We start from the raw sequence: 144,179 nt of genomic DNA on the forward strand, positions 1-144,179 counted from the left end.
ACACTTCCACCCCTCCAGCATAGCATATGACAGCTGGGGGAAAGAAAATTTCTTAGAAGGTGGATTTGTCCTTGTGGGGCCCACCCTAATATAGGGTATATAGGGGAGGGCCCTACCACCTCCACGAGGTACGTCACTACCCTCTTTTTATCTTTTTCTGCCATCTATACGGACTGTGACTTGAGCGTCGGAGTGTCATTGCAGGTGGCTCCTCCCTCACACTTCAACAGCTTGAAAAGTCGCAAAATCACCGTCATCAGCACTCACATGCCTGAGATCCGGTCCCAAGCCGGTCCCCACTATCTCACCCATAAAACATCACCGACCCGTTAATAGATTGACGGCTACCCGTTAAGAATATTTAAAATAGTAATTTAAACATTTTTTTAATTTCAATTGTATTCTATACGAAGTATTTAAAACATAATTTTAATCCTAATTTCATTTAAAAATTTTAAAAAAAATTAAGTTAAAAAAAACTTCAATTATCACCTCAGATTATCATTAAAAAATTCATTATAGTAAACATCAATTTATCTTAACATGTTAATAATTTTGTGATAGAAATAAAATTAGTAATTAATATGAATTACAGATACTAAGTTAATGAAATAAATTAAATAAATTAAAATTTTAAGAGCTAAAACAAGTATAATTTTAAAAATCACTTTAAAAATTATCTCACGTTTACCTCGTTTACTTCATTTTTTATATATTATCAACTAATTCTTTTATCGTTTGTTTGAAAAAATTTTAATGGTATAAAATTAAATTGAATTTTATTATTTGAAATGTTTATCAAATAAATTAAAGTTTTATAGTGGACAACTTTATTCTTTATTAATATAACATCATATTTAAATAATAAATATATTTTTATTAAATTATATAAAATAAGTAAAAAATTTATATCTTTAACTAAAGTTTTTTTCAATTGAAATTTATTTACCTCTTTTTAAAAAACAAAAACTGGATTATTCTAAAATTATTAAACTTAAAAAATATTGTTATTAATTAAAAAAATTAAATGGTTCTCCACGGTTGATTCCAACGACAAATCAACAACAAAATAAATATGAACTATCAAGAACCAATTAATTTATTGAGTAGTCTAATGATATAATAAGTAAAAAAAACAAGTTAGTTATTAACAGCAAATTATAGTAACTAATTGATGTTATTAAAATAGGATAAAAATATGTTATTTTTTGCTAGTATTATGATTAACACCACTTCACTTAAAATATTCAGACGTAGCAAACTGGTAAACGTTTGGTGTACATAAAATCTATATGTGTGCATATTTTTTTTAAATTTATATAGTCAATTTTTTTTAAAAAATAGATATATATTATATTAAGTGAGTTAAAAAAATAAAATGGAAAGAAATAAAAGTAATAAGAGAAAAGAAAATAATGTTAAAAGGTAGAAAGATGAGAAAAAGTGAATGAAAAAAATTAAAAAAATAATTAAATTATAAAAATATTTTAGATATTTTAAATTTTAAATAAAATTATAATAAAGTAAAATTTTAAATTAGATTTATTTAAATTAAAATTAGTTTAAAAAAATAAATTGAATTTTATTTAAATTAATTTAATTATTTTTATTTTAAATGCTGAAATTCAATTTAATTTCCATAATAATTGAACTTTAAAGAATTTTCAAACCCTGTTAGTTGGATATGTGCATAGATGTTTTACACTTTTACTCTTCTCATGTGGAGGAGTTTCCTGATCATATGTCGTCACTGATTAGGGCCCCGTCACAACGTGATGTCCAAGTTTCCAATTACACATCTCACTTTCCAATTTGTCGATTGCCTAATTGCTTCAAACTAGTTATGGAAAAAAGAGAAAAAGTACTAGCAATAAGTTAAACACGGAAGAATAGTTAATAAACTGGCCTTCACTGCATATCTTCCGAATAAAGAAGTACAAAATATCTTGGGGACAATAATCGATCTAAATCAATTTAAAGTTACTTTATTTTATATTTAGGAATAAGTACTGTTTTGTTCTTTAAAATTTAGGATCAAAATTAAAATTATTTTTAATTTTATTTTGGATTTAAAATTTAGAGATGTTCAAATTTAAATCGATCCAAATTAATCTGTTTATCCAATTCAATCGAAACTAAAAACCGATAAAATCATATTAATTTGAATTTGATTGGATTTTGGATCTACTTTTCATTACGATCCAACCCAATTCAAATCGCATTATATGTTATAATATTATTATTTTATTATTATATTTATAATTATACTTATAACATGTTCAATTTATTATACATTTTTATATTATTCATGTATTATTATTATTTAATAAATATTTTATATTATTACTATAATTTTATTTCTATTGTTATGTTATAGTTGGCTTTGTTGAGATTTGTCATGTCATTGTTGATTATTTAAAATTTGATATTAAGACTTGTTAGATGTGTTTTTTTTTTTTTTTGGTCAAGTAGATTGGACAACCCAGTCCTAACTATCATAACACACCCACACTACACACTCACCCACACAACATTTAAGGGTTCATATTCAACACATGGTGCACACAGTGACAGATCCAGAAAATTTTAGGAGTGGGGGCAAAAAAAAAAAAAAAAAAAAATATATATATATATATATATATATATATATATATTAAATAAATTTTGTTAAATATTATTAATTATATGGAGATATAAAAATTAAAAAGAGTTTGTGAATACTTTTATTCTTAAAATACTATTTATTATATATAATTTATAAAAAATATTTTTTATTTCTAAAATTTAAAATTAAAATATTTTAATTAAATTATAGATAACTTATTATCCTAACCAATCTTTTTATACACATTTAATAATAAAAGACTGAATTAACTGGCATATTAGCACCTAATAATACATTAATATTTATAATTTGAAATTAGAATTATATATAAATACTAGAAAAATTAAATCTTTATATGAAAAGTATGTTTATATAAAATAATAAAAACATAATTTTTATAATTTTTTTATTTTTTAAAATAATTAAATTTGTTATATATTTTTTAATTTAATTTTGATATAATGTTAGATAAAATATTTTATGTATCTGTTTAATTATATATTATAATTAAAATATTTTTTATCATTATTTTTAAAAATAAAAAATATATTCTAAATTAGTAAATTAATCAGTTCATTTTAAAATTTTATATGCAACATAGGTACATATAATAGAACAAAAGATAAAAAATAAGTAATAAGGATGAATAAATCGAGAATAAAATAAAATATATAAAGTCACGAAAAAATAAAATATTAGATTGATACTTAAACTATAATTGTTTGAATTAAAAATTGCAATTGAAAATATCAAAAAGAAAAATAATGAAATTGAAAGATACATAGAGTCATGGAGAGCTATATAAAAAAATTAGAGAATTTAAAATTTACTTTTTGATGAAGAGAAGATGACCATTAGACAAGGAATAAAAAAAATGTTGAAAATATAAAAATAAGATGAGGGTTTAAGAGAATAAAGAATTGACGGTACAATAATTAAATTTGATTAGGTTAAATAATAGTCAAAATGATAACAAAAAATAAAAAAATAAATTTAAAACTTTAACTAATTGAATTTATTTTATTTGTAGTGGGGTCATTTAAAATTTGAAGTGGGGGCATATTATATATAAATATATCTTTTAAAACAAAAATTAAAAACATCATGGGGCAAGTGCCCCCTCATTTGTATGCTTGGGTCCGTCCCTGGGTGCACACACCAAGGTTTAAACCCGAGTGCAGCATATTAAGATGTATATGATTTGACCAGTTGAGCTAGGCCTCAGCTGCAGACTTGTTATATGTGTTTAATTTTTTTAATTTACAAAACCGCAAAGCCAATACAATCCAAACCGCTTGAAATTAGATCGGATTGGATCGGATTTTTTTTTAAAATCATCCAATCCAAAACCGCACTGCTAACACCCATATTAAAATTGTCCCTAACATTTTGTTTGGTATTAAAATCGTCCTTTTGACCATTTTACCCTTATTTCACTAATTCTACTCTCTCATCTCTCTAACTCCAAACCCTATCTTCTTCACTCCATTGTCACAACACACACAGCTTCTCCTTCTTCTTCTACTTCTTCTCCGTTACACACAACCATCACACACCTCCTTCTTCTCTTCTTCTTCTTTTCTATCACATACAACCGTCACACACACTTCTTCTTCACCTCGACGATGACCTCCACTCCAACGGTGACCTCCATGCTTTTTATAAGATATAGTTTCATTCTTTTTGTTTTAAAAAAAATTTGAATCTGTTGTTGTTGTTAAATTTAAAAATTTTGATGTTGTTCATCACAATCCCTAATTCTCTAATTTTTTTGTTGGTTTTGTTTTTGTTCTTATTTCTAAATTTTTGGATTGTTGTTGCTATTTTTGTTTTTGAATTTCTTGTTTCTCCCTAATTTTTGTTCTTAATCTTGTACTTCATTATTCTTGATAATTAAATTCATAAATTTTTTATTTTTGTAATTGAAAAAGAATTTGGATATTTTTAATTCTTATAATTGAATTTTGTTAACTATATTTAAAGATTTGAAATTTTCAGTTTTGTTAAGGAAAGAAGAATTTGTTCTTCTGGAAGAAGAACAAGAAGAGTGAAATGGTGGAAAAAGTGATATTTTTATCATTTAAAAAAATTATTTAAAAGGACGATTTTAATGCCAAATAAAACGTTAGGAATAATTTTAAATCCAAAATAAGATTATGGACGATTTTGATTTTGATCCTAAATCTTAGTGACCAAAATAGTATTTATTCCTATATTTATTAATTATTATTATAATAAACACAATGTTAAATATAATAAATATATAATTATAAATATTATATACATAAAAATATAAAATATTAAGTTAAATAAAATCATTTTAAATTATTATTTTTAACATTATTCTATATATATCTAAAAAATTAGAGAAAAAATTTAATATATTACTATATCAATTTTAAAATAGTTGAATATTCATCTAAAAATATTTTTATGTAAAAATTTAATTAAAAATTATTAGAAAATTTAATCTATTTAAATAAATTCTTTAACATAGTCCGTATTTATATCTTGACTATTATTTGAATAGTCACTTTTAAATATCTAAAAAAATGGGCAATTTACGTTGATAAATCAAAGCTACCCTAAAATTACCTAAATCCCCCAAACCAAAAAATGTTACTTAGATGTCTCTGTTTACATTTCTATATAAATCGAATTTAATGAAGTCGAATTAGGATAATAAGTAGTAAATTAAATCGCTAATGAGTTATAGCTCAAATGGCATAGTCTCCCCATACTCAATTAAGAGGTTGCGAGTTCGAGTCTCCTATCTTTGGTAAAAAAAAAGTAATAAATTGAATCTATAGGATTTAAATTACATGTTGATCATACCTATTACTAATTCGAATAAAAAAGATTCTATTTGGCCTCATTCATAGTAAATCGAGTTGATTGATTTTGATTTACAATGAGCTAATATGAATTTGAATGTTGCCCATAGTAAATCGACTCAAATGATTTTGATTTTGGGCCAATAGTAATTCGAACTCATTAGCTTCGATTTACTAGCATGCGTAGCCTTAACTAAATCAAATTCAATAGATTTAATTTACCTTCGAACGCCTATATATATAATTCGAATCCAATTCATCGGATTAAAATCCAAAATTCCAACCCCACCGTCCCCTCCCAAATCTTGGAGAAAAACTCGCAGAAAATTCAAGATCTGTACACATGGAGGACGATCCAAATCGTCTGTATCGGTTAGATGGAGTCGCGCACATTGCTGGTGTCGTCCACGAAGAGGTTAGTGAATTCGATTTTTGTTTTTAACATAATTTAGTCGTGCTAGTAATGTTAACATGCTTCTTATAGTAGTTGTTTAAAGTCGTTATTAGAAATTAGAAAATTATTTTTTACAATATAATTGTTGAGTAGAAGTAGTAATCTATTAGTTGGTTAAATTTTGAGAACTTGAAATGGTACCTAAAAAAGTTAGTTAGAATTGTAAGCAATGTTAGATTTTTTAAGTTATTTGTTTTATATTCAGTAATATTTAGTTTAGGAATGGGGTTCAATATAACCCAACTATTGTAAGCATGATGCTGATTGAAATATTGCGATATTTTTTATACATTATAGATAATTTTTTTGTTAGAGGTGTGATGTACTTAAGTCCATTTAGTTTTAGCATTTTCTATTTTGTGTGAACATGTTGGGCGTTATTGTAAATGATGATTTAAAAATTCGGCGTGCAATGTTTAGCCTTTTTATATTTTAAGAATCGAACAATGTTTTGTTATGGTTATGATAAAAAAAAATTTTATCTTTGTCCAGCCCCATCGATGTATCACCAACATGAGAAGGCAACACGGTATGCCTTTGGATGACAGGATCATTCCATACTTGCAGATAGCTGGTTTATACCATCTTGCAAGACTGAACGAGATTTGGTTTAGATTGTGATACGTAACCGATACCTCGGCCACCTAGGCCATCTAAGAAACTCAGAATAACACGATAAGGTCGGACCCAAAAATTTGAATAACCAAACGTGGTCAGCGAAATTAATTCGCCTCAAGCGGCACTCAGTAAGGACCAAGAATCTCGGGCATATTCACACAACGAGTAAAATATCACCTATAAAGCCGAGCACACAACCTCGAAAAAAGGCAGGTTCTATTTTGAGTTTTGTATTACTTTTATCGCACTTATAAAACCTCCCATTAACTTGAGCGTCAGAGTATTTTTTGCAGGTATTTTCGCCGCGGTGTTTTGATCCGGACCGAGGTATAGCTCCCAGCAGAGGTAGTACAGTGCTCAGAGACGTTATAACTCGGTGATCCTTACTCGGACGAACCAGATTGCAAGACTGACCAATGGCTTGCAATGATGGAAGGCCTCAATACACGGTGAGAATGTCCAGAAAAGCCGATAGAAATAAGCTGAAGACTCATCCACTTGCCCACCAACCCGCACACGGCTCGTCCTCAAAACCGCGACACTACCTGGCATCGTGATCTGCACACCCATTACCCATCGTGGTAAGTCATTGTATGACTCTTTCCAATCTCCGTAAATCTGTATCACGGCCTTCTGTTTAGCCATTCAAACTCTCCTGTAAGTCGGTCTAAACCCAAAGTGTGCCTCCTGGCATTCTGCAGTACCTTGATCGAGACGGCAGCATCAGCTCTAATCATGGACAGTATAAAGGCCGATATGACATAATAATCAAGCATCCTGTAATCACTAGATATCGATGTGGCTAGGCAAGTGTGAGGACCATTGTACCGTTTTACCTCTCAAATACATCTGCACTGGCAGAGGCTAACCCGAATGAGCCATGCGCATCCGTTGTCGAACTCCTTGCACTTGCCGTAGTACTTGCGATGATCGGATTCCAACACCTTGTACTCAACCCCACGGTAGATGCTATAAATCTTCACGCTTAACACGACCTCCTCTTTATCCTAAAACTGCTGACCAACTTGAAATTCATATACAACTCCTGTATTCTGTGTATCTATGGCCCTGAAACCAACAGGTACTTCTGGATTCCCTTGCTGTACCATGGCATCCAAATCCAAAGTTGAGAAGTACAGGGGATACTGATGAGTTCCTGAACAAGATGCTCTGCTACCCACAATTGGAGTGGTCTGTGGTATGTCATCATCACTATTCTTTAGCTATTGTGGCAAGCTCCACATCATCATCATCATGCAGCGCATCTTCAACCCCAATCGTTACTCTACCCTCTCCGAAAATCGGGATGATAAGAAAAAAAAAAGATAGATAAAAGAAAAATAAAGGATAGATAAGGGATTTTTTCTACTAGACCTCTAAGAAACCTGTTCTTAGCAACCTAGGTCACCGGAAAAGATTCCCTACTAGACCTTCAAAGAACTTGTCCTTGACAACCTAGATCAGAGGGATGAAAATTGAATCACTCAATCTTCTCCATGCAACCAACGAAGCAAATCACTCACCTCACTCCTCACACAATAAAAACGTGCTTAAAAGCAACTGAAAATTTATTCATCAAAGTTATTCCAAATGGTCTCACCAGAGGTGTTTAAATAGGCTCCTAACAAACTAACTAAAAGATAAGATAACTTATTTAAATCAGATTTGATCTTATTGGATTAGATCAGATTTAATTTAAATTTTAAAATCCTAAAGATATGATAACTAATTTAAATCAGATTTGATCTTATTAGATTAGATCAGATTTGATTTAAATTTAAAATCTCTAAAAATATTACTAAGCAAATCAAAAGTAAATCAAATCATCCAACCATAGTTGTAAGAACCGAATCGGTGATCGAACCGATCAGGTTACTGGTTCACTGGTTTATTGGTTCAACCGATAAACCGTTGGTTGAACCGGTAAAACCGGTTTCACATGAATAAAAATAGCAATCCTAAATTCCCTAGTTCCTATTCCCTATTCAGCAAGACAGCAACCTTAAATTCTTAAATAGTTAAATTCCCTATTCAGCAAGACAAGCAAATTCATATTTCATGGATTCAAATCAAGCATATAATCCAACAGTTTCATATTTCCAGTACAAATCAACAAAACATAAATTGATTTACATGAAAAATTTGATTTACATAACATGAAAAATGCAACAGCCAACAGTTTCATATTTCATGTCCTAATCCAACAGTAAATTTACAAGGAAATTCAACAAGCATATTCAACAAGGAAATTCAACAAGCATATTCAAGTGTAATGTATTCAACAGTTTCAAATTTCAACAAGCATATTCAACAAGAAAATTCAGCTTAACAGAACTTACAGTAACAGAACAGAGCAGAGTGTAATGTATTTCACACAACAATCATTAAACTTCAAGTGCAGAACAGAGCAGAAGCAGATTACAGAACTGGAGCAGTGGAGCTTACCTGTTGACAGAGTCACAGAGCAGTAGCACTAGAGCAGAAGGGCGACGGGGAGGGCGACTGGGCGAGGGCGACGGCGCTGGAATGGCGAGTTCGCGGGTGGCGGATCTGCTGTTCGGAGAGGATGACGGGCTGAGTTGGTTTCTTCAGAGCTCAGACCGCCGGTGAGACGAAGAGGATGACGGGCTGGGGGCTGGGTGAGTGAGGTGAGGGCGGCGGACTGGCGGAGGGCTGGTAGGGTTTCGCCGTTTCGCCGTTAGGGTTGGGGGGAATAGCCAAAAGGGGAGGGAAATTGGAACTGCAAACTGGGATCGGGTGGGGCGTGGGGGTGGTAGCCCGTAGGGCTTTTCTTTTTTTTTTTTTTAAATAAATCAAAACGACGTCGTTTTGAAAAAGAATAAAAAAAATTTCCTAAACCGGTCGGTTAACCAAAAACCACCGGTTTTTCGGTTTTTATCAAAACTGGCCGGTTCAACCCGGTTCAAAACGGTTCTATTCCTTATTCGGTTACATCACTCAACCGGACCGGTTCTAGGTCCGGTTCACCGGTTTTCCGATCGAACCGGCCGGTCCGGTCCGATTCTTACAACTATGCATCCAACAAATTCTAACAGTAAAACAAATTAAAAATAAATGACTAAAATTTGAAAATTAATAAAAATTTTCTCCCATTGAATTTGAAAAGCTTTATTGGGCTTTTGTTGTCTTGCTTTAGCCCAATGGGCCTTATGAATTGTTGCCCTTTCAACACCATTGTTTTTTAGACGAACTCTTGGTCTTCTTGATGTCCAAGACTGGCATGACACAATTCTTCTAGAATTTAGATCCTTGAATATGACAAGATTATCATTCCGTTCCTTAGCTCTAAGATGACGAAAATGCCCTCTTGACCACATATCATTCTCTCCCTCTTAAAAAAGATTCGTCCTCGAATCTTGAATGAGAAGCGCTTCTTCCCTCCAAAGAATCCAAATCCAATCTCCTGGTTCAAATACCATGGTTTGTGGACTCTTCTCCATCCACTGAATTGTGGTTATGTCCTTCATGTGTGCAAGTTCAATATTTCCAACCATACTTTTACCATCTTGTCCAAGGTGTGCAATTTGTCTTTCTTCCTTTTCATCCATATTAATGCCTTTATAATTGACCAGCGAATCTACAAAACCTAGAAAACTTGATATAAAAATATTAGGAATTTCATGGTTAGATGTATGAGAAACTAAGGACTTTGTGGATTTCACTGAGACTAATGCACTTTTGTCTAAGTTAGAACTTTCTAGATCTCTCTCACAAGTGTGTTTATTGAACTCAGTTTCTTTTTCGCTCATTGACTCCTCTCGCTCACTATCCGCATCTTTTCTCTCAAAACTCTCGCTTTCAATCAAACATGGATTCTTTTCACTCAAACACTCAATCTCTTTCTCAATTTTGTTTCTCTCATATTTTTCAAATTGCTCACATCCCTAGGACCCAGTTGAGAAATTCTGCACTGTTGAATCTTCCAAAGACACATCACCCTCTACAACATTCTCAACAAATTCTTTCATCTCTGGCTTTGAAGAAGAATGAAAGATAGGCGTAGAAGAATTCCTCTTGTTATGGCGAACTATCATTTGTTGCACTTGCTCCCAGTTAATGGCCAATTTGACCAAATCGTCCATGGTCGTGTAACGGTAACGTTGGACTGTATCTACAAGTTATTCGCGTAATCCAAACAAAAATCGGTCCTTAAGAACCTCAGGACTCCTTTTAATATTAGCCATGTCCATCAAATATAGAAACTCCTTGTGGTACTCCATCACTGATTGTGAGCCTTGTTGTAACGTAAAAAATTTGCAAAAAATATATTGTGGTATGATGATGGCACAAACTGCCTCCTCATGATTTTCTTCATCTTCTTCCAGCTGCTAATTGGGCGCTTTCCGTACCGTCTTCTAGATCTTCCTAATTCAGTCCACCATATACGAGCAACATTAGAAAAATTGGCATGTACCAGTTGAACCTTCTTTTCTTCTGAAAGGATGCAATTTGCAAAAATTGATTCTACCTTCCTTTCCCATCTGAAATACGCTTTATGATCATTCCTCCCTTTGAATGCAGGGATTTGAAACTGAGAACTCTTTTTCGCATATGAGCTTCCTTCATCATCACTATCGTAATATTCAATCATTTTTTTATTATTATTTTTTTTTCAGACACTGACTTAAAGATGGAATAATTACAAAAATAAAATTAAAAAAAGAAATTTTTTTTTCGTTTGACTAATATGAATTTACAGAAATTAAAGAGAAAAAAAAAAGAGACTAAACAAGACCCATGGAACGTGTAGATAAATAAGAATTTACCTACAACCTGTAACTGATATCAGATGATAAGGATTTAGAAGGATAGATAAAGGGAAGCAACGGAAAAGACACAACGGAAGTATAAAAGATAAATAATGAAAAATAAAGGATAGATAAAGTTTTCCTACTAGACCTCTAAGATACCTGTTCTTAGCAACCTAGGTCACCGGAAGGGGCTCCCTACTAGACCTTCAAAGAACTTGTCCTTGGCAACCTAGATCAGAGGGATAAAAATTGAATCACTGAATCTTCTCCATGCAACCAGCGAAGCAAATCACTCACTTCACTCCTCACACAATAAAAACGTGCTTAAAAGCAACTGAAAATTTATTCATCAAAGTTATTCCAAATGGTCTCACCAGAAGTGTTTAAATGGGCTCCTAACAAACTAACTAAAAGATAAGATAACTAATTTAAATCAGATTTGATCTTATTAGATTAGATCAGATTTGATTTAAATTTAAAATCCCTAAAAATATTACTAAGCAAATCAAAAGTAAATCAAATCATCCAACAAATTCTAACAGTAAAACAAATTAAAAATAAATGACTAAAATTCGAAAATTAATAAAAATTTTCTCCCATTGAATTTGAAAAGCTTTATTGGGCTTTTGTTGTCTTACTTTAGCCCAATGGGCCTTATGAATTGTTGCCCTTTCAACACCATTGTTTTTGAAACGAACTCTTGGTCTTCTTGATGTCCAAGACTGGCATGACACAATTCTTCTAGAATTTAGATCCTTGAATATGACAAGATTATCATTCCGTTCCTTAGCTCTAAGATGACGAAAATGTCCTCTTGACCACGTATCACGGGACCATAATAGGAGTACTGGGCGTCGCAATCGCAACCTCCCCCAAGGGTCCAATCTCACCAACTTCTACGTCACCACTACGGTTCAGATTAGCTGCAAAGGACGGAGATGCAACTAAAACTGTCTTAGGTACAATCACCAGCACAGCTGACGAGGCACCAACAGGCATGAAACTAGAGCAGGCTGGATGTCCTGAAGATTGAGAATTCCGGTTCGAACCTCCAGAACTAGATACCACATCCACAAGCTTCGCCAACAGCTATGGGGTCCTCACCTCTAGAAACTGACGACGACAATGGAACAGACCTTGCAAATCTTCGTCACTGCTTATGACGAATGAATCGTACTTCACATCATCGTGTAACACGGAAATATAAATTCTATAGAATATCTTTTCCACCCGTTTCACACCATACAGACCTAGTATCTGGAGTATAGTGTTCTAAAACTTAATGAAACTCGTCGAAGGTTTGAGGAAAACACTCAGCGGATCCTTATCAGTAAATTTAATTTATGATCGCATTTTCTTCTTAATCATCCCTCTATAGTGCAACAGAACTAAAAAACTCTCATCACTAGCTATTGTGAATCTCACTATAGTAAAAAATTCACGTTGAGCTTGTATTTATATACATTAGGACTCTATAAATCAAATTAACTGCGTTCGATTTATACATATAGTATGATACATAGTAAATCGAGTCTAATGGCTTCGATTTACCATAAACCACTAATAACTGTAAATCGACTTTAATGGATTCGATTTACTAAGTGAGTATAAATCGAACCTTATTATTGCTTAGGTTTAGCATGGACCATATAAATCAAAATCTATAGATTTGATTTAGTAGGAGATGACATAATTCGAATTCTTTAAATTCGATTTACTTTCGAATCACAATGTCAAGTAATTCGAATCTTATAGATTCAATTTACTATTCATTACCCTAATTCAAATTTATTAAATTCGATTTATATAAAAATATAAACAGAGACAATTAAGTAACGTTTTTAGATTTAGAGAATTCAAATAATTTTGAGATGGCTTTATTTATCAACGTAAATTATCATTAAAAAATTGATGTTTCAAAACAACTATTAATTGAGATGGTAATGCAAAAAATCTGTGAAACGGGGATAGAAAAAAGCCTCTATGGAGATGAGGGATAGGAAATTCTTGGGACAAATTTTAGAGTAAGTATGAAATTTAGAGAACGACGTTTATATATTTTTATGGTATAAAAAAAATATCTTAAAAATGTTAAGTAACCCATCTTTTTACATTATATTTGTTCTCTTTGAGTCAATATTAGTTATTTTTTAAAATAAAAATATTATAAACACATAAAAAATTAATTATCAAATTAATTATCATGTATTTATGTATTAATTCATATATTGTTTAACTCATTTTTAATATATATTTTATATTTTAATATATATTTTATATAAATAAATAATTTAGTAGCTGAGTTTTAGTAAATATATAACATAGTTGATTAAAAAATATTAATCTAAAAGTATTAGTCTCTTAATTTCTTTTTTCTTTCTCACTTTTTATTAACCAATTTTAATATTAAATAAAAAATGTAAAAAAATATATACAGAGAGAAATAATTATACATACAATATTTCTTCGAAAATTATATCTCCATTATCTCCCCCCTCTTCTCGTCATAGAGCCTAGTATTCTTTTCTAGTTCTTAATTCCTGCTTCTTGAATCAAGTACTTAATTAATTCCTTGTTCCCATTCTTCAATATCCAAACAATATGTAAGGTTTGAGCTAGATTTCATGTAGTGTTTTCTTAAGCAGGATAATCCCTGTAGGGACACGCCAAGCTACATCTCTTTGCGAGAATTATTGGAGACAGGGTCATTCTTTATTCCTATATAGCTAATTACTGATTTATTATTTTTGACTTCTTTCCCCTGCATCACAAATACTTTCTACGAATAATTTACAAAGATAAATATCAATGTTAAAATAATAAATAAATACAATTATTCTCGTGTAAAATGAGGCATGGGTATTCCATTATAGCCATAGGAAAGTGATAAAGTTAGGGAGCAAGGAGAGGCATCCCGTGAACACTTTAGAGGATCATATACAATTGAACAATTTTATTTCCTGTATCAATAATAATGTTCGCTTTTTATTATAGAGGCCCCGGCCCCGCCTCATTCTAATCATACAAACTCTGTCATTACTATTACAAGTTTGCAACATCTTTTTCAATCCTCATCCTGTACTCTGCATTACCAAATATCTCATGCTCAAAATAATTGATTACGCTATTCAAAATTATGTTAAACATACACACATGCATAGCAAACATATATGTATGTTATGAGTAATTTAATAGTGGAAACCTATTATCTTTTTCTTAATGTAGAATTATTAGATAAAATAGAGACAAAATACTTTTGGCTGAATCATTATCACCGACTAATGAGAACATGACATGTGGTGGTGGTACGATTTTATTGGTGATGAAATATGTTTTTCGTTTTTGAAATGAAATTTATTAAATAAAAAATTACTAAATCAAATTGGCTTATTACAAATTTTACCTCTCTCAAAAATATAATTTTTAGATAATTTATAAATACCAAGCATATCTCACTTTTTGAACTAATTTTTAAAGTTTACTCGATTTCAGTTCTAACATAATATTAGATACTATTTAATCCAATCCAAAATTATTGTATCATTTACCTACAAATATTTATGCTTTGAATAATTATTTCTCGATAAAAAAAAAGTTGATTTTCTACTCAAACTCTTAATAATAATATTTGATCCTGTTCTGGACAACAATGGATAATCACAAAATTGACTATCCGGTTTTGAACATTATACAAATATAGTGATAAAAGACAATGTTACTTTGCCAAACCTAAAATTGTTAGGAACAAAACGTATATTCGAGGCAATAAAATGTCTTAACATATACTCATAAAGGGTATAAAATCGAGAACAAGAGAGCTCGAGACATGCAGAAAAAAAAATTGTATCATTATCTTTAACAAATATTACTAACTTAAACGTGTCTTTGCAAAAAAATTCTCTCAACCTAATGTAAACACAGCTCAAGTCAGAACACAGTTCAAGTCGGGGTCACTGAAATTACTCATCTCCTTTTCTTCTAACCCAAAAGGTACGAACAGATCCAAAAATATTTTTACCTCAATTTATGCTAGCATATGGGATTTATGAATATATTATAAAGTTGCAGATAGTAGAAACACAACGCAACCGACCATTTTGTTGGTATTCATCCTCGTCATCTGTTATGTTGGTCACGTTAAAGTCTAGTATTGGAAAGCAGCCTCATCATCATCATCATCCTCCTTTAGTTCATACACGTATTACCCCCTTCTTTTCTCTTCTCACTCTTCACAAACCATGTCTCTGCTTCTCCAAGTGTTCCTCCTCCTGATATGTGCTTCTCCATCTCTCCCCGCCAAGACCTCAGAGCTTGAAGCTCTCATGACCATCAAAGAATCTCTTGACCCACAAAACCGTGTGTTGACTTCGTGGACCCCACACTCCGACCCATGTAGCAGTTTCCCTGGCCATTTTGAGGGCGTGGCTTGCAACCAAGAAGGTCTTGTAGTGAATATCTCACTGCAAGGAAAGGGTCTCTCTGGAAGCATACCTGCCGCCATTTCTAGTCTTAAGAGCTTGACTGGTCTCTATCTTCACTTCAACTCTCTCAGTGGAATTTTACCCAAGGAGATTTCCTCCTTGATTCACCTCACTGACTTGTATCTCAATGTCAATTCTCTCTCTGGTGATATCCCTCGTCAGATTGCCAACCTCTCTAATCTTCAAGGCAGGTTGCTAACTTCTTTTTACTATTTATTATTACTATTTTTTGTTCTTGTTCATTGCATGCTTATCAGTCATCACATCTCAGATTCGTCAAACTGCTGAATACTTTAGTGACTTAACAGGGGTTTTGGATTTAAGTTCTGAGAATGGAAAAATTTGGTGGTCCAATTTTGACAATAAGACAAGAGTTCTTGAACTTGCCAACTTTTATTCTCTGCATGTTCATCTTATCTCTATGTGTGAATTGGGAAGGACTACTTATTTTGGTTCCATGTTATTTAGTTTGATGAAATGAGTATTTTGAGTAGCTGTAAATCTTCATTTCTCTCTCTATATCTTCTCGATTTATTTGTTGTTATCATTTTTATTTTATTACAAAAAAGTATAGGATACTAATATATTATCTCTTAATTTATTGCCAACAATAATTAATTATTATATTTTAAATATATATATAAAGAAACATCCAAAAAATATATTTATAAAAACACTTTTATTAAACACAATCATAAAAAAAATATTTTTATTAGACACATTTACAAAAACACTTTCATTAAACATAGTTATAAATAAGAATTAACAAAAATTGACAGAAATACTGTTGATAAGGTAATAGGATTGATTTATTATTTATTATTTATTTGTTGAAATTATTGTCAAGTTATGGATTACTGATGGATTATACTGATGGATTACTGATGCAACTGATCATGATGTGACTCCTATTTTCCATGTACATGAATTAATAATTATTTGGATTGAAAAATAATTGAGTCCCATAATTTATTTTTCTAATTATTTTTTTTTAATTTTTAAATAAAAAGATTTTTTTTATATTTTAAAAAAGAAACACATATATTTAAATTTTTACTTATTTAAATATTAATATTTAGCCATTTAGACTGTAAATGTTTTCAAGATGCATTTTAGGATAAGAAGACTCTTAGAAAGTGTGCTATCTATCTATAGAAAAATACTAATTCTCCTTTAATTTTCAGTCTTTATTTAATTTTTTTAAAAATTTATTATTATTTAATTAATTTAAATATTTACTTTTACGTATCAATTATTTTTTTTTGTGACTTTAAGTATTAGTTGTTTAAAAAATCAGAAATATTATTTATTTTTTATTCTTCCTTCAAAATTTTGTAGGTTTAATTATTCTGTTGGTCCTTATAGTTTCGTAAAATTTTCAATTAGGTCCCTATACTTGTTTTCTTTTTAATTGGGTCCTTACACTAATTTTTTTTTTCAATTAAGTCTCTCTTAGTAGTAATGGTTTAATTTTATATGGATCCAACTAAAAAAAAAAAAGAATTGGTATATAGACCTAAATAAAAGGAAAAAAAAAAGTATAGGACCAATTAAAAAAAATTAGTGCAAGGACTCAATTAAAAGAAAAAAAAGTATAGAGACCTAATTGAAAATTTTATAAAACTAAAGGGACCAACATAGTAATTAAATCAATTTTGTATTCTTAGCTTAGAGTCATGATCATTTTCATTTTCATTTCTCTACTTCTACTGTGTTCTTGTCATATTTGCATCATTGCCATAGAATTAGAAGGTTCATTGCAAATTTCTCTTATCTCATGTACTTGAAGGTCTTAGATTTTGTTTTTTCTTTTTCTCAACTCAGCATTGTTTCTAACATGTTACGATGTGTATACAGTTTTGCAGATTAGCTATAACGAGTTCAGTGGCGGTGTACCTTCTGAACTAGAGAAGTTGAAGAAGCTTAGCGTTCTTTCGCTGCAATATAATCAATTATACGGCGCAATTCCAGCGAGTTTGGGTGAATTGGAGTCACTAACACGATTAGATCTGAGCTTCAACCAATTTTTCGGTCCAATCCCAGTGAGTTTGGGTTATGCACCCAAACTGCAGATTCTAGATGTTCGAAACAATTCTCTCTCGGGGAATATCCCTAAAGGTTTATTTCTTTAAGTGTATCAATATACATTTTTTTTTTTAATATTTAGAGATTTGTATTTTGATCAGCTTTGTGTGCAAATGCAGCACTAGAAAGACTTAAAGGTGGATTCCAGTACATGAACAATCCTGGTTTATGTGGAACCGGATTCGCTGATTTATCTCCTTGTAGAGCAGTAATCAGTTCAGACCCGGTCAGACCGGAACCATACGAGCCTGGTAATCTTTCTTCAGAAGTTCTTCCAACGACGGTTCAACCAAAAGATATAAAGCCATCAAAACCATCGAATATCGGTTTGGTTTTCGCGGTAATTGCAGTTACTTTTGCTTCAACCATCTTTGGCCTGTTTATAGTGTTATGGTATCGGCATCAGAAATTGAAAATTGGACGCACTGCTAACACTACTAGCAAGATGAAGGAAGCACGCAAGAAAATTTCATCTCCTCTGATAAGTTTGGAGTACTCCAATGGATGGGATCCATTAGCCAAAGGGCAAAGTGGTTATTCCCAGGAATTCCTAGAGAGCTTAATGTTCAACGTTGAAGATGTGGAACGCGCAACACAGTGTTTCTCAGAGCTAAATTTGTTGGGGAAGGGTGAGTTTTCTACTATATACAGGGGAATATTGAGAGATGGATCTGTTGTGGTAGTAAAGTGCATTGCGAAAACAAGCTGCAAGCCTGATGAAACAGAGTTCTTGAAAGGGTTGAAGATATTGACTTCACTGAGGCATGAAAATCTGGTTCGGTTGAGAGGCTTTTGCTGTTCCAAGAGCCGTGGGGAGTGTTTTCTGGTCTATGATTTTGTCCCGAATGGGAGTTTGTTACGGTGCCTTGACGATGCTAAAGTTCTAGAATGGTCCACAAGAGTATCCATCATCCATGGCATTGCTAAAGGTCAGTTATTTTGTTTCATCAAAGGGCAGACAGATTGCCTCCCTATACGTTTCCTTATTTTCTTTTTCTCATGTTCATCAATCAGGTATTGCTTATCTGCATGGAAAGAAGGGAAGCAAAGGCGGTCTACTTCACCAGAATTTATCAGCCGATACAGTGCTTCTAGATGCTGGGTACAATGCGGTTCTTGCATATTCGGGATTGCACAAGCTGCTGGCAGACGACGTCGTCTTCTCCACCCTCAAAGCTAGTGCAGCCATGGGATATCTGTCTCCCGAATACACGAAAACGGGTCGTCTAACCGAGAAGAGTGATGTGTATGCATTTGGAGTGATTGTTTTTCAACTTCTTAGTGGTAAACGTGACATCACTCAGTTAAGTCGCCAGACGGTACAAGTTGATGACAAACTTGAAGGGAAGTTCTCGGAATCAGAGGCCGAGAAACTCTGGGGAGTTGCTCTGCTTTGCACCCACGAATCTCCTCATCTCCGACCATATATGGAAGATGTGATTCAAGAACTCTGTGACTAATACTTGCAGTTGTGTCTTGAGAAAAGTGAAGTATGTAGAAATGGCTGTGTATTATTATAGTTGAGTTGGACTATGCACAGAGAGATATGTTTTTATTTTATAGGCTACAGCTGAGAACGAGGAGTATGTTCATATAGCTATGTATTATAGTTTAGAAACTTTTTTGTATTGTCAAATTTTATCATGTTAAAAAAATTAACTTAAAAAAATAATTCAAAAAATTTAGACATTAACGAAAATAATTTTGAAAAATGAAAATGATACCAAAGCCTCAAAAGATAGTATATCAGACCCACACACATGGCAATTGCTCTGGTACCATTTGAAACTAAAGGATAAATTACATTTTATTGTGTTTGGTTGCATGATAGATTACATACTTTTTAACGTATAAAATCATCACATATATGTTTGATTTTTGTTTTTTTATTAAGAAAGTAAAACAAGAAAAATTATGAGAATATGAAACATAAAAGAGAAGATAAACAATAGAAAAAGATGATAATAATAATGATGAAGAAGAAAACGACGAGAAATTTTAAGTTAGGCAAAATTTATTAGAAAATAGTACCAAAATTTTTTAACTGTGATGCATACATTTTTCAATTTTGCATTGAAATTTTCTAACCGTGACAAATTGACACGTATTCTTGTTAAGTGGGTGAAATAAGAATTATCTCAATTTTGCATCGAAATTTTTTAAATGTGATGTGTTCTTGTTAAAAAGAGAAATGATGATGGAGGAAAAAAAGAAAAAAAAAAGAAATCAAATAGAGAAAAAAAAATCAAATGAAAAAAGAAGGTGGTGGTGGTGGTAGTGGTGGTAGTGGTGGTGGTGGTGACAAAAGAAAAAAATAAAAAAAGAAAGATAAGAAGAAAAAAAAATGCGTGTAGAGTACCTTATTAGACTTAGTTAAAAATTTTGTTTCGTTATAAAACTTTTTTGTATATTAAATATACTCTATAATTATACAAATATTTTATCAAGTTCGATATTTCTTTAAAAGTAAAAATAATGCCGAAAGTTAATTGATTAGTATTCAATTCAAATATAATATATTCTTAAAAAAAGTTAGATTAAATTTTTATTTAATTTTTTTATTTACCTTCTCATATTTAAAATTTAGTTATTCCACACCAAGTGAATTTATTTGGAATTTTTTATAAAACACTAAAAAAAATCTCTCACTGCACCACCATCACTCACACCATTGTCACCGAACCTCTCACCTCACCAATGCACTACACCCTCAACCACTATGCTTATTGTTGCATCTACCAACCCCATTGCATCACCCATTATTATCAACAATATTATCTAAAATGGCTAAAAGTACACTGAAATGAAAGGGAGTTTAAATTGTACTTAACTCTTTATTATGAAATAAATGAACATTAAAAGTGTTTTTGTCTCGGACTTGGCACCGAGGTATAGATCGGTAACAGTGGGAGGAATATTATTGATGTCTTTTTCCAAGTGTTTACATCGTGAATTCCTTTCTCGTTCGAATAATGTGGAGCACTTGCAAAAAGGACTATGATGTTTAATCATTTCGTGATCAAGAAAATAATAATGCCGATTACTAGTACAGTATTTTTTTTTTTTTTTAAACAATTCAAATTGATTTTCACCAAGTATTGCTTTGCGAACAAGGGCTGTGTTGGTTGATTATTTCTACTTTTTGGTATTGAATAGGCAAGTTCTTCAATTGATGAGTTGATTATTGTCTTTGTGCCAATTTTTGCTAATTCTTCTAATTTCAATGCACAATTGCAATAGCCAATTTTTTTTTATTCAATTCACTTCCATTGTTATACCTAAGTTATTTATGCTTTAATTATTGTTCATTTCCTTTAATTGTTACTTAGGTTACTTGATTGTGGAAAATTACATTTTCCTTTAAGCATATCACTTGTTTTGAATATGTTTTTCTCAATTGAGTGTTTGTTTACCTTATTGGCTCTAATTTGCATTGTTTGACATTTTCTCTTTGCTTCTGTGATTTTTATCTGTTTCTCCTAAGTTATATTCCATTTTTGTTCTCTTTCAGGATGCGTCGCAAGGGCATGGAGAAAGCCAACCCTTTGGCTCCTCCTCTTGCACGTCCGAGCACCCAGCCGGACACTTTTATCATTGAGGAAGCCCATGAACAATATAAAAAGTTGGAAAAGAAGGCCTTCCACTATGAGAGGAAGCTTAGTGTATCGGAGAAGTATGCGGAAGTTATACATAACAAACTCGATTTCTACCAGTGGAAGTTCGTAGAATTCGACCATGTGGAGATCAATGAAAACATGGTCAAGGAATTCTACGAAAATCTGCTGAAGAGAGAGGCCACCACTATTTTTCTGAGGGGTGTCACCTTAGACACCTCCGACCATGCTTTAGAAGCCCTCTTGCAGATTCCGCATATTCCTCCGGGCCGCGATGCTTACCCTAAGATAGTGGCGGACTTGACTACGGGCAAGCTTTCCTTGAACGCGGTTCTGGAAGAGGATTGGGCTGCCTGAGGTCCGTTGGGAATACAGCAGAGGTGAGAACGCGGTTCCGCAAAGCATTGCATGTGCTCATCTCCATCCTGAGGTGAGGATCTGGCAGCAGATCATCGCCGATTATATCTTGCCGAGCACGCATGCTACGCACATTCGGGTTCGTGTGGCAGTATTACTTTGGGTCATTCTGGAGGGGAAGAGGATCTATGTTCTTCCCTTTATCAGAGATTGATGTGGAAGGTGAATCAACAGCAGAAGTACAACATCCCCTTTCCATCGATGATCACCCGTTTGGCCAGCTTATCTGGGGTGGAGAGGCATCCGACAGACCGGACGTCTGTCTATATGAGCACCAAGCTATTTCTGCCATACAAAGAGTATGATGGGCCACCACAGAAGAGGAGGAAGACTACAGAGCCGCCATCATCATCAGCTCCACCACCACCTTCAGCACCTGCACCTACTCCTCGGACACCCTATGAGTTGGCCTAGGACATTCTTCAGGCCATACACCGCACTGAGCGCCGCAATGAGTGCTGATTTCAGTGATTGGCAGCCAAGCTTGATGGTAGAGATCCTGGTCCACCTCCGGTAGCTACACCAGAGCCAGAGCCAGAGCCCGAGCCCGAGCCTGAGACTGAGCCAACGGCAGAGGAGCAGACAGTAGAGGAGCCAGCAATTGAGAGAGCTGGAGAGGCAGCTGACCAGGCTATCCAGGAGCCAGCAGCTGAGACCATTCCAGAGCCGACCCGTGCAATCATCGTATCAGTGACTACAGCACCCACCATCGCCAAACGGTGGAGCTTCTCAGAGTTGACCACCCCCCGGTCCGATTTTTGGGTACGGAGGACCGTGCACCATTTAAGTGTGGGAGAGGATCTATGATTTTTTGGTTGTAAACATTCTCTTCCGAACACTCTTTATTTAGTTTATTTTTGAACTTTATTATGATTTTGTGGATACTTTTAGTACTTTGTCTTATGCTACATACTTTTATTTTGATCATTTGTATATATGTTAGTTCACTTTTAGTTTATCCTTAGTATTGCATTTTCATTATGGTTTATATATATATATATTGCACTTTATTTTACTTAGTATATAGTATAGATATTGGTTGTAATTGGATGATGTGAATAGCATATGCCTAGCTCAATTTTGATCCTAATTGTTCATGTTAGTTTTTGGTTGTTGAAAATTAGGAAAGAACTATGAAATTTTGAAGAATTTGCATCCATCACAATATACATACATATAGGAAATAATTTTGGTGAAAAACAACAAAGATTTTCAAGAATTTTATTTTTATGGCGTTCTATTGAATTGATTTGGAAAATTATTTTTTTAAACTTGCTTGAATGATTTTTATGGAGCATAGAAGAGAAATAGAACAAAATACCTTGTGAGTTTTTAAGCTTATATTGAGTGGTTACATATTCTAACCACAATTTTGTTCATAGTGTGCTATATCTCCTTCTATGATTGTAATTTTGGTTTTGCTTGATTCTTTATTTCCGATGATTGATGTTTGAATGCATTGAGCATGATTGAGGCCATCTTTGTATAGCTTACTAACCCATATAGACTTACCCTTGCATCTACCTTTGTTAACCCCTTTTAAGCCTTAATTGACCCCATTGTTTGTAATATCACCACATTATAACCCTAAGCGAAAAACCATGATTTATCTTGGATTGTATCCTTGATCAGCTTAGCTTAAAAAGTGTGTTTCATTTAAGTATGAGAGAATTTTGGGAAGCATTGGTAGAGAAAATTTCTATTTTGGATCTTCATTAAAAATTTTGAAAAATGGGTGCATTCATGTATGAACTATTAAACCATATGCATTTATCTTGATTGAAAAAAAATTCAAATCAAGAAGGGGTCAAAGGTTGCCCCAAAGAAAAGAAAAATGAATAAGGAATGCATATGTGATGTGAATGAAAGAGCATACATGAATGTGTGTAAAGTGAGATTATGGAAGGTTAGGATTGCATATTTTTGTTATTGGGTTGATAAAGGTTGAGTTGGAAACTTAAACTAATCAAGGATTCAATTCAATTTAGTCCACTTAGCCATATCTATCCCACCTAAACCCTAATCCCATTATAACCCTGCCTCATGATAATTGCATTCATGCATCACATAGTTGTCGATTGTTAGATAAAAAGCAAATCCTTGAAAACATGATTAGAGGAGACTTGAGTGATTAAAACCTAAATACCAAGTGATGAGAGTGTATACACACCTAGTGAGGGTTCAATCACTCAATTCTATGTCTCCACCTTTCTTAGCATATTCTTGTAAGTTGCTTCATTTAGATGAGTTGAATCAATTCTCTAGATTTTGATTGCATTGAACTACTTCTTTGCTTAGCCCCTATATGTCTATACTCTTGCTTGGAAATTTGATTGTTTGTTTTCACCGATTCAATAGAAACTATAGATAGATAGATAGATAGATAGATAGATAGATAGATAGATAGATAGATATAGCATATAGTATACTTGCATGCATATAGATAATTGTATTCAATAAGTTGGTTACCCCTTTGATTATTCTCCTTGTTTGGTTTAGCATGAGGACATACTATTGTTTAAGTGTGGGAGAATTGATGAGTCCATATTTGACGATATATTTTAGCTTGATTGAATGGATTTCATCACATAAACTCACACTTAAGCACCAAAATAGCATACTTTTGTGTTTGATCCCTAAATTAGACTTAAATGTGAAAACATCCGTTTTTGTGCTTAAATTAATCATTTTAATTCCATTTTTATTCCATTTGATGCCATGACATGTTTGTTGAGTGATTTCAGGTCATAGAGGCAAGAATGGATAGCCAAAAGTGGAAGAAAGCATGTACAAGGGAGAACACATGAAGAGAACAAGGAAAAATATACACAATCAAGTGTGCGTGCACACAAGCAAGTGTGCGTACGCACAAGAAGGAAATCAGTATGCGTGCGTGCGCACAATCCTCTGTGCATACGCACAGGTCCCTGCACGTGGTTTCATTAATGAAATACGTGATCCGCGATTTTGGGGGCCTTTGGCCCAGTTTTGGGAGCCTTTATGCTGAATGGGAAGTGCTATGTCAAGGGGAATTGAAGCCATATGAAGGCATTAGATTAGGAGGCCTCATTTTTACATTTTTTAGGATAGTTAATTAAGAGTAGGAGTAGTGTAGAGAATTCTCTCCTAGGATTTCATTTCCATCTCCATTGTAGTATTTTATAGCAAGCTTTGATTTTTGGATTTTACTCATCTTTTGTAAGTACTCTTAATCTTCTCTTTAATTACATCACTTTTGCTTTTTCTTATGGTTCAAGTTACTTTGTCTATATATGCAATTTTGAGTTTCTTGAAGTTTTGATTGATGAATTTAGTGTTTTATGCTTCATTTATGCTTGTTTGGATGTTTATTGTTGATATTGTGAATAGTTGGTTATATTTTCCTATTTTCCTTTGCAATTTCCTATGTTTTGATTTTATACCCACCAAGTGTTTGTGAAAATGCCACTTGGTAATTTTGAGTAGATTTTCATACCTTGGCTTGGGATTTGAGTTCCTAGGATACTAGAGTCATAATGTACGACATTTAGTGGCAATTCTCGGATAGTTAGTTGACTCTTGTTTTCATTGACGCTAGCTTTTTACCAATTAATTTGGTAAGTTAGTTAGGACTTATGGATTAAGGTCAATTATGCTTGCTTGATTTACTCCTCGATGTTAGATGTAGACGAAGTGAGATTGATTCATCATAATTGCCATAGTTGTGGTTATGACGATGATAGGACTCCTTGGATCCTCATTCCCAAGTCAAGGCTCTTTTATACATATCTTAGCATTTTCACTAGGTTTTGATCTTGTTTTCCTTTTTACTTGCATTGATATCAATTTTGATCATTTCTTAGTTCTTTGATTTCTTAGTTCTTTTAATCTTTAGTTCTTTAATTTCAAAAATCCCTTTTCGTCCTCACAACCAAAAGCGTGACACTTCAATTGCATCCCAAGGGAGAACGACCCGAGGTTTCATTACTCTCGGTTATATATTTTGTATTTGAAAGAACTGAACTTTGATTGGGAGGATTATTTGTTGGTTTGGACTATGCTATCAACGAAAAAATTGTTCTGCTAAAATTCCGAACCATCGTGATTCTCTCTATCAATGGGTTCATGTGGACGTTAAGTGTCGCGCCTCACTTTTTCAGAACCCAAAAATGCTAGCTTCTCTTAATGCTTCTGACTGGGTTCGTAAGGGTTCTGGTTGTGGTGTTGAACTTATGGCTTGTAACGGGGAAGAGAGGGTTTGTGAGAAGAGGGGTGATTGGGCCTATTTTTATGCTTACACCTGTTTATTTTCTGAGTTGAACTTCAAACTTCCATTCATAGAATTTGAATGCATGGTTCTGACACAGTTGAACTGTGCTCCTTCTCAACTTCATCTCAACTCTTGGACTTTTCTTCGTGGTTTTGAGATTCCGATGACATTCTTGAATCATACGCCATCTTTGCACCTGTTTTTCTCACTTTTTCAATTAAAAGGGGTTCGTAAGGGCCTCTGGAGAAACTTGAGTAGTTATCCAGGGTGCTCTTTGTTTTCCTTGTTTAAATCTTCTTTCAAAAGCTTTAAAGAGATGTTTGTAAAAATTCGGTCTTTTGAGACGGAATATCCCTTTTTCCTTGATGAAGAGCTCGGTGAGAAGTTTCCTCTCTATTGTTGTCCTAAGCCCATGCAGGTTCTTGAAGCCTTGGAGAGATCTGAAGAGGATGATTTTATTTTGGAGTACCTCATCAAGTGTTTTTCCTCTGGCAAATTGTTGTCCATTGCCGAGTTTCTTAAGCTTGAGAGTGGTTCTAATGGGTTGGGTAAATATATTGGTAATTGTTTTTATAGGATCTGCCCTATTTTGTTTTTCTTTTATACTGAGGAGGCTTCTATGTTTCTTGTTTGTTCTAGGTGGGAGAATTCTGAGCTTGTCTTCAGCTAAGATGAGGTTATTCTTGGAGAAGAAAAAGGAGGAAAAGGATCTTTCTGCAAGCAAGGTTGTGAAAGAAACTAATGCTGACGCTGCCCAGTCAAGTGCGCATCCCCATAGAGAGAAGAGGAAGAGTCCTGAGCCAGAGGAGTCGCTTGAGATCCTCTCTGGTTTTGATGTTACTGCTGGCTCCGGGGTTAGGAGTAGTGTTAAAAGTCAATTACCATTGCACGGCTTTGCTGCTGGTGGTAGTTCGGAATCCGTATGAAGTGATTGGTTTCCCTTTTCTGATCTTTTTGATAGGGTCGGTCATAATCCTCATGATGTGCAATTTTTCAAGGATGTTGGCAAAGAGGTTGTTGGGCAGTATATGCAGGTGAGTCTATGTTTGTTTTTGTTTTTCATTCTGCTTGGAAAAATGTTGGTATTTACAGTAAATTTTGATAGGTTATTGCTACGGGGCTGGTTTGTGTTGGTCACAATACCGAGCTTTTAGGTGTTCAGGAAAAGAAGGATGCTGAAAGAGTTAAGCTTCTTGAAAAATCGCTTCCTGAGAGAGATGGGGTTATCATGGATTTGACTAAAAAGATGAAGGATTTGGAGAATGAGGTTGGAAGCTTGCAAGACCAAATTCGATCCCTTCAAGAGCAGTCAAAGGAATCTGATTTGGAGAAAGGGAAGCTTACTGCTCGGATTCAGGAGCTAAAGGACGGTGGTTTAGAAATGTTTGCTGCCGTTTTGACCGAGCAGTGAGTCAGGTGTCCGTCTTTGCTCCTGAATTTGATGTTAATCAGTTTGATGTCATGAAAATAGTCGTTGGGGGAAAATTAGTCGATGATGAACCTGGGGATGAAGCCCAGGATGAGAATGTCAATGTTAATGACAAATGAATGTTTGCCTTGTTTTTGGCAGCCGTAGACATAAGATCTTTAAATTATTCGTTTTGTATTTTGTGGACAACGATTATGACTTTGTATGCAATATGCCTTGCTATTTATTATGAATGCATATCTATTTTTGCTATAGAGTGTTTTGTTCTGATAGAATATACAACTTGAAAAGAATGTTGTTTTGATAGACTTGAATGATGTTTGATTGATTTTAAAGTGATTGGCCTCGTTAAAACCTCCCCGAGTAAAACCTTTTTTTTTATTTTTGGGAAAAAACTTCGGTGGTAGGAAAAAGAGTACCTTCCGAACTTCAAAATGTTACAAATGTTTAAGTATGATACAAAAGCAATGAAGAAATGTTCCAAGTATTTGGTAAGTCAACTCCGTCTAGGGTTTGTAATGAGTATGCACCTCGGCCGCACACCTTTGTAACTCGGATGGGTTCTTCCCAGTTGGCAGTGAGCTTGCCCTGCCCTGGTGGTTTTTGGACGTCTTCGAGGCGTCTGAGGACGAGGTCTCCTTGTTGTAGCAGTGGAGGTTTGACCTTCTTATTATATTTGCGTTGGATTATGAGCTGCATTGCTTCATGTCTTATCCTTGCCTCTTCTCGTACTTCATCCAGTATGTCCAGTTCGGCTTTACTTGCTTGGTCATTTGTGTCCTCATCAAAATGGTTTGTTCTAATTGATCCCTGAGATATCTCTACTGCGATCATGGCGTCTGACCCGAACATTAGTTTGAAAGGTGTTTCGTTGGTTGAGCTTTGTGGTGTGGTATTGTATCCCCAAAGTATCTCTGGTATTAGCTCGGCCCATTGTCCTTTTGCGAATGTTACTTTTTTCTTTAAAGCCTGCAAAATGACATTGTTAGCTGCTTCAGCGAGCCTATTGGTTTGTGGGTACTCGATCGACGAAAAATGGTGCTTTATATTTAGATTTTGTGAAAAAGAAGCTATTTTCCTATCAGTGAATTGCCTGCCATTATCAGTTACAATATCCATAGGTAATCCATATCGGCATATAATATATTTCCAAATGAAACTTTTTAGCTTGTCCGATGTTATTTTTGCTAGTGGTTGGGCTTCTATCCACTTTGTAAAGTAGACAATTGCTACTAGTAAAAATTTTACCTAACTCTAAAATTGGAAAGGGGCCGAGTATATCAAGCCCCCCATCTATGGAACACCCATCCGACCTCTGAGGTGTGTAACATCTCGGCTGGGTTGTGGATGATTGTTGTGCATTTCTGGCAATTGTCACATCTTCGGACCTTATCCGAGCACTCTTTTTTAAGTGATGGCCAATAGCACCCTGCTCTCAGTATCTTTGTTGCAAGGCTTCGGCCTCCTATATGTGTGCCACAAATTCCTTCATGTGCCTCCGTCATTGCTAGGGTGGCGTCTTCGTCTCCCAGGCATTTGAGCAAGGGTCGGAAGAATCCTCTTCTGTAAAGGTTGTCCCCAAGAATGGTGAAGAAACTTGCTCTCCTCTGAAAGAGCTTAGGGTTTCTTTCTATCTGTGGTATTATTCCATGTTTCAAAAATTTGATGTAAGGGGTTCTCCAATCTTCCACCTGTGACAAACTCATAACAAAGTTGTTACATATACTAGGTTGTTCCAATGTTATTTGTGACAAATTAGACTGTACCCCTGCTTTTCTTGATGTAGATAATTTAGATAATACATCGGCTCTATGATTCTCGTTTCTATTGATGTGTATTATTTGAAAATTTTTGAATTGTTGAACTAAATGTTTGACCTGTGTATAGTATTATTCTAATGAAGGTTCGCGTACCTGGAATACGTCATTTACCTGTTGAACTACTAGCAGGAAATCGCAATAGATCTTGATGTGTTGTATTCCACACTCCTTAGTGAGGCGTAGGCCAGCTAGGAGTGCTTCGTATTCGAATTGATTGTTGCTGACTGGAAACATGTATTTTATTGACTACTCGGTTGAGATTCCCTCCTTATTCCTGATGACTATTCTGGCTCCACCGCCGTCTTCATTTGATGCACCGTCGACATACAGCTCCCATTCTGGGTGTACATCTACAGTTGAGGTCAGTTCTGCCACGAAGTTGGCTAGTGTTTGGGATTTTAATGAACCCCGAGTTTGGTATTCTAGATCATGTTCAGACAACTCAATAGACCATTTGGTCAGTCTTCCTGCGAGGTCGGACTTCGTCAACACTTGTCGCAATGGTTGGTTTGTCCATACGATGATCTTGTGACTTTGGAAATAGTGCCTTAGACGTCGAGCAGTGACTACTAGAGCACAGGCCAGCTTTTCAATGATCGGATATCGTGTTTTTGTATTCTGTAGGATCTTGCTGACAAAGTACACTGGGTTCTGTTCTCGACCTGTTTCTGTTACAAGGACAGATGAAATGGAATTAGCAAAAACTAAAAGATATAGGTAGAGTAGGTTACCGGCCTTTGGTTTTGTTAGGATTGGAGGAGATGATAGGATTTGTTTGAATTCGGCAAATGCTGTCTCGCATTCGTTCGACCACTTGAACTTGTTTGACTTTCGCAATATGTTGAAGAAGTGATTTGATCTTGCTGCCATTAGCTGCAAGAACCTTGACAGGGCTGCTAACCTTCTTGTAAGTTGTTGTACTTCCTTGATAGTTGATGGTGACTTCATTTCTAAGACTACTTTGCATTTGTCAAGGTTCGCCTCTATTCCCCTTTAGGTTAGCATGATCCCAAAAAACTTCTCCCTTGGACCCTAAAGGCACACTTTTCAAGGTTGAGTCGCATATTGTATTTTCTTAATTGATCAAAGACTTCTTTGAGGTCAGATAAGTGGTTTTCCTCGGTACTTGACTTGATGACCATATCATCCACGTATACTTCCATATTCTTGCCGATCTGTTTCTAAAAAATCTTATCCATCAGTCGTTGATAGGTTGCGCCAGCGTTTTTAAGGCCAAAAGGCATGACTTTGTAGCAAAAGTTCCCATGGTCGGTTATGAAAGCCGTTTTTTCTCATCCGAAGGGTGCATTAGTATCTGGTTGTAGCCTGAATATGCGTCCATGAAGCTTAATATCTGATAACCAGAAGTGTTGTCGACGAGCTTATCAATGCATGGCAAGGGGTATGAGTCCTTTGGGCAAGCCCGATTAAGATCTGTGAAGTCTACACACATTCTCCATTTTCCCGAATTCTTTTTTACCATTATGACATTTGCTAACAACTACGTGAAACGTATTTCTCAGATGAAACCTGCACTTAGTAATTTTTGTGTTTCCTTGATTGCTGCTTCGGTTCTTTCCTTGCCTAGTTGTCTTTTATTTTGCTTGACCAGCCGAGCTTTAGGGTCCAAGGCTAATCTGTGACATATGACTTCTGGATGTATCCCTGGCATATCGGTCGGGGTCCAAGCAAATAGATCGGCATTTTTCTGGAGCAAATTTGTTATCTGCTTCACATATGCTGCAGGTAAAGCAGAACCGATGTTAGTGTATTGACTTTTATCATTTGATAGGCTTACCTTGTTTAGGTCATCTACCGTGGTAGGTCGTTGTTCATGATTGATCCAAGGATCGAGTTCGGCAAGCTCTGGTATGTCATTGGTATTGTATACCGAGTTTATTCTCGCTGTTGATGCTTGTTTCGTTTTTAGTCCTGCATTGTAACATTGCCTTGCTTCTTTCCTATCCGAATGTACTGTTGTTATGGCCCCTTCTTGTGAACAAAACTTGATGCACAAGTGAATAGTGGAGACTATGGCTCTAAAGGCATTTAAAAATGGTCTCCCTAAGATAATATTATAAGGACTAAAATAGTCGACTATTAAATATTGGATGTCCAATGTTTTTGAGTGAGGATATTCCCCTAAGGTAGTCCTCACCCAATATAACCTGTTACGGGGACTCTTTCCCCAGAGAATCCGACTAAATCGTTGGAAGATGGTTGTAGCACCTTTTTGTTTAGTTGCATCTTTTTAAAGGTAGATAAGAACATCACGTCGACACTGTTCTCCGGGTCCAACAGGACCTTCTGGATTAGGAGGTCTCCTGTTGCTACCGAAATGACCATAGGATCATCAAGGTTTGGAGTTTTGGTCTCGAAATCCCTGCTTGTGAATGTGATATTAGGAACTCAGGGTGTATGTACTTCAGATGGTGTCTCGCCTTGTAGTTTTAACATAGTTCAGTAGCTTCTTTTTCTGGCTGAGCTTGTTTCTCCGCCGCATGCAAACCCTCCTGAGATGTAATTGATCATTTTCTTTGGTGGTTGATTATTCTGCCTCTGATCTTTTTCGTCATTTGCCTTCTGATGTTCTGCCTCTTCCGAGGTTGATCGGTCTTTTGGCATCCGGCTACTGACGTATTTGTCCAATAGTCCTTGTCGTGCCAGCCTTTCTAGCAGGTTTTTAGCTACCACACATTCATCTGTGGTATGGCCAAACTTCTGATGGAATGCGCGGTGCTTTGTTTTGTCTACATACCTTTGGTCTTGGTATGTACCTGCCTTGCTTGGCGGCTTTATGAGTTTGTTATGAAGGATCTCTTTGATTATGTCTTCCCTTTTGGTGTTGAACTTGGTGTAAGAGTCAAACTTTGGAGCAAGTTTGAAGGGTTTCTTAGGCTCCTTGCTGGTGTGAGACCTAGATTATCTTTCTTCGTCTTGGTAGAAATGTGGCTTCTCCATTCGTCGAGCCTCTCGGAGTTCTTCGATCTCCATCTAACCTGCTGCCTTTTCTCGAAATTCATCTAGCGTTTTTGGCTTGGTCACAGCAATGGTCTCTTGGAACTTCCCCAGGAAGAGGCCGCTTTTTAATGCGTGTAGATGTACTTTCGGATCGAGGTATGGGATTTCCATGGTTGCTTTGGCGAACCTCGTTATGTAGTCCTTCAGACTCTCCTGCGGACCTTGTTTGATAGTGCTGAGATAATCGGATCCGTGCACGTATATTCTCGAAGCCGCAAAATAGTCTATGAAAGACCTTGCTAAGTCTTCAAAGTAAGAGATCGAACCTGCAGGAATTTTAGAAAACCAAATTAAAGCAGAACCATCTAAATAAGTTAGAAAAGAAAGGTAGAGTATAGGATCAGAGGCACTGTTAAAGAACATCATAGATTCGAACTTCTTGATGTGTACACGGGGATCTCTGAACCCTTCGTATAGTTTAATCCTTGTGGGCAAAACGAAATTTTTTGGCATTTGGAAGCCGACAATCTTCTCCGAGAAGGGGTTGTCCATCATCAGCTTTTCTTTAGGTGGGGTGACCTCCTGGGAGCTTGAATCCAGAGGTCGTGCTCTGTTTGAGGTCGCGCTTTTAGGGTCCTCTGTGTTGGACTTTCCGTTGTTAGCTGCTTCTAGGAGGTCGGCCATTCTTCTGACCTCTGCCAAGAGGGTAGCATTCATAGCTACTAACTCATCGTTAGTAGGAGGAGGAGTTGCATATATGACTTCTTCGGCCATAATCCTGCAGAGAGAATGTAGAGCGAAATATATGTGGGGTTAAAATCGAAATAACTCAGGCCCACGATGGGCACCAAATGTTCCTGTCCCAGACTTGGCTCCGAGGTATAGGTCGGCGACAGTGGGAGGAGCACTGTTGACGTCCTTCTCCAAGTGTCTACGCTGTGAATTCCTTCCTCGTCCGAGCAATGTGGAGCACCTGCAAAAAAGACTCCAATACTTAAGTCAGTTCGTGATCAAGAAAATAATAATGCTGATTACTAGTATAGTGTTTTGTGTGTTCTCCTTAGGCTATCCGTGTAGTGCTATTTATGTTGAAGAGGTATATTAGTTGGTCCGAGATTCTTGGCCTTATATCCGAGCTAAAGCTCGGATATTTCTACTAGGACTAAGTGGCCTGATTTTGACCTAGTATAACGTGTTCTATTTGTTGGACGTGGTCATTACGAGGTATAACGTCAGGTCGGTTCTATAGGTTCGGATAAAAAAGATCATCAACTATTTAGATTTGTGAGTAGTACAATATGTTAGCGAAAATTCAAAAGCTTTTTTAAAGTTCCTTTAAAACAGTTTATGCGTAGTTATTAGTTTTTTATAAATCAGCCTCTCAGATCTTAACAAAATTTGGATCAATTGCAAAAAGGTTTTTAAAATGAGTAAATAGTCATTTTGGCATTCGAAAAATTCTGCTTCTATCAAAATGGACCCCAATATTTATTTTTAATAAAATAAACTCCAAAAAATATGTATCATTTGACAAAATGGCCTCAATATTAATTTTTCACTTTGAACATTAATGGAGATGTTTAGGTGACACGTTAAGTGCTTATCTAAAAGGTTAGAGTAATATATGTGGAGTTGATCTACATTTTAACCTGAAGAAAATCATAAATCCCAAATTCAGTAGGTGGTGGAGCAAAAATAAATAAAAAATCTTTATTGATAGAGAACAACGTTTCTATCTGCGAGAACAACTATGAGGTCTACACCAAAAGAAGGAAAAAACTATTTGATGGAACCTGCTTATGCCGTTAGAAGGCGGGGATGCTAAAATTGAATACTCGGACCAACCCTGGACGTTGGTTTTTTCACTATCCTTCTTGGCAAGTACGTCATTTTGAATGAAACCCATTCAAATAGAGCTTGTGATTCTTCTTATTTGTTGAATCTTTCTCTTTTTCCTTCCTATTTTGGTAGAAATTGAGAATGGGATGTCAGTATTTTGTTTGGGTTGATGAAGTGGAAGAAGAGGTTAAGAAAATTAAACTGAATATTGGAAGGAGCAAAAAGATGAAAAGTTTGGACAATGAGAGATTATAAGGTACATAGCTATGAGGTCATCTGTGATTGAAGAGCACATGAGGAGGATAGAGACTTTGTTGTTGGTGCTTGTAATTGGAGTAGCTTTAGTTATATTTATGAACATGTTCTCATTATTTAAGTAGTGGTAGTGTTGTTGCTGTATGATAGTAAAAATTAGTAGTAGAGAATGCTATTTTTGGGTGTGCTGAATGCTAAAATTGTATCTAAAATGAATATGTATTTTCTGAATATGTGCTAAATACAATAATAATGATTCCTTGTCAGATGAATGGAGGTCAACTGGAATGTAAAGGAGTGAAATAGGAATTTTAAGCTTAATAATCTCCCATCTAAAAAAGAACAATATTGTAATTTCACATTTAACCCTCTAGGTAAGTACTTAACATGTTACATATCTCCGTTAACATCCAGAGTGAAGAGTTAACGTCAAAGTCATTTTGTCAAACAGTACCTATTTTTTGGGGGTTTATTTTATCAAAAACAAATGTTAGGGTCCATTTTGATAAAAAAAAAATTTCGAGTGTCAAAATGGCTATTTACTCTTCTAAAATATATAGAAGATTTTAGAAAAGTGTGATGAAATAGTTTTTAAACAAAACGCTAAATAATTACTTGAAAATAAAGAAAGATATAGTTTAGAAGATTAACAGTTTAACATAAAATAAATATACTAATTTAGTTAAAATGGCTACATCTAATTCTCAAGAAATCTTAAAAGTTACTGAAGGTTATAAAAGGCTTAGAGAATGGGGATTGAATCTATGGCCTTCTTTTACTTTAATTGATTTAGCCTTTGTTACCCAACTTGAAACTTGATTTCTATTTGAATTATGAAGCAAAAAATTTAAGAGATAATTTCGTTTTGTCTGATAAATATTAGAAAATAGAACAGTAAGAGAAAGGAAGAAGTTGACACAGTCAAGGACGGATGTACGTGTGTGATTGTGCGGGCAAGCGCCCCACTACAATTTGAAATTTTTTTTAGTAGTATATGATAATAATATTTATTTGCCCCAACTAAATTATTAAATTTGACCCACAATAATTTTTTATTCAATTTTTGGTACTTCATAATCAAGTTAAAAATTTCATATTAGAAGTTATTAGAATGATCAATTCTCAATTTAAATGAAATTTATGCTTTTTTTTTTTTTAGAAATGGACTCAGAAGAGTATTATTTATCTTTTTTATATTAGTTTTAATTTTTTTCGTAACAACTGCATTAATTGAAAGAAAATTTTCAACTATGAATCTCAATAAGAGTTGACTTCTAATTGTGTGAGAAGTTAATTTCTAAGTGTGTGTGTGTTCAAGTCTTTTTATAAATTAAGTCTAACCAATTTAAACAATAAGACGTAGAATAATGCTAGTCATAATTGATTTTTGTTATCTTAAATTAATTTGGTTGGGTTTGTTTAACAAAAAAAATTTGAATGTGTAATATTATTCTATATAAAAAGAGATATTTCGATTGTATTGTTAAGAAAAAGATTACTCAATTTTTTAAAATATAAAACCTAAATAATAAAATTCTAAATTATGTGTTATTATTTAAATTATTATTTTAGTGTTTTAATTTGTAAATTAGATATTTTAAAGAATAATCATGTTATATGTACATTTTAAAGACTAATCATGAAATAAAAAATACACATTAAAAATAAATTAAACAATACATATATTTATATACAAATATATAATAATTAATGAATATTTTGATAGCTGATTTTTATGTACACATAATATTTTTATTATAAAAATTATTATTATATTATATATATTGCCCCACTATCAAAATTTTCTAGATCCGTCACTGGACATAGTCATGTATCCTGGTTCAGTTGTCTTGTACAATACAACCTACATCCAGTCTTCACCACAACAGTGGTGAAATTTTCACTATAGTCAAATTATTACATACACCAATTTTTTAGGATTCACACAATCCTATTTGGACACACAAGTTTCTTCCTAAACTTGACTTAGTTATGCTAATACCTAACTCTTTACACTAAGTGCTTACCCAACTTAACAAGGGGTACCTTACTAGTACAAGACACAAGATAGAAAATTACTACCAAAGAAAATCAGGATTTACTCTTGGCTTTTCTCTCAAGTGTTTTACTCAACCTTTTTTACTCTTGGGCTTTTTCTCAATGTCTCTCTCTCAGCCTTTTACCTCTCAAATACAATACAGAAAGATATACATTGAAACTGAGATACAAGATTGAAAAATATAACGGAGATCAATGCATAACAGCCTTTGTTGCTATAAGTTGAACCGGATTTAGCTATCTCTGATAAAGCTCTTCATCTTGGCAGAATATTCCTTTAGCTTAGAAACACTGTCCAAAACATTGAAACTCTTCACAAGGAAGCTCTCAAACAAACTCATATTCTAATTCTCTCTCCTTTTTCAAATCAGAAAAAAAAATTTCTTTTGTACCACTTTTTGGAGTCACCATTTAGATTTTTCCTAAGTCAACTCTTTGAACTCTGAGCTCCCTTTGTTTTTCATCTCACTTTCTTCATTTAACCCCTAAATTAAGGATTTCAAAGCTGGTTCTTTTTGCTTGACCGAAGACCTCAGAGCATTAGAAAAAATGTTCAGTGAGAAACCCAAATCCAAACCCTTGAGTTAGTGCTTTGTCCCGAAGAAACAATTTGAGCCTTTGATTCACAGTAGTGATTATCAGAAATCATTTTCTCCATATATCCCAAATTGGCGTGGCAGAAATTTGAAGAAGGAGTGAAGAAAGTAATATTCATGCAAATGGAAATAAATCACCTTTATCCTCAGACTTAGCTTAGCTTACTTTGATTAGGGCGATTAGACATTTGCTTTTGTGATTTACCTTTCTCTTTCTTTCTTCTCTGGTGAATGAACCAGGAAAAAGCTTTCTCTCTTTCTTCATGAGTCTGACTGAGGAAAGCCTTGTGAACGATGGCTTTGGATTGCTTCAACTTGGATGAATAACTTGGGCTTTAATTAGCTACTTTCCTTTCAGCCCAAGCGATTTCTTTGTTTCTTTCCATTTGGGCTTTGTTTGTGGATTTGGTACACTTCAACAGCTTCTGTTTCTTTTGTTCTATTTGATTTGGGCTGCTACTATCATTTGGGCATGCATCACTTAATTCAAACAATTAGAATCCAGTTAGGTGTTTAACCTAATAACATAATGTTTGTCATCATTATTTAAGTTAGTTAAGATCTTAACTCTACAATCCCCCCATTGATGACAAACATAATTTCAAAAGATAGAATTAAATAAGTGGAATTAGATAAAAATAATGCGCCTCCCTTTGAGTGATATCAATTTCTTTTGACTTGCTCCCCTTTCCTTTTTAAATATTGCTCCCCCTGAATTTGTGCTCTTCTTTTGTTTCCTGTTCACATATTCACAAAGCGAACACACTATGTACAACATACAATTGGTTATCAAGGGATGGAGCATACAACAAGAATTCCAAACCATGGTCTAAACCAAAGTAGCGCCTAACACCGAACCAGGGCATTAGAAAAAAATATCACTTCCCAGAAATATCACAAAAAAAAACATAGCATAAAAAAACAGAGCATGTCATCATCACATAAAACAAAGTAGAGAATGTATTTCTCCTCCTTTTGTCATCAAGGGAGAAAACAGGAGTAATTTCAAATCTGCAACAATCTGGTAAGGTAAAGTCCAGATAACTACATAAACCAAAAGAAAAATAAAGCAGTAGTTAATTTGAGTACAGTCATCCAAGACAAGATAAAGTGCAAAACAAACTACAATTGTTCCATGGGACCATTATCCAAAAAGAACAAAACAGAAAAGAGCAATGGAAGAGACATCCTTAAGCATCCGAACCATCCCCCTCAGAATCATCAGGTTCTTCAAGGTCAGAGGCCACATTATCATCCTCAAGGGTGTTTTCAATGAATTTCATGAGAACTGCCACCCTGTCTCTGGACTTTCTGAGGTAGTTTTCATACTTGGCAGCCAGTTTTCTCTGATCTTTGCTTAAGGTAATCAGATGGTTGGACTGAGAGACAAATTCTTGCACCACATTCTTCACCACTCCATATAGAAGCAATTTGTGTCCAGTGGAAGTTGAAGTCCCCGAGGCAGATGGAAGATTAGATTCCTCTGGCTCATAATCATCATCATCATCATCAAGGACCACCTTTTCAGTTCGAGTTGGTCTTTTTTTCTGCTGTTTCACTGAACCACCTCATTTTAGATATGAGTGTCTATTTTCAGATGTCTCATTTGACAGGTCAACACCAAAATGTTCAAAAATACAGGTTAAAAACATGTCATAAGGAAGAGCTTTATCTTTTTCACTTCTTATGCAATCAAACATATACCTTACCATTAAATATGCAAAAAAAAATTTCAGATTTTGTGAGAATAGCATATAAAATCATAGTGTCACAAAAAGACACCTTCTGATAAAAACCACTTTGAGGAAGAATAATGTGGTTCACTATACGATGTAGCTGAGTCTGAAGATAACCAAGAGCTTTGTGAGTTGGTGTGAGACCATCAATGAGAGAGATATTTTCACATACAACAACCAGAGCATCTCTATAGGAAACACCTAACCCTTCATCCCATTTATCAGAGGTGTAAGCACAAGCCCCAACATCAGTATATTTTAGAGCGTCACTTATGGATTCCTCATTCAAAATAAGGTCACGACCTTTCACATATTAGTAAATGCTGCCCTCATGGTAGATCATATTTGGATAAAACTTTGTAACTAAGACTGGGTAGACAAGTTTTTTTATTTTGAAAAAATGGTTCCAGTCCAAAAATTGAAGATTATCAGCAAAAATAAAACCTTTCTTTTTCAGGGTTGGTAAATCAGCAAGAAAAGTAGGACATATGGTACGATGAATGACAACACCCTCGTAGAAATCATGATTCATGGCAGATCGAAAACGGTGAGAGTTGTAGTTAGAATGAAAGGCTCCTTAAACGATTTGAGAGGGAGATGAGGGTTACCTCTTTGAGAATGTTGAGGGGCTGACCTTGGTTTAGGTCGTGATGGTTTAGGCGCAGGCTCCTCAGCAGCTAGATGCTTCCCCTTCGAAGTGCTTGGTCTAGAGGGAGCACTGGGTGGAGCCGTCAGCTTGGAAGAAGAAGGATACCTTGGAGTATTGGTGCGTGCCATTGGATCGGTGCGAGGAGCAGAGGTTGGAGGAGACGGTGATGGTGTGAAGGTCTGATCTTTTGAGTGAGGAGAAGTTCTATGTTTTTCAGGAAGTTTGAGAATTTTGGCCCTTGGACTCTTTTGAATTACGGTTTTCTTCCTCATTGGTATGAACAAAAGTTTCGAACAAATAATGCACTAATGGTAGTGGGGAGAAAACGAAGAGATAGTGAAAGAAGTTATGAAGAGAGAGGTTTGGTAACTGCAACAAGAAAAGAGATTTCTTGAAAACATGCAACTGCATTACCTATGACTAGACCTTGAAAAGACTTGACATCATAAAAAGTGATTTGATTTTATAAAAAAAAACTAGGTAAAACAAAACTAAATTAAAAAAATGATATCTTTTACATTCACACATAGATAATATAACACTCATTAGGCCCAGAGATGTTAGAGTTTAAGGAAACATATTGGACCACAATAACTCTGAACTGAAAGATTGGCCCAGAAGATTCAGAACTTGCTATTGTGCCAAGCAAATAATATTCAGGATAATGGTTCTTCATTTGCCTAGAATTGTCTTATCCTAAACTGAGAGACAAAAACTTCAACAAACACATCAGCAAGGTGCAAATAATGAATCATAACTTAGAATTTCCAAATTTGTCCTAAGTTTGCAAAATCTGTCTTCAGCTAGAGGTTTGGTAAAAATATCTGTTAATTGATCTTCTGATTTAACAAATTGAATACTAATATTTTTTTTTTGAACATATTATTTTATTGAGTAAAATCTTACCTCAATATGTTTAGTTCTAGAGTGTAAAACTGGATTTTTGAAAATATTTATAGCACTCATATTGTCACACAACAAGGAAATATTTACAACATTTAATTTATAATCAGCAAGTTGAGTTTTCAACCAAATAAGCTGAGAACAACAAGAGGAGGCAGCAATATACTCAGCCTCTGCAGTGGATAATGTCACTGTAGACTGCTTCTTACTCGACCAGACATTTAAGGACTTTCCAAGAAAACAGCATATGCCTGATGTACTTCTTCTATCCACTCTATCTCCGGCAAAGTCTGCATCACAATAACCAACTACAGAAAACTCATTAGTCTTAGGATACTATATGCCAAAATTAGATGTGCCATGAACATATCTAATAATTCTTTTGACTGCAGAAATATGTGATTCTTTCGGTTTTGATTGGAATCTTGAACACATTCCAATACTTTGCACAATATCAGGTCTAGAGGAAGTTAGGTACATAAGAGATCCAATCATTCCTCTGTACCTAGTCTTATCCACATCTTTCTCAGTTTCACCCTTTTCTAACTTTGAGTTAGGGTGCATTGGTATTTCCATGGGTTTGGCATTTTCCATACCAAATTTCTTAACTAATTCCTTGGCATACTTCTCTTGATGAATAAAAATACCATTTTCAGTTTGCTTTATTTGAAGTCCAAGAAAGAAATTAAGTTCACACATCATACTCATGTCAAATTCACTTGTCATGAGTTTTCCAAAATCAGTACAAAGGGTCTCATTAGCTTATCCAAAGATAATGTCATCAACATAAATTTGGACTAAAATAAAAGAATCATCAGAAGTTTTAATAAATAGAGTAGTGTCGGTGGTACCTCTTTGAAATCCATTTTTCAAGAGAAAAGAACTAAGTTCTTTCATACCAAGCCCTAGGTACTTGTCTTAGTCCATATAGAGCTTTTGAAAGTTTGAAAACATGATTAGGAAATTCCTTATTTTCAAAACTAGGTGGTTGTACTACATACACTTCTCTATCTATTACACCATTTAAAAATACACATTTCACATCTATTTGATATCATTTGAAACCACAATGAGCAGCATAAGCAAGAAGAAGTCTTATGGCTTCCATTCGGGCAACAGGGGCAAAGGATTCATCAAAGTCTATTCCTTCCTCTTGATCGTATCCTTGTGCCACTAATCTTACTTTGTTTCTAGCAATGCTTTAATCTTCAACTAACTTGTTCCTAAAAATCCACTTGGTGCCTGTCACTTTCTTTCCAATTGGCTTTGGAACAAGTGTCCAAACTTGATTCTTTTCAAATTCACCAAGCTCTTCCTCCATAGCCTTTATCCAAGAGGGGTCCTCAAGTGCTTCCTTGATGTTTTGTAGCTCCATTTCAGAGAGAAAAGCTAGGTTTGATTCTTTATTAGCTTTTCTAGTGGAGGATCGAGTTTTGACACCTTGAGAGACGTCTCCAATGACAAATTCCTATGGATAATTCTTTAAAAATCTCCACTCACGAGGTCTAGTGGACTTAGGAGCTGATTCGGTCTCTGAAAGATCCAAGAAACTGGTATTCTCAGAAATTTTGCCTGTTTTAGGAGACAAAACAAAATTGTCTCCTACAGAATTTTGTGCAGCAGCAGTTTCAGATTTAGGTGGCCCAGAAAGTTTTTTCTCTTGATTTTGGGCTTCTCCTTCTTTTCCTTGAGCCTGATTTTCTGTATCACAATCTTCCAAAATATTTTGAACCAAGTTAGTATCACAAAAGGTAACATGTATGCACTCCTCAATGATTCTAGCATCTTGATGATAAACTCTATATGCTTTGCTAGTTGTGGAATATCCTACAAATTAGCATTCATATAACTTTGGATCAAATTTATCTAGATTTTCTTTGTTATTTAGGACAAAATATTTGCATCCAAAGATATGTAGATAATTCAAATTTGGTGGGTGACCCTTATGATTGAGTGATAAACCCAAATCCAAATCCTTGAGATAGTGCTTTGTCCCCAAGAAACAATTTGAGCCTTTTATTCACAGTAGTGATTATCAGAAATCACTTTCTCCATATATCCCAAATTGGCGTTACAGAAATTTGAAGAAGGAGTGAAGAAAGTAATTTGCGTGCAAATAGAAATAAATCACCTTTATCCTCTGACTTAGCTTAGCTTGCTTTGATTAGGGCGATTAGACATTTATTTTTATGATTTACATTTCTCTTTCTTTCCTTTCTGGTGAATGAACCAGGAAAAAACTTTCTCTCTTTCTTCATGAGTCTGACCGAGGAAAGCTTTGTGAGCAATGGCTTTAGATTGCTTCAACTTTGATGAATAACTTGGGCTTGGATTAGCTACTTTCCTTTCAGCCCAAATGATTTCTTTGTTTCTTTCCATTTGGGTTTTGTTTGTGGATTTGGTACACTTTATTCTTTTGTTCCATTTGATTTGGGCTGCTACTATCATTTGGGCCTGCATCATTTAATTCAAACAATCAGAATCCAATTGGGTGTTTAACTAATAGCACAATGTTTGTCATCATCATTTAAGTTAGTTAAGATCTTAACTCTACATTTACACTATTCGAACTAGTGTGCAAATAAATATTAGAGAAAATGACAAATAGGTCCCTAACATTTTGTTTCGCGGACATTTTTGTCCCTGACCATTGAAAAATACTTTTAAGTCCCTAACCTTCACAAAAGTTGGACGGATCAATTCCTCCGTCCAAATGTCTCCGTCAGGGACTGATCCGTCCAAGTTTTGTGAAGATCAGGAATTTAAAAGTATTTTTCAATGGTTAGGGACAAAAATGTCCGCGGGACAAAAGGTCAGGGACCTATTTGTTCTTTTCTCTAAATATTAATTCTTTAAATTTTTTCAAATTAAACATAGCTTCTGATTGGATCAAGCACTAACTCTAAAAATTTTAAATATTATTTTCTCAAATCTTTTTAATACTGTCACGTTCAGATTGCTGGGTCACACACCAAGTTAAGAACTTTGATATTATTTTTGCAAACCTTCTCGACTTTAAGAGTGGTTCAAATTGGATCAAACACAAATTTAAAAATTTAGATATTATTTTCTTAAGTTTTTGTAAGACTACAGATTACTACCAGATCAATTATAAAAAAAATTTAAAAGAATGAGTTCGAACATCCCTTTATAATTTCTGAAATCTTGTTAAAAAGTGTTATCTAATATATTTAAACTATCTAAGATTTTACAAAATATAATATGGACAAATATTTGTAGTAAAAATGTCTAGATTACAAATTATTTTGATTCTCTTTTAAGATGATAAGAGTAAAGAAAGAACACAAGAAATAAAAACTTCAGAGAATATGATCACTTTCGATTTTTGTGACATCTTATTCTTATTTTTCTTGGATTTCGGGATCTTATATTTATAGACATGAAAACATTAAAGGCTCATTAGAAATGCAACAAAGACATGTTGAAAATCTTTTTTTTTTTTTTTTTCCATCACTTGTTCCGTGATATGAGTATAAATGACGCTTGCTTTTTGAGTTGAAAATATTTTTCTTGTATATAGCAAACTAAAGTGAACTACATCTTCTCCAAAGCCTAACAAGATCCCTACACTGAGCCAAGAAGACCTTACAAACTTGAGGTCACTCATTAGCACTCTTACTAAACCTTCTAGTTCATGGCTTCATGCTCTCTAAACATACCTGCTGGTAAACACTCACATACTCATTCTGTTAATGCATCAAATACTTACACTTATAGATTTTAGGATAATAGACTCTGGTGCATCTTACTATATGACTTGCCAATATCCATAATTTTCTTCATATAACTCATCTTTGAACAACCATCATATTACTGAGGCATTCAATTCTCATACCATTGTTGCATGATTTGGTACCATTGCTCCTATTAATAATAACCTTCACCTAAAACATGTGCATCATGTTCCTAATGATTTCATAAATTTATCTCCCTTTTCCCTTAATCTTTGTTTATCTACTATATTTATGATTGATTATTAGTTAAAAAATAATAATTCTCTAACAACACCGTTTATTAATTGATAGTTACTGACAAATTGTTGGTTCCCCAATTAGATTCAATTTTCTTATATGGAAGAAAACAAGTTATAAACCCAATGAGAAAAATAGATATCACAAGCGTTATATAAATGAAAAATTGTATCATTTTATAGGAAAATAATATTGTTATTCTTATTTTTTATGAAAATAAATTCTTTTATTTTTTTTTTCAATTAACATAATAAAATATGATCTCTCATTATATACCTCTTTAAATAAAATTAAAAAAATGTGTTAAAAAAATATTAATCGATAAAAAACTACACTTAACAACATCAATTAAAAGTAAAAAACATTGAAAAGTTTTATTATTATTTTTTATAATGTCACTCCACATCATTTTTTACATTATTGTATAAATTTATAAAAAATGACATTATCAAAGTAAGAGTAAGAATATTCATTCCTCATTTTATATAATCATATGCTTCTTTCGACTAATAAGTGTGCGTTTGGATTGAGGTTTGTCAAACTGGAGTTTGAATAAAAGTGATTTTGTAGAATTAATTTTGGGTAGAAATGAGTTTATGCCAACATAATTTATGTTTGGCAATTGTTTGGATAATATTAGTTAAAATCACTTTTAGATAAATAATTAGTTAATTACTTAAAAAATATATTATTAAATTATAATATTATTTTTTAAATATATTTAATTTTTTTATACTTCTTTTAGTATTTTTTTTATATAATGTCTTTTATAATACTCTATTTTAGTATGTTATAATTTTTTACTATTATAATAAAAATTAATATTTATTTATGAAATTAAAAATAATATATAAAAATTGACAAATTTTTAAGTATTTTTTATAATAAAAATTAATATTTATTTATTAAATTAAAAATAACATATAAAATAACATATTTTAATATTTTTTTTAAATATTTTTAATAATTTTATTTTTATTATTGTTTTAGGTTCTAACTTTTTACAAGTTATATTTTTATTATTATTTATAATTAATTTTTTATTTAATTTATCATTTTTAATAGTAACAATAATACATATTATAAAAAATAGAATAATAAATAGTGCACAAGAATTACAATGATAAATTTTACAATATCAAACAAAAAAATTTCAATAATTATTTTAATACTTTCAGTATTCTTTATATTTCGTATTATTTTGAACGATAAAATTTTATTACTTATGACTCTGTTATTATGTATGATCAATTTATTTATTTATTTTGTTCTTTTTAATAAAATCAATAATTCATACTATAACAAAATTACAATAAAAAATTTAATAAAAAATCAAACTATAAAAGAAAGTATTAAAAATGATAAAAAAAATTATGGAAAAAATTATTAAAATCAATAATCACCATAACCACAGCAAAAAACCTAAAAACATGTTAGGTGAACGCAGAAGTTTTTTTTTAAAGAAAGAGCTCAACACTTAGGTGGAGCAACAAGTAAGACAAAACAAAATCATAAAAGTCGAACAACTCCTATGTCATCTCAGGCATAGCTATCAACAACATGAGTTATTTACAACACTATTCTGTGGCACATGAAAAGGATTGATCCACGCAGTCTCTAATCCCTGTTATTTTGTTGTGAAAAATGACATCATTTCTGAGTAACCATATAGTCCATATAACTGAGAAGAACCCAACTAGCCAATACTTGCGTAACTTTTTTCTCATCGGCACATATCTCCAACTCTCAAATTGCTCTTTCAAAGTATCGGGGATAATCCACTCCTGTCCAAACGCCGAGATCCAAGCACACCACACCTACCAAGAGTACTCACATGTAATAGATAGATGTATACTTTCAACATCTTTCTTACACAACATGCATATAATATCATTTAAAAACTACAATTTCTTGTTTCAAGTGAACGACATTTTTACTAAACACACCCTAAGTATTTTAGTTAGTCTACACAATTATCAAGGTCACCTCGTGTTACCCGTTCAAAACTAGAAGATAAATTTGCTTTTCTCGTGTATTATTATAGAGTACGGTTATTTTAAGAGAAATAGAAAAGGACAAATAGATCCCTGATCTTTTGTCCCGCGGACATTTTCGTCTCTGACCATTGAAAAATACTTTTAAATCTCTGACCTTCACAAAACTTGGACGGATCAGTCCCTGACGGAGGCATTTGGACGGATCAGTCCCTGATGGAAACATTTGGACGGAGGGACTGATCCGTCCAAGTTTTGTGAAGGTTAAGGACTTAAAAGTATTTTTCAATGGTCAGGGACGAAAATGTCCGCGGGACAAAAGGTCAGGGACCTATTTGTCCTTTTCTCTAAGAGAAAAGACAGAGGGACAACACTTATGTTGAACAATATAAATAATGGAATAAAAAATTAATTTTAAATTAATTTTACTATTCAGATTTTTAAAAAATTAAAAAAGGCTCTTCGTATAAAAAAAGTTTACTCTCACTATTAGTACATAATCCTTCTCTCTCATATCTTAATCCCTCTCTTCTAAACCGCCAATGCCATGCCGCCCTAGTTCTTAACAACCTGATGTGTCGTTTTTTCGCGTTGAAACCGTGTTGGGCGGCACCAACCAAATTTTCGTTGCCCTTGTCTTCGTTGTAGACCACCCCAGCCACCGCCATTGACGCAGGATCCCGCGTGAAGGACAACAACACGCCGTCACGAAGTCGCGCCATCGTTCGGCGACCACTCGCCCTTCCTCCGTGACAAAATCAAGCGCAGACACTGCTGTTCACGAACGCTCGCGTCGTCTCCGCAGCCACAACGAGGAAGAAGCTCGCGTCGTCCCCGCAGCGACTCCCCCAACCTTGACGCTGGCACCCTGCATCTCGTCACCATCCTCCCCTCCGAATCACTCACACTAACATGGTAACCACGTCGATGCAATGTCATTTTTGTGCTTTTTTCCCTTTTTTTCTTATTTTTCAGTTTTAAGAGGAATGTGATTTGAATGTGTGTTGAGTTTTGGAATGTTGTTTTGGATGTTTCGTAGCCTTGCCAACCACCGCAGCATCCTTTCCGTTGCGATTCGCAGCACCGCTACCACTGCATCGTCCTTCCACTCGCGATTCGCAGATTATCGTCGCAGCCCTCCTCCCCTCGTGATTGCATCTTTGTCTATCACTGCTGCATTCAAACGAAACAAGGTCGTCGTTTCTCCCATTTTTTTCAGAATTTTATGAAATTAGATGTTTGTTTCAATAGCTAAATGGATGTTTCTTTCTGTTTACTTCCATGACAAGAAAAACTAGTAGAATGAGTGAAAGAAGAATGTACTCGTAAAAATGTATCACTCATGGAGTTAGAATTTTCTACTGATAATGGTGGAATTAAACATAATCCAAAACTATTTTGAATTTGATGACTTGCTAGAATCAGTTTTGAAGAAGGTGTTGGTTCATTATTAGTGTTTGTTGTTATTGTTTGTGTTGCTACATATTTCTTCAAGAATTCAATGATGAAAGCTTGCCTTCAATGGCTTGTTCTTGGCTATAATTTAAGTGTTTGGATGTTTCTTTTTGTATGTTCTATACGTTTTTATTTCATAAGTTTCAGATGCTTGTTTTGAATTTTTTTTGTTATTATACATTTAGAGAGGAAAAAGCATACAAGAAGAGGAAGAAGACATTCGAAAAATAGCTTTTGAATGAGTTCTTATGAGTTGTAGTTTGTGCTTATGTTGTACAATTGAGGATTGATGTATTGAGTTTAAATTCTCAATATTTTTTATGATATACAGTTAAGTTTAGGATTAAGTGGCTCTTACTCAATATATTGTTATTTTGGATAGTGATTGCTAACAAAAAAATCATTTCAATTATAGCTTTTATACTCATGTAATTTTTTATAATGCCAATTCATTGTGGAATTTGGCTATGTAGTTTATGTTGAGTGACCTATGTAGTTTATGTTGAGTGAACTGATATCAGAACAAAATTGTGTTTTCAATGTTATCTATTTATAAGGTTCAAAACTTTAAAGTAATTTAAGAAGAAATCATGCAATTATTTTGATAATTGTAATCTTATTTAAATTTATTTTTTATTACTTTGGTTATCTTATTTTCTAAAATATTGCATGTATAGAATCAAACTTGTTATTTCATATTCAAATGGTAGTAATTTATTTCTTTTGTATAATCTGAATACGTTTTAAGTCATTAAGAAACATTGTTCTGATTTATTCACTTCTGATGAATAAACGGGTCACAATTTGGAGTTTGTGACTCTTTGAGTCCTTGTTACACAACAAATCCTGCTCTAACATTGAAAATGACCTTTTTAAAAAAAAGGCTTGTAAAGATTGGAATAAATGAAAATGCTTAAAATAAAAGAGACTTTGACCGTGTCATTGATCTTATTAATTAGTTAGTTATGAATCACACATAAAAACAAGCATTTGTATCTGATATTTATTTGTCTACTGATAATCCATGGAGTTTCAAGTGGCTGCTGTACAAAAATACATCTTGATTCCTAGCAATGACTATTACTAAGTTTAAATTAATTGTTTAATTAACTTTCAAATCACATAGGAAATCAAGCAAAGGACCAATGGTATAATCCAAACAAACATCAATTTTTTAAACGAAAAAACCATCCATATATATAGTAAAATGAACATCCATTTTAGTTCTTCAGTAACAACTAACAAATTGACTAAAATACGACACGTGCACCATGTTTAAATGGCTTAACTCAAACCCAATTTCAATTCAAGTAAATTAAACTAAATCAAATCCAAACCACATAACAAAAGAAACATGGGAAGCATGTGCATATAGAATCCAACAAATCAAGTAACAAATCAATGATATAAACCAAATAAACATCCACTTTTCATATGAAAACATACATGGTAAAATGAATATCCTCGTTAGCTCCTCAATAACAACTAACAAATTGATCAAAATACCACTCGTACACCATGTTTAAATGGCTTAACTCAAATCCAATTTCAATTCAAGCAAAATTAAACTAAATCAAATCCAAACCACATAATAAAAGAAACATGCAAAGTATGTACATGTAGAATCCAGTAAATCAAGTAACAGAACAATGGTATAAACCAAATAAACATCCACTTCTCATATGAAAGAACCATCCGCATAAATAGTAAAATGAACATCTGCCTTAGTTCTTCAGTAACAACTAACAAATTGACCAAAATACCACCCATGCACCATGTTTAAACGGCTTAACTCAAACCCAACTTCAATTCAAGCAAAATTAAACTAAATCAAATTCAAATCACATAACAAAAGAATCCTGCAGAGTATGTGCATACAGAATCAAGCAAATCAAGTAACAGAGCAATGGTATAAACCAAATAAACATCCACTTCTCATATAAAAGAACCATCTGACGGCGGGTTGGAGGCAGGGCCAGAGATGCGACAAGACAAAGACTCCAGCGCGGTTAGGTAGCAACGGCGCGAAAATTCCGGCACGGCGAGGGAGCGACGGCGCTTCGCGAGTTCAACAGAGGTGGAGATGCGACGTGTAGGAGAGAGGTATAGGTGCGTTGTTGGACAACGATGGAATAGCGTCTCCATTCTGGGCGGGGTGACGATGACGGCGTACCGTAGGTTTTTTACTGGCTACGATAGATGGCGTTTGAGAGGAGGAGGCAGTGGGAGGCTACGGTAAAAAAAGGGGTTTAGGGTTTGGTATGGGTAAAAATAAATAATGAAAAAGATAAAAGGTGAAAGTGAAATTAGGTTGGAATGTTTTTACATGGTTATTGGGCCTGAAAAAATAACTTGTTCATGTTGTTCACATCCTCTATTGTTCCTCTAGCGGAATTGTTTAAAAAAACATTTAAAAAATAAAAATATCATGTATAATGTACCTTCTTAAAAATTTAGTTATAACATTTATTTTTTATCAGCTTTATCCTCCACTAAATAAATGAAATCATAAGTTAATTATTTAGAGTTTAATTTAAATATGATATTCTATATTCAAATAAAATATACAAAAAATTTTATTGCATGTGTTATAAAATTAAATTTATTAAGTAATAATATATAAGAAAAAGATTATTTACCTTTTAATTCAGAAAAGATATTGAGTTGTTGCCAAGTTAATAAAATGGAAAACTGTACCAATTTTATTTAATCATGTGATTTGTTCCAGCAACAAGTATTATAATTAGACTACGCAATTATCAAGGTCAACAACTCTTACAAATTGCTAAATTAAATTTTCATTGAGTACATGAATAATCTCAAATTCTCAACAATGATAGTAGTACATCATAAGTTAATTAATCTAAGTTTCAAAAAATTCCAGAACATGGCATCAATTTTGAAGAAAAGATTCCATTTCACTCACCTTGAGATGAACAAAGATGCATCCACACTGCTGCTTTTTTTTTTTCCCCATTTGATTCACACATTACAGATTCACTTTGTTCTCCTTCAGTTCAATCAAAACTACACATCAGCTTCATCATTTTGATTCAAAATGTCAGCAACGGATAATCTTCTTTGATCCAAATTATTAGCACTTTCAACGTTGGGCCATTTTACCTGGACTTGACTACCAAAATCAACCACAACTTGCTGATGCTGTGAACTCTGAACAATTATTGCAACAACATCATCACTCCTCTGCTGATATTCCAAGGAATTGACACTGACAGTTGCCGGTGGCGGATGTGGAATCTGTGTCAATGCCGAGTCAGAGTGACTCGGATTGGAGTTATTATTAGAGAAAACAATATTGGAGCGGCACAAGGGACAACTAGCTTGTGATTTAAGCCAAGTATCAATACAAGGAAGATGAAAAGCGTGGTTACATTTGGGCAACAATCTCAAACTCTCATTCTCTTGAAACTCTGATAAACAAACGGAACAGTCACTTCCCTCAACCAACCCACCGTTCTTGATGTACTTACAGACGGTTATCGATTTGATCTGAGCCTCGTCCATGCCGGAAGTCGCAGCAACCTGAGAAGGTTCATTGTTATTAACAGTATCATCATTGCTATGATTTGCTTGATCGTTAACTCTTCCTCTGTTCCTGCAGAACCTTGAGATGACGGTGTAGTAAGTGACCAAGATGAAAGTACTTGCCAAGATTCCAATCACTGCGACTATAAGGGGAGAGAATTGGAAGCCGGAGGAAGAATCATCGTCATCTGAACCGTCACCGAGAACGATTGACGGTGGTGGAGGCGAGTACATGATGTAGCACCATTGAGGACAATACATGCTGCAAATCCCTTGGGAACAGTCCTTCAAAACCGAATTTGGAGCCACCCATGGATTTGTGTTACTCACAGAACCCATTAAAGCAGTAACTAAAAGCTATGTGGTCAGCCTAGAATCTTCTTTTGTAAGTCTAGTTATGTAAATGATGCGGATGTTTCTGAGCTGTTTGATTTTTCAGCCATAACTCTCAGCTGAGTTCAATGTTTTTCTTGGGATGAAGGGGAAGAGAAAAGAGAAGGAAAAGTGGGAGATTGGGTATCGGAGAGAGAGAAAGAGTAACGAATGGAGCGTAGTTGGAAAGCAAAGCGAAAGTAGGTGGTGGGAAATTGTGTGGTCACCTTATCGCCGTTCTCTTCGCTAACCTTCTCTTCTTGGTCTTATCTCTCTCTACTTTTTAAAGCTATTTTTTTTGGGTAAAGTTTACATAACTAGTCATATTAATCATCATTTGGTCACCGACAATGCCATAATTTCTCAACATGCACGAATTTAATTATGATATAGTATAATTTATTAACATAATATTACGCATAATAATTGCCTGATATTATAATCCAGGTTTTTATGCAAAATGGAAGCTTTCTTATGAGAAATGCAAAATTATATTTAATACTACCCAGCTTATATTTTAACTTTTAAGAACAAAAAATCACCATCTACTATCCAACAAGCGACAAAGCAATCCAGTTATCTCATCAATCTTCCAATCTAACATAAGAATACCACATTAACTTCTCACTTAAATACGCCTCAAAATTTACACTGATCTAAGTTTTAGAATCAACCACCATTTTCCAAAATGCCGAGGGAAAGGCACACAACATAACATTCTAACTCGTTACGTATTTCATGTCAGAATTGATTTTTACACATCTTACCTAAATATGCATGAATATAATAACCTGGAAACAGCAAAGATACAAGACAATTCTAAATTTTTCCATGTAAAACAAGTGAGGAGGATGGCAAAGTAAGGTCCCCACACAATAAACAGATGAATACTATCTTGCACTGAAAATTGGTTCTATTTCAGGTGATGGTTGTGTTCTTCGAGTATATTTCAATAGCAAACCTTCAGAAGTAAGACCTGGCACATTCAGATCCCTGAAAGTATTCCAAAGAAATAGAAATTAATTCAAATGTGAAAAAAGATTATATATTTTAATTTAAACATATAAGAGACCCAAACCTAATATAAGGCTGCAGATCTTTCCATTCCCATTTTGGCCGCTCTTTGAAAAGAATCGAGAATCGTTCAGCCGGAGTGGATGGCAACGAAGAGACACTGAATCCGCGGACCCATGTCTCGACTCCAATTCTCTCTGTCAAAACTTCTCCTTCGGCAAGATCAAAAGTTGGCTGCATTTCATCTGGAGTCCTCTGCCTCCACTCATCCATAAAACTCTCCAGCTTCATCTTGCCCCCTCTCAGGATTTCTCTCGCAAAATGAATGCAGACCCGCTTCTTGTCTAACTTCCATGCACAAGTATCCGTGCCGTCAATTACTTTCTCACCATATACGTGCAAGCAATGCCTTGCAAGTTCTGCAGGAAATCCATCAGAAACCAGCATGCTTACGACTTCATCTTCATTAAGAGCACTCAGTGACCAGTCGTTCAACACTGCATTTCTCAAAACCATTTCCAGAATCGTGTTCATGTATCTCTCGTCTACTAGTCTCCAATAGCTATTAATCTCCACAGCCGATAGTGCCTGCAGTCCGGATCTTAGTTCCTCGTCACTAGCTTGAATATTGTTTTTAAGATCCTTCCAGTTATATAATCCTGCTCTACTTTCTGGATTCACTTCTGAACTGTCAAACTCTTCAAGCCTGCAAGGGTTCTGCGAGAGGAGCAATTTAAGTTTGTCAAGTCTGGGAGCAACCTCAACAAGCTCCATATTACCAGGTACAACTTTAATCACAGGTGCAACAACCTTCTCCTTGTGATTATTTGCACCGTTTTGTGGATTTTGATCAAAAACATATTGATTTGCAGGAGGTATAAGCAAAACAGAATTTGAAGTTCCAACGAACTTCATTGCAAATGTTTTGGATTGAGTACAAAGAACTGCGTCTTCATCGGGCAGTCCTCTTATTACCACCCTATAACAGAATATAAAACATGGAAAATGTAAATCACAAATAGGAGAACCACAAAGAGGGAAAGAGCTACAAAAAGCTGAGAATTCAATACACACCTTTCATGCAGAACATCGGGAAGAAGTTTATCATCAAGCTCTAGAACGATCAGATCATCATGTGGTCCAAACAGAGGGTGGTATGCAACAGAAACCGCTGATCCAGGAGACATATGTAGAAGTGCTTCTGCTCCTACTGAAGATGTCTCTTGTGATTCCATTTCTGTCTCTCTAAAGTACGAAACGTCAGAAATAAAAATATTGAAAATTTCTCCACATAGTAAAGATGCTTGGTTCTATCATTTGATTATGTTCCTATTCATTTGTCAAGGATGCAGCATACTTCAGAACAAGATTACTATTTGATACTCAATATTGTACTACTTCCTAATAACCTCATCAACAAAGCTTTAAATAAACGTAAGTACTACTGCACCACTCATTCTATTCATAATACGTTAATAACCTAAGGTCACTACTTGTGTCTGTATTGGCTGCTACTGCATATAATCTACGAGCTAGGAGCCTAGGATGAAGGCTGCCTTCATTATATGGTGCTAATTAAGTACTTAAGAAGACTAACTTAGGGGCCAAAAGCCCAAAACCAAAATTGTTTCTTCAAATACCAGAGCTTGCCCTTGCTGACTTTTCATTGGTTATTCATTTAAAGTGTACATTAAGATATCAATCCCCATATTATTATTAACTCATCTAAATGTTATATAGTCTACCAACTGAAGAGAAGAAAACAAAACACAATCCAAGGGTGGTTTGCTTTGAAGAAGAACAAACTTGAGTATTTGCAAAGTCATCCATGACACAAGTGATTTGCAAGAGGATTGACTCATTGCTAAGGTTTTCCCTCATAAGATCCACAAGTGACAGTACCACTATCACTTGGTTCACTGCCAGTTGAGACCAATACATGGCTGGTGAGGAGTAGTAGCAAACCATGGTCTACTATAAGATAAATGCATCACTTGTCCAGTATGGGATGAGACCTCTAATCACCCATTCCCCGCCAGTATCAGCAAACTTGGCGTCAAAAAATAACAATCAAACTATTGGAGACTATACAGAACCACTAGAAGTAGAAATTAGACACCTAGATAACTAGTGGTTAGGAGGAAATCCATGCTTCTTGAAGCATGTGTCAACTGTGCGGCCATTCTTGCCACAAAAAGAGCACATCTTTTGCTGGTTCCTACCGAACATGTTCTTGCTCAAGTTCTTGTTGGCACCATAACTCGGATTAGAGTTAGTACTTCCACGACCATAGCTTGCTACCATAATCTTTGGTTCCTCATTAACTTCACTGCATAATTGCCTTTCTTGCTGAACAACCAATCCAAACACTTTATTTATTGGGGGAAGAGGATCCATTAACAAAATCTGGGATCTAACTCCAGAAAAATCTATCATTAAGCCCTTTTAAAAATTGCATGATGAAGTCTTGCTCCCTATATACTTTGCGTGCACACTGCCTTCTACACGCACATGGATGAATTGGCCTAAAATTCTCAATTTCACCCCATATCTTCTTCAATTGTGTAAAGAAATTCGTAATGGACAATGTACCTTGTCGAAGAGAATACAGCTCCTCATTCAGATCAGCAAGACGCATATGATTTCCTTGTGCAAATCTTTGCTTCAGCTCTAGCCTCTATCCATAGAGCCCTTGCTTTCTTGACAAATAGAACGCTTTGTGCAATCTCAATGCTGGTGCATCGAACAATCCAATTTCTAATGAAGGTGCTATTACGTCCCAAATTGCGCTCATTGGGTCTCCAGCTGCTGGTTCCGCCACAGAAATCCTCCAAGAATCCTATCTTGTTCTTGGATTCCAAGCCATTATCATAGCTTGTGACCAGAAATGGTAATTTGTCACATTCAGAGTTGTCGAGATGAGCATCTGCCCCGGGTTCTCGCTGGGATGCAAGAAAAACGGGCTCATCGGATTGCATATCGCTAATGCGGCTGGATCAGACGCATCGTTGCGTCTTTCTTCTTTGACCGGGCTTGGATTGTGAGTAATTGCTTCCATTTTTGCTCAGAATCGGTGACGGTGCACTTTATAATCACGCTTCTTCTTCTCAATCCCGTTGATCGAAGTCGCTACTTTGTTTGGTTGAACAAACTAAGCAGTGCTCTCATCAATCTCTGTCGTATGGGTTCGAAAGAAGTAAAAAAACGTGATTCACGGTGAACGAAGCTGATTTCTGCAGATTCTTGGCAACAAAAATCAAATCTTCATCTTCAATGATGTTATTGGATCAGCGTGACGCAGCAAAAATCAAATCCTCTGATACCATATTGGAGTATGAACTAAGAATGGAACTGAATTGGAAATGTTGGTCTCATTATCTGATAAATTGCAGTACAAGAGTGAGAGGAAGAGGAAATGAGATAGAAGGAGAAGAAGGCGGTTTGAGATCAGGTCCGGGAAGGAGAGAGAGTGAGATGGGTTTTGTTACAACTAATAGTGAGTTAGAAGAAACTAATTAGCATAGTATAATTTCTACTTCTAGTGGTTCTGTATAGTCTCCAATACAAACTAAACCTAAATAACCAAATCTGTGTTCAAACTTCAAAGTATTATTATGCAACAAAAAAAAAAACTTCAGATGAAGTGCCAAACAATCAAACAGAGGTAACGGCAACGGCCTACCTGAAGTCTAGAGATGGATGGCGAGGTAGGGACCACGCGGTGAGACTCGTGACGGCGAGGGAAGGAGGCACAGCGAGAAGCAGAGGCAAGAGGCAGAGGAGAGACGGCGCGACGGTGAGAGGCGAGGCTGAGACGGCGGAGTTCTAAGTGAGGGATGCCGCTAGCAGTGGCGGCGAGGAGGGCTGAGCGACGCCGGAGGCCACGCAGAGTTCAGACTTCCAAGCGAGAGGGTGAGAGAGCCAGAGAGGCAAGGAAGACGAAACCCGCGAAAAATTTTAGTAATTTATTTAACAATCCCAATTCACAACCGGGAATAATTTTACCCGAATTATTTTGTCACACCAAAAATGCCTTTGATTTTATTATTTTTATAACTAAATTTTAAAAAAATTAAAGACGAATTTAGTAATAATATATGATAATTATGTCTAGTTTGTTTATGTTAAAGATTATTTTTATGAAATTGTTGCTAAATTAATTATAATTTTTTTAAAAAATTAGCTATCAAAAATATATTTTATGCAAATAAAATTTTTTTTAGATAAAATTAAAATAAAATAAAATTTAAAAATATTTTTAAAATTTTTAACCAACTTTAAAAATAAAAAATATACTTTACTCTATAATATATATATATATCACTTTTAAAGTTTTAAGTTTTAACATTATCAAATAGTATAGTCTCCTTATACTCACCTAGAAATCGCGATCCACGGATTCGAATCTCACTCCTAACTTAGAAAAAACAAAAAAAAAAATTACCATATGGCTTTCCACAACCTTCTACTGTTGTCATTTATCCTAACTCTCAAACTTTAATTTTTAAATTCTAAATTTTCAAAAAAACGAAAGTTAAAATATAATGTTAAAACTAAAGCAGGTTAACTAATGGTAAAGATATGGTAAATTATGAATTATTTTAGTGATGATGAGGGCTTTGATAGTTAGTGTAGCATACTAGCATCCTATAAAAATCTGATTCTAATTGAAAGTTAGAACTTATTTGTTTTAATTAAAAAGAATATGTTTTGTCCTCATAAATAGAATCATTAAATTTAATTTGATATAAATTATGCTTAATTGCAAATTTTACTATTAGGATAAAAATAAGATTTAATTATTCTGTTAGTCTCTATAGTTTCACAAAATTTTTAATTAGGTTTCTATATTTTTTTTAATAGGGTTCCTGCACCAATTTTTTTTCAATTAGATCTCTTTTGATAATAATTGGATTAATTGTTTAGGGACCCAACTAAAAATAAATAAATTAGTGCAAAGATTCAAATAAAAGAAAAAAAAAAGTATAGAGACTCAATCAAAAAAAATTTTGTACAAGAATTCAATTAATAAAAAAATATAAAGATCTAATTAAAAATTTTACGAAACTATAAAGACCAATAGAATAATTAAACCTAAAAATAAATACATTTTGACCCATGACTTTTTAATAAATCATGAATAGGTTTGTTTGTGGTGTCATATCTAATTACTATGTGCCATGTGGAATAATAAAAGTTACTTAGATGAAAATTTAAGTTAATTTCGAGTTTGAATTCAAATTCTAATTACGAGATTGTTCATAAAAATACATGACATGACGCAAAATACACTGCGTTGGAAAAAGTGGCTTGCACACCAAGCATTTTCCAATAAAGAGAGGTTTACGCTTTGATAATTGATGATCATGATTGATTACTCGAAAGTAAGTTGGTATGTGAGTTTTGATAAACCAATTGTGAATAGATTGAGAAATGGATGAGATTGATTCTAAAATTGAGCTAAGAGAATTGTTATTGATAGAATATGATGCTATTTTTAGCTGAGGTATATATGGACTGAAATTGGATTTCGATAGGAATTAAACTTCCTAAAAGCTTTACTTGCTCGTCGATCGAGTTACTGTACGTACGTTTGTTTATCAGAAAACAGTGAACCTATGATAATGACACGAATTCTTAGGGTTAATGATGTAGAATTTTTACCTCTATTGATTGAAGCTTCACAGCTAATAGTACGCTCACAAATTTAAAAAACCGATGGATTAGTGAGTTGTAATTTTTTTTTTCTTTGATAGAAGAAAACGACAATAATTGAACTTATTATTTTATTTGCATGTAATTCTTGGATGTATAGTACTAACCAGTAACTACTATTTCCCAAACGTAACAGCAGTATTCGGTAGCAGTTGTGCAATTAATGGAAAATAGTTTGGAGTTGAACACCTTAGTCATTCAAAACTATATATATATAAGTAGATCTTCACATACATATAATGCATTGTACATTACTACCAGACATATAGATCTCTTCACATACAAATTAAAATGGCTTCCAAACCAGGCATTCTTACTGATTGGCCTTGGAAGCCTCTTGGAAATTTCAAGGTTTATTTATTTATTATTATTGCATTGCTTCAATATATATTAGCTTAGCTAGGTTTATTTTGGTTTACCTTAATGTTTAATCTTCCTTTTCATTTATACTTTTTTTTTTCTATTGGTTCCTATAATTTTATAAAATTTTTAATTAGGTTTTTGTATTTTTTTTTTTTAATTAAGTTCTTACACCAATTTTTTTAAATTTGGTCCCTATACTTTTTTTTTTCTTTTATTTAGGTCTCTGCACGAATTTTTTTTTTTAGTTGGGTCCCTATAAAATTAAGTCAATTACTACTAAGAGGGACCTAATTCAAAAAAATTAGTGCAAAAATTCAATTAAAAAAAAAAAGTATAGAAACCTAATTAAAAATTTTGCAAAACTATAAATATTAACAGAATAATTAAACTTTACATTATTATAACTCTAATGAATATATAACCTAAGTAATTTACCACATTCATGTTTTAATCTCATTAGTCTTCTCTACTGTATGATTAATTTTTTTTATTTTTATAAATTATGCTATCCCTACTTCAAAGTGAATTTATTGAAATAAATTATATATAGTTTCTCATCGAGTATTGCATGATATCTAAAAATATAACATTTTACATCAATATTTTAGCTATCAACCATGTTAGAAAATCAACATACATGGTCGTTGCTGTCAATTTTAGCCAACAACGAACAGACATTGATCTATCAAACAAATCCATTTAAATCAGTGACGGATCCATAAAATTTTAACAGTAGAAGCAAAATATATATAATATAATAATAATTTAGGTTTAGTTAATATGTGTCTTAAAGACACATGACAAGTTTAGTATTAATGAAAAGTTTTAAATTTTTTCATTTAATAACTGTAAAATAATTAAATACATTAAAAACTTAAGTTTTTTGTATTTCCAATAAAAATATTTTTAATTTGTAATCTTAATATGTACTTTTAGTATACAAGATAAATAAACTCTAATAATTTTTATAATAAAAATATTATATTGTATAAAACTTAGCTATAAAATTGTTTATTAACCATTATGTATTTGTGTATAAATATATTTATTATTTAATTCATTTTTAATATGTATTTTATATTTCAATATGTATTTTTAATATGTATTTTATATTTCAATATGTATTCTATATGGGAAGTTACTTTTTATGTACATATAGCATAATTATTGTTATAATTATATTTTGTTATTATAAAATATAATTAATCTTCAAAATATATAATTTACAAATTAAAACACTAAAATAATAATTTAAACAATAATATATAATTTATAATTCTATTTTTTAAGTTTCATATTTTAAAAACAATTGAATAATTTTTTTTAACAATACAACTGAAATGTCTCATATATATATATATATATATATATATATATATATATATATATATATATAAACAATTATGTAAAAATTCACTTCTCATACAATCAAAAGTCAATTCTCAATGATATTTATAGTTAAAAAAATTCTTTTAATTAATATAGTTCTTACAGGAAAAACTAAAATTAATTTAAAAAAAAGATAAATAATATCTTTTGAATTCATTTTTAAAAAAGAATACTAATCTTATTTAAATTGAGAATTGATCATTCTAATAAACATCTAATATAAAATTCTTAAACTGACTATTAAGTACTAAAAGTTGAGTAAACAATTATTGTGGAGTCAAATTCAATAATTTAATAGAACGAATAAATATTATTATTATATACTCATTTACAATTTTTTTTTAATTATTCTTTTCCTTCTTCTCTTTTTCTCTTTTTCCTTCCACCACTTACCACTACCGTCAGCCACCGTCTCACAGACTTTGACCACGTACTGCTGTCGACCACCACTGGCCACCTGTCACCAGCAATCACATAAATTATTTATTTTAAATTCTAATTTTTAACTTTTAAACCTTAAATTTTTAAATTTTAAACTCTAAACCTAAATCCTAAATTTTAAATATTAAATTATAAATTCAATATTCTAAATTAATTTTAGGGTTAAGTACGATTTTGGTCCCTAACGTAAAGACTGAAAATTTATTTAGTCATTGCCCTTTTTTTCGCTACAAAATGGTCCCGAAGATTTCAGTTTGTTTTAAAATCGTTATTTTTACCAAATTTTTTATTTTTATTACCAAATTACTCCTAACTAAAAAATATATATAAAAAAAGAAAACGGAAAAAGGGAGAAGGGAAGGTCGCGCTTTTGGGGGATCGTTTCCAGGGAACAAGAGGGGGAAGGGGAAAGAGAAGGTAGAGAATCTCCTCGCTGCCGCCGCTGCTTCCTCGCTGCTACTCTTCACCGCCAGATCTCGCCGTTTCCTTTCTTTCTCAGTACACACTCACACTAACGGCAAGAGAGGAGAGAGCAGAGGGAGAAAGACACAGAGAAGTGGAGAGAAAGAGAAGAGAAGAACGAAAGCACTGAGGGAGACCGCATTTTTGTTTTTGTTTCTGTTTTCTGCTTTCTGCTTGCTTCTGTTTTTATTTTTGTTTCTGGTTCTGTTTTTGTTATTCTACTACTTTTGTTTTCTGCTTCAGCCTGCTTCTGTTTTTGTTTTTTCTTATGGTTCTGTTTTTATTGTTATTCTGATTTCATTATCCATTGTTATTGTTGTTGTTCTTTTAGTTGTTGTTGTTTGATCGTCGTTAATTCCGCTTTTGTTTCTGTTTTTGCTTGTGCCTCTGCACCTCTGTTTCTAGTTGATTTTGGGGAAGAAGGGGGAAGAGTATTTTCGTCTGAAGGACGATTTTAAAATTACGTTAAACTTTCGAGACTATTTTGTAGCGAAAAAAAAGTCGGAGACGAAAAAAATTTTTGATCTGTGATTTTGAATATCTTTTTAATAATCAATTGTTGACTATTCTATTGATCGAAAAAGATTTATTGTCATTGCTTTTTCCGTGTTAACCTTAAACAGAATTCATGTTGTCAATTCCACAATACAGAATGTACAAGTAACAAATTAGTGTTTATATTTTGACCCTAAATGATAAATTATTTAAGTATCATTACAAGTATAACTAATTTCAATTTTGGTGGAAACTCAGGTGCAGTCGACTTCACGTGAAGTTGATACCTGATAGTCGTTAGATGAAAATTTAGTCAAATCAGTCAAATCATTTAACGGCTCTCAAATATCAACTTCAGGTGAAGTCGACTTAACTTGAGATAAAAAAGAAAGAAAAAAAAAGATGAAAATATGGAATTTGAATCTTTATCTTTAGAAAAATTTAGAAAAAATCTACATACTGAGAGTAGGTTTAAAGATGTATCTAGGGATTTTTACCTTCAATTTTTAAGATTAACAAAAAAAAAAAAAAAAACAATAGTACATCAACACCACTATAATAGGCATCAATATATAAAGGTTAGCCCACAATCCTTATGACAGTACATTTTTGTTATATTCATAATCTAATGTTTCATTATTTATGATAACACATATAATAAGCATTCATGAGGTTTTGATGTTGACACCGTACCTATGTATCTGTTTTGAAGTTCGTGATTATAACACCATGGGTGGTGCATAGCATGTATACTCTGACAACAAAAGAAGGAGGGGACCCAGTGAACTATCTCGTATTACCATTTATAGTCATGAGAATGCTTCACAACCAGATCTGGATATCTGTCTCTCGCTACCGAACTGCCAAGGGAAACAACAGGATTGTTGATAGAGGCCTTGAGTTCGATCAAGTTGACAGAGAAACCAATTGGTTCAATCATTTACTTTTTATCTTTCTCTTCCTTTCTCCTACTATAAATACTTGTATACTTTCTCCTTATCAATTAATAAGTCTCTGCTACATTTTCCATAGGGTATATTAAAAAAAAGGAGTAAAGCTCTAAAAATTGTCGTATTAATTTTTCATGAAAAAATTTAGATTCAGCGCTTTTATTAAAATTTAACCAATATTTGATTAAAAAAAATGAATAATTATATATTATTAAATATAATTTTATATTATTAAAGATTTATATATATTGATCTATATATTTTTACTAAATTTTTAATTAAGTATTTATTTTTTAATAGTTTATTATTAAATCTCTATATTAGAGAAAAAGTTTTAATTAACTCCTTACTAATAATGTTATTTTAAAGAAAAAAATAATTCTAAAATATTTATTTTTAAAATATGAAAAATGCTAAAAGATTAGTAAAATTTTTTATTTTTCTCATCATATTTAAATATCATCCAAATTTCTTTAGTCTAACAGTTGAATAATATAGACTACATTTTTAAATATTAATACCTAAATGTTGACAACGTTTAAACATTCCTCTTAAAATATTTTAGAATCATCCTATATATATTAAATATAAAAATAAATATTTCAAAAATATTTCATACTTTGAACAAAAACACAGTTAGTAATTAAGGAGCTAATTGAAATTTATTATTTATTATTATAAAAATACAAATACAAATTTTGAAAATATAAAAGTTAAATATATATCTAGCAAATAATTAAAGGTTATTTATAAAGTAATTAATAAAGTTATACTATAGTATTTAATTATTTTTAGAGTGTGATTGTGTGGGGGATGAAATATATTTTGCAGGGATGACCAAATATTATTCACAGCAATCCTATTCTATATAGGGTACATGATATTTCCATTTGCATCAAACCTGCCATGGTGGAGAACAAAAGGTGTAATAATGACAGCAATATTGCATGCTGGACCAGTGGAGTTCATATACTACTGGTTTCACAGAGCACTTCATCACCACTTTCTCTACACTCGATATCACTCTCATCATCATTCTTCCATTGTCACTCAACCCATCACATGTATGCTATTTTCTTTACTTTCCCATGCCATGCATGCATATTACATACCAATTAAAATACTACCTATTGTGTGCAAGCAAAACAATAACGGTCACAGGTATTTTTAATTATTTTCATATAATAACATTTATTATCTTGTAATGATGTCATATGAGCAGAAATTGTCAAGGATATTTTATTTAGAATAAGTAAACAAAATTAATTTTTAATTAATTAATATTAGTATTTTTAGAAAATTTAAGTTTAAGGTTTAAAATTTAAAATTCAAAATTTAAGATTAAAATTTGACTGATATTATTTGAAAAAGAAATTTAATTGAATTTGCCCACCAAAATATAATTGTTTTGATTTTTTTTTCAAATTATATACTTTATACGCCAAGCTTAAATAACGTTTTAGTCATTTAAAATAGGTGAATTTTGTTTTAGTTTCTATAATAAATTTTCTTTAGATTTTAATCTTAGAAAATAAAAAAATTTGGTTTAGCAGATGCTATTAATTTACTTTGATAATTATTACTTAGCTTCTGTATTAATTAATTGCTAAATTCCTTTATATATTCATTTAAGAATATTAACAAAGTTGGATCCACTAATGCTCTTTCTCCTTGAAGATACACACATATTGTTAAAGTTTGAACGTACGAGAGTAAGTGTGTAAATTTATATTAAAAGGGTGCCTATACGAAAGAATTTCTTCACATAAAGGTCAGGTAATAGAGAAATAATAATAATATTGAAGAATTAATAATATATTAAGAGTAGTTAGTTGGTGATTTTTAATGGTTTTGGCAGCGGTTACGCATCCATTTGCTGAGCACTTAGCATATTTCACGCTATTCGCAATACCAATGATGACAACGTTGATCACAAGAACATCCTCCATTGCTGCGCTTTATGGCTACATCGTATACATCGATTTCATGAACAATCTTGGTCATTGCAACTTTGAGTTCTTTCCCAAGATACTCTTCTCCCTCTTTCCTCTCTTAAAGTATTTCTCTTACACGCCAGCGTAAGTTTCTATATCTTCTAGTAACAATATATTATATGTGCACCAAAATGATAACATGGAAGTTTTTGTGAAGATATTTGATAGTGTTTTTTATGGTTAAGTAATGGAACAAAATACAAAAATGGCTAGTTTTCTAGATTTTTCTTAAAATATATATTAAAATATAAATATATATTAAAAATAAATTAAATCACGTATATTTATATATAAATATATTGGTGACTTATTTTATTAATTAATTTTGACGTACGAATAATTTTTTTGTTTTTTGTTTTTTTTCAATATCACAATTTCATTTACTATTATTAGTCACTAGTTACTATTATCTATCCATCGCTTATTATGTATTCTAATTTTTGAATTTGAAATCCAAATTTTAAACTCTAAATTATAATAATTTTAAATTTTAAATCCTTAATTTTAAATTATAAATTTTAAATGTTATATTGTAAATTAACTTTTTTTTGTGTGTTATTTTCAAATGTACTTGTTATTTTGTTGGTTGATTTAATTTGTTGGTTTTATTTCCCAAGACTCTTTCTAGTCAATAAATAATGACAGTTATTATTAGTTACTTTACTAATGGAATGTTGAAGCTGAATAACCTTACATCCCTACAAATTGTTAATGAATATGGTTATGTTACCAAAAATACAATATGCTAGAAAAATCAAACCAATTAGTTTAAAGTTTTAGTATATTCTAAGAGTTTAATTTTGATACGTAGACAGTGTAAAGTATTTTACACAGTTGTATAATCACATCTGTTTTTTTTATAATTATTCACACGGTTAACATAAAAAGTAATTATTTTTACTGATGTAACGTTACGTAATTGATGAATGTATGTACGTAGTCCATCAAAATTAAATTCATATTCTAAACTGTGTGAAGTTGAATAGGATTAGGTCAAGTAACGACTAATGATTCTATCATGTAGCCACATTTTGAATGTTAAAAAAATAGTTTAATTTATATATAATTTATATTATGACCTAACTCAATCTATCAATTGTTTAAATGACATTGGAGCTCTACATGTGCTAGGTATACCACAAATTCATCATAATTATTTTAATTTGATTTCTTCTTATTAAATCTAACTAACTAAGAAGAGATGGATTCATTATTCAATAATGGTGGTTCCACAGGTTTCACTCGCTGCATCACACCAAATTCAGAACAAATTACTCACTTTTCATGCCAATATATGACTACATTTATGGTACTGTGGATACATCGACGGAAACAATATACGAAACATGTCTAAAGAAACCAATGGAGGTTGCGGATGTGGTGCACTTAACACACTTAACAACACTTGATTCCATTTATCAGCTGCGGTTAGGGGTTGCTTCCTTAGCCTCCAACCCTCAAGCATCAAAATGGTACCTCCATTTGATGTGGCCCTTCACATTCTGTTCTATGCTAATCACTACTTGCCTCCATGGTCGTGCCTTTCTCTTAGAAACCAACAACTTTCAAAATCTCAAGTTGCAATCCTGGGTTATACCCAGATTTAAAATACAAGTAAGATTGTTTCTCGCTTTTGGGATATTCAATTTACTACCAAAAAAAATTGTTGGATGACAATTTATTTAGAAGAAAACTTAGGGACTAATAATTTTATTTATATTATATTAGCCAACAATCTTAGTTAGCATATACATTTTACTAGTATATTTGAACTTTTTTCTTAACATCAACAATATGATGACTAAGTGCTGAACAAAAAGAATAAATTGTATTACCTTATAGCACTACTGATTTATTTAGCTTCAAATCTGTCACTAATAAGATAAGTGACCAATTTATAGTTCAATTGGTTCGTTTTTAGATTTTTAATAATTGCTAAAATAAGTTGGCAATCGATAAATTTTTGGATTTTTTCTTAATGCAACAAGTGAATAAACTTTTTTGTTCAAACAATTAAAAACATATATAATTTTCTTTGTAGTCAACAAAAATAAAGAGAGAAGGGCAAAATTTGCATAATATTGGTTTTTTTTTAAATTAAATAACTTTCTAAACTTTTTCTTTTGCAATTATCCAAGTGATTGCATGTGACACATGACCTGTGTTGTAGTATTTCCTAAGATGGCAAAGTGGAACATTGAACAACTTAATTGAAGAGGCAATAATGGAAGCTGAGTTAGGTGGTGCGAAGGTAATAAGTCTAGGACTTCTAAATCAGGTTAGTTCATTTCCTCCTTTTATTTTAAAAATTAGTTCTATTTATATAGCCTAAATATGCTTTTATTTCTGAAACAAATGTTAATTTTAATTTTGTCTCTGCCAAAGATTATTTTGTTTTAACTTTTTTGTTGTTAGAACTTTCTGAAAAGAGATAGAAAATAATAGTAAAAATAATAAAATTCTATTTTTTATTTTTATTTCTTATTTTTTATTTTTTCTATGAAATTTTAAAAATAAAAAAGAAAAAAAATACAAATCAAATAAGCTTTTACTTTTTAGGTTTGGATCCAATCTCTTAATTTTTAAACTATTTTATTGATTTTACCAATACTTGTTGTTTTTTCGTCCCTGTACCGAACTAATATTTTTTTTCTTTAAATCTCTAAATCTTATGATAATTTGGTTTTTAAAACCCATTAAAATGATAGTTTATGGTCCTTTAAAATTAAATATTAATAAGAAATAATTAGAAGTATACTAAAATAAACTTTTATAGGAATGAAAATCAAATACTTTTAAAACTAAATATTGAACTAACCAATCAAAAATATTGGTAAATAAGTACATTGAAACAACATGCTTTTAATTTAAGCATTCGGCTATTTCAATATGATTTCAATAGAAATTCCGTACATTAGTGTATTTATAAAATACATAATTTTATTTTAGATCATGAAAAACAAATAAACAATATTATCTGGATTGCAATTTTATTTTGATGCATGCAGAGAGAAGAACTTAATGCACATGGTGAACTTTATATAAGAAAATTCCCAAAGTTGAAGATAAAGATTGTTGATGGTAGTAGCTTAGCTGCTGCAATTGTTCTCAACAGCATTCCCAAAGGGACAAATCAAGTTTTACTTCGTGGCAACTTTAACAAGGTTTCATTTGCCATTGCCAATGCTCTATGCCGAAGAAATATTCAGGTATATTATTCAAACTAAAGTTTTATTATATATTCTCATGAAATATGAAAATTATTTCGGATACTTTAATTAACCGTTCTTAAATTCACTTGAAATGTTCCTATAATTTCATCACTAATGATGGACCGAATTGCAAGCAGGTAGCTTTATTGCATAAGGAAGAGCTGAAGATGCTTCAACAGAGAGTCACAAAATCCAAAGGACGCTTTACTCTTTCACCAATCAATACTCCAAAGGTTTATTTATCCATATATATTTCATAATAATAAAATCATAAAAGCTTTTGCTAACTAATTTCAATTATTTTCCGTAAAATAATACTCCATGCACCAAGTAGTAGTTAGTTAATAGTCTTGTACTCTTGTTGATAAAATTCGTATATTAAAGGATAATCACCTAAATAAATTGTTTAGGATAAAATTTTACATGAATATTTTGATTTTAATTGGGCTATATTTTGGTTTTTTTTTTCTTTTTTTTTTTTAACATATAAATCGTTGTTGGATAATACCATTTACAATTTTCATGTAAATCGTTGTACCCTACATAGGGGGTATCATTTTAGAGTAAATTGAATCGTCACAACTTTTTGTGATTTAGCAGAGAAATATGTTAAATGGCTTTCTCATATTAAATTATTGTAATTCACAAATTTTTTTGTTTGGGTATTATTAAGTTGTCGAAAACATTTTTTTTAAATAAAAAAATCCTTTTCATCTTTTAGTGTATTTGTCAAATTTTTAATAATAAAAATAAAATATTAAAAAAATAAAAAATTTTTATTAGAAGTTATAATTAATTTTTAAAAAAAAATTTACTTAAAAAAATATTTTTGACACAATAAATAAAAAAAAATATTTTTATGTTGTTGTACATAAACATAATTGATAAATAAAAAAATATTTTTATATGAGATATTCAAATATAAAATTATTTTACTTTGTTAAAAGATATTATAAAAAAATCAAAATTAAAAAAAATCACCCAAACGAACTCTTAATATGACAAAGCACACAAGTGATAATTTGTTAGAGGTTTCAACGATTTATCATGTGATATAATCGTTATATACCGTGTTGGACTCTCACTTTAGTTAAAAAAAAATAGGAGCATATAAGTAATACGCTGCATTTTTATAAAATTTAAAATTTTATTTTATAAATTATGGACAAGTAAATAACCTTAATAAAAATGGTTACAATAGTTATAAAAAATTTTAGTTGAAATTTTTAATCTTTACATGCTTTGTGTATTTTTCACACACAAATTTTTAATAATTACTTTCAACAATATTTTTAGAACAAGTCAAATTCGTATATTTTCACCTTAAAATAAATGGTTAGTTCTCATATATTAGATATACTATAACTAATAATAACGTTATGAATGAATAATATTAAAATAATATTTTGAACCAAACAAGCGACTTATATTTTGGACAAATTAAAATTGTAGACTGAAAAAATAACTTACTTCATATATAGGAAAGAAAGAATATAATAATAATATATCCCATTAAATAATTAATTTGAATGAAGTGATATGATGATGAAATTTCATTATTGTGTAGATATGGATCGTTGGAGATGGATGGGATGAAGATGAGCAAATGAGTGCATCAAAAGGATCATTATTCATTCCTTTTTCTCATTTCCCTCCAAAGAAATTCCGAAAAGATTGCTACTTCCATTTTACACCAGCAATGACTGTTCCTCCTAAATTCATGAATTTGCACTCTTGCGAGGTTGGTACAATAATACTCCATTATTCACATTTTTTTGGCGTGCGTGTGTATAAAATAGTTAATTAGATCATTATTTTGTGCGTGTATAATAGATAAAGAGGAGTGTTAGGGGCCAGTAGATTTTGGGAGTTGTAGCCATCAATTAGTTATCAATAGTATATTTAATGGTGTGAGATTTTATCTAATGGTGGAGAATCACTCATTTTCCTTTTGTTGGCTAAGTGCGGGCCAAATTTTAATAAATCTGTCATTTTTCCATAGATAAATTCAAAAGTTATATTTATTGACTTATTTTATTTTTTCCCATATTTATGCACAATTTTAACAATTTTGGAGAAAAGCAATTAGTTAGACTACATATAAAATTTTCTTTATTTGATGAACAAATTAATTATTAATGTTTTAAGTCACATTAATATATTCTAAAAATAGATTAATGTGTTACGTTGCAGAATTGGCTTCCAAGAAGAGTACTAAGTGCTTGGCGTATAGGTGGAATAGTTCATGCCTTAGAAGGATGGGATGTTGACGAATGTGGATACACCATACTTGGTATTAAGAAAGTGTGGCAAGCAAGTTTATTCCATGGTTTTCAACCTCTCAAGATTCCCCACTCACCATGATCAACACTACTAAGTTTATTACGGCTTGAATAATTCATCGAAAACCTGAGAAATTCAGAGAATTGCAAGGAGATCAAGGGAGGAGAATTGAGATGTTTCTGGATTTCATCATGTATTATTGGAATAAGCAAGAATATTATTAGTTGTTTACATACATATATGTATGGTTTGTTGCGTTGTAATTAAATAAGGTAATGCTAGGTAATCTAATATGTTGTCTTTGATTTGCAGCATTAAATAAAAACAAAAAAGGGTGGAAAAAGAGAAATTTAAGATTAGTTCAAGATGGAAAGTAATTTGTGTAAGATATATTTTCTAAAAACAATCTAATAAGAAGAGTTTGAAATTTTTAACTATCACGTGATTGAGACATAAATTATAATCGGTAATGCCTCATAATTTATTTTATTTAATATTTATTAATTATTATAATAATTAATGATAAATATTAAATAAAATAAATTTTGACTATTTTTTATTATTTTTTTTGTTATTAAACATTTTCGAATTATAACATACTAAATGTTAACTTAACATTATTTTATATTAAATTTCGATGATTAATAAATTTATACATAATTAGAAAACAAGAAAGACGTTGAATACCGTTGAACTTAATATTGGACTTTATCAACAGATTTAGCGTCGGTTTTATCGACGGTTTCGAATGAGAAATTCGTCTTTCAAAAATATTACCATCGGATTATAAATTTCCTCCCTAAATCCTACTGTAAGGTGTGACATGAAATTTTATTTTATTTGTACCAATTTTACCGTGGGATTTTTCGACAAAATTTTTCGATGATAACAGGTTTTAGTGAAATGCGTTGTTTAAATAACGACGAATGTCATTGATAAATCTAACGGTAAAATTTGGATAAAATTCAAACGTAAAACCTTTTCCCATCACTTCTACGAAATCTCTCTCTCTCTCTCTCTCTCTCTCTCTCTCTCTTCTTTTTCTCTCTCTTCTATCCGCTGCTCCATTGAAGCTGTTGCCACCGCCACCACCTAGAGTTGCCGCTGTTGCCACCACTGGATGTTGTTGTCATTGCTGCTGAAGTTGTCGCTGCTGCCGTCGCTGTTGGTGTCCCTTTCCGTCGAAGGTTCTCACCATGTCACCGTCACTGCCACCTCCTGTCATCACTACATTTCTACGATCTTGCCACCACCATCTGAAGTAATTTTTTTATAATTGTTTTTATGTTTTCATATTTTTTATTTGTAAGTTTAGGGTTTTGTTAGGTATTTTATTGAATTATTGATTAATTTTATTTAATGAAGCATGTGATTATGATTTGTTATGTTAATTTAGTGTGGTTATAAATTATATAATGTTAATGTAGGTTGTGGTACGGTAAAATTAAGAGTTCTTGATCTGTTGAAAGATTTTATTTGAGTATTAACAGTGCTTGAGCTAATCGAAGATTTTATTATTTGAGCTTAGTGAATGAATTTTTTCCAATTACATTCAATTTATATCTTTTTTGTTATGCGTGTTATTAACTTGGTGAAATTAAAATTATGTTTTAATTAATTGCAAAATAGTTTTTGATGTAGTCTTTACTTTGTAAACCTAATAAGTTGTTCTTTTTATTATTAGGATGGTGCTATTTTACCTGAGATCAATTGGAGTTTACTTTTTTATTAGTCTGTGCAGTCGTATTCCAAGTTAGTTTTCTATCTCTAAATTTATTGAATTGTTGAAGTTTTATGCTAGACTTATTTTTTCTATAATAGAGTTTTAGGATCGAAGTGGGAAAAGGTTGTGTAGTGATTCCTTCTCGAAATCCTTGTTGGCTGAAAAATTATGGAGTTATAAGGGGTTCCACACTAGAATGACTAAGATTTGATATTTTATTAAATGCGTATTTGTTCTAGTATATGCTTGCAGCTGTTTTCTCTGCCGAAGTTTCATTTACATTCTTTAAAATATGCTTGGTGAGAAAATGATAATCGGATTTGGTGAGAGATTCTAATTTTAGAAAAAATTGTACCGAATTTTCTAAAAATTTTAATAAGTTGCGTTGTTGGTTGAATTCTAGAATTTTTATTGCAAAATGATTCTCATCCATCATCTGTGGATGTATGATAAAAAACCCTATATAAGGTTAATTTTTTAAGTCTTCGTAAATATTGCAATTAGTCAGATAATAACTTCTTCATCTAAGCAAAACTTCAGTACATTGAAATTTCATTATTTATCATATTGTATCATAGGTTATTTCAGAAAACAAATCCTGATATATCACTGAACAATTTTTTACATTAATTTTGAGAATATGCCAGTATCTTTATATCTGACATAACAGATTAGAAACTAGTTACACTTAGTTGTTGCCCAATGAATAAGGGCACAAGCTATATCGGTTCCATTCTTTACAACGGTCGATGGAAAAGAAAATAGATAACACCGGACTTTGGATTTGTAGGAATGCAAGTAGTGGTCATTTTGATTGGTATGGTATGTTGCACAATATAATTCAATTAGAGTATTTTTGTCACACTTTGTACAAGGTATGCGTGTTTAAATATGAATGGTATGATCCAAGTTTGTGACAGGAAACACAAAAGCACAATGACTACAATATCACTGAAGTAAATGTAACCAGAAAATATAGGCACTACAATCCTTATATTTACCTCAAAATACATGACATGTATACTATTTGTCTTATCTGGATTGTCATGCAAGTCTAGTTTGGTTGTTGTGGTTAAGACTAAGTCAAGAGATCGCATAGAGTCTGATGGGACAGAGGGTCAGCAACTTTACCAAATTGATGACCCAACTCCTTCGAAAATATAATGGTGGTTGATACAGATGATCCAATCACCTTTAGGTCAGCTGTTATGAATGATGATATCATTGAACTTAGGAAAAATGACAACACACTACCACTAGAGGACGATAATCTTAAAGAAGAAGAAGAAGAAGAGGAGGTCGATAGAGACAAAAGAAGAAGACGAGTTTGATGATCAGGAAATTACCTCAGAAAAGGAGGATGATGAACTAGATAAAGAAGATGGTGATTCTGAATAAGGTTAACCTAAATATAGTTTAACTAGCTTGTTGTATGTTTAAACTTTATTATAGTTAGATCATATAATTACAATGCATGCTAGCCTTAGTTCTATCTTATGGTTTTTTTTTATTTCTTTCGTGTATTTTTATACTGTATGTTTGATCTTTTACATCATATATAAATTACTTTATTCAGATAAATTATTAATTTATACTTTACTTATTGGGAGTTAACTATCGATTATTAATTTTCGGGGTTGATGGTAATCAGTGGCTAAGAGAAGGGGGTTGAATCTTAGCCCCTTTTTTGCTGAGTATTACTTTCTGCCCTTTAAGATAGCTTCAGGAGATATTTCTGTTTTTGTCTCGTAACTAGTCAAGAGACATTTTCTTTTTGTCTCGTAACCGGTTAGGAGATATTTTTCAATTTTATCTCCTACGCAACAGAATCAGAAATGGAGTAGAAGAGAACGAGAGAATCACACCCAGAAGTATCTTGGTTCAGCTGCTAAGTGCAATGCAGCCTACATCCAGTCTCCATCACAACAGTGACGGAATTTCACTATAATCAACAAATTACATACACCAATTCCTCCCTAGGAACTACCAATTCCTATATGGGACAAGTCTAGAGTCTATCCCCAAAATTGAACTTGACTTTATCACCTACCAAGTTTTCAACCGCAAAGTGCTAACCCAACTTGCAAGGGAATCCCCACAGGATCATGAAACACAACACAGATGTACAAAGGAACTCTCAGACATCTATGGCTTTTTCTTTAATTTTGTACTCTCTGTCTTTTTTCTCTCACTGACTTTTTCTTACAAACCTCACTCTGTTTGTCTTTTACCATGAGACTCAGACAGACAAAACTAAAGAAAAGAATACAAAATAAAACCCATTGAAGGAGAAGAACTCTGTAAGCTTAGGGTAGTTATGAGAACTCTGTGTTTTCTCTCATTGCTTCAACCCTTGGCTGTTCACCCTTATTATAGAAGGGGAAGCTTCCAAGGTTGAAACCGGTTCAACCAAGCCACCAACATCTTCTCCATCACAAGGCCGGTTCGGACAGAGAGAAGAGAGAGGAAAAATCGAAAGCAAATCAACATGCAAGTACCTCTCTCTCACCCCTTCTCATCAAGCTTCATCAATCTGAGCCTTCTATCTTGACTTTATCTCCAAGAAAGATTTCTGACCCTTGATGAACTCTTGATCCTTGAAAGCTCCATCTGTTCCATTTTTGCTTCTTCCTCCACGTAGCTACAATAGCTACCTTCTGTGATGGATGAACAAAAATGGAAACGAGTTTCATCTCAGAGATCTTCATCTCTGACCGAGCCGATTGCTTCTACATTTGGTATGAAGAATTTGAAGCTTCTTCTTCACACCTTTCCTTTTATGGCAAAAATCTCAGCCACAGTCATGCTTTAGATCTTCTTTTCTCAAGGCCATCATCATCCTAGCCTCTTCCTTCTTCATAGCTTTACTGTTACTAAACTTCTCTTCTGATAACTTACTCTTCCTTCTTTCCTATTGATATGACCGAATGCAAAGAGAAAGAGGAGAGAGAAGAGAGAAAAAGCTTTGGATGCAATGAATGGAATTAAAACAAATTAAATCCCATTTCTTTTTTCCTATGCATAGTAATGTGTGGACTCATTGAAAGCAATCAAATCACTTTTAATTTTCTCTTTCTTGTTACCAATGCATGTAATTAAATCAATTTAATTTTGAATTCCATTCTACAAAGGAAGTAGGTAACTGAACTCATCATGCTCCAATTCCTTTCTTTCTTTTTTCAATTCGAACCAACCAATTTGTTAGACCAAGAGGGATTTATTTTGGGCTTCATATTAATTTCCTGGCCCAATTATCATTTGCAATACAAGAATAATTCAACCACAATGTTTGAAACATTTTTGTACCAAAGGCCGAATATTTCCTTAACATTTTGGGCTTATGTTACTTGTGCCCAATAACAAAATCTGCACATTAACAAAATTATTAATCAACCAATTGGAATAAAAAATCAAATTAATAATTTTGTAATTAATATTTTTAATAATGTTTGATCATCACAATAATTTCAAGTTTTTCAAACTCATCATACCCAATATACAATGTTAATAGATATCGGTTCCATTCTTTACAACGATCGATGGAAAAGAAAATAGATAACACCGGAGTCTGGGTTTGTAGGAATGGTGGTCATTCTGATTGGTATGGTATGTTGCACAATATAATTCAATTAGAGTATTTTTGTCACACTTCGTACAAGGTATGCGTATTTATATATGAATGGTATGATCCAAGTTTGTAACAGGAAACACGAAAGCACAAGGACTACAATATCACTAAAATAAATGTAACTAGAAAATATATGCACTACGATCCTTATATTCTACCTCAAAATACACGACATGTATACTATTTGTCTTATCCGGAGTCATGCAAGTCTAGTTTGGTTGTTGTGGTTAAGACTAAGTCAAGAGATCGCATAGAGTCTGATGGGACAGAGGGTCAGCAACCTTACCAAATTGATGACCCAACTCCTTCGAAAATATAATGGTGGTTGATACGGATGATCCGATCACCCTTAGGTCAGCTGTTATGAATGATGATATCATTGACCTTAGGAAAAATGACGACACACTACCACTAGAGGACGATAATTTTGAAGAAGAAGAAGAAGAAGAAGAAGAAGAAGAAGAAGAAGAAGAGTTTGATGATTAGGAAATTACCTCAGAAAAGGAGGATGATGAACTAGATAAAAAAGATGGTGATTTTGAATAAGGTTAACCTAAATATAGTTTAACTAGCTTGTTGTATATTTAAACTTTATTATAGTTAGATCATATAATTACAACGTATGCTAGCCTTAGTTCTATCTTATGTATTTTTTTTATTTCTTTCGTGTTTTTTTATACTGTATGTATGATCTTTCACATAATATATAAATTACTCTATTCAGATAAATTATTAATTTATATTTTATTTATTGGGAGTTAACTATAGATTATTAATTTTCGGGGTCTATTATAGATTGAAAATAAAAAATAGAAAAAAAATTGCCATTGTCATCGAATTTACCATTAGAATTTTTCTGATGGGTAATAATTTTTTATTTTTTTAAAAAATAAAAAATTGGAGCTACTGTCAATTTTACCGTCAGAAAAATTCAATGATAATTAGACGCAAAGTTTTCACGTTTGGCGCCACAGTTAACGTCAAAAAAATTTCGACAGTAAATGACATCAAGTTACCGTTATGTAAATTTTGAATTCCGTCAATATTTTTGTTGCAAGTTTTTATTAGACAAAAAAATTCACCAATAAATATTTTTAATGGCAAAGTCTATACTATCAAAAATAACAAAAATCTTAATTTACAAGATTAGCATAAAATAATAAAGAGGCAGATTAAGAAAACTAAATTGATGAATAAAATGTGAAAAAAAAAATATATATATATATATATATATATATATATATATATGTTTCATTTTGTTTAGAGACAAATTATCTACACAAACTAAAAATTCTAGTTGTCCATCTCTATTTCTAACATTAATTTAATTGTAAATGCTTACCAGCTCATACCTGTATAACTTTAGCAATAATTGAAGTAGTCAATAGCCATGGTAGCTTGACTTAACACTAATTACAAACATTTTAGTATAACAGGAGAGAGTGCTCGCTATGAAGGGACAAAATCGCAAAAGATCAGAGAAACACATTGACCATTCACCAATAACTACGATTTTGGTATCTAAAATATAAAATATAAGTTAAAATTTTTTATTTTTCATCTTTTTTATATACAAAATTATCTTTAAAATTAAATTTAAAATCAAAATTTAAAATTATCTTTTTTATTTAAATATTAAAATTTTAGACTAAATTATTATTCATAACAAAAAAATTATAAAATAAAAAAAAGGAGAAAAAGAATATTTTTGCTCTTCCTACAAAAGGAGAAGAGGAAAAGAAAGAAGAAAAAAGAAGAAAAAAAAGTTATCTACGATCCATTTTTGTCTTTGTTTTTGTCGTAACTTCTGTACGATTTTTATTCCTAAGGCAAGGACGATTTTAAACCAAGTTAAATCTTAGAAACGATTTTACATGCAAAACGGTTCAAAATGAAAAAAATTTTCGACCTATATCTTAGAGATCAAAATCGTACTTAGTCCATAAAATAACTATCAAATAAAATTTAATCAAATCTAGTTGTGTTACTTTGTCATTACCTTCACGTCCAGTGCTGCAACTCTTCTGGCGAACCTAAGCCGAATCTTATTTAAGGCGATTTTCTTTAATACAGCGATAATACAGTGATAATAGCTCTTTAACAATTTCTTTTTTTTCTTATTTTAGTTTTTACTAGACAGATTAATTTTTAATAAAAAAAACAAGTTATTTAATTAAAATATTTGACAACCATAATTAGCAGAATATAACTTTTGAATATTGCAGACATAAATACAACATTTATATTACTATAAAAACCGCGAGAGAGTAAGGTGATTTCTGGATTACACGTAAACTATTACAAAATGTAACGATTTATGTTGGAACGCATGTCAAGAAAAACTGCTACACTCTGTAACGGTTTCTAAAAGAATTTGACAATAAAAAAATCGCGACACCCCTATAGCAGTTTCTTCACAAATGGCCAGCCTAGAAAATTGTGTGGGCCTATAGTGGTTTCTTCATATAAGAAATGCATATAAATACCAAACAGGAGACAATAGTGTAGTAGTAGATTGTCATTTTTACAAATTCACAAATGGATAGTGAAGAGAATTTTTTAGCTCTATTCCATTGTTTTGGAAAAATTTAGAAAAGCAAAAGATACGTCATTAAGTTTATTGATAGAGAACCAATGAGTGTTTTTATTCGTTCATCAAATACGTTGTCAGAACTAAAAACGAGTATATTACAAAAGGCGGGGGGTGTGCGGGACAAAATAGGTGAAGAAGTTGTTTTACAAGATTTCTGTTGCGGTTGTGTCAACTGGTGTGAAGTAAGAAATATTTGTGATAGGGTCGAACAAATATATGCAGGTTTTGTTTCATTGTCGGTAAAATTTTGCGGAAGTAAGAATACACGAGCTGTATGCCAAGTTGGAAGATGGCGTCGACAGTTCTAGGGCATTAGCGCCGAATCCTCAGTCAACTACAATGGGGGGTGCTTTACCTTGATGCCTGTCGTTGCATCTACTTGCCAACAGATCCTCCATCTGTTGCAGTTGAGATAGCTAGGTCACCCCATATGATTTCGGATATTTCAGGGGAGAGTGAACCGAATCGGGTTGAAAATGCAATGCAAGAGGATGATTCAGATGAAGAGCCTGCTCACATCGTGGGGTACAGTGATGAGGATACTCCAAGGAACCCAACTACACATCAGGGGCCATCAAGTTTTGGAACACAGCAATATCCTCCGCATTTTTCAACGCTAAACTTGGAAGCCGTCAGCCAGCAACCAGACATAGATCCTACCTTTGGGGGTCAAGGATTGCATGAGGAAAATCTTGCTATGAAATTTTAGATTGACTAATCTTTTCAAACTAAGAAGGAAGCTATGTTGGGGGTCAAGGGTTGCATGAGAAAAATCTTGCTATGAAATTTTAGATTGACTAAGGATTATAGCGTCCATTGTGGAGTTGAGTACAGAGTGATAGAGTCAGATTATCTCAAGTATCATGGGATATACAAGCAGTTCGATAAAGATTACACGTGGTTGATTCGCATCACACTTCGGCAACGAAAGAGTACTTGGGACGTTAGAAGGTACAACGGATCTCACACTTGCTTGGCTACATCGATTTCGAGCGATCACCGACAGCTTGATTATCATGTCATTTGTGCGAGGATCTTTCCTTTGATTAGAGCCGATGTAGCGGTTACGATAAAAGTGCACGTGCATATATGCATACGATATCCTCACTCGCATTTGCTGGTAACACCCTGAACTTCTCATGGAACCATGTGAAGTGGACTGTGAACTGCTTGAACTTATCCGGTGGCAGCAGCTTGCCGAATAACTCCTGAAACCACTCCCAAGCCGGTTTACCATCCTCCGTAAACTGGTCGAAGTCTGTGAGGCACCCAGATACAGCCTTCCCGTCAACGGACAATCCTAGCTGATATGCCAGATCTTGCAGTGTGATGGTGACTCTTCGAACGGCATATGAAAGGTGTGCATCTCAGGACGCCACCTCTCAATGAATGCACTGACTAGGGGTTCATCCAACCAGAACCAATGCGTGTTCTGCCTAGGCAAGTGGTACAAACTAACCCTCTCCAAACTTTCTACATTTAAAATTTTAAATTCTTAATTTTAAATTTTAAATCTTAAATTTCAAATACTAAACTACAAACCTTAAATTCTGTATTCTAATTCATGCACCCTAAATACTACATATTATGTTATAAAATTTAATACTTAAAAGAAAACAAACTTACCTCTTCATTGATGTCGCCGACAACGTGAGCAACGCCGTTGAGTCGGTATAAGCTGCCTTCGTCTGCCTTGGTTCCGCTTAAAAATGGCGCCTCTAAGAATCTCAAGTGGCCAAATTCTCTCCAAGTCTTTTTCTCCTTCTCTCAATCCACAACTCTCTCTCTCTTTCTTTCTCTCTCTCTAAAAAACCTACTTCTCTCTCTAAAACTTTTGGTTTCAATTTAATGAAGAATTCGCTACTGGATTCGACAGATTTATAGGCACATGTAAACTGCTATACGGGTATCGCGGTTTCTGCAATGCGCCGTTTGTGAAGAAACTGTTATAGGGGTGTCGCGGTTTTTTCATTGTCGAATTCCTTCGGAAACTGCTGCTACAGGGTGTAGCGATTTCTCTTGACACGCGTTCCAACGTAAACCGCTATACCTTGTAGGTTACGTGCAATCCAGAAACCACCATACCCTCTCGCGATTTCAATAGTAATGTAAATATTGTATTTGCGTCTGCAATGTACAAAAATTATATTCTAGTAATTATGGTTGCCAAACAATTTAAATGAGTAACTTATCCTAAAAAAAATTATAAATTTATTTTAAAATATTAGACCATTAGTTTTTGACAAAATAAAAGAATAAATTAATTTCTTATTTTCTACAATATTAGATAATTTAATCTCTCAAGCATATACAATTTATCATTATTATTTAAAAATATTACAAATTAATTTATCATTTTGTTTTATTATTAACTAATTTTATGTAATATTATAAAATATAAAATAACCAAGTTAACAAATTTTATTATTTAAAAGAATTTATTAATAAAAATTATTAAAAATAAAAAATCAATTTTCATTCTTGAATAAAAAAATTTAGATATTTTAGTTTGATAATTTTTTGTTGTGAAGAGTAAAATGGAATAAAAACAATAAAATTTTCACAAAATTTGTAAAAGGAATATATTGTACATATTTTATAATCTTTTCTATTTAAAAAGAATCGATAATAGCATAGTGCTAGTGAGATAATAATAATAAAAAAATTAATTTAGCTTAACATTTATAAATTTATGTATATAAGATTTATAATTATATATTTATTATATCTAATATTATTCAATTAATAATTATAAAAAAATAAACAATAATTAAATAATACAAAATAAAATAATTTTAACTTGTTTAAAATTATTTTTTGTTATTTTCAAATATTTTGAAAAAGAATAATCTCTATCATTCGTTAAAAAGGTATAAAGTACATGCTATGATAGTTGACTATAATATCTTAAAAAATTTACTTAAAATTAAGTAATATTTTTTTATTATTTTACAGTATCTTTTAATTAAAAAATAATTAAAATACAAAATATAACTTTAATTTTAGTTGTTATCATTGACTATTGATCAAGATAAAAAAAATTAAGATTTTATATGGAATTAAAAACGTAAATTAACTACATAAAATATAAAATTAATTAATTTATTTAAAATTATAATATTAAAAAATTTTAAGAATTAAAATCGATTATCATGATAAAAGGGACACAAAAATAGAAGACTCTAGCAAAGTATAATGTAACTAATTTTTTTGCATATGATGGAAGGTTTGGTGTAACACTTGTTTATGAAGCTTATAGGTGTTTAACAGGGGTGTGACGGCAGTTAGATGATGGCGAAAAATCGAACAGTCCGATTTTTCGCAGGTGTGAGGGGCACAAATCAGACCGTCCGATTTGTGGGTGGTGATGTTGCGTGCAAAGAAGTCGGACCATGCGATTTGTAGCATGGGAAGGTTTTTTTTTTTTTGCCTAACCAAATCGGACCCAGGTGTGCCAGGCATGCCGATTCCCAACTGAACTGTATGATCCCGGCAAAGTTATGGAGTAACGACAGAAACTTTCAGTGCACCCCTGCTCCAAACTTATCTCCAAACATAACGGTCCCAAACAATAACATTATGTGGCACTTCACATACCTCTGAATCTGGATATCATCAACCAATACTAATCGATCTTTCAATACTCGAAACCACGTCAACTTGATGAAACTTCTCCTACAGTCTGCCTTCCTAGGTGCAACACCAAACTGATCCAAGCATTCAGCCTCTAACGCCTCATAACTACTCAGTGTCGGTCTCGTAACCGGCAAACCATTCGTCGGAAGACCAAGAATTAATGCCACATCCTCCAGTATCACGGCACACTCACCAACCGGAAAATGGAATGTGTGAGTCTCGGGGCGCCATCTCTCGATCAGAGCATTAACCAATGCCGACTGACATTGGACAACTCCAATCTGTGAAACATGATAAAAGCCGGTGTCCCGTAAATACCCCTTCACTATTGGATTGTACCGATCCGACGGCATGTAATGGTCACATTGCAACATTCTAGAACCCTAAACACAAACCATAATATTAATTAATTAACAAATTAAATTTAAAAGAATCAAATTTTCATTATCAAATAATCAGTAACACATATCCAGAATCAATAAAAATAATAATAATAACAATACTTTATACAAATAACTATTATATTATCTACTAATACTCAAATAACTAACGACTCTATTTTATTCTATTCTAACAACAAACATACAATAATAAATCAATCATTAACCCTTTATTAAATATTTATATTAAACTTATAACATAAATAATTAATTCAATAATTTTTAATTCATAATATTTATTTACGAACGACTAATACATTATTACTACAAAAAAATTATTTATTATTAACAATTCAAACTAATTAACTTATTTAATTTCACACGTACAGATCAGAACAGAACAATATTAGTACTACTATATTCTAATGATAATTAAACTATTACCTACTAGCAGTAATAATTATTATTACAATAAATTCATTAATAACAATTAATATTAGTTATTCTATTTATCATATATCCAATTTTTTTAATAACCGGAGTTATTATTATTATTAAGAATATTATTATTGCAATTATTCTATTAATAACAATAATTAATTTATTATTATAATGTAACATAATTCTTTCTTCCGAACAATATTAATACCCTAGATCTTACCATCATAATTTATTATTAATAATCTCTAAAATTATTTTAATTAAACTCAAATATTTAAAAATTATTACTCCACTAATTTTTAACATTATTACTATAATAAACTATTATTAATCTCTAACATTATAATTATTATTTTAACTAAAATAAAATTTTTTGAAATAAAAATTTACATAATTAGGATGATCAAGATAATTAGCAATGTGAAACTCCGGACGATTGACATCTTTTATTCTTCTTCTTCTAGGCATAGTTTTTGTGTGGTCCAATTTTTTTTAACTTAAAGCTTCATCAATAAAGAATGAATGAAGTTGGTGGTGAGGTTTATTGGAGAGGAGAATTGAACAAAAGTGAAAGAAAAAGTGAAAGTGAATGAAGGGAGCTTCGCGACTTAAAAATGTATACTTAGAACTGATCCAACTGCATGCGTGACATGTGGCTGGGGGCACAAATTGGATAGTCCGATTTGTGTACCTGCCCAGTCAGTAATCGAACCATCCGATTACTGTTTCTTAAATTAGTCCGTCCGATTTATTAATCCTGACAGTCACACTCCTGTCAAACACCCTGCACCACCATAATGAAAGTATACACCATCACTCACCCAATATCAAAAATAAAAAAGTGGTATAATGCAGTATGAATGAATGTATGATACTATTCCCTTTTGTTGTGTGCGACGAACAGATGGCAAGTTGACCAATAAACGTCCAAAAAGAGATAAGGAAGGATGACTTGAAGACATTTGAATTTACTTGTCAGTTGAATTGGATTCATTTCAACACTGAGAAAGAGACGCTTCATGTTTCGTTGAAAGCAAGACGTAACCGGGGCAGCCATCTCTCACCTTTCTTAGGTGACGGTCAACTACACCAATCAAACATCAATTAAATAACCTCCTCTTTTCTCTTCTGCTTCTCGTGACACTCATAAACTTCAACGCCTCTGCCAAATACGCGTCCACCTTCTTCTTCTATTCACCAACTCCTCCTTCTATATTATGTTGCTATGCATTTACTTTTCTTTTCTTTCTTTTAAATTCATATTTCATATTTCTCTTCTGCTGGAACGACACTTTTTCGCTCTTATATCTTTGCCTCAGCCCTCAGCAAATTCTTCTTATTTGCAAAGGTTTGTTTTGTTCCATTGTATTGCATGGTTAGTTAGTTGCTTTCTCATCAAATGTTGTGAGTAATTTATTCTGGAGTGTTGAATCTTGACATTGATGGATTGCATTTTTTATTTTATTTTCCCTTTCTGTTTGCTTAGGTGGTGATATTGGTAATCTCTTCATGTTCTGAAAGACTTTGTTGATATTGAATCATATCTATATATGCTATGAGTTGCTTTCTCTACTTCAAAGACAAATCTAGGAAATGGAAGCGTAGATCAGCACCTGAATTGAAAAAACAAGAGAAATCCAAGCTCAATGCTTTTGAAAGAGTCACAAAGTCTTCAGGATCTTCGTCCTCACCTCGTGGTATACCGGAATTGTATGAGGAGAAAGCTCATAATTTGAGGGTTTTCTCCTACGACGAGCTCCGGCACGCCACCAATGATTTCAGTAGTGTTTTTAAGATAGGAGAAGGTGGATTTGGGAGTGTATATAAAGGTTCAATCAAACCTGTCATTGCAAATGCTGATCCTGTTTCAGTTGCCATCAAAAGGCTTAACCAGAATGGTTTGCAGGTAACACATTCAACATGTTCCGGCTTATTGTCATGTAATTTGAGTAAATTGCACTGGAAAATATTTGTTGTTATGTCATTTATTTTCTGGCTATTGTGTTTGCTAGCCTAGGTTAAGGAAATTTAGGGCCTATTTTGTTTGTGATTTCAAAGCGGAGTTTTGGAGCAACAGTTGAGTTGTCTTCATCTGATCTTGAGGTCACGGGTTCAAGCCATGGAAATAGCCACTAATGTGATTATTAGATTAGACTGCATATATTACACTCTTTTGGTGCGGCCCAAGGATAATAAGAAGGGACGCAAATTTTCTTCCATGTCCTATATTTTATATTTGAATCGATATTCTTGCTCCTCAATGGACTTGCAACTCTGTTCTTCACTGCCAATCATTTACATAAAATTCCTTGTTACGTTAGAATTTAGAGTTAGGTCTATAGTTGAGATGGGTTGACTTTCCTTTGTTTGTGTTCTTTTACTTTGGGACGCAGGTTCAGAGAAAAACAATTGTTAAAAGATATTTTGCTGATATATTTGTAGTCTATTTTCTTCGAAAATTTATTATAGGTTGAATTGAGTGTCTCATATGTAAAGTTGTGTTCTTACAAAGTCAGAAACATCTAGAACATTTTCATCTGACCCCATCTTAATGGGTTTCTTGATACAGATATTTCACTTACTATTACTTAAAACTGTGAAGGGATTGTGACCTAGATCTTAATGGGTTTCTTGATACAGATATTTCACTTACTATTACTTTTGTTTTCCTCCCCACTAATCTACCCAACCTGACCTAGAATTTTTTGATACATAAATTGACACTTACTATTTTTTGTTCATAGGATAAGATATGTGTTATGGTTTACATTATTTGATTATGTGATTTTTTCTTTTACCCTTGTGCTTTGTTGTTATTCTTCTGAGAATTCAACTTGGCCTTGTTAGGATACATCTCTGTTTATTAAGCAAGTTTGAATTTTTGCTTCCTTCATGTAGGGCCATAAGCAATGGTTAGCTGAAGTGCAGTTTCTTGGCGTTGTGGAGCACCAAAATCTTGTCAAACTAATAGGGTATTGTTCTGTGGATGGAGAAAGAGGAATTCAAAGACTGCTTGTATACGAATATATGTCGAATAAAAGCTTAGAATCTCATCTTTTCAATAAAGCGTATGATCCTCTTCCTTGGAAAACAAGACTTGAGATAGCACTTGGAGCAGCTCAAGGGTTAGCATATCTGCATGAAGAATCAGAAATTCAGGTTTTAGTTAAAGCATTACCATCTTATATTAGTAGTTTTTAACATACATGAACTTCTAATGATATCTATATTTTTGTTTAGACACATTTCGCATCCAATTTTCCCAACAAACTAATCTTTTTCTTTTAAAATGTTTTTGACCGAAGGTGATATATCGGGATTTTAAATGCTCAAATATACTACTGGATGAAAATTTTAGGCCAAAACTTTCAGATTTTGGACTCGCTAGGGAGGGACCGGAAGCTGGACATACTCATGTTTCAACTGCTGTAAGTGATGAAGACTTTCATGCTCGATTATTCCAAGTATCGAATTGTTGTTTTTAGTAGGGAATCTCTTAGCGTGACTACTACTATTAATGAATCTAATAGAAAGATAGTGAAATTAGAAAGGTGAAAGTTTCAAAAAATTGTTTGGTTAATTTGATCCATTAAATAACATGGCTGGATAAGGTTTTTCATTATAAGTATCCTAACTAGTTAGTTTAGAATGTTTACATTAGTGTTGGTGTTATAGCTTCTAATGCACAGTGCATACATATTTTCTTAACTTTTTCTTGATTGTAAGCTATTAAATACCTGGAAAATGATGCATTCTGAAACATATATCTTTGCAAATACAAGGAGTATTTGAATGATGATAAAGATTATGCAGTCCTCATGTAGAATATTCTATGTCAGGTGATGGGAACAAATGGTTATGCTGCTCCAGATTATATTCAGACAGGCCATCTCACTACCAAGAGCGACGTGTGGAGTTTCGGCGTGGTGCTTTACGAGTTACTTACAGGAAGGCGTTCATTGGAGCGAAGCCGGCCCAAAACTGAGCAGAAACTTTTGGAATGGGTGAAACAATACCCTGCCGAGACCAAAAGGTTTGTCCTAATAATGGATCCAAGACTTGAAGGCCAGTATTCAATTCACGGAGCGCGAAAGCTTGCAAAGCTTGCAGATCATTGTCTGAGTAGAAGCGCAAAAGAACGACCGTTGATGAGTCAAGTGGTAGGGATACTGAAGCAGATAATCCAAACTTCTGATGATGAAAAATCTGCAGAGGAGGGTACTGTAATATCAGATGATGATCTAACCAAGACTGAAGAGAAGTCGACACAATCGGCTCCCTCGGAATTATGGAGAAAGAGGATGGACCATCTTGCAAAACTTGGTGAGCATGTGGAGAGTGCTAGTAGAAGAAGATTTATGATCCTACAGAGAGGAAAAGTTCCTTAAATAGCTTCACTCTCTCAAATCCATTCAGGGTAAAATGGTCCACGAAATTGGAGACAAGAGCATGGTAATTGAATATCTCATACATAGAATTGTAAGCAGAAATACAATGTAAACAAGCTTATTGTCATTGATGAGCACTTATTTTCAATCCATGCATGGAAGGCACAAACAGAGAAGTAATTCACACATCAGGTTATGTAATTTCATATCTTTTGAAAAATAATATCTAATCGAGAAAATTTTGAGTGGATTGCTTCAATTATTTGCATTGAGAATCCTTTCTCCTCCAATTGCAATTGTATTCTATTAACCTGTATCTTCATCTTATCTATTTTCATTGGACTTTGAAAAAAGGAACTCAAAAAGTGGAGTTTATTACACACTAAAGTACTCAACGCGTTAGTATCTAGTTCCATCTCGATCCTTGTTCTAAATGTATGAACCTACATAAATCTATTATTGTTGACACGAGGAAAGATGAGTTTATCATTTCACAACAACAACAACCAATAGTTCAATACTTTTATAGCAGTAAGAACAGAATTCCCAACAAGAATTTCAGGAGAAATAAATAACTAGAAGCAAACAATAGACTGTTACATACATAAACACTTTAAGCATTTAAAAGAACAAAAAGAAAGCAAGAAAGTTTATTTGAGATGCAAAAGCTTGGAACTAATAAGGGGAAGTCCTTGCAGAGTTGTGTGATCATAGATGGCGATCACTTGCACTTCGTCCTTCCATTGCAGCAGCAGAGGGTGCAGTTTCTGCAGCTGTAAAGTAGCGGTCACTTTTTGTTTCAGCAAGAGCAGGAGGAGCCGGGCAAGGGTCGCTGATTTCTGGTGATCCCAATGTGCCAGCATTAGAGCGGTTGCTGATTCCTCCATCAAATGCTGGTGGAGCACCATCGTCCATACCACTCATGTCCATGGGATTGGACTTGTTAGCTTGGTGCTTTGATATTTCTTTCTCTGCTATCTCGCTTGCCTTCGCCACATGCCTGTCCATTTCTGCTTCGGCTTCTTTCGCAAGCCTCGCCTCGTGAGCTATATCCATTCTGGCTTTTGCAAGTTCTTTCTCTGCCTGCATCACAACAATTTAGTACATATTCAATGTTTCCAATCCTTATAAATCAAAAGTAGAATAACCATCCTATCTTTACACTAAAAATATATGTTTAACAATAGAGGGGGAAAGCCTTTGAAGAAAAAGAGTCTAAAGCATATAAATATAGTTTAGTTTCATTCAGTGAACACCTTGCTTTTAGAACAAAATTTGTTTTGTAATTTATGATAATGATGCAGTTAAAGAATGATTATAAATTACGTAATTAAAACATGTACCTTTTCTTCAGCCTTTAGTTCGGCCTTGGCCTTGCGCGATTCTTTTATATCTTGAATCTTTTCCTTTATAGCCTGCATTTTTGCCAATTGTTTTTTGTTTTACAATCTTACTTTTCTATTTCACAGTAAAAGCGTAACAGAAACTAGTTTTTATGCTCTCTGTATGTGAGGTATATATATATATATATACACAGAGAGAAATAATACTAGCTATATTATTAAAGGTTCTGATTTCTTCCATTTCTTTCTCATTGTTGTGGCTCCTTTCCAAAGCAAGTATCGCCTATAAACACGTTAGGACTATTTTGTGGATAATACCGAATTGAAATTAGAGCTATTTTGGTGGATCACACCACCTTGTGAATAATATAGTAAACGAACTTCAACTCAATGTTCATATTTAGAGAAAATGTTTCAAATCCTTTGATATCGGTAGTTTACCCGACACTTACTATATTATATCTATTATGCGAATTATTTACATGAAAATTAAGATGGTTAGAGTAATTTTTATTTAGAGATGATATTTAAATATCGTTAGATAATTTAACATATTTAATTAAATTATTTGACATATATTATATGCCCATATCTTAACTATTATTTTTATATGATAAAGAAAGATTATTTTAACCATTTTTATATATATTTATAGCAACGCAATGATAGAATATAAGAATACATTTTAAAAAAGTTCTATTAATAAATATATCTATTCTAACTTCTAAGTGCATATTTTTATTTTTGACAAGTAAAAAAAAATCTGTATTCATAAGTAAGTCTAAAGACACGTATTTATTGAAAAGAAACACAGATAAAATTCGATTAAAGATAAAGGCACTATATATTATGGATTAAGTAATAATTTGCAGTTATAAATAATTTTGGATGTATTCTATTTGTGTCCTATCCTTTGTAAAAAGTTTTAAAATGGTCTCTATCAAAAAAAAAAAAAGTATATTTGATGCATGGTCCATCTAGTGTACAGATGGGCATATACAGATTTTTGTCTTTTGTGGTTGAAAAGCGTGTCACTAAAAGTGTTATTTAAAGAGAAAGTATTACCCTTAATCGTTAACTTGGCTCTCATACCAATTTTTTACATTCGACTTTTCTTTTAATTTCTTTTTCGAAATTAATTCTTCATATTTTACTTCAAATAAGTTTATAATTTGTATAGATTCAATTGGTGGTGCTTTATTTAAATAATTTGCAAATTTATAATCTAAAGTATTGACCATTTCTACTATTTTTCTTGTATGATTATTTATTATTAGTCCTTGATTTATAATTCTGATTTTTATAGTTTTTCAATCTTGTTTTAGTTTATAATATTCTTTTTTGCATCGATTATTGTATATAAAATCTTTTATCTGTTTATCTTTTTCTTTAATATAATTTCTCAAATCCTCAAAAACTTCTTTTATTTCTACACTTTCTGTTGTTTCTAAATATTTTCTTAATTTTTCAACTTCATTCTCCATTTTTTCTTTCAACAGTCTTAATTCTTTTAAGTCATAATATGGTTTTCCAGGCATTTATAAATTTTTTAAGTTTAATTCCAATTTGTTTATATTTATTCTTATTTCTATCCTTTTTATTATAAGGTCATCAATTTCGATCTGAAGATTATTTAATTCCCTTTTATATTCCTTTATTTTACTTTTTAATTTTTCCGCCCTTTTTCTTTTTATTTTATTTTCTGGTTTTTCAATCTTTTTATGTTTCATTATTTATTTTAAAATTTCTGCAAACTCTATCATCGATTCATCACTATTTTCCAGAGATTCTATTAATTTTTCTAGCTCTTCAACTTCTCTTTTCAACTTGTCATAAATTATTTTTAGAGCTTCAAATGCCCTTTGATTTATTCCAGAAAACTGTAAATAATTTAAACGATTTTCTCTTTCAAAGAGCTCTTGTTTCTTGTCTTGATAAGTTACATATATTTCTTCTTTATTTATTGTCATAATTTAGTGTTTAGGGTTTCATTTAACTTTTCGGCCTTTTTTGTTAATTATTTTATTTCAGAATTTTCTTCTTTAATTTTTAACTTAAATAAACTTAAAGGGCTATTAATTTTAGATTCTCTTATTTGAAAATTCGATGAAATTAATTTTCCTGATGGTTCTTTTAATAATAGAACTGGGTTTTCAATAGCCTTATATTTTAGTATTTCTGTTTTTACAATTTTCTGAAATAATTCATCGACATAAATTCTTTCTCTGTTTTTAAATATTATACTATGATGACTATTTGTTAAAGCATAATTTATAGCATATGTAATTGAAAATGGTTCATCATCTTGTTCCATTAGATTCTTTCTGTGAAATTTATAAGCCAAACTTATAGATCTTCCAAGATTTTCAGTTGATAAAGGTATAGCATATCCAAGATGGGCATTAAATTTAACATTTACGTTTGCCAAGTTTCCATGAACAATTCCAATTATTTGATCTATTGGGTCATCAGTAATTCTTTTGTCACAAATTGCTAAGCTTATTGGTGAATTAATTCCTTTCATATATGTAGATTTGATTAAGACTTGTATAATACTAATATGAATCCATCCAATTTTAGATCTTTTTTGTTGATCCTTAATTTTCTCAATCTGTTTACTCAATTCTTCATCATTTATCAAAGCTATTTCAAGTTCTCCATTGGCGGATTTTATCTTTATAGGGGCTTCTAGTTGAATTTTTCCATAGTATATTATATTTTTTCTATTAAAAACTTCTTTTAAGAGATTTTTTGTTTATTAAAGTTTTCATTTGATTTGAGATTTAATTCTATTTTTAGAACAGCCTGTTTTTCATTATCTAATAAAGCAGTTAATCTATAATAATCAGATTCTTCTGTTAATTCTAAACTTTCTAAATAATTCATAATTTAAAGACTAAGATGAAGATGTACCTTTTTGGAGAAAAACTTCCTTTATTTAGTATATTTTACATAAGGTGTTTTTATCTCCAGAGGGGAGATTGTAGATGCTAACTCCAGAGGGGAGTTTAGAATTATTTTTTCCTAAGGGAATTCTTCTTCAAACTATAGAATCGCCTTGGCAGCTTCCTCCTTGCTCTCCTAGCATATGAGTACTCTTAGCCTCCTGCTTTCTATTGTCTGATGCTTCTACAATTGCCTAAGCAACCTATTTATAATAGTTGGGTTTGATGGACAATTCCCATCCTTACCCTTCTTATGACGTCATTGCTTACGTCATTGTTTGTTCTTTTACACCAGCTACATTGTTGGTGCTCTATGACCTAAGTGCTTACGTCACTATGCAATAATGTTGAGAGATGCTTCAGATGCACTGTCCTCCTCTTTTATCATGTGACCCTCAGATGCATTGTCTCCTTCCTTCATCATGTGAGTTGATTCCGTTTCATTATTGCTTTCTTCAGATATCTCTGAGGCACATAGCTGGCACTTGTGGTCTTCTCTGTCTTTTATTAAATAGCAGAGATTCCTCTTTATCCCTTCAGGGAGCTTTTCTAAAAGTCCAGATAAGTTGTAGAATGCTGATTCAAATTCCACCAAGAGTCTCATCTCTCTTTCTTCAATTTCATTTCTTTTACTGGACACAAGCAGAGTATTTCTACTTTTATAATTAATCCTTGTGTGAGATTCCTTCGTTATTTTTTGAGTTCTTTCAAAGACCCTTGCTAATGTGCTAGCTAACCTTCCTTCATGACTGTAAATCGTTAAATCTTGAATCTGATCAATTGGTTGAAAATTTCCTGGGAAGACGGACATGAATATTACTTGGTATGCTGGAACTAAGCATTCTTCTTCTTCATTAAAAATAGGTTGACTGTTTGTAAATTTTAGGGATATATCCCTTGGATTTACATTGTCAATCATATTTTTAAATCTCTTTACTGCATCAACGAATCCTGCAGGAAACTCACTAATAATTTTTAGATCATTAAAAATTAAAATTGTATCAATTAATCCATATTGGAAAAACTGATAGGTGTCAGATGGGGAAGCATCTGGGAATATAACCAGCTTTGTTAGCTGTTTTTTGGCAATAGGATAATATCCCAAAATTGCCCTTTTTTCTTCAGTCCAATTCAGGACTATGTTAAGGGTTTCTCTGAGATTTGATCTACAGACCCTTTTCTTTTCCTTGATTTCAGCCCTTGTAGGAATATTTCTTATTATCCCTGTTCTCTGGGTTTGAATTGGAGCTTTATCTGCTCTTTTTAAGGTTTGCTCTGGATGGAGAGCTTCATATTCCCTGAAGGATTCCTTTGCCTCTTCCAGTGTTAGAAACCCTCCTTTATGAATTATCCTTGATTGATGTGTGAATGGTGCTGCTTTTTCCCAAGCATCATATACTCCTTTCATGGGACCATTATAAATTACATAATATTTTTTTATCTTGGGTGGATTTTTTAATGATTTCAGCAATTGTTTTATTTTCTGAAATTTTTTCTTCACCTGATTTGTCCACCACGCTTAGCTAGCTGAACTCTGATGATTTTGCTTGTTGTGTTGATTTCATTGCTTCGATGGCCTTCTTGAGAGATTGGATTTGTGTCCTTATTTGTTGACAATGCTTGCATTTTTCGAGTTCTTGCTCATATTTTTGAATTTCTTGATCTAATGCGTTGTAGACAAACTCCATTCTCTTGTTAATGTATCTGCAATAACATTTTTGTTACCCTTAATATATTCAATTTTTATTGGATATTGTAACAAAAATAATTGTCATCTTACCAATCGTCCATGATTATAATCAACTTTTAAATTATATCGTATGAAACCTGTTAGGTAACTTGAATCTGTACTTAATGTAAATTCTCTGGGTAGTAAATCATTTTTTCATTTCTTAAGAGATTTAATTGTTGCTAGAGTTTCCTTTTCATGAGTGGTATATCTCTGTTCTATTGGAGTAAAAGTCCCTGAAATATACCTGCAAAATAATTCCTTTGGGAAATCTTTAGAATCTAGTGATTCTTTTTCTTGTTCCAAACTTTTTATAGCTTTCTTAGCTTTTAGACATCCTGACCAGGTTATGTCTGAAGCATCTGTTTCTACTATTAAGTAGTCATTTTCTTCTGGAATATAAAGTTCTGAAAGTTTTTCACATAATTCTTTAATCCTTTGAATTTGCATACTATCTTTTTCATCCCATTTCCATTCTTTTTTAGTACTTATTTTTGGAAATAAGCTTTTAGTGTATTCTGTTATATTCTTTAAAAATCCTTGATCAGAAATATAATTTATACACCCTAAAAATCTTTGTAATTGTTTTCTATCTTCTATTTTATTAGGAAATAAATTTACCTTTTCTAGGATATTTGGCTGAAGTTTTAGCTTTCCTTGAGTGGATAGAATTAATCCAAGAAACTCTATTTCTTGTTTTGCTATTCTTGCTTTCTTTTTGCTAAGAACTAATCCTTTTTCTTTACATCTTTCTAAAACTATTAATAATTTTTGAAGATGATCTTCTCTATCCTGTTTTGTAAAAATTAGTATATCATCAATGTACACTAAAACAAATTCATTTAACTATTTTAGATTTTCTTCCATAAATCTTTGATAAATACCTGGGGCTTGTTTTAATCCGAATGGTAATACATTCCATTCATAGAGCAACACACTTGATGATTCTTTTGTTGGGCAAGTAAAAGCAGTTAATTTCTTTGTTTCTTCGTCTAAACGAAGTTGCCAATATCCTGATTTTGCATCAAGAAATGAAAACCAAGTTGCTCCTTTGATTTTTTCTAAAATAGAATCTTTTCTTGGAAGTTTATGAGCATCACCAATAGTTGCTTCATTCATCTTCTTATAGTTAATAACCATTCTTCGTTTTCCCCTTTTAATCTCATTATTGTTTTCGACATAAAAGGCTGGAGCCGCATGAGGACTTTTACTTAATCTTATAATTCCTTTTTCCAAAAGATCTCTACATTCTAGTGAAAACTCTTCTCTATCTCTTGCGGAATAAGGAATTTTATTTGGAACATTTATCTCTTTTGTAGGATCTTTTAATTTAATACTTACTAATTCGTTATTTGTATTTTTAATATCTAAAGGATTTTCATCACAAATTTCATCCAAAAGTTCTTCTATCTTTATTTCAAGATTATTTTTTGGGATATTTATCTGAAAGTATAAATTTAAATAACATGTCTCTAATATAGAAAATATTTTAAATTTTAAGATCTTATCTATAGTAGTAGTCGGTATTTTTATACGTTTTGATTTTTGATTTATTGAAGAATCGTGTGGAGCTTTTAAAACTATATATGTTAATTCTTGAATGAATGGATGATATAGTTTTAAAAAATTATTTCCTATGATAAAATCCATTCCAGAATCTAACATATATATAGATGGAACAATGAACCTATAATTTTGAATAAAAATTTCAACCATCTCTGCTTTTTGGTCAATTTTATGTATTGATTTGTCAGCTATTCTAACTCTTAATGGTTTCTTTAATTTTTTCCAATCAAGTTTTGTATTTGAACTAGCAAAGCATTGTGTTGCTCCAGAATCTATGAAAGCATTTATAAACTTTTCTGTTATTTTTATAGTAATAAATGTAGCATTATTACTCAGTCTCTGAGTCTGTTTCCGAGACATATTCAAAAATATAGTCTAAGTTATCATCAGATTCCTCTAAAGGTTCCATGAAACAAGACTTAGTAATTTCTATTTGTTTAGTAAGATCCTTTTTATCCTTCTTTTTCGGACATTCATTTGCATATTATCCTTCTTCTTGGCAATACCAACATTTACAATTTTCTTTTTTATTCGGGCAATAGTTATTTCTTTGTCTTTTGTTTTTATTATTATTTTCCTATCTAAAATATCTCTTTTTTCTCCAGTTTGGATAATATTTTCTTTTTCTAAATTGATATTTTCTTTTTCTTTGAAAATTTTTATTAAGACCATATTTTTGAGGTATCTCTTCATTATCTTGACAGCAAATTCTAATTATATTTGCAAATCTTTTTTGAGTTGCTTCTTGCATACAACGTTCTTTTATTTCCTCTCTTATTGCAGAGGTTGCTCCACCAAAGTTATTTTCAATTGTTCCTCTATTTATTTCTCTTATAAATCTTCCCATTATAAATTCATTAACAGGATATGGAAGTTTTGTTATATACATACTAAGATAATGATTTTTATCTTCTTCTTTTAATTTGTAATAATGTATTCTATATTCACATATATAAGACTCCACATTACATAGATCATATATCTGAATATTAGCTAAATGGTTTTTTGCTTCTTGATATTCTTTATTATAAACTTCTTGTCTATGATCTATAATATTTTTTCCAAAAAATTCTTTATATAGAATCATCATTATATATAATATCTTATCATAAGCTGTAGTTTTTGTTGCTAATTCTTCTATTATTTGGTTTTCTATTGATGTCATATAATCTCTTATAGTTCCTTTAGTATGAAACCTATGTAATTCCAAATATCTCTTCCAGACAATTCACTAAGTTTTGGATTAGTAAAGGCTTCTAATAAAAAGGAATTCAACCAATTTTCGAAAATTTCTTTTTCGTTCTTTTTGCAGTCTAAATCGAGCATTCTTTCTCCTTCCATTTCCTGGATTTTAGGAACATATTTTGATGGTATTTTTGTATATTTTGAATCTTTATTTGTAAACCCTTTTTTAAAAGCATAATTATCAAAACCTGTTTCCATTTAAATTGAAATTGATTATCCTTAGATGTTCCAGCTTCATTTTTTACTTGTATTGGAATTGCTGGTTCTTCGTCACTTGAATAATCTAGAATGTGTTCTTCATTTTCTATATTTTCAGAATTTACTAATTCTTCTATTTGAAAACCATGTTCCATAATATTATTTTCTTGAGCCATTTTTAATTGTTTAAAAAGCATTGTAACTTCTTCTAATTTTTCTTCAATATTCATAATTTCAATGGTGGTTTTACTTTTAAGTCTGTTATGTTGATTATATTTTGGAATTTTTCTTCTTTGGGATTCTCTTTTTTCTTATTTCTTTGAAATTTTATGGATATTAATATTTCTTCAAGCATATCTACTATAGAATTTAATTGTGGGTTAAAAGTATGATAAAGATGTGGGGAATTATTTCCATGGTAGCATTTTTTAGAAGTTCCGTGTGAAAAATAAGTTTTTTCAGGTTTTTGAAGTCCTTCAATAAAACTTATAGTAAAATAAAGATTTAGAGAAAAATCGTTTTGTATTGATTTTAAGAATTCGGTGTCATTACAATTAACATTGGTTAAAATCATTAATTTTTGATCTATTAATTTTGATAATTTAATTATTTCTTCTCTTAAATCTTCTAATTTACTTTTTTCCATTAGGTGACGCTTTTCTTTGTAAAGAGTTACGGTTTTAAGTAAAAAGTATGGCTTTAGAATGTATGGTTTATATTTTGTCACGTAGCATATCTTTAAATTTTGATTTGTACCTTATATTTTACCTTAATGCATTTGTTTAAAATAATTTTGGATATATCTATTCATCATCTGAAATAATAAACAATAACTAAAAAATATGGCAGGCGTACCCACGAACTAAAGATGGCCAACCTCCCCTCTCCAAAGAAACCACAATTACATTGAAACACCAAGAAATAAAAGAGAAGAAAAAAAAAGAGCGCTAGGGTTGACTTTCCTATTAAGTTAGGTTATAAGAGTTGGCAAAGTATTTGATTGAACTCTGGTATGGACTATGGAGTTCCATTCAATGGAGTTGCTAGGAAGAATATTTATATATTTATTCCGTCTTTTTATTTTATATTTACTCATTGTCAATAATTATTTTTTATATTTTTAAAACACACCGAAACTTTAGAAGAGTCAAAATATCATAGAGCCATCGCCCAGTCCCAGTAATTACAAGAAGGTGCCTATGAATTGAGAGAAAAAAAATTATTATTTGTACATTAAAATTAGCCACTAAAATCAGCCATTATATAATTATGTATAAATTTATGTGTTATTTAAATTATTTTTAATATATATTTTATATTTTAATATGTATTTTATATTAATGACTGATTTTAATGTATATGTAGAATATGATTGTTATAATTGATAAATAATAGTCTCAAATTTCATATATAATGGTAACTGGTAAGGGTAAGACACTTACACTCTTTCCGGTGATGCGGCATTGTGCTGCATCCCTACACAGTTCGTTATCAAAGTCAAATCCCCAATCTATGTTTCATGACTGAGAGTTTAAATTGATTAATTGCATTCTTGTTAATAATTACTTCCGGGCGATTTTTCCAACAAGATGATTAAAGTTTGCTTGTGTTAAGGTGCTTGGTCATTCTTCTTTTTTTATTTTCCTCCAATTTCTTCCATTAGAAAGTTACTAATTTCTATCTCCTGGACATGTTCCTGTTGATTCCCAGGTTGAATTTGCCCAACAAAAAATAAAATAAAGCAACCTTATTTTTCTTTCTATTAATTTTTGCGTGCATATAACCTACTGAATTCTATTTTTATTTATGATTTTTTCTTCTTATCCTTTTCTAAGCACGTGATTGCACTTTTGCTGCCAGTAAAATCGTAGTAGTGGCGGCTATAAATAACACAATCTTATTCGGGAGTTAAATCTCAATTTTGCCCCTAAAATTTAGCCCGATACTCAGAATGACCTTCACAATTTCGTTGGCCCCATTTAGAACTTTCAAATTTGTAATTTGTGACTCCAACTTGCCCCTGCGATTATCTCCGTTACCAGAATGCTGATTTGATGCAATTGCATGACACGGTAGACACTACTTAAATGACGGCGCATCAGTTTTTTTTTGTTAAAACTCTCTTTCTTTTCACTACGACGATCATAAGTTGCCGAACATCAAGAAAACCCTTACACTACGTGGTTTCCAAAGGGTTTGCGCGCAAAACCAATGCGCCGTTGTTTAAGTAGTGTCCACCATGTCATGCAATTGCGCTAGATCAGCATTCCGGTGACGGAGATAATCGCAGGGGCAAGCTGAAGCCACAATTATAAAGTTGGGGGTTCTAATTAGGGCCAACGAAATTGTGGGAGTCATTCTGAGCATCAGGCCAAATTTCAAGAGCCAAATTGAGATTTAACTCCCCACTCAGTTCCTCCGGAATATCACTCCAGTAACTGCACAATCAATGTAATTCATGATTTCATTCTTTGTGCCAACAAAATTATACTTAAATATTTAAAACGGTAAAAATTTGAAAATCGATTTAATTGAGTAATTAATTAATTTATTTTATTTAAATAAAAAAAAGTCATCCAAAGTATCTAAATTAGGGCTGACAATGGTTAGGATAGGATAGGGTTTGGACACTACTCTAACCCTACCTGCGAGTTGAAAACTTTTTTAAAACTCTACCCTATCCTATCCGCAAGATAAGAATCTCTTAACTCTAACTCTACCAGCACCCTAAAGTTTTAAACCCTACCCTACCTGATCCTATTTACAGAAAAATAAAAAATTTCCAAACAAATATAAAATTCAATCAATTTAGTCCCTAAACTTTTCAAATTTTAATCACGCTAGCTCCTGCACTGATTTTCTTCATAGAGTCAATTGAAAAGTTTAGGGACTAAATTGAAACAATTGAAACTTTAAAGACTAAATTGATGTTTGAGTATAACGGACTAACTTGAGTATTTTCTCGTTTGACCTATATATTGCAATCGTGTATTTTCATTTTTGATCCAGAGGAACTACATTTGAGCACTTTGGTCTCTAACTATAAACCTAACATGGACTCAAAATGATTGTAAGGATATGAATCCACTTAGATTGAATGTAATTAAATTACTGATATTTGTTGAAAGAAAAGAATACCAGGTTTGTCTCTTTTCTATAAAAATACTCAACATAAAAATGATAAAATATCATTTGTTTCTTTCCAGGATGGCTCAGCAAATGTCAATACGTAACAGAACTCAACATGAATATGAATATGAATATGAATACATGATTTTCGCCATTGAAGCTAAGCTTCCTAGTGACTCTGCAATTTAGGAGACTCCGGATAAGAAGAGTAGGTTGCGAAACATATCAAAGATGCTCCAATTAACCAAGTAGAGTTCCATTTCCGTCTATATATCTCTATATATGCATCTCCAGACCTCACAAGAGTGTCTACTTCCGATGATTCATATATTTTTATTAATAGGTGATTCAAATTTTGAAGCATACAAAATATCTTGGGAGTTACTTTACAATTTGTTCATTACAACAAACAGATATTTCATTCAAGAAGCCCAAGAAGCTAAAGCAAGCAGAAAAATAGTTGACTGTATCATATTATACAAGGATAATAAAAACTACCTGAAAATACGTGTGCCGCAGCTAACCCCTCTCATTTCCGGGTTTACCAAAGATCAATGGAAATTCATCATCATATTCAGAGAAACTGTGATCTTTTGCCATACTCTTCAAGGAATTATAAACCTCGAACATAGACAACCTCTCCTTAGGGTGAGGAACTACACAACTAGACGCTATTTTCATGAACTTGAGTATCTCCTCGTCATGTCCCCTTCCAAATATAGCTTTATCAATGCAATCCTTTGCTCTACCTGAACTAGAAAGCTTGTTCACCCAATCCACCAAATTACCCTTAAATTCTTCCTCTACATTGTTGACATCGAGAGGTTTTCGACCGGTCGCCAACTCCAGAAGCACAATTCCAAAACCATAAACATCCCCTTTTAAAGAAGCAACCATTGTACTCGGATACTCCGGCGCAACGTAGCCAAGTTCTCCCAGATCCCCATTAACAAAACTACTCTCATTAGTATCAGATGTCAACAGCCTGGCAAGCCCAAAGTCCATTATCCGCGCATCAAAATCTTCATCGACAAGAATCACATTGGAGCAGATATTCTGCTGTATAATTGGAGGATGACACCCGTGGTGTAGCCATGCGAGGCCCCTTGCTGCGCCCAATCCAATTCTGAACCTCATCTCCCAATCCAACACACCACGATTCTTATGCAACAAGCTATAGAGAGTCCCATTTGACATGTGCTTATAAACCAAAAGCTTCTCATCTTCCACCACACAGAAACCCAACAGGGGAGCCAAATTCGGGTGCCTAACCTCGCCTAACCTATTCATCTCCATCCGAAACTGCTTCTCCCCAATCTTACACTTACTAAGCCGCTTCACCGCGAGCGTGGACCCATCACGAAGATCCGCCTTATAAGTAGTCCCCGTCCTCGTCGCCATAAGAACATTCTCAGCACTAAAGTTATTAGTTGCAGCCATCAAATCCCCTAACTTAACCTTCACAATAGGCTTCTGAAACAGAGTAACCTGAACAAGCTTGTGACCCCTCAAACTCAAAGCCCAATTATCACCACCATCGGTAGTGCTTCCAATCCCATACCCTCTCTTATCCCTACTCGATCCCAAATGGTACCACCACCACAACCCAAAAGCTAACAACAACGAAACCGCAGCACCAAACACCCCAGCAGCAATAATAATGGCAAGATTCTTCTTGCTCAATCCACCACACTTGGAACACAGCCCACTATTCCCATCAAAGGCTTCCTTCCCAAACCGCAAAAGAGAGCCAGGGATCGCGCCGGTGAGATGATTGTTAGCAACCGAGAACTTATTCAGCCTCACCAAGCTCCCAATTTCAGCGGGAATTGGACCCGAAAGGTCGTTATCGGATATCTCTAACTCGTTCAAGTAAGAACAATTCTCTAACGCAGCCGGAATAGGACCAGAAAGATCGTTGCTAGAAAGGTCCAGTGTGACCAAATACGGCAACCAATCACAGATCTTGGGAGGAATCGAACCTGAGAGCGAGTTGGATCCAAGTACGAGCTTCTGAAGATTCTTACTGCAGTACTTGATGGACTCCGGAATCTTACCGGATAGATTCATCCCACTAAGATCAAGACCAATAATACGATTCTCCTGCGGGTTCCAGCATGACACACCTTCGTAGTTGCAGACGAAACCGGCTGTCTTGTTTTCCAAATTCCACTTGGCGAGTCTCTGTTGAGGGTCACTCAAAGAGTCCTTGAAGCCTTTCAGGCAACTCACGTCGTCTTCAACCTGCGAACAACCACAAACCAAGAAGCTCGTCAACAAGAGTAGCAAGAAGCAGTTCTTCAGATCCATTGAAACCTTAGTTTTTTTTTTTTTTTTGGTGGTGTGAAAACTAAGGGAAGGGAAAGTCAGGGAGACCGAGATGCCATTAGCTTTTTGCGACGCGTTTGGTGGCAAAGGAAAAGTAAGAGGAAATAACAAAAAGAAAGGAGGAGAGAGTGGTTTAGTTTTAGAGCAGAAAGTGCGGATGGGAATGGGATGGGACTGTTTGTTTTCAACGTTTTGCTCTTTTTCTTTTCTGATTTTTTGGATTAGGAATAGTAACTGACAAGGATATCTAACAAACAGCTTATTTTGACTCCAATTGTTTAATTGGAGAGTGTGTTTGACCCGCTTCGTTTATTCTGCTCCGCTCACCATGAATTGGTTAGTATTTATTGGACACTCTCGTTGTTTTGTTCCTCAAGCTAGTTCTGCCCATAACTGGGGTCAGTCTTGTGCATTGGAAAGGAACAAAGAAACAATTTTCTTCATTCCAAGAATAATTAATTAATTACTCATTATATCATTATTATTATATCTTATAGACTAAACCACAAAAAATAATAATGAAAGATTGATTTGTTGACAAAAGTATATTATAAAAGATCATAACATCTCATATGTTCATAATTAATTAGTTCTGTTTGTCAAAAATAGTCAATAGACGATTGCTCCAATAGACTATAGAGAGAGAAATGTTAACATGGCCATGAAGGTTGAGAAGAAGATTAAAGATGAAATCAAAGCTATAAGAGTATGACTTGTGTACATGGTTATTTTTGTCAAACAGATCTAATCATTTGTGGGCATATGAGGAGTTATGATCTTTTATGGTTATTTTTATCAACGAATCAATCTTTTATGGTTACTTTTGGTGGTTTAGTCTATCTTTATGATACATAAGATTCTACTAGACACATGTAGATATAGGTCGAGTCTGGGTAAACAACTTAATTAAGTTACTTTTGAAGAAATAGTTTAAACAATAAATGCTTATATTAAAAATAGTTTATTAACAAGTTATTTTTTTTGGGACTTATTAATAAGTTATTTTGTGTTTGATTTTTTAGTTCTAAAAGTGCTTATTTTAAGAGAAAAGTGATAAAAAGCTTTTTATTACGAGAGAAGTCATTTTTTTTAACTTCTCCTTAAGCACCAAAATAGCTTTTTAGAAAGTTACAATTTTGTTTTGAAAATTGTACCAGATATTAATACTACACATTTTCATAAGCTAAAAGTTAAAAAAAAGTCACTTATGAACCTATCCAAACAGGCCTGTAGTCCATTATGATACAAGTCGTCTTATTTATCTCTAATACGATATGATATTATTAAAAGAAAATATAAATTGTTAAATCTGACATTTTTTATCAAATTAATACTGTCTTTTGCAATTCTTTGTCATTTTATATTATTTTTATTTGAATCTTTTCAATACATTTTTCATAATTTGGTCTGTAATTTAATTCTGAAAACAAAACGAATAACATTTTATACTTAAGAACTTCTATACATAGGAGTCTTAGCTCTAATGCTACAAGTCTAAAACAACTGGCTAACAACAAACGAATACCCGAGTACTGCTATAAAATTGCAGATTCTATATTATAGTTCCCTAGCAAATGCAATCAACAGAGAAACAATATAAAACGGAACCATCAGAATAATGTGTTCTAAAATTTTCTTTCGCATATGTGTACAAGAAACGGAAAAAGAAAATGGGAAAAAGGGGAAAGAAAAAAAGGAAGTACTTCATTTGGCTTAGTCACAACGCAAGGTTCAATTTTACCAAGTGCAACGCAAACAAAGTTCAGCATGATTGCATTTGCAGCGGGATGATAACACTTCCAGGTGTTTGGTCAAGAATTAGAAAACCTAAAAGACATCACTTATCCTCATCTGGCAGAAGAAGTGCACTAATAGCTTCCAAATTGTCCATATGGCAACTAGGACAAATGCATCTTCTTTGAAGTTCCTCGACAAGTGTGTTGTATGTAGCTTCTAAGGTTGAAGTCTGCTTGTGTTCAATTAAGGACACAAGAATTTGTTCTATTGGAATATTATATCACCATGAATAATAATACTGAGATCACAACAACCAGCACATTGTATTGAATAAATTAGGGGCAGATGAGGTAGAAAGAACTGAACATACTACTCTGTTCTAATAAATTTACTAAATTTGATTCTATTTTATTTCTCTTCTTACTTTTCTTTTTTATTTTTTATTTTTGGGAGAAATTTACAAAACGTAAAAGAATCTAGATGGGGAAAATCTCAATTTCTAGCTAATACCCTTCATAGTTTCTCTGGTTCAATTCAACATGACATATTCAAACTATAGCTAATAAGAGTAGAGAAGGCCGATCAGTGAAAGAGAATTTATATGATTAACCATAAACCATAAACCACAAACCATAACCATTAATCTGACAGATGGCGCATACATCTTCAACGGAATTTATATAGTATGTACTGTGTAACCTGCGCAGCAGAGAGTAAAAAAGCAACTATATGACTTGAATATTCATAAGGATATATGGTTAGATCCTGCAATGCTCTTGTTTCTGTGACTATCGTGTTCAATAAAGACACCTTTGTTTCACAATCAAGCAGTTCCTGCTGAACCTGCACGTTGTACTTACCTTAAGAAACCGTGAAATAGCAGTAAATAAAGACATGATATTGATAAGGAAGGAACCTGGATTTTCCAACAGGTGATTCTCAACTTACTTTCTCATGAGTTTCGATTTCTGCTCGGTATTCCTCATCCTCTTTAGTTGTTTGAGATAGTATATCCGAAAGCATACTTTCAAGAGCAACAATTTCATCATCATTCTCATTCTCTTTCATATTCACTTGTGGTGCATCTAAAACGAAGTAAATGCAGCCTCAGTTTCTAGACACACGCATTTGAATTAGACCGTTTGTACATCAATATACTCCATATTGAGTAACCATTCCAAACATATTTCCAATAATCATTTCAGCAAGTTCTGATACACAGATAGTAGATTGATTTGGTAATGAAACTGAGGGAAACTGAAAGTAAAAATAAACGACCTAGTAAGTTAATATGAATAAAAACGCAAGTAGGTAATTATCAGGATGAATAAGCTTGAGCCTCTTGACGAAATTCCCCTCCCTAGACCAAGTACAGATTGTTCATTGCCACATTAGTACCTTTCTGTTCCTTTACATCTAAACAATGACCCTCCCCCCCCCCCCCCCCCAAACCCCCAAAAAAAAAAAAAAACAAATTGCGCTCACCATGATTGTTTTTATCTCACTTGCATCCAAAACCCTGCTTGCTACTAATAGGTTGCTTTCTCTCCAGCTTGCTTCCAATGGTTACCTATTCCTCACTCGCAACTATCCCTTCTTTAGGCCTGATATCGTCTCCCAGCGTAATCCTCTACCCCCTCCCAATTCTTACTTTTGTACAGCCAGTCAGCCACATGTGAAGTGTGTGCGTAGAAGAGATGTGTTAATACTAAATTATTAGTAAATGAAATTAGTGGTTGAGGTATTGAAATCAACGACGGAAAAGACTATTTAATCATGGGTAGACAAATTTATTCAGTTTGCCAGAAGGAATGGAAACAGTATAAGTAATCTCTTTTCTTTCATAAAAGTTATCACCTAATTCTTCTCATCTCCTATATAGGCCAACAGTTATCAACTCTAGCAGTTAAAAGAATCATTGAACCTGTATAAGCTTCACAATCTACTGCTTCAATATCACAATTAATGATGCTCTCATGAAATCTCCTGCATTTGATATAAGTGACTGGATGTAAGAGACATAGCTGGGACTTTTCAGATCAAAGATTGACTCATGTCTTATTGAGTTTTTGATCCGGCAAAATTCAATATATTCTTAACCATGCATCTGAAGGTATTATTGTTATTATTTGGAAATGTGGGGGGTGCCTAAGAGGAATTTGATGCCTTTTTGGCATTTAAGGAAAAATATTTGTGTCGCAGATACATGCACCCATTTTGTTATAGATACTAAATGGCCAAAGGATTGGACAACTGTTATAATGTTATGAGCATACAATAATTCACAATATAATCTTATTTCAAAATTTATAAGAGCTAATAACACTTATAACCATATCATATATTTCACAAGCAACGTCACCAAAGATCAGCAGCATTAAGGTCAGAAGGTAGTCAAAAATTCTAGCAAACATTTTGAAGGACACAGAATGGAACAAAATCACTAGGATACATTTTCCCCAACTCCCATAATGATTTTAACTGATGCATAATAGTTTCATCATCCAGACAGACCTTATCTTGGCATTCAGATCAAGCATGCTGTGGATGAATTGCTCACTGCACAATCAGGTAAGAGAACAAGCCTGAAAAACTTGTAAACCTATCAAATCAACCTTTCCATTTCCAAAATGATTGAAATGAGTAGTGAAGCATGACAAATTCCTTACCGTAAAGCTGCTTCTTCCATCTTCCATAACAGAAGGCACAATTTCCAGAAGACATGGATTCAATTCAATTCAATGAGATTAACCTTAGACACAAGAACACGTAACATGAACAATAGATTAAGTTCTAAGTACCTTGAGAGTTTCCACTTCAGATCTCAGAGCAGAGATTTCATATTGAATTCGAGATATCCTTGCCTATCATCACAATTTCGAGTTCAATTTACAAATATAACGACAAATCCCACCAAAAGCGACAATAAAACACGGAGAAGTAACTAACCTCGAGCGTTTGAGCTGAAGCTTCACTCATGGAAAATTGAACTTCAAAACCTATAATCTCCTGCTCAGTGAGTTCTTTGCATCGCTTAGCATCTTCAAGCTCCACGTTAACAACGCTCAAATCAGAAGTGAGCTTCTCGATTTGCTTTCTCAGAGTAACTACCCTTCGTTCTTCACCATTCAATTAACGGAAAGATTCAAATGATAAATGTTGTTCGGCACTCGTTCAGGAGAAGCGTCTCGGGAAACAAACAAGGAAAGTAGAAATGGAAGCGAGATACCTCCTTGAGATTTCTCGGAGGCAAAATTGCGGATGAGGCTCAAGAGTTGCTTCTGTGGATGATCCCTTTCCGTTCCCGCCATGGACATTGCTTTTCTTCGGTAAGTTTTCTAACCCTTATGCTAGATATGAAAATTTCAAACTTCTTATATGCGCTAGCGGATTTTAAATTAATCTTTTTAATTAATTTATTAGGACTAACAATGGGCAGCATCAAAGTAAGTTTTGGACTCTACCAAACTCTTTATTTTTTTTTTTTAAATTTAACCATATTTTATCTTAATTATATCTGTATTTTAAAATTCTAAAATCCTATTCTATCATCTCTACCATGCCCACACAAAAAATAATTTTTTAAACAAATATAAAATTTAGTCACTTTACATTTTATTCAAATTAATAAAATAAAAATTAAAAAATTATGTTCAAATTAAAATTAAAAATAATACTATTTGGTCACATATGATAATATAGGTGACATGCTAACATAGGCGGTTAAGCCACGTATCATAATACTATTAAGTTAAGACTCAAAGTGGTCCCTGAAGTTACACTCGAACCTCATAGTAGTCCCTGAACTTAATAGTTATCCATATTCATCCCTAAAGTTACACTTCAGGACTCAGACTCGGCCTTCCGACACATTCCATCCATCTGACGCTACCGAAAAGCTGAGTTGGACTCTTTCGTGACACGCTGTCAAAGAAACGGCTAGCTGACGTAGCGGAGTAAACTGTTTTGATTCAATTTGGTTCCTAAATTGAAGTTAAAAACCATAATCCCAATTTTGAAGAACCATCGCTACAATGTTCACTCTCTTCTCTTCTCTTCGCTTCTCTTGTCTTGTCTTTTCCATCTTCAAAGCCACATGGTTATGGCTAGCGCGAGCAACGCAACTGGGAGCTCGAACAACCCACGATCATTTGGAAGCATTATGAGGAGAATGAATAGAAACATAGATTCGTGTTTGCCAGAATGGTGTGGGTGCGAGTTGACACCAGTGTTGCGATGGTTAGGGACAGATTCTAATTCAGGGAGACCATTCCTGCGTTACTCAAACTACAATGTAAGTGATTGTTGTTGTTGTTTGCTATATTTCTGGATATAAACTTGGCTTATTCACTTTCTTAGGTGCAGACTGTAGGTAAGAGGTGGTGTGGGTTATTTGTGTGGGTAGATAATATTTTGGAAGAAGATGTTATAGCATGTGATGGTAGAATAAGCCCTTCAATTGACAATGAAAAATGGAAGATGAAGATTGCTTGAAAACTTGGGAGGCTAGAGGCTGAAGTTAGGGTTCTAAAATTTGGGGGGAGGGGGGGAGGGAGGGGGGATTTTGGGGTTTGTATTTATGCTACTACTGATTATAGTAGCTGTTCTTCTCTTAAAATTGGATAGGCAACATGATCAATTGTATCTAGCAAAAAACAAATGACATATTATATGCATATGTTGTTCCCGTATTTGTACCTGTCCTTTTATTTGAAAAAAATACAAATTAAAGTATTTGATATCACTATGCAACAATATTTGAAAATTGGAGAAACAATATGTTATATGCATATATTTGTTCCTGCACTACTAATCCATTCATCCATAATATAATTCTTGTCAAAGTATTCATAATATATGCCTTACATAATCATATGATCCTAATTTCTGGTTTGTAATGAAATGAAAATGGACATGGTTTGAAATTACTCTTAATTGCATATCAGAGGACAAAATAGAACAAAAAATCTGACACAGCTCAATTTAAAAAAGTCATAATTCATATTCATAACATAGAAAATACATCCAAAAAAGGAATTATAGAGCAAGAACAATAGTCACCAAGTATATCAAAGTTGTCAAAATATTGACCTCATAAGTTTATAACACTAAAATCTCCAACACTATGATCCTAATTAAGAAAGCATACAAAATAAATAACTTCATTAAAACAGATAAACAAAGACACTATCTGTCCCTAAACATAATAATCTTAATATTCATTTTTTAAATCTGGGTGGTCTGAATCCAGGGTTGGGCACATACTTCATGAAGTTTGCAAGCCTTGTAGCAGTGTCCTATGTTACACCTTGCATAGGATTAGGTGGATGATTCCTTGCTGATTGACTGCTTGCCGATGGGGTGACAGCAGGTGGGGTGGTTGCTGATAGATTGCTGCTTTCTAAAGTTGATTTTTTTTGTTTGGACAACTTTCTTTTGGGAGGAAATTTTAGTGGCCTAACAGAAGAAGGTGAAACTTATCAGTGGAAACATGTAAAATAGTTACTAAACTAGATAAGAATATGTATTTAATAAAATGAATGTCATCTAATTTTGTGAACCTATTGAGAGTCATCAGTTTTTGACAAGGGTGGTTGACTGAGTTCAAGTTGAATTTCAGTTGGGGGTTGTGGGACAGGGGTGGCTTTACCACCATTTACCGGTCCAACTAGAGCAGAGTTGACCTGACCTTCACCACCATTAGTAGCAGTGGGTTGTGCAGCAGCAGCCTCTTCATCAACAGCTTTCTTTGCACAGTTTCTTTTGGTATGTCCTGCTTCACAACAATAACGACAACAACTTTTTTTATAAATTCTTTTCGTCTTGGTCCTCTGCTTCTTACTCCCACTTGGCTCCTCATCTGTATCCTTTCTTCTTTTTTTCTTAAGTGGTCCTGGCTTCTTTCTAAACTTTGGTGCTTGTGGTCTGTTATATGGTGACTTTTTTTTATAGAGTTTGACCTGGAATTGAATTGATATGGAAGGCATATGTGTTATTATATGCTTCCATGGTCAGCCACTTATGACAAAACTCATCCGATCTTTTACCAGCCCTTGCCAATGTAGCACAAACATGCACACATGGCATCCCTAAACAACATTAATACAACAACAAAGACAATAATAATAAGCCAACTATAATCTCATATAATAATAATAAGATAACAATAAACAAATAAAAAAATATTACCACTCAATTGCCAGAAACCACATGTGCAGGGCCTCTTTTTCAAGTCCACAACCATGTTAGTTGGCCAGCTATGAACTTTGAATTTTTCATAGTTTGTGTCACCAGACCACATCGGGACCCAACTTTTTGATTCCTTCCTTATCTTTTCTAACCTGTTGTGCTGTATATGAGGTAGAATTCCAATGTTTGAATTAATCTTGACTTTGTTCCTAACTATGGACCTCATTGCATACATCCCGACTTCTTCCAAGAGTGGGATAATAGGCTTGGCTCTAGCTTCTTTGATCCTAGAGTCAAAGACTTCACAAGCATTGTTATAGATGTTGTCTATTTTAAGTGTATTACTGAAGAATGTCCGATTCTAAGAGTCTCTAGGCCACTTGTTCAAATACTCCCAAACATTCTTATTAACCCTCTCAATCTTTTTGATAATTTCAAGAAATTCATCTTGGCTAGTACACCTTGCACAATCTCATAGTAGCCTTTTAAACTGGAGATCCTTCCATTGCTTATTGAAGTTCTTCCATAAATGCCAAACACAAAATATATGATGGACATCTAGAAAAACCTCCTTAACTGCATGGATAAGGCCTTGATTGAATAAAAAAAATAGTTGTCAGACACTTGTTATCGAGCATCAGAATAGTCCCTAAAGTTGCATAAGTGACATCTAAGAGGTCTCTAAACTTTCATAAGTGACATCAAATTTTATAAGTGACATCAAATTGGTCCCTTTTTAATCATTGAAGCTTATCGAATTAGTCCTCCTCCATATAAACAGGACATTGTTCAGCATGTATAAACAGCAGTCCAATATATAAACAGAAGTCCAAGAACTATGTAATAAATAGTTTCTCACTTATCAACAGTCAAATAATAGTAAAAAACCAACAGCCAAATAAGAGACTAATTACAGTAGCCAAATAATAGACTAATTATACAGCAAAAATGTTACAATGTCAGTTGCTGCTTCCCCCCCCCCCCACTTTCACACAATAGACTAATCACAAATCAGTTATATAACAATTAATAAAGAAAATCAATGAGTCAGGTACTAGCTATACACAATCAATAAACTTAATTAAATAACTTCTGCATATCTAATATAAAACACAGCTTGTTTTTCTTATAATTTTCCAAGTCTTGATGAAGTAATTCCAAGAACCACCTCCACTTTTCAGTGTTTTCAACAGGGACAATTGCATAGACAATCATATATATATATGGTTGTTTGCATCTTGGCTAATAGCAGACAAGATTTGACCACCGTGCTGGGTCTTCAGAAAAGCTCCATCTAAGCCTATAAGAGGTCTGCAACTAGCCAGAAATTCTTTTTTACACGCATCCAAACAAATGTACATCTTCTCAAAGATTGGATCATCATCAGGGTTGGGCTGAGGTATAACACCAACTGTGACAGTAGAACCTGGATTACTCTTCAGCAGTGTCAGCCCATAATCCCTCACCATCCCATATTGGGCAGCAACATCACCATACATAATAGCTCTAGTATCTCCTAAAACCCTAGTCAGTGAAGACTTGTTTAGATCCAAATCATATTTTGTCTTAAAATATTGTGCAGTCTCAGAGTGTCCTAGATTAGGATATTTTCTTAGCTTCTTCACCAATTTGCAGGCTAGCCACTTCCTATTAGTCAGTTTATTTTTTGTCTCTCTTACACTGGTGTGGTCATCCATGAACGTCTTGATCTGCCAGCAATTGTTTTCAATATTATTAGAAGCATACACAAGCTAGCCACAGCTCTCATCCTTACAAATAACTCTCATCCTTACATTATCATTCTTCTTAAACTAAATCCTCCTACCCTCCTGTATATAATATTCACACACAGCCTCTTTGAACTCCATCTATGTAGTGAATGTCATTTCAATCTCAAGCTTAAGCTCTCCAAACCTTCCTCCTTCTCTGAACACAGGGAAGACCTCATCTGAATCAACCTCCTCCAACTCATCCTCAAAGTTTGGGGGAGTCTTCATTTCTTCCGAGTGCCATGAGTCTCCACCATCAGATTCATGATAAGCTTCATCTTGGGCATTGTAATATGGTGCCATTGATCCGAACTCAGGAATTGGTCCACAAAAAAGTTCATCATCCTCAGACTCTGAGTCTGCACACACAGGACCATCATCCTTAACCATAGCAGCGCTCTTTTGTTTAGTAAGTTTCTTATCTGTCCTAGTTCTTAGTTTCACATTAGTCTTCTTTCCTGCTGATCTCTCCACAACCACGTCTTTCTCACTAAACACCTCATCACAATCAGGCCGATATGGTTCATCCTTTACACTATCATCACTGTCATGGCTATCTGAGGATTCATCTGAGCTAGACAAAGCCACAAAGACTCTTTTGGGGCTGTTTTTCCTTAGCAATTGATCTTGCAATAGTTTCAGTAGCAGCTGCTCTTGTTAGTGGCCTCCTTTCATATGGTGCTATAATTTTTAGATTCTTAGAGCCTCTCTTTGGTACATCAGACTTCTTGGTTTCTTTCAATTTGGACCATATTTAGAAATTGTAGTGGGTTGGGCCATTCTGTTTTGTGAGATGTTGGGCTTAGTTTTACTGGGTTCGGCCATTGTTTTTGGTGGTAGATTGGACTTAGATCTAAGATTTGCAATGGATTGGGGGTGTATTTTTTCTGGTATGTTTGGTTTACCAACAGAAACTGAAGTAGGTGGGATCTTTTGTTTTGGTCCTAGAGACAAGTTATCTGTAGGCTTTGTTGTAGAGACTATTTTTTGGGGAGGAATAGTGGTGTCATTTGGTTCAGAAGTTGGAGTAGATGGTGTTGTGGTGGGAATTGGTTCAATTGTGACATTGGTGGTGGGGTTTGGGGTGGGAATAAAGTTTTGTATCACCATCAACTCCTTGCCTTTAAATGACACTAGTTCTGCTTTCTCACTATACAGATGTTCAGAGACTCCATGTTCATAGTACACATGAATAACCCCCTTGTTCTTTTGAGCAAGGTAACACATCTCCATGAGCTCTTTATCATCTGTTACGGCTCTTAGACTAGTTTGTAAAGGTCTATTAGGCACCAGCCACCAAGATTGAGTCACCTTATCATACCCAATATTCTTGTAGTAGTTTTGAACAAAAAAGACATCCAGTGTGTCTATATCAACTCCCGGCAACTCAAAAATCTCTCCACCGTTGTAAGACATATTTCCATCAACCTCTGTGATGAATTACCCTCTATGGTGAAATGTGATGGTAATCAAAGAATCATCCATCTGCAATTTAAAAAAAAAATTGATTGATCAGACTCATTATCTTCAACCACATTACCAAATTGAAAACTCCACAACTAAAACAAAAAACCCTGTTGTCAACTGTAAATGCAGTAAACCCTAACACATAAAAAATAGGTTTCCATATTAACAAAAAATTCCTAGTCAGTCTATAATTTTATTGCCCTAACCACTAAGAAACCTAGTTTTGATCAAACTCTAGCAAATAGCACAAAACACAAGCATGCATACCCACACGTTACACTCGAAGAAAATGTATTCAACTATTGTAAATATTATATTAACAATATAAAAAAGCAAAGCTTTACCACATATTTTTTTTCTTTTTTTGCTTACTTGTTTCGGAGAAACCAGCCTTTACAACTCTCTGTTTGATGCAGATGATGAAACCGATCCTCCAGAGCCTGGGTTTTCGACGAAAATCGATGCTGTTACTGCAATCGCACATACGCCATTGATGAATGTAGCGGAGAAGAAGAGACATCTGTTTGTGCTGTGTTTGTGTTGTGTTTTGAGAGGGGAAACAATACGTTAGTTTAACATTGAGGGATGGAGGTTTTGAGCATAAAACGACGTCATTTTATGTCATTTTGGCGCCACAACAAATACTACATCATTTTCATTTGCCAGCGTGTCACGAAGGAGTCCAACTCAGCTTTCCGGTAGCGCCAGATGGACAGAATGTGTCGGAAGGACGAGTTTGAGTTCCGGAATGTAACTTCAGAGATGAATATGGGTAACTATTAAGTTCAGAGACTACTATGATACTTGAGTGTAACTTCAGGGACCACTTTGAGGCTTACTGCTAATACTATTTGGTCACGTATCAACTTCTGTCATGTGTTATAATATTAATCATCCATGGGTCATTCTCTATGTTATCATTGCCGATGCATCAAATTGGTCTTTAACTTTGCATGAAGTGATTAATTTTAGTTCCTGAAATTAGATGTCGTGCACTAAATTAATCTCATTATCAGTTTTTTCTTCTGATTTTGTAAATTCAAAATTTTCAATATCTTTGGATGCACTAATTTTAATTATATTTTTTCACATATTTTTAAATACAAGTGTTTTTATAAAATGTTCTTAAGATTTTAATTTTAATCGTATAAATTTTTTCTACAATAATTTAATACAAATAAGTTTTGTAATATATAAGTATGTTATTTTAACAAAAGAATTATATGATTGATTAAATATACATTTTTATTTTTGTCTAAAAATACGTGTTTTTAACAAAAAATTAACAATCAAAATACACATTTTTTGTTCCTATGAAATACACTTTTTTGGATTAAAATAAAAAATATGTTTTTTAGTCAATTCTATAATTTTTTTATTAAATAACATAATTATATATTATAAAATTTAGTAGTATCAAATTATTATTGAAAAGACTTTGTATGATTAAAACTAAATCTTGAAATTTATAAAAGTACTTGTATTTAAAACAGCTTGTTGAAAAAATAGAATTAAAATTGGTGCTTTTACATATATTAAGAATTTTGAGAATATAAAAAATGAGAAAAAACTGATGAATAAACTAATTTGGTGTACGACATTCAATTTCAGAGACTAAAATGAGTTATTTAGTCCAAAGTCAGAACCAATTTAGTGCATCTGCAAGAATGACATAGCAGATAATACGTGGATGAATAATATTTTAACATGTGGCACAATACGACATGTGACAAAATAGTATTGTGACACGTGGCATAACTATCTACGTCAGCTTGTCACGTATCACTGATCGACCCGTCATCATATCGTTACACACAGTAAAATCATAAGATTGACATGTGTCACTAAAGCTGCGTTTGTTTACAGAGACAGGACACTGAGACACAAAATCATGTTTGACAGAGGAGACATGGACAAAGACAATGTGTCCAGAGACACTGAATTAGTGTATTTTGTGTCCATCCTGACAGGAAGGACACGAAGACACTAACAAGGACACAACTTATTTTTTATTTTTTCTTTTATTATTCTTGTTAATTTTTCATAATTATATTTTTTATTGTTATATTTTTCATCTCAAAATTTTTGAATGAAAAAAAAAAGAATAAATTGAATTTTCATAATTTGTTCTAGTTTATTACCAAACAGAATATAAGAACACAAAATTTTGTATCTCTGTCCATCAGTGTCTTGTCCTGTCCTGTTCCCAGTGTCTTGTCCTATCCTGTTCTTAGAAACAAACGCAGCCTAAAGGTCAACGTCATCACGTCAATGTGTTGCCGAAAAGAGGTCAGGGATCAACGTGATGCAGTTTTGCCAATCTCAAGGACGTAGTTGGTATTATTGGAATCTTAGAGAAGGAATGAATCCTCTTAATTTTTTTAATTGAAAGAGTAAAGTATGATCTCTAACCTTTTAATACTTTTTTCTCTTATATTTTTTTTGGTCTCACTTATAAAATTAATGGTGAGAAATCACACTTTATTCTCTTAAGTAAAAAAAAATTAAAAAGATCCATTTCCTCTAAAAATAACACCAATCTCAAGAACTACTTTAAGAATTTACTCCGACCTACTTAAATGATCTGAGTCATATGTTAGAATATATTTAATATATTATATATTAATATATAATCATATTACATATATACAAAAAAATTAAATATTAATATAAAATACATAATAAAAATAAGTTAAACATCATATATATTTATATATAAAAGTATAATAATTAATTTTTTGTATGCATATCACCAATCATCAATAACAATCATTGCTTGATCTATTTTACTGAAAATGTATTTAGTGAACTATGAAGTAGAAATTATGTCGGTCAAGCTTTGTTTGGGCATCCATAAATATATTAATTTTGTATTTACTTATCTATTTTTTGTTATTAAGAATAATACTTACTAAGACAAATATTTCAATATATAAAACATAAATTGACAGAATTAATTTTTGTTATACTACAATCATTATATTATATTATAAATTTTTTTATAACACAATTTCTTTATTTTAAGATTCGTGTATACTATTTTTTAAGGAAATCTCATCAATTATTATTTTAGTTACCTCTAAAAGATTATTTACACATTTTATAGGATAGTTTTAACATAGTGCAAATCCTATGATAGTTTTAACATGGTTCCTGAGCATATTAATATACATTATACAGGTCTGATTCCTAATTGAGATATAAAAGACTCCTGAGCATCTTATACATCACAAAAAGTAAACGTAACATGGAAAAAACTGAAAGGAATGTAACATTATGATGTACTTGTGTGCAATGCTACCAAGGAAGCATAATGGCCACCATGGTTGATCAATGTTTCATGGTTTCCTTTCTCTACAATGACCCCATTCTTAACCACTGCAATTAAATCTGCGTTCTTAATAGTGGATAACCTATGAGCCACTATGATTGTGGTTCGTTCCACCATTACTCTATCTAGTGCATCTTGAACAACCTTTTCAGACTCTGCATCCAGGGCACTGGTGGCTTCATCTAGTAGTAATATTTTTGGATTCTTCACTATTGCTCTTGCAATTGCCACCCGCTGCTTCTGTCCACCAGATAGTTTTGATCCTCTTTCCCCCACAATGGTTTCATAACCCTGCATATATTGAGTAAAGTTGTGTTATTTATAGAAATAACTATTATTAAGGTGTTGTTGAGTACTATATTTTAGAACAATGATGTTTGGGAACAATTAAAAATCAGCATAAAGCAGCCTAAAGTTACTTTATTTTGCATTTCTTAATTATTGTTTATCTTATTTCACATTCATTAATTACTCCTAGAATAATTGAGTAATTCAGATTCAATAAATATGTAATTATAGATGTTACATACATAAAAATAAAATTATGCATTTTTTCAAAAATTGGCATGCAATACTAACAAATTCCTTTAGGATAGACTGAGCACATTATTGTTGTTTGTGTAATATATTACCTGTTGCAAACTACTGATGAACTTGTGGGCATTTGCCATTTCTGCTGCAGCTGTAATCTCTGCCTCTGTTGCATGTGTTCCTTTTCCATATGCAATGTTGCCTCTGATTGTATCATTAAACAAAATAGGCTCTTGGCTTACCAAGCCCATCTGTTGTCTTAACCATGTAACTTGAATTTTCTGGATATCTATTCCATCAAGTGTGATATAACCTGTATCTGGGTCGTAAAATCTTTGTAACAGTGATACTACAGTTGATTTTCCACTTCCACTTTCACCAACCAATGCAACTGTCTGATATTTTCATTTATATAAACAAAATTGTTAGTTAATTCTTTTTTTCTGTATTAAGTCCATCGCATACACAAGGCGGGATTTGAACCCCACGCTTGCTTAAGCGGATGAATGAGCTGACCACTCGACCAACCCAAATTAATTCTTTGCTTTATAGTTTAGATTGACTAAATTATATTCTTTTAGTGCGACCCTTTTCCAAACTGTAAATTTACCTTGCCAGAATAAATAGTCAAGCAAAGATCTCTAAATATTTGAACATCAGGTCTTGTGGGGTACTTGAAAGTGACATGGTTAAACTCTACTTTTCCCATCAAGTTTTCTAGAATCAGACCATTGTCATCATTGGGATCTACTTTTGATTTTCTGTCAATAATGGCCAACACAGAAGCAGCAGCACTTTTAGCTTTAGCTGAGTCAGGGGCCAAGGTGCTAGTTTGAGACATCCCCACAGCAGCCATATTCAGGGCAAAGAAGACCTGAAAATCAGCAAAACCAAAAATCATAGATGTATAGAAAGACTTATCCAATCCGTTTGGTTGGAAAATTGAACATTTACAGAAAGACTTACGCGGAAAACATCAGAGAAAGATGCTTTACCATCCCCTACAAGTTTAGCTCCAGCATAGAAACTACATGCATACACTGAAAACAGAAAAAAGAATGATAACCCAAAACCAACTCCACTTATTATCCCTTGCTTTATGCCTGCCTTAATCGGTGCCTCACATTTCTTCTTGTACAACTCCATCACCTTCTCTTCAGCGCAGAAAGATGCCACAGTCCTACTGCTGCTTACAGCATCACTTGCTACTTGACTTGCTTCCTCGTATAATTTCTGTACAGGCATACTTTTGCATCTATCATGTTTGATACGCATTTTTGGACTTGAAGTGCAGGTGATAATACACAGTTTTATGTAAAGTTGATAGTTGAGAATCCTTAAATGACAATTTAGTCAAATACGTTAAATCGTCTAATAGTTCTCAACTATCAACTTCATATAAAAAAATACTGCTTGAGTTTTCACCACAAAATATTCAGCTTATTTAGCAGAGTGACAAGGATAAAATTTTAGACGTTTTGATTTTATGTCAAAAACTTGGAGCTAAGAAGAAAAGTACTAGTTGACTGAGACAGTTATTCTCTTGTGCTTTTATCATTCTAAAGGTTATATCTATTATATATCATTGTTAGATAATATAACCATGATATACCTCTACTTAATAGCTTAAATTTTTGTGAATAGTAGTTTCATAATATAGTATCAGATTTTTATAACAAAGAAATCTAGAATTCCAGCATGAGGCAAAAAGATAGACTTACACATAATCACGCTTCAAATCCCAAAAGAGACTATCTAGAAGGAGTTAGGAACAAACCTTTCCATCTGCAGTGAATCCTTGTAAGAACTTCATCTGAAGAATTCCGTTAAGTGCTAATATAGGCAGCAATACAAGAATTATAAGAGAGAGCTGCCAGTTTGCTTGGAATGCAATCACCAGGCCTGCAACTGCAGCAGCTATGTTCTGAACCATTAATCCGAGCGCGTCGCCAACCAAAGCTCGAATAGACGCTGCATCAGTGGACAGTCTTGATCCAAGTGCAGCACTTGAATGCTCAGCTTCATCAAACCAACTAACTTCCATATTAATCATTTTCTCAAAACAGATTAGTCTCATTCTTTTTACCAGCTTTTCACCAGCAACAGAAAAGAAGTAGGACCTCAAGGGATTGATAAAGAACGCTGATACGCCAAGCGCCACGAAAACATACGCCCAAGATCTTGAATCTTTGCGGAGTTCATCCGCAGGCTCATAGAAAATATTGACCATCTTTGATACCATGAACCCGAAAAAGGGTAATATGATGCCATTGGCCACTGCAGCTATAGTCCCTAATATTAAGACTGGGATCTCAGGTTTGTTTAGTTTAGCTAAGCGACGGATCGGTATTTTTGGAGGTTGTTTTGAGTTTGTGTCTTCTGAAAGAGCAACTTTATCGTCTTTGCTGTTTCCAACGCCGGATACATGAGTTGTGGAATTTCTAAAAGAAAACCGTTGACTTGAATGCCTTGAAGAATTTATAGTAGATTCAAGGTTTTCTGTTTCAACAAAAAAATTCTGTTCTGCCTCACTGTTAGTCTCTTGCAATCTGTTGAGTTGGCTGTAGGCTGCTTCAAGATCTTTAGTTAGCTCAGAATGTGAACCTGATTATTATTCAAGAAAGTATAAGAATTCTGTAGAAATGAGAATATTTGAAATTCAAGTGCATGGATTCTTTATGAGAATTCTCTTTTAGCTAGAATATCCAATTAAGCCGCTAACCATTTCCAAATTGGTATTTACTTTTTAATTTTTAATTTTTTTTTACCTTTTTCTACTATTTTTCCTTGATGAATTACAGCTATAGTGGCAGCATTTCTAACAGTGCTTAAGCGGTGAGCTACAATAACAGTGGTTCGATTTATCATGATTTTGTCTAGAGCCTCCTGCACTGTTTTCTCGGATTCAGCATCAAGTGCACTTGTAGCTTCATCAAGAAGTAGAATTCTTGGATCTTTCAAAATGGCTCTTGCTATTGCAACTCTCTGCTTTTGACCTCCAGAGAGCTGAGTTCCGTGTTCACCAATCATCGTGTCCAGTCCCTACATTTGTTTTCCATAATAACTGATTTAGTGGCTGATTTTTGACATGGACATGGTATTTTTTATTATGGAACTATGCATATATTGCTTTCATTTTTTATATACTAAATTGCCAAAAACTTAATATTTTAGAAGCTGCTTAGTAGTTCACCTGTGGAAGCGTGTCTATGAACTTAGAAGCATTTGCAAGATCTGCTGCTACTTTGATTTCTTCATCAGTCGCACCATCCTTACCATAAGCAATATTTTCTTTGATGCTGCAAGTAAACAGAACAGGTTCTTGGCTAACTAGGCCAATCTTTTGTCTTATCCATTTCAGATTAAACTCTTTGAGATTGATGTTGTCGATGAGAACTTCACCAGCTTGCGGATCATAAAACCTCTCTATCAAGTTAATAACGGTTGATTTTCCACTCCCACTTTGCCCTACCAAAGCTACAGTTGTGCCACTTGGTATGAACAAAGAGAATCCATTGAATATGGTCTCATCCGGCCTTGACGGATAACTGAAGCCAACTTCTCTCAGTTCTATGTCGCCTCGAATATCATCGAGCTGCCGGCCAGTTGTGTCGTAAGCATCGATATCAGGTCGCCTATTAATCGTTTCAAACATCTTATAAGCCGCGGCTTGTCCTGCTGCAAACGAACTCATGCTAGGAGAGGTCTGTCCAAGAGAACTAAAAAGTCATGTCAAAGAGCAAAATGTTATGTTTACATCATTGAAATCGAGCTAAAAAGAGTGACAGTTTAGTATTCTAGAGCATAAGAGAGAAACTTACTGAGATCCTGTCAAAATTGCGAAAATTATGGTGATAATTTTCCCTGCTGTATAATCTTTGTCTAAAATCAATTTGCCACCATACCATATGGCCAAAGCATAAGTGCAGAAAACAATGAGAAGAATGGAACCAAATCCCAATCCAGAAGCCACTCCTTCTTGAACTCCAGTCTTATAAGCTTTCAACAATGATTGATTATACTTAGCCACGGCTTGCTTCTCGCCCGTGAATGATGCAACCTGCATTCAATTTTCATGACTTATTTATACAATATAAAGAAGAATAAGAAACAATTTCAGGTTGGTAGTTATATGATACAGTTCTGATAGAAGCAATTGTCTCTTCTACTACAGATGCAGCTGCAGAATATGCTACTTGTCTTCGCGATGTCACTTTGGCAATAACGATACTCATGACGGCGCTAGCAAGAACAAGAGGTGGAATACTGGACAGCAAAACAAGGGTAAGAAGCCATCCCTTGATGAACGCTATGACAAAACTTCCAACGAACGATGCCACTAACTGTACAAACTGTCCTACCTATAATAACAAGTGGCAAGACAATGATGAATGACAAACTTTTAGGAGATTCAGTATTGTGTTTGATAGCCAGAGACTCCTTCATACCTTCTCACCCATGGCTTCTCGAATTAGCATAGTGTCACTTGACATCCTTCCAACAACCTCGCCGGTGTTGGTTTCCGTATCGAAGAAGCCGGCATCCTGCCTCAGAATTGTTTTCAGGTATAAGCTTCTTATTCTTGCACATTGTCGCTCCCCGGAGACAATCCAGCAAGAAACCTCTGTCATAAACCATATAGTTATGAAAGAATGTCAGTTATGGATATTAATCCCTAAATAAACGTATTATAATTAATGTAAGAATTATCAAAATGGATATTAATCCGTAAGATTAACGTATTATAACAGGAATTGAGTACAGAGTTTGAATTCTTTTATGAACAATATTTTATTTTCTTAGTTTGTAATAATATTCCACTCTTGTGTTAAGCTCCTTCCTTCAAAAAAAAAAAATATGAAGCACGAATCCAAAGTAGTACTTACGAAGAAAGGATCCTGCAAAGGAACCCAGAGCCAGGTATACAAACTTGAGAGCCAGCTGAGCACAAAATTATATCAGTAAGAGATTGATTTCCAGAAACTTGAATAAGTTGAAAAACAAAACAAAACTTTGCTATATATACCTTGGAAACATCATGAACAACTTTTTGGGAGTTTGAGGTCCCTCCAAATGCATCAATTAAGTTCCCAAAAACAACGGTCATCAAAGGGTTTGCCATTCCATTTCCAACAGCACCGATTGTCCCCACAATCATCAATGCATAATCCAAAGCGTCTGCAAAAGAGAAGAGCTTGTAGAAGGGGATTGTGTTTTTCGCTTCATCTTTGGCCTTTCTCTTCTCTGAATCATTTTGAATGGTTCCTCCAACAGCGTCGGCCGGTGGATCACTTACTGATCCTGCTTTGATCTCAGATGCAATAACATCACTGTCTAAACTACTCTCCCCTTCCGCTTTCTTCATGGAAGAATTCTGTTATTCGTAAACAGAAAAAAAAGCTACAAGAAGAAGCATGAAAGCAACATCAATGCCGGAGAATCAAAAGCAGAGAAAGAGACAGCAGCGCTGTAGTTTGTGCTGCTCAACTTCTAGAGCAAGCAATGAAAACTAGCTTACGAAACCAACCTTTTAGAACATTTCTGGTAACGGAAGATATTTCCTCATGAATAGAATAGAACAGAAAAGAACTAGAATAAAAAAGAGGCTGCATGAAATAAACGATCACCAATGACTTAAATGCATCAATGATTAGAAGTTGAGCAACGCTTTTGGAGTAAAGTGGTCACAGGATGACAGACAGTGAAACAAACATAGTTTAAGGTAAGTTGATTTATTCATATATTGAATAAAAAAATGTAATCCCAAACAAACAAAGACTTTGGAGATTCCCATGATAGGGTATTTTTTCATCTTTAGAATTTTAACTTAAATTAGTAAGTATCAGTTTCAACATAAATAAATATAAAAAAATATTGACAATCTAACATTTCTCGTATTTTATATTTGTATAATATATCTATATATTTATGCATCCAAACAATATAATAGGATTGGTTCTCTTTTTTTATGTCTAATTCTGTATTTTCAAAAATATCCTTCTTACATTTATAATCACTCAGTTAAAAAATATTATTTGTACACTAAAATCATTTACTAAAATTAGTCATCAATATATTTGTGTATAAATACATATGTAATTTAATTTATTTTCAATGTGTATTTATATTCTAACATATATTTTAGGATTATTCTCTACATACAAGTTATTTACACATACAAGTCCATACAAGTTATTTATATTGTATTGTTTAAGAATTTTTTATGTATGTGTATTGATAAGTTCTATGTAATTCAAAACTCTTCCTCTCCTTCCTTGCATTATAAAAGTGGATTTTATTCAATTAGGATTAACTTGTATAAACTTGTATGTCAAAAAGACTTGTATGTGTAGTAGGTCTCTATATTTTATACTGGTGACTAACTTTGGTGACTGATTTTAATATATACATAACATAACTCAAAAATAATTACCTCATTTTTTTAAGGAAAAAAAAGACACTACTAAGTACTAACTCTTATAAAAGAGTAACTATATATATACCTAAGCACTTACACTTGGAAAACAAAAATCCTACCATTTTCTTCAAAAACAACTACGTACTTATGAGAAAACATATAAGCTAACATTTTTTTATGTTAGATTCTTTTGTTATTTTCAACTGAAAAATTATATACTTATTTATAAAATATTGAAAAAAAAAAAGACAAATGCATGTTAATTTGTTAGGAACCATATTTCAAAACTATGTTGAATGACTTAAATGTAAAAAGTGATGATTTGCCGACTCATAAATTTAAACTATGGTTATATGCTTTCTTTAATTCGTACGTTGTCTTATATATGCTTTGATTATTTTCTGTTTAAAATATTGAGTTTATGACTAACGACCATCTGCTCATTGATTTGCCAACTAATCCATATATGATATAGCATATAACTTTTTAATTCAGTTAACTTAAATGCCTAAGTATAAGTATATTCTATTATTCTCCACACACACAATTATAATATATATAATATATATATATATACAGAATTATTTATAAACGTTCCATGTGGAGTGTATTTAATTATTTATGTAGAAGCGCGTGTGTGTATATAGATTATTTTTAAATAAAGTAATGTCAATTTAAAATTGTTTGTTATACATTTTATATACTTAAAAGTTAATACAATATATATGTTCAGAATACATATACAAACTAGTTCTTTAATTACATGTTTGTTAATATTTATTTCAATAAAATTTGGTATAGATGATTTTTTTTATATTTTGCTGTGATTTAATAATTAAAATATATTGTTATAAAACATTTTGAGTAGTATAACTTTGTTTAAATGGGTGTTAGTTGATACAAACTTTTCTTTTAGCAGAAGAATTCAACACATGCATCAAGATAGAACGAAACAACAGTACAAACAAAAAATCAGAAAAATAATAAACTTATTCCATTTTTGATATTATTATTACTAATAACAAAAGGGATTAACACTACTAGTTGATACTAACGATATGTATATATAGATGCATGTATCGGTTTTTGTAAGATTGGGGATCTTATACAAAAACGGTGTTTTATTAGGTTTATACTATATAAATTTTTTTTACGATATTTTTTAATTCGACAAAATAAAAATAACTTTATTGTAAATTTAAATTTTATTTAAAAAATTGTTACTAGTAGTCAATAAATTACTATATATAAAATAAAATTCGAACTCTTAATATTTACTTACAAAAAATTATTAAGATGAAAAATTAAAAACTCAATTTTAAAAAAATATCAATGTATTAATTAAAATAAAATAAAATCAAATTATAAATTTATAAAAACCAAACAGAACTTCTAACTTTAATTAATAGAAAAAAAATTAGTCTGACTACTTAACTAACACAAGTTCATTTATCTTCGTATTATTTGAGAATGCACATAATATAATGTCTTCTCTAACATTAGGATGGCGTAGTAGCATGATAATATTCTCTCCATCAATGTGTTGCTTCATGTGCTTTCCTTGATGCGTATGCAATGACTATGAGTCTCTTTAATTATTAATTTATCTAATTAATTCATTGCCGGCCGGTCTCTGCACAAACTCGTTTAATTTGTTTATGCGAAAATATGATGATTGACTTAATTAATTAAATACTTCCATCTAACTAATGATGTGACCATTCATAAGTTTAATGCTTTATTTAATCCCTTTAGTTATTTTCTGTTAGTATATGCATCTATCTACTTATAAGAAGACTAAGACAATGGACAAATGACGTTTGTAATTATTGGAGTATTATTTTTCGAAAGGCAACTCAAAACATTATAAAATATGAACACAGTTTGATTCCTGCATATATTCCTACACATATGCAAATTGTCGTGATGGATGCCTCTTCCTGATGAAACATATTATATCAATCACATGAAATTATGAACTATTCGTTACTAATTTCAAAAGATACATGTGGCAAAGCATATTCTAAACGGACAAGTATGTACTTTCAAGAATTATAAATAGATAGATAGCTTGGTATCTGTCTGACTATCTATTTATCTTAAGATAAATATATAATAATAAGTTACTTAGGGTTAATATTTTTGTCACTTTTAATTTATGTATTTTAAAGATTTACTTTAAATTATATTTATATTTGTGTGTATTATTGTATTTTAGTTATTGTGGTTAAATCACGATTGAACTAATTTGTTAAGTTTGATTTCGGGTTGAAAAAGTATAGGTAGACAATGAAAATACTAAACAATGTGAACAATGGATATATTGGATGTTCATTTTACTAGGTGTGCGGATGATTATTCTAATATTAAGATTTAGGTGGATTATTTGGAAGTAGGGGTGTGCATGGCCCAGGTGAAACCGGGTTTGATGTGACTCAGACCCGACCCGAAATATATACCGGGCTTATTTATTAGACCCGAACCCGGCCATAGACCCGATGAAACCTATACACTTTCGAGCCACGATTATATCGGGTAAAAACTGGGTGAAAATCGGGCCGTTAACATTACATTACCTTGATACCTTCTTATAAGCTAACATGTGAAAATATCCAAATTTCCAAGACTCCAATCATTATTTGACATGGTAAAATTCACTTAGAAAAATATAACAAGAACCAACTCTTCTCTAAAATTAAAGCATAACCATAATCAATACTAATATTGTCTAATAATACCAAATATTTAAATCAATATAAATAACACAATATTATGTATTAGTCTAAAATCTTATGCATTTTAAAAATAAAACATTAACTTATAGTCTTATAATAACTAATAACACAAAATATTAAGGTTTACAATACTTAAATTCCACATAAGAATAGCCATCATCCATCACTAATAACACAAAATATTAATTGTGTATGATGACCGGGCCACTGGGCCGACTTTCGGTCACCCGAGCCATGGCCCGAACTCGACCTGAAATAATGACCGGGTCTATTTTTGAGACCCTTACCCGGCCCTAAATCCGGTGAAATCACACCAAAATAGCCCCTAAAGTGTTCGGGGCCGGGCCGGGTCGGGCCATGCACACCCCTATTTGAAAGTGTAGTGTGTTTTGATTTGATTGGTGGTTGTTCATATTGTTCAAAAAAGTTATTGATTACCTAGCATAACCCTTTCGGGTTTTATATAAATGATGACAAACGTTCTTTAGATTAAAAGCTCAAATTTGTTTAATGTGTGTGCTAAGTGACACTTCTCAGCCCAAGTTCATGTTACTTTAGCAACTTCAAATGTCATAACTCCAAAACTTCAGCCCAATGCTTTTAATAAACACCGTTCAGGATATACAAGTCAAGAAAGATGGTTCCTAAATATTCATGGTTTGAACAAAAGAAAAAAACAATAAAGGGACATTTGACACTATAATGGAACATATGTGGTTCTAGAAAAGCAACAAAAATATAAAGACAATACCACTACATAAAGGATATCAGTAAAGCAATATTCACAAAGTTGAATAGAGCAATACAAAAATGCAGAGCTATGGATAGAAATTGGAATGGCTCAAATATGAAAATGTTATGCATGTTAAGGAAGACAGCAGATCTAAGGACAAAAGGGTTGGTGGAGCAGCTCTTCAAGCAAGCAGAGTTAGTGGAGCAGAATGGAAAAAGTATTGCATGCCGATGGAGACAACTTCAACGGGCAGAATCAAGAAAGGAATTGAAAGAGGCAGTGTTGAGATTGGAAGAGCAAGCTACATCTATAAAGCTAGCCTCACTTCAACATTAAAAGACAAGGAAAAGAGAGAGATACAATAGTATCATCTCAAAACACTTGAACTAAATTCATTTTACTTCAATTTGTGCTTCATTTCAGATTTTCTTTGTTATGGCTATCTAATGTCATCTTTTTGTATTTGAGAAAAAGGCTTATGAATGTGAGTTGAAATAGTAATAAGAGAAGAGGCAAGAGAGATGTATGAAAAAGCCAAAAAAAATATTTCTGTGTATTTGATTTTGTTGAACTAGGATTAGTTTTCTTTGCCATGTTGGGATAACACTTGGTATTTCTGAATCTGGTTAGGTTTTTCTTCCAAGTTGGGATAGTACTTTGATAGCTAGGCTTTGGGGTAGAAAACTTAGTGGAAGATACTAGATGAATTAGATTGTAATTCATTAGTATTGGTGTTTGTAATCTGTTTGATTATAGTGAAAATTGAAGGATTACCATGTGTTCATAACACGCAGCGGAAGAAAAGAAAGTAATACTTAAAGATCTATTTTGTGCTTAAACTTTATTCCAATAATATATAGATCAGATCTAAATACCTTTAGACGCTTTAGTAAAAACTTTATTCTTCGATTGTACGAAGACTCTATGCGTATCCACACCGAGACTAACCTTTGCTGTCAACTCCTTAACCAATATAATGGATATCTGATCTAAATTGAGAAAACTCTTGCAACTCTTTGCACACCATAAAATTCTTCTCCAAGAATCAGGCTCACATACGTTTATGTGTGTAGAGGTAAATGAATAAAACCCTTGTGTTTTATTCTCATCTGTAATTTCTTTACTCTTGACATACATATATATAGTATGAGATTTGTTACTGATTTTAAATTTGAATCTCAATTTAAATTTAAATCATATCTTGTTATTTTAAATCTGAATCTTTCAAATTTATGAATTATACATAACTCAATTTAAAACAGAATTAGTTAAGATCTCATTCAAATTTAGAAATAGAATAATTAATTATTCTCAAATCTCATTTAATATTCTCAATGATCATACTATTATTATATTCTTAGTGATAGCAAAGAATATAATAATATTCCATTTGAATTAATATAATTATTTATTTGATCAAATCAAAATAATAATTAAATAATTCTACATCAAAGATTAGAACACTCGTTAGTGTGTGACCCCATAGGTTCAATACTAAGCGGGTAGTAAATTAGTCATACTAAATTTACTAATCAAGGTTGGCGTCTAGCAACACTCCTCAACGACCCGATAGTATGAAGTAATATATTTTTACTAAGAACCTCAGAAGAACAAAGTATAATTCCTTCCATCTTTCCAGCTCTTGGTTAACCCTTACAGTATGGTTTAATTGTCAAACTCTAACTTGTTACCGTTATTATAATGAACTGTGAATGACCTAAGAAACTCATTTCTTCATTCATTCAATTCCCTTTGCCAAGGTTTTATTCATCTCAGTCATTATAATCATAGAGCTCAAACTCTTTACCGAGAGTTGACGGATTCCTTATTGGCTAATCATTAATTCTACAAGTATTTAAATTATACCCAATATCCATTCATCTAACACCTTAGAGTATTAGGTGTCTGGAATTAAAGTATAATAAATACATTGTTAATTACTATGACAGTCGCATGTCAAAGGAAACTCTATTACTATGTTCATCTTGAGAATATTCTATTGACAAATATACGGTAATTATAACCATTAGGAATTCTCAAAGTGAGTCAGTTCAATGGTTATATCTCTATATGCACCATTTATATATATAATTTAATAAATGAGATCTATTAATCTTCATCCAATGAAGACCATTATATATATATTGATCTTTCCGGATTATTAATGTCCTTTTTAAAAATCCTATGATCAAGAAAAATTTAGATTAAATTATAAAAGATTTATCTCTCAATATTATGATCACTATCACAATGATAAATCTCTAAATTTAATCAAGGACCTTATTATATTAACATTTTAATATAATAACAATAACAAATTGTTTGACACATGATTGATTGGATTGTGGTCATACTCCTTATTCCCAACAATCTCCTACTTACACGAGAGCCAATCATGATAAATTGGATCTTGGGCATACTATTATCTCAATAAAAATTCCACCATGGGTGTGGTGGAAACTGGATGTAGGTTTCATGACACTAGAAAATCGAACCAGGATACATGCTGGGCTCATTTTCTTCTTCCCTTCTCTGTTTCTATCTAGTTTTAGAGACAAAATGAAAAAAATCTCCTACATAATTAGCTTCTGCGAAAACAGAGCATAAGAACTTCATTTCTGAGTTAACTTGATTTAACTCCCTCTTCTCAAGTTTTAGTAGTTCCATCAATTGGTATCAAGAGCAAAGTCTCAAGAAGTCAAACTTCACAACTTGGAGTAAAGATCCATGACCAATAATATGAGTGCTAACATCATGACATGCACACTCACCGATAGGCAGTCCAACAATAGACCTCCTTACTTCAACGGCAGCAACTACTCATACTGGAAAGAGAGAAGCAAGGGGTACATCACTCAATGTTTGGTCAAGCAAGAAGCAAGCGACAGTAGCATTGTCCACTGCCGAAGCTGAGTATATTGCAGCCTCTTCATGTTGCTCTCAATTATTGTGGTTAAAAATACAATTGGCTGATTACAAACTGATTCATCTAATATTCCTCTATTTTGTGACAATATGAGTGCCATAAATATTTCAAAAAAATCTGTTTTACACTCAAAAACAAAGCACATTGAAGTTAGATTTCATTCCATAAGAGAACATGTGCAAAATAGAAATTTAGATATTCAGTTTGTTAAATCAGAAGATCAACTAGATGATATTTTCTCTAAACCACTGATTGAAGAGAGGTTCTGCAAGTTACGAACTGCATTAGACATCATTGATTCATCTAATATTTCTCGATTTTTTTGATAATCTGGTTTAGCATTTTGTCTCGCAGGTCGAGATGAGATTATTCTGGGCAGATGATGAGTGGGCTTCATTTATTAAATTGTCACTACTTGAAATCGTTGGAGGCTTATCAGATTTGGTAGGTCTAGGATGTTTGCTTGTCTACTCTCAGATGGACCACTTGTGTCCAAGTGTTGGACCTACTTTGGATTGGAATTTAAAATAATTATTTTTTATTTTAACTTGGACTTAATTTTTAAATTGTTTTCAACAATTAACTTTTTTATCTTCTGAAAACTTGGTTTAATTGGGTAAAGCTGTGAAATTTAATTATTTTCAAAAAATTTTCAAACACTTTTAAGGTGAGACCTTTACACTTCTCTAGGTCTATATTAGTGCTCCTTTTGATGCACCGTTTCACACATAAGTCTTTAAATGTGTCTTACTTTGAAGTCTTAGAGACAATCTGTGTCAACATTTCTCTCCTTGAAAGTACCACTCCTAATCATAAGTCTATTGGTTCAGTCCATGTCCAGTTGCACAGGATTGTGAATCACATCATTCTGCCTCAAAGTGGCTCTTTTCAACGAGTCTCATTCTGTGACACACTGGTTATGTTTGCTCTTCTTTTCAAAATTTTCATTTCATTTGCTTGTTTATTGTTGAGGCACATGCATGCATGTGTTAGTTCGAAAAATACTTTACCTTATGCCATGCTCTTCATAAAAAATTTTCAATATTATAATGTTGATTTTGGGGTTGAGATTTCTAGAGAAGTTAATTTTTACATTAAAAGGGGTGGTGCAGTAAAAAGAACAACGACCAAGCGTAGAAGCACTGATGAGGACACCGAAACTCCATCTCAAGGTCATGATCCATTGATTCCTAAGTCCAAATCAACCAAAATTCAAATCATGACCGGTATCATGAAGGATGTACTCCAAGAATTTGTAAATCTGATAGATCTTCTCATCAACTTTGGGGCTGAAAGGAAGAGAGCGGAAGGCATGGAGAAAATTGTGTCCAAGAAGACTAAAGGCCGCATTTGCATTCTCAGAAACTATGTTGAGAAAATTGAAGCTGGGTGTACCATCACTGACAATGAGGATGAGGATGAAGGTTTCGATGACTCCAATTCTAATGCCTAGTTTATCTCATCTCTGATCTAAACAATTTCAAAAAATCTCTATTTTTGTTTTGAGACTTTTTGGTTTTATTTTGTTTATCTATGACTGTAGTCTGTAGACACTTTTACACTTTGCATTGACTGCTACTTCAGACTGACTGTGTTAAGTTGCTAACGAATTTTTTGTAGGGTCTTTCATCTCCTTTCTTGATGACAAAAGGAGAAAAAAAGAAAAAAAAAAGTTAGACTTAGGTTAGGATATTGATGAAGTCTAATGACTTAATGATATATATTGTCTTATGTGTTACTTTGTTTGCTTAATTTTATTTGCCATGTATTACTGTTGCTGTGTTATATTGCTGTGGAATTGGTTTTTGATTGCTTTGAGTTATCTCCATTTCAAGAGTAAGCCTTGATTAAGGGGGACAAATTCTGACATTAAGGAGGAGCACTACACATTTTGGATTATCATAAAAAAAATATTTTCAACTCATTTAAATTAACATTTTAAATTCAATTATCATTTTTTATCATGTTTGTCCTCAAGAGAGAGATTGTTGAGTTAAGTTTGATTTTAGGTTTTATATAAATGATGACAAACATTTTTTGAGATAAAAGCCCAAGTTTGTTTAATATGTGTGCTATGTGATGCAGGCCCATTTGATCACTTCTCAACCCAAGCTCATGTTGCTTCAGCAACTTCAAATGTCACAACTCCTAAACATCAGCCCAATGCTCCTAATAAGCATCATTCAGGATATACAAGTCAAGAAAGAGGGTTCCTAAACATTCATGGTTTGAACAAAAGAAGAAAAAGGTAAAGAGACATTTGGCACTATTATGGGACAGTTGTAACTCTAGGAAAGCAACAAAAATACAAGGACAATACTACTCCACAAAGGACATCAGTAAAACAATATTCACAAAGTTGGGTAGAGAAAAATAAAAATGCAAAGCTATGAACAGCAGTTAGAATGACTCAAATATGAAAATGCTATGCATGTCAAGGAAAATAGCAAATCCAAGGACAGCAGAGTTGGTAGAGCAGCTCCTTAAGCAAACAGAGTTAGTGGAGCGGAATGAAAAAAATATTGCATGCCGACGAAGACAGCTTCAACGGACAGAATCAAGAAAGGAATTGAAAGAGGCAGTGTATAAATTGGAAGAACAAGCTACATCTATAAAGCTGGCCTCACTTTAACATTGGAAGATAAGGAAAAGAGAGAGATATATTAGGTTGTAGTTCATTAGTATTGGTGTTTGTAATCTGTTTGATTATAGTGAAAATTTCACCATGGTTGTGGTGGAGACTAGATGTAAGTTTCAGCCACTATGAAACCGAACTAGGATACATGCTGGGCTCATTCTCTTCTTCCCTTCTCTGTTTCTATCTAGTTTTAGAGACAAAACGAAAAAAATCTCTTGCATAATTAGCTTTCGCGAAAATAGAGAATAAGAACTTCATTTCTGAGTTAACTTGATTTAACCCCCTTCTCAAATTCTAGCAGTTCCATCAAAATTAAATTTTTAAACTAATAAACTAATAATTAGAACAGTTCAATGACCAATTTAATTTTAAAAACTTTGGTCATTACAACTAAAAAAGGACAAAGAAATAGAAAAGATGAACTCAATTCTCTTCTAAACTTTAAATACCTTTATTGAATATATATTAATTTGAGTATCGATATATCTTTTATAAATATCTATACTATCTTATTGAAAAAGGCTGAAGTGTTGCTCTGCGACAAAAAAAAAAAAAAAGACGAGTTATATATGAGTCAATCTCAGATGTATTATAATAAATTTCTCACTTTATCACATTATTAATTTTAGAGTATTTTTAATGGAGAGTTTTTAGAGTATCACTTTTAATATTTTCAAAAATAAATTAATTTAAAATTAAAATCTGTATTAAAATTTATTAATGAAATGAAACCGATATCACTTTTGAGATACAATATCACCTTGATAGAGAATTAATAAAATTATATCACTTGTATAATTATATTGATAAAATAATTAAAAATGATATAAAATTTTAATTGAATTAAGAGTAAACATTAAAAAGATAAATTTTATTTTTAATTTTAAATTACTATTTATAATAAATAGATTCACAACTATTTATATGTTATCTTATAAAATTTAAAATAAAATTAAAATTAAAATTAGGATTGGAGATGGCTCTTATTTTCTAGAAGGCGGACGCTCCCATAAAGTGGGTCTAAAACACTTTTTGTAAAGATGCTATAAGTGTTACAATATGATTGGATATATTGATTAAACCGGTTTAACAACTTAAATTTTAAGAAATAAAAAAAAATCGATTTATTTTAATAGAACCTGCAAAGTGTAAACCATTTTTTATGAACCACACTGAGTCACTCCCCCACTGCAATGAAAACCCATACCTAACCCTAAGACGGCCACCTTCTTCCCTCTTCTTCTTGGTTGAACGCCGGCGTCGCTATCACCAGTCTTATTGGTGTCGGCATCACTGCTTCGTTCTCACTTCTCCTCATGCGTTGTTGCTGCTACTCCTTTCTTCTCCTGCGCCATCAACGAAATCTCTCCAAGGTGCCTCTCCGCCGTCTGTGCTTGCATCCTCTCTTTCGTCCGCTTCTCTTGTTCTGATAAATCCGTTTCTCTACTTTGTATACTCCTTTTCTCATGTTTTCCTTTTTTTCAATCAATCACATTAAATTATTTTTTTTTTTTGCTACAATAGTCACCAATATCTTATCTTTTATCGTTTAATTTAGTAAAGTGAATGCCTCTGTCTTTCATATTGTAAAAAATTTTGATTTTGTGAGAGAATGTTTATGTAAATAAAAATTTTGATTCTGAGATTACCGTCCTGCACTTTAATTTTATGAGTAATCTAAAACTTGTGAGTAACCTTATTTATTTTTAAATAGGTTGTTTATGTCGAAATGTCTGGATGCTTTGACCTTTTTTATTCTTAATTTGCTTGGTCTCTTGATTGTTGTAATGGGGTGTTTAGTTTTTATTTTACTTGTAGTTGGATTTAATTTGATATGGTATGTGGAGTTGTTGGAGTTGATGGTTTGTTTGGAGTTTTTCTCAACTTATATTTATTATTGTTCTTATACAATGCAGCTGTCAGCTCCACCTCTCATCCTTTTTTATTTGATTTGTCTACCACTTTACCATGAATTTGTATTTTTCTTTAGTTTGCACAGTAGAGTTAAGGTTTCTTTGGTTAGTTTTTTTTGTTATCATCACTAAACATTGAATTTGTTGCTATTTGCTGAAAACGATGGCGCTGAGAAGGGAGAGCAACGCGGGTGCACTCTGGCATTGGCAAAGAGAACAACGCACAGAGAGGGGAGAAGAACGGTGTTGAGAGAATGAGCAGTGAACACGACGCGGAGAGAAAGACTGAAAACGATGCCGGTTGCTGGGCTGGACGGCGACGACGGAGACTATTGAAGAGTAGAGGTGGTGATTTTGTTACAAGAGAAGGAGAGGAAATGATGGTGGCGGATGGCAATGAGAGAAGAGGGAGAGAGAATATGAGAATTTTCAAAATAAATTTATAATGAGAGCATTATAGTAATTTTTTATTTAAAAAAAATAATTCACTTGTTCTAATATCATTAATTGGTTCAAATAAAAAAATCATTAAAATAAACCGAATTTAATTAATGCCACATGTCAAGTATTAATTGGTGGAAATTTTATGTCTTTAAAAAAAGACGTTTCTTATATCTTTATAGTAGTGGCTTCCTTTCTAGAATTATTCTTCAAATTACTAATAGATAATAACTCCAAATTCTTATGCTGCCAGCAGAAAACAAAATACCGAGCAACTCTACGATTGTCCTTCTAATAGTTTTCTTTCACGAAGTTATTAACCCATCAAATGTCTGATGACCTCTTTTAAGGTTCTCCAACCGAGTTCCGAATTGGAAAAGATCCCTTGTAGATGACCCATCTTCCTTCAATGCATCTGCCGCAGCATCTTTGAGCTCACGAATTCTTTGTCGAATCCCATTTGTTTCTTCACCAACCATTAAACCCTTTACCACCATAGCAATCTCATCTCTTTCTACAATGCCATCGCTATTAAACTTGGGCCTCAGACCCACTTTGAGGCCTTCAGTTAACAAAACAGCATTCATTCTTTGCTCGGCAAACAATGGCCAAGTTATCATTGGCACTCCCATCACAATGCTCTCGAGTGTAGAATTCCAACCACAGTGTGTAAGGAATCCACCAGTTGAACTGTGACTAAGGATCTGTGTCTGTGGGGCCCAATTAACAAGAACCAACCCTTGTCCTTTGGTTCTCTCCAGAAAGCCACGTGGCAAGAAACTCAAAGGGTCAACGTTTTCAGCACCGAGATAAGCCGCATTAGCCGAATCACTCGGCGCTCTCAAAACCCATAAAAACTTTTGACCGCTTAGCTCCAAACCCAAAGCCATCTCATTGACCTGTTCTTGACACAGAGTGCCTCCGCTTCCAAACGAAACATACAAAACAGAATTGGGCCTTTGGTTATCAAGCCACCGCACACACTCAGGCCCATTTGGGTCACTATTGGGCCCAGTTTGTATTATTGGCCCAACAAGATAAACAGGAGTGTTCTTCTTTCCGTGTTCTTCTTCTATGGCTATGGCGGTTACTCGCTCGATCTCTGAGAAGCTGTTAACCAAGAAACCATCAGCAAGAGACAACAACCTCTTGGACAATCTAAGAATGAGATCGTAAGAGATGCTGGATCTATCACGAAAATGCTCAGGGAGATCGTGACCGTAGATCGGGATGCAACCTGGAATACGAATGAGTTCTTTGTGATCTCTGTATTCACACGAAACTTGGTTGTGCAAAGTTTTCAGATGCAAGAACAATGAAAGCGTCATGGCGGAAGGAGGGAAGTAAATGTAAGCTGAGAGGTTGAGGCTGATATCTTTTGCTACTTGGAGAGCTTCGCTTGCGAAAGTATCTGCCACCAAAGCAACAAAGGGAGTGGTTGAATGCAGTTGGTGCAGCGTGGCACGGAAAGAAGGCATGGATTGGGACACTGCGAGTTGGATTTGAACGGCGGGGGGAACATCTTGGGGTAAGTCTTGCTTGTTGATTGGAGGGAGGAAAATGTGGTCAACGGTGGTGGAAGAAGGAAGAGATTGGAGGAGGGAGATGGTGGCGGGAGGAGGTGAATCAATGGTGGGGAAGATGCAGGTAACATGGATGTTGTGATGGAGATGAACGAGTCTCTTGCAAAACTCGAGAATGGAAGCTTGATGGCTAAACGCTGGAATTGAGATTGCTGCTATATGAGTTATTTTTGCCATGGATATGATCTGTTTTATTTAATTGCTTAGTTTAGGTTTTGGGGAAGTTCATGTATACATACATATATATGAGTGCGACTTCAGGTGGTCATTACATAGTGGCAGGCCAAAGTTGACTTCATTACTATTTAACAAGACAGGTCAAATTGTACAGCCATATATCATGTTATTCAAATTAGGGGTGTGCATGGCCCGGTCCGGTCCGAAGACCTGGCCCGGTCTCGAACACTTTAGGGGCTAACTTGGTATGATTTCATCGGGTTTAGGGCCGGGTATAGGTCTCAAAAATAGACCCGGTCATAATTTCGGGCCGGGTCCGTGCCATAGTTCAGGTCACCCGAAATTGGCCCGGTCATCATACATAATTAATATTTTGTGTTATTAGTGATGGATGATGGCTATTATTATGTGAAATTTAAGTGTTGTAAACCTTAATATTTTGTGTTATTAGTCATTATATATAAGACTATAAGTTAATATTTTATGTTTAAAATGCATAAGACTTTAGACTAATGCATAATCTTGTTTTATTTGTATTGATTTAAATATTTGGTGTTATTAGGCAATATTAGTATTGATTATGGTTATGCTTTAATTTTAAAGAAGAGTTGGTTCTTAGTATATTTTTCTAAGTAAATTTTACCATGTCAAATAATGATTGGAGTCTTGGAAATTTGGATATTTTTACATGCTAACTTACAAGAAGGTATCAAGGTAATATAATGTTAACAGCCCGGTTTTCACCCGGTATAATCGTGGCCCGAAAGTGTATAGGTTTCATCGGGTCTAGGGTCGGGTTCGGGTCTAAAAAATAGGCCCGTTATATATTTCGGGTCGGGTCTGGGTCACACCAAACCCGGTTTCACCCGGCCCATGCACACCCCTAATTCAAATGAGGTAGTTCATTTTCATCTCCACTTTCTTCGCCCACATGGCTAAAATCGACAAGATGTCGATCACAAATTAAGAAATTCAACTTGCCTCGACAAAATCAGTATTTGTGTAGTAGAAAAAATTACCAAAAGTACCCATAAGAGTTTTTGAACATTGACAAAAGTACATATAAATTAAGGAAATTAACGCTATACTCATGAAAGATGGGTTCAGTATAACAAAAGTATCCAAATCATAATTTTTTGTTGATTTTTTAATAAAATTTTTAAACTACCCTACACTCAACCTCAACTCACTTTTTCAACCTTTCATAACTCAATTTGCACCAACTTTTGCCATAGAGTCCAAAACTACTCCTATAACAAACCAGACCAAAATCAATGGTAGTGGTGGTGGTAGAAGATCGGACCTCAACCGATTCACTCATAAGTTTATAATCCATACACAAACCAAATTAATCAAACACAAAAAAATACTCAAAACATAAAAATTTTCAAATCCATTCATGCAATTTCAATTCACTTTAGCAAAACTAGAAATAGAAAAAGCCATCAACCATAAAAAATTAACAAATCCATTCATCAAATTTGAAATTTATTTCAGCAAAAATCAGAAGTAGAAGTAGCCATCAACTGGATCTTCTGTAAATCAATCTCAGCCTTCATAAAAAATAGAAGCAGATTTAAAAAAAAAAATAGAACAGTATCATTTTAGTAGTAACTAAATCAATTTCTGAAAAGAAGAAAAATAAAATAAAAATATTTTAAAAAAATACATTTTTCTTCACCGGCCGACTGTAACATCGTCAATGGCAGAACCTCCATCCACAGTGCCGCCTGATAAACCCCATTTATAGGGTTTATCTTGTGTTTAATTTAGGAGATTTTACAACCTTTTACCCACATTTATTCAATAAAATAGCATGGTTTCCTGATTATCTTCTAATTTGTGCTTAAGTGTGAAAACATGCTTTCTAGGCCTTTAATTAGCTAAATTTAATTCACCTTTGATTCCACTAGATGCCTTGATTTGTTTCTTAAGTGATTTTAGGTTGAAAATGCTAGGAATGGATCAAAGGAATGGAGAGGAAAGCATGCAAAGTGGAGAAATCATGGAAAAGCAATGATTTGGGATAAGATCAACGACGCGCATGCGTAGCAGATGCGACCGCGTGAAATGGTGACGTCGCATGGCGACGCGTACGCGAACATGACGCGTACGCGTGGATGGAAAATTGTCAATCGACGCGCACGCGCACTGTACGCGTACGCGCCGATGTCCGCACGTGACTCACTTAAAGGCAAAACGCTGGGGGCGAATTTTAGGCTTCCCAGGCCCAAATCCAACTCACTTTTGATGCTATTTAACCCAAGGAATGAAGAGGAATCAACACACTTTAGACACTAGGTAGTTTTATATTAGTTTTGGAGGGAAAGTTAGTTTTAGAGAGAGAAGCTATCACTTCTCTTTAGAATTAGGATTAGGTTTAGATCTAAATTTACTTCTTCTTCTTCTCTCAATTATCCTCTTTCATCCTTGATTGTTCTCTTGTACTTGTAGCATTCTACTTCTCTTGTAATTCCTTTGTATTGTTAGTTGTATCTTATGAACTTTCTTTTGTAGGTCTACATTTCTTCTTCAATGCAATTGGTAAGTTCTTTGTTGTTTCATAATTGTTTTGCATTTCTATTGTTAATCTCTTACTTTTGTAGTTGTAGATTCCTTTAATTCTTGCAATTAATAATGTTTGCCTTTATTGCCTTCCATGTGTTTGTTAAAATGCTCCTTTTAGTTATGAGTTAGATTTTTGTTCCTCTTGGCTTAGGAAGGTAACTTAGGAACTCTTGAGTTACTAATGTCCAAGTAATTGACGATTAGGAGCCATTAACTCTAGATCTCACTAATTGATTTGGTGGAGAACTAGGAGTTATGGACTTGGATTGATATAGCTCACTTGACTTTCCTCTACTATTAGTTAGGGGATGACTTAGTGGGATTGATCCTTGCCAATTCTCATGTTGTGGTTAGGGATAAGGATAGAGATCCTTGACCCCCAAACCTTGCCAAGACCCTCATAGTTATTAGTTTACTTCATTGCCATTTACATTTCATGTCCCTTATCAAAACCCCAAAAATAACTTGATATGGTCGTCATTAATACGAGTTATAACTCGGCCTCATAACCGTTATCAATATATACTATAACTCATTATTATCCCTTACTGCTCGGACTTTATGAGCCACAGCTCAGTGACATCAATACTCCTATCATAACCGACATCCCAAACGGCACAATAAAGTCGGTTACAATATCAATCATCGCAGAAACCGACGATTTATTGCCGAGAATGCAACGGATGAAGAATTCATCATATAAAGCAAGGTAAAGTGTTCTTTTCATATGGATTCAAACAAGATAATATACTGACTTAAGCTTCAGAGTGCCTTTGCAAGTACACTCCTCCTCCTCTTCATTGCTCATACTTTCACACCACGACACGACAGAAAAGCTCGGATCCAAGAGTTGGACGTTCAACCTTTGAGGACATTGCTCGGTTGACACCTCTATTTCGCAAGCAAGATCAATTGGCGCCCACCGTGGGGCCGAAGATATAGAATTCTTTCTTTTGGTCCCATTGTTTTCTCTCGTACCTATGGCTGGCGTACCACCTCCTTCACTATCCGAACTTATGCGGATGGTAGCCGAGCTACAACAAGCCAATCAAATAATGGCTGCTCAAATAGCTGAACTGAATCATGTTCGGATAGAACATAACGGCGCTCACCACCAGCAGCCAGAGGATAATGAACATCATTCCCAACCCTCTCACGTCTCGGAGACTGTCCAAGCTAACGAAGTTCAGCCCGAAGATGAAAAGGAAGAGTCCGATGAACTTGTAGGACCCTTCACAGAAGAAGTGATGAACTTTGAATTGCCAGAGAGATTCACCCTGCCACTAACTTTCACACCTTATGATAGGCTCGGAGACCCGAAGAAATTCCTCAAAAAGTTCCGATCCATAATGATCGTCAACGGTGCATCAGATACTGTTTTATGCCGTTGTTTTCCAAATTATTTAGACGGTCCTGCACTTGATTGGTTGTGTGCTTTGCCTGCAGGTTCTGTTTCGCAATTTCAGCAACTGGCCAAGCTGTTTGAAGAACACTTCGCCGGATCCGCAATATACCTGCATGACTTTGACTATCTGAATACTATCAAACATGGGCAGAACGAAAGTCTGAAGGACTACATGACTCGCTTCACAAAGTCGCCATCGGTATACCCGACCTCCATCCTGAAGTCCATTTGCACGCAATCAAAAGCGGCCTCTGACCTGGAAAGTTCCAAGAAACAATTGCGGTAGCCAAGCCCAAAACCCTTGCCGAGTTCCGGGAGAAAGCCAAAGGACAAATCGATATCGAGGAGCTCAGACAAGTTCGGAAGTCTGACAAAATAAGCTACAGAGACGACGATAAAACTTCAAATAGTAAGAAAAGTTTTAAACTAACCCCTCGTTTTGACTCTTATACGCAGTTTAACGCTAAGCGGGAGGATATCATCAAAGAGATTCTAAACTCAAAACTCATCAAGCCACCAAGAAAGGTCGGCACCTACCAAGACACTAAGAACGTAGACAAATCTAAGTATTGTGCCTTCCATCAGAAGCACGGCCACACCACTGATGACTGTGTAATAGCAAAGGACCACTTAGAACGCTTAGCTCGGCAAGGTCATCTGGATAAGTACATCGGAAGTCACATCCAAAAACGTTCCACACCTTCCAGGAACGAGGAATTATCAGAACAACAGCACAGAGGAAAAGAAAAGGCAACTGCGAATAGTTATGAAAAGCCCCGAGGAGTCATTAATTATATTTCAGGAGGATACGCAAGTTGAGGCTCCTCAAACTCGGCAAGAAAAAGGTCATTTCGAGCAATATGCTCATTAGAAGGACCACTGAACGAAACAGAAACTCCAACACAACTACCGCAGCTCACATTTACACAAGCAGACTACAACTCTAATATATAGAACTTGGATGACCCCGTAGTTATGACTCTTCAGTTGGGAGACCTACTGGTCAAGAAAGTACTGCTAGATCCTGGAAGCAGTGCCGACGTTCTATTCTACTCGACATTTCAAAAAATGAAGCTCAGTAACAACATTCTCCAGTCAACAGGGGGAGATCTGGTCGGATTCTCAGGCGAACGAGTCCTAATAATAGGGTCAGTGTGGTTACAAACCACACTGGGTGAGCATCCTCTTTCAAAAACTTGTGATATTCAGTATTTAGTAGTAGACTGCTTCAGTCCATATAATATTATCCTTGGCCGCCCTTTCTTAAACAAGTTTGGCGCCATTGTATCTACAGTTCACCTGTGTGTTAAGTTCCCCTTGCAGGACGATCATGTTGTCACAATCCATGGAGATCATAAGGAAGCTCGGCAATGTTACAACATTGGCATGAAGTTCCAAAATTATTTGAAACAGCAAGTTAACAATGTCGACCTCACAAACAATAGCTCGACATTAGCCGACCTAGATCCGAGAACCGACTTCCGAGAAAGACCAACTTCGTCCGACGACTTACAAAAAGTATATTTCAACAATGACCCTAACAAATTCACTTTTGTAGGTAAATCAATGAGCAAAGAGGAGCTAAACGCCATCACCACCTTCCTACATGAGCAAGCCTACTTATTTGCATGGAAGCCTTCAGATATGCCCAGCATAGACCCACATATCATCAGCCATAAACTAGTTATAAACCCATCTGCGAGACCTGTACAGCAAAAGAAAAGAAAACTCGGCGAAGAAAAATGAAAGCATCGTTGGAAGAAACACAAAAACTGATAACCGCCAACTTCATCAAAGAGATCAGATTTACCATCTTGTTAGCCAATGTGGTTATGGTAAGGAAACAAAACGGTAAGTGGCACATGTGCGTCGACTTTACAGACTTAAACAAAGCATGCCCAAAGGACTCGTATCCTTTACCATCCATAGACTCTTTGGTAGATAACGCTTCCGGTTACGCTACCTTAAGTTTCATGGATGCCTATTTAGGGTACAACCAAATACTTATGCATCCCTCTGATCAATGTAAAACAACTTTTATTGCTGACTTTGGAAACTACTGTTATAAGGTTATGCCTTTTGGACTAAAGAATACAGGAGCAACTTACCAACGTCTTATGGATAAAGTTTTCACCAAACAAATTGGCAGGAACATCGAAGTTTATGTTGATGATATGGTCGCCAAAACAAAGGTCGGCGATAACCATATTCACGACTTAATAGAAATATTCAGCCAGATACGCCACTACAACATGCGCCTGAATCCGGAAAAATGTGCTTTTGGAGTACAAGGTGGTAAGTTCTTGGGATTTTTATTAACGAACAGGGGCATTGAGGCAAACCCGGACAAATGCCGAGCAGTTGTGGATATGACAAGCCCAAAGACTATAAAAGAAGCGCAATGCCTCACAGGAAGGCTTGCTGCATTATCAAGATTTGTACCTTGTTTAGCTTCAAAGTCTAACCCTTTTTTCCAAACAATTAAAAAGAAAAACAAATTCCAGTGGACCGACGATTGTGAAAGAGCTTTTAACACATTAAAAACAACTCTCTCACAACCACCAATTCTACAAAAACTCCTTCAAGGGGAAGATTTATTTCTGTACTTATCAGTTACTGATTGGGCAATAAGCTCTGCTCTTGTCACAGAAAGAAGTAAAATTCAGCACCCAGTTTACTTCGTCAGCAAAACACTCCACCATGCCGAGCTTAATTATCCGAGAATAGAGAAGCTAGCCTTAGCATTAGTCTTCTCAGCACGAAGACTCCGACCTTATTTTCAAAGTCATGTCATCAATGTCAGAACAGATCACCCACTACGACAAGTGCTACACAAGCCCGACATTGCAGGGAGACTTATAAAGTGGTCAATCAAACTATCCGAGTTCGACATCAAATATCAGTCTAGAGGGGCAATTAAATCACAATTTTTAGCCGACTTTATTGCAGAGCTTACAATACCATCAGAGGATGACCACACAAAACAATGGACTTTGTACATAGATGGCTCATCCAACAAAGAAGGATGTGGCGCTGGGATACGACTGGAAGCCGATGATGGTTACGTCCTCGAGCATTCCTTACACCTATCTTTTAAAGCCAGCAATAATCAATCCGAGTATGAAGTTCTAGTCGCAGGACTCCGGCTTTGCCTGGATCTCCAAATATACACAATCAAGGTATACTGTGACTCTCTGTTGGTTGTTCAACAGGTAAACGACCTGTTTCAAGTAAGAGATCCTCTTCTATCTAAATATTTACTATTAGTCAAAGATTTACTTTCACAATTTAAAAAGTTTGAAATAGAACACATACCAAGATATCAAAACCAAATAGCCGATATTTTATCAAAGCTCGGAAGTACTCAGTCCGAGATCTCTACATTACATCAATTTACTATAAAATGCCCAAGTGTTGACCTGACAGAAGTGCTAAGTGTTACTCAGGAAAGTGATTGGCGGACAGATTTCATAAATTATCTACAAACATCACACATTCCAGAAAACATTGAGAATGTTAAAAAGTTCCGAAGACAAGCCACCTTCTTCACATTACTAAACGGAGCCTTATATAGACGAGGATATACTCGCCCTTTACTCAAATGCCTCAGCAGATCTGAAGCCGAAATAGCACTGTCGGAAGCACATGAGGGGATCTGCGGAACACACACAGGAGCTCGGAGCCTAACATCCAAAGTCCTCCGTGCCGGCTTCTTTTGGCCATCACTAAAACAAGACAGTGAAAACAAAGTTAGGACCTGTACAAATTGCCAGAAGCACACACCAACCATCCACATTCCAGCAGAGGATATGCATCATAGCGATGTCACATGGCCTTTCAACCAATGGGGATTAGACATTCTCGGCCCGTTCCCTACGGCGCCGAGCCAAGTAAAATTTCTAATAGTTGCAATTGACTACTTCTCAAAATGGGTCGAAGCCCAACCTTTAGCTAAAATAACGTCACACCAAATGATATCTTTTGTTTGGAAGAACATAATTTGCCATTTTGGCATTCCTCATCATATCATAACTGACAATGGTTGCCAGTTTGTCAATCAGAAATTTTAATCTTTTTTGCAGCACCTCAAAATCAAACAACATTTCGCCTCTGTTGAACATCCTCAGACAAACGGGTTAGCAGAGGCAGCAAATAAAGTAATCTTGCACGCACTCAAGAAGAAGCTTGACGACGTAAAAGGGCTATAGGCCGACCTCATACCAGAAGTCCTATGGGGATACAATACAACACCACAATCATCAACAAAAGAGACGCCATTCCGACTTGTCTATGG

General features: G+C 33.3%; 11 protein-coding genes, 1 long non-coding RNA gene and 2 pseudogenes across 24 annotated transcripts; 7 read left to right on the forward strand and 7 right to left on the reverse strand.

The window, feature by feature from the left end:
• Positions 1 to 15,088: 15,088 nt before the first annotated feature.
• Positions 15,089 to 19,485, forward strand: LOC107605306 (cold-responsive protein kinase 1). 3 transcript variants are annotated; one of them, XM_021105007.2, is made up of 5 exons: positions 15,089 to 15,273; positions 15,346 to 15,951; positions 17,622 to 17,882; positions 17,969 to 18,778; positions 18,864 to 19,485. In XM_021105007.2, exons 2-5 carry the CDS (start codon positions 15,522 to 15,524, stop codon positions 19,307 to 19,309), a joined length of 1,947 nt encoding a protein of 648 aa, XP_020960666.1. In that variant the 5' UTR covers positions 15,089 to 15,273; positions 15,346 to 15,521; the 3' UTR covers positions 19,310 to 19,485. The 3 variants fall into 3 exon arrangements, with proteins under 3 accessions (XP_020960666.1, XP_016162631.1, XP_020960667.1); XM_016307145.3 differs by having other exon boundaries at positions 15,110 to 15,273; positions 15,352 to 15,951; XM_021105008.2 differs by lacking the exon at positions 15,089 to 15,273 and having other exon boundaries at positions 15,370 to 15,955.
• Positions 19,486 to 21,361: 1,876 nt separating this feature from the next.
• On the forward strand, positions 21,362 to 22,185 carry LOC148562959 (uncharacterized; annotated as a pseudogene).
• Positions 22,186 to 45,859: 23,674 nt separating this feature from the next.
• Positions 45,860 to 52,029, reverse strand: LOC107605305 (RING-H2 finger protein ATL52). 5 transcript variants are annotated; one of them, XR_015885787.1, is made up of 3 exons: positions 50,940 to 52,029; positions 50,743 to 50,826; positions 45,860 to 46,184 (listed from the first exon to the last, which is right to left on the reverse strand). XR_015885787.1 is itself a non-coding variant. In XM_021105009.2 (2 exons), exons 1-2 carry the CDS (start codon positions 51,699 to 51,701, stop codon positions 50,806 to 50,808), a joined length of 783 nt encoding a protein of 260 aa, XP_020960668.1. In that variant the 5' UTR covers positions 51,702 to 52,029; the 3' UTR covers positions 50,573 to 50,805. The 5 variants fall into 5 exon arrangements, 2 of the variants coding, with proteins under 2 accessions (XP_020960668.1, XP_088345855.1); XR_002349381.2 differs by lacking the exon at positions 45,860 to 46,184 and adding an exon at positions 49,447 to 50,046; XR_015885786.1 differs by lacking the exon at positions 45,860 to 46,184 and adding an exon at positions 49,447 to 50,046 and having other exon boundaries at positions 50,743 to 52,027.
• Positions 52,030 to 52,313: 284 nt separating this feature from the next.
• On the reverse strand, positions 52,314 to 56,688 carry LOC107605304 (zinc ion binding protein). 3 transcript variants are annotated; one of them, XM_088489731.1, is made up of 4 exons: positions 56,431 to 56,688; positions 53,823 to 53,985; positions 52,813 to 53,727; positions 52,314 to 52,727 (listed from the first exon to the last, which is right to left on the reverse strand). In XM_088489731.1, the coding sequence occupies exons 2-4, from the start codon at positions 53,981 to 53,983 to the stop codon at positions 52,625 to 52,627; spliced, it is 1,179 nt and encodes a 392-aa protein (XP_088345857.1). In that variant the 5' UTR covers positions 53,984 to 53,985; positions 56,431 to 56,688; the 3' UTR covers positions 52,314 to 52,624. The 3 variants fall into 3 exon arrangements, with proteins under 3 accessions (XP_088345857.1, XP_088345856.1, XP_088345858.1); XM_088489730.1 differs by having other exon boundaries at positions 53,823 to 53,993; XM_088489732.1 differs by lacking the exon at positions 56,431 to 56,688 and having other exon boundaries at positions 52,813 to 53,465; positions 53,559 to 53,727; positions 53,823 to 53,983.
• Positions 53,415 to 54,187, forward strand: LOC148562960 (uncharacterized). The gene is made up of 2 exons (XR_015885788.1): positions 53,415 to 53,530; positions 53,621 to 54,187. It is a non-coding gene; the product is annotated as an uncharacterized LOC148562960 (long non-coding RNA).
• Positions 56,689 to 58,718: 2,030 nt separating the features above from the next.
• On the forward strand, positions 58,719 to 70,461 carry LOC107605303 (very-long-chain aldehyde decarbonylase CER1). The gene is made up of 10 exons (XM_016307142.3): positions 58,719 to 58,814; positions 62,326 to 62,543; positions 63,395 to 63,627; positions 64,422 to 64,641; positions 65,793 to 66,171; positions 66,728 to 66,835; positions 67,566 to 67,766; positions 67,907 to 68,002; positions 69,337 to 69,510; positions 69,963 to 70,461. Exons 1-10 carry the CDS (start codon positions 58,755 to 58,757, stop codon positions 70,131 to 70,133), a joined length of 1,860 nt encoding a protein of 619 aa, XP_016162628.1. The 5' UTR covers positions 58,719 to 58,754; the 3' UTR covers positions 70,134 to 70,461.
• A 12,995-nt stretch (positions 70,462 to 83,456) lies between these two features.
• On the forward strand, positions 83,457 to 87,099 carry LOC107605302 (putative serine/threonine-protein kinase PBL19). Of its 3 annotated transcripts, none has more exons than XM_088492024.1 (5): positions 83,457 to 83,771; positions 83,940 to 84,359; positions 85,352 to 85,612; positions 85,759 to 85,881; positions 86,293 to 87,099. In XM_088492024.1, the coding sequence occupies exons 2-5, from the start codon at positions 84,009 to 84,011 to the stop codon at positions 86,839 to 86,841; spliced, it is 1,284 nt and encodes a 427-aa protein (XP_088348150.1). In that variant the 5' UTR covers positions 83,457 to 83,771; positions 83,940 to 84,008; the 3' UTR covers positions 86,842 to 87,099. The 3 variants fall into 3 exon arrangements, with proteins under 3 accessions (XP_088348150.1, XP_088348149.1, XP_088348151.1); XM_088492023.1 differs by having other exon boundaries at positions 83,549 to 83,801; XM_088492025.1 differs by having other exon boundaries at positions 83,715 to 83,828.
• A 306-nt stretch (positions 87,100 to 87,405) lies between these two features.
• On the reverse strand, positions 87,406 to 88,393 carry LOC107647600 (uncharacterized). Its single transcript, XM_016351667.3, has 2 exons — positions 88,185 to 88,393; positions 87,406 to 87,924 (listed from the first exon to the last, which is right to left on the reverse strand). The coding sequence occupies exons 1-2, from the start codon at positions 88,260 to 88,262 to the stop codon at positions 87,550 to 87,552; spliced, it is 453 nt and encodes a 150-aa protein (XP_016207153.1). The 5' UTR covers positions 88,263 to 88,393; the 3' UTR covers positions 87,406 to 87,549.
• Positions 88,394 to 98,169: 9,776 nt separating this feature from the next.
• On the reverse strand, positions 98,170 to 101,483 carry LOC107605301 (inactive LRR receptor-like serine/threonine-protein kinase BIR2). 2 transcript variants are annotated; one of them, XM_016307139.3, is made up of 2 exons: positions 99,495 to 101,483; positions 98,170 to 98,305 (listed from the first exon to the last, which is right to left on the reverse strand). In XM_016307139.3, exon 1 carries the CDS (start codon positions 101,304 to 101,306, stop codon positions 99,516 to 99,518), a length of 1,791 nt encoding a protein of 596 aa, XP_016162625.1. In that variant the 5' UTR covers positions 101,307 to 101,483; the 3' UTR covers positions 98,170 to 98,305; positions 99,495 to 99,515. The 2 variants fall into 2 exon arrangements, with proteins under 2 accessions (XP_016162625.1, XP_088347715.1); XM_088491589.1 differs by lacking the exon at positions 98,170 to 98,305 and adding an exon at positions 98,965 to 99,174.
• Positions 101,484 to 102,833: 1,350 nt separating this feature from the next.
• LOC107647599 (uncharacterized) lies at positions 102,834 to 106,394 on the reverse strand. The gene is made up of 8 exons (XM_088491593.1): positions 106,291 to 106,394; positions 106,011 to 106,180; positions 105,863 to 105,925; positions 105,731 to 105,750; positions 105,576 to 105,620; positions 104,986 to 105,047; positions 104,010 to 104,146; positions 102,834 to 103,904 (listed from the first exon to the last, which is right to left on the reverse strand). The coding sequence occupies exons 1-8, from the start codon at positions 106,376 to 106,378 to the stop codon at positions 103,728 to 103,730; spliced, it is 762 nt and encodes a 253-aa protein (XP_088347719.1). The 5' UTR covers positions 106,379 to 106,394; the 3' UTR covers positions 102,834 to 103,727.
• A 9,318-nt stretch (positions 106,395 to 115,712) lies between these two features.
• LOC107605300 (ABC transporter B family member 11) lies at positions 115,713 to 121,713 on the reverse strand. The gene is made up of 12 exons (XM_016307138.3): positions 121,375 to 121,713; positions 121,235 to 121,289; positions 120,797 to 120,972; positions 120,488 to 120,709; positions 120,170 to 120,408; positions 119,542 to 120,067; positions 119,117 to 119,390; positions 118,126 to 118,952; positions 117,315 to 117,581; positions 116,959 to 117,222; positions 116,450 to 116,743; positions 115,713 to 116,108 (listed from the first exon to the last, which is right to left on the reverse strand). The coding sequence occupies exons 1-12, from the start codon at positions 121,711 to 121,713 to the stop codon at positions 115,761 to 115,763; spliced, it is 3,831 nt and encodes a 1,276-aa protein (XP_016162624.1). The 3' UTR covers positions 115,713 to 115,760.
• A 12,570-nt stretch (positions 121,714 to 134,283) lies between these two features.
• Positions 134,284 to 135,994, reverse strand: LOC107605299 (hydroquinone glucosyltransferase pseudogene; annotated as a pseudogene). The gene has a single exon (XR_015885983.1). The product of XR_015885983.1 is annotated as a hydroquinone glucosyltransferase pseudogene (transcript).
• A 3,466-nt stretch (positions 135,995 to 139,460) lies between these two features.
• LOC148562961 (uncharacterized) lies at positions 139,461 to 140,704 on the forward strand. Its single transcript, XM_088491092.1, has 2 exons — positions 139,461 to 140,084; positions 140,342 to 140,704. Exons 1-2 carry the CDS (start codon positions 139,461 to 139,463, stop codon positions 140,702 to 140,704), a joined length of 987 nt encoding a protein of 328 aa, XP_088347218.1.
• A 156-nt stretch (positions 140,705 to 140,860) lies between these two features.
• LOC148562962 (uncharacterized) lies at positions 140,861 to 141,631 on the forward strand. Its single transcript, XM_088491093.1, has one exon. It carries the CDS (start codon positions 140,861 to 140,863, stop codon positions 141,629 to 141,631), a length of 771 nt encoding a protein of 256 aa, XP_088347219.1.
• The last annotated feature ends 2,548 nt before the right edge of the window (positions 141,632 to 144,179 follow it).

Source organism: Arachis ipaensis, chromosome B6, assembly GCF_059453495.1.
Source record: "Arachis ipaensis isolate K30076 ecotype BB chromosome B6, ASM5945349v1, whole genome shotgun sequence".
Classification (NCBI taxonomy): domain Eukaryota; kingdom Viridiplantae; phylum Streptophyta; class Magnoliopsida; order Fabales; family Fabaceae; genus Arachis; species Arachis ipaensis.

Coding starts and splice junctions, on each gene's coding strand:
- LOC148562962 (XM_088491093.1), top strand. CDS start 140,861: ATGACTCTTCAGTTGGGAGACCTACTGGTCAAGAAAGTACTGCTAGAT.
- LOC107647600 (XM_016351667.3), bottom strand. CDS start 88,262: ATGCAGGCTATAAAGGAAAAGATTCAAGATATAAAAGAATCGCGCAAG. Junction 87,925..88,184: donor AACTAAAGGCTGAAGAAAAG/GTACATGTTTTA, acceptor GTTGTGATGCAG/GCAGAGAAAGAACTTGCAAA.
- LOC107647599 (XM_088491593.1), bottom strand. CDS start 106,378: ATGTCCATGGCGGGAACGGAAAGGGATCATCCACAGAAGCAACTCTTG. Junction 105,751..105,862: donor CTGAAGTGGAAACTCTCAAG/GTACTTAGAACT, acceptor CTGTTATGGAAG/ATGGAAGAAGCAGCTTTACG. Junction 104,147..104,985: donor AGATTGTGAAGCTTATACAG/GTTCAATGATTC, acceptor ACTTCGTTTTAG/ATGCACCACAAGTGAATATG.
- LOC107605301 (XM_016307139.3), bottom strand. CDS start 101,306: ATGGATCTGAAGAACTGCTTCTTGCTACTCTTGTTGACGAGCTTCTTG.
- LOC107605304 (XM_088489731.1), bottom strand. CDS start 53,983: ATGGAATCACAAGAGACATCTTCAGTAGGAGCAGAAGCACTTCTACAT. Junction 53,728..53,822: donor CCCGATGTTCTGCATGAAAG/GTGTGTATTGAA, acceptor ATTCTGTTATAG/GGTGGTAATAAGAGGACTGC. Junction 52,728..52,812: donor GATCTGCAGCCTTATATTAG/GTTTGGGTCTCT, acceptor GAATACTTTCAG/GGATCTGAATGTGCCAGGTC.
- LOC107605303 (XM_016307142.3), top strand. CDS start 58,755: ATGGCTTCCAAACCAGGCATTCTTACTGATTGGCCTTGGAAGCCTCTT. Junction 58,815..62,325: donor AGCCTCTTGGAAATTTCAAG/GTTTATTTATTT, acceptor TCTGTTTTGAAG/TTCGTGATTATAACACCATG. Junction 68,003..69,336: donor CACCAATCAATACTCCAAAG/GTTTATTTATCC, acceptor ATTATTGTGTAG/ATATGGATCGTTGGAGATGG.
- LOC107605302 (XM_088492024.1), top strand. CDS start 84,009: ATGAGTTGCTTTCTCTACTTCAAAGACAAATCTAGGAAATGGAAGCGT. Junction 84,360..85,351: donor TTAACCAGAATGGTTTGCAG/GTAACACATTCA, acceptor TCCTTCATGTAG/GGCCATAAGCAATGGTTAGC. Junction 85,613..85,758: donor ATGAAGAATCAGAAATTCAG/GTTTTAGTTAAA, acceptor TTTTGACCGAAG/GTGATATATCGGGATTTTAA.
- LOC107605300 (XM_016307138.3), bottom strand. CDS start 121,713: ATGAAGAAAGCGGAAGGGGAGAGTAGTTTAGACAGTGATGTTATTGCA. Junction 120,409..120,487: donor CAATTGCTTCTATCAGAACT/GTATCATATAAC, acceptor AATTGAATGCAG/GTTGCATCATTCACGGGCGA. Junction 116,109..116,449: donor TCATCAGTAGTTTGCAACAG/GTAATATATTAC, acceptor CAATATATGCAG/GGTTATGAAACCATTGTGGG.
- LOC148562961 (XM_088491092.1), top strand. CDS start 139,461: ATGGCTGGCGTACCACCTCCTTCACTATCCGAACTTATGCGGATGGTA. Junction 140,085..140,341: donor GCTTCACAAAGTCGCCATCG/GTATACCCGACC, acceptor TCTTATACGCAG/TTTAACGCTAAGCGGGAGGA.
- LOC107605305 (XM_021105009.2), bottom strand. CDS start 51,701: ATGGGTTCTGTGAGTAACACAAATCCATGGGTGGCTCCAAATTCGGTT. Junction 50,827..50,939: donor ATTTTGGTAGTCAAGTCCAG/GTAAAATGGCCC, acceptor ATTGAACTGAAG/GAGAACAAAGTGAATCTGTA.
- LOC107605306 (XM_021105007.2), top strand. CDS start 15,522: ATGTCTCTGCTTCTCCAAGTGTTCCTCCTCCTGATATGTGCTTCTCCA. Junction 17,883..17,968: donor CTCGGGGAATATCCCTAAAG/GTTTATTTCTTT, acceptor GTGCAAATGCAG/CACTAGAAAGACTTAAAGGT. Junction 18,779..18,863: donor CATCCATGGCATTGCTAAAG/GTCAGTTATTTT, acceptor TTCATCAATCAG/GTATTGCTTATCTGCATGGA.